This window comes from Oncorhynchus gorbuscha, linkage group LG21 (genome assembly GCF_021184085.1).
Source record: "Oncorhynchus gorbuscha isolate QuinsamMale2020 ecotype Even-year linkage group LG21, OgorEven_v1.0, whole genome shotgun sequence".
Classification (NCBI taxonomy): Eukaryota; Metazoa; Chordata; class Actinopteri; order Salmoniformes; family Salmonidae; genus Oncorhynchus; species Oncorhynchus gorbuscha.
Genome location: NC_060193.1, coordinates 42377646 through 42521824, shown reverse-complemented (window position 1 = coordinate 42521824; position 144179 = coordinate 42377646). Strand labels below are relative to the sequence as shown.

Below are 144179 nucleotides of genomic sequence, written 5' to 3'. Positions count from 1 at the left end.
AGCGAATTGTGAGCGTATTCTGCCCAGGGGAGCTGTTCTGCCCAAGACGCAGGGTTTCTGAAAGAAAGGCTGCGTAGTATGCGACCAATTGTCTGATTGGCCCTCTCTGCTTGACCGTTAGACTGGGGATGAAACCCGGAAGAGAGACTGACGGACGCACCAATCAAACGACAGAACTCCCTCCAAAACTGTGACGTGAATTGCGGACCTCTGTCTGAAACGGCGTCTAACGGGAGGCCATGAATTCTGAATACATTCTCGATAATGATTTGTGCCGTCTCCTTAGCGGAAGGAAGTTTAGCGAGGGGAATGAAATGTGCCGCCTTAGAGAACCTATCGACAACCGTAAGAATCACAGTCTTCCCCGCAGACAAAGGCAGACCGGTAATGAAGTCTAGGGCGATGTGAGACCATGGTCGAGAAGGAATGGGGAGCGGTCTGAGACGACCGGCAGGAGGAGAGTTACCCGACTTAGTCTGCGCGCAGTCCGAACAAGCAGCCACGAAACGGCGCGTGTCACGCTCCTGAGTCGGCCACCAAAAGCGCTGGCGAATAGACGCAAGAGTGCCTCGAACACCAGGATGACCAGCTAACTTGGCAGAGTGAGCCCACTGAAGAACAGCCAGACGAGTGGAAACAGGAACGAAAAGGAGGTTACTAGGACAAGCGTGCGGCGACGCAGTGTGCGTGAGTGCTTGCTTAACCTGTCTTTCAATTCCCCAGACTGTTAACCCGACAACACGCCCATAAGGAAGAATCCCCTCGGGATCAGTAGAAGCCACAGAAGAACTAAACAGACGGGATAAGGCATCAGGCTTGGTGTTCTTGCTACCCGGACGGTAAGAAATCACAAACTCGAAACGAGCGAAAAACAAAGCCCAACGAGCTTGACGGGCATTAAGTCGTTTGGCAGAACGGATGTACTCAAGGTTCTTATGGTCTGTCCAAACGACAAAAGGAACGTCGCCCCCTCCAACCACTGTCGCCATTCGCCTAGGGCTAAGCGGATGGCGAGCAGTTCACGGTTACCCACATCATAGTTGCGCTCAGATGGCGACAGGCGATGAGAAAAATAAGCGCAAGGATGAACCTTATCGTCAGACTGGAAGCGCTGGGATAGAATGGCTCCCACGCCTACCTCTGAAGCGTCAACCTCGACAATGAATTGTCTAGTGACGTCAGGAGTAACGAGGATAGGAGCGGACGTAAAACGTTCTTTTAGAAGATCAAAAGCTCCCTGGGCGGAACCGGACCACTTAAAACACGTCTTGACAGAAGTAAGAGCTGTGAGAGGGGCAGCAACTTGACCGAAATTACGAATGAAACGCCGATAGAAATTAGCGAAACCTAAAAGCGCTGCAACTCGACACGTGACCTTGGAACGGGCCAATCACTGACAGCTTGGACCTTAGCGGAATCCATCTGAATGCCTTCAGCGGAAATAACGGAACCGAGAAAAGTAACGGAGGAGACATGAAAAGAGCACTTCTCAGACTTTACGTAGAGACAATTCTCTAAAAGGCGCTGTAGAACACGTCGAACGTGCTGAACATGAATCTCGAGTGACGGAGAAAAAATCAGGATATCGTCAAGATAGACAAAAACAAAGATGTTCAGCATGTCTCTCAGAACATCATTAACTAATGCCTGAAAAACAGCTGGCGCATTGGCGAGACCAAACGGCAGAACCCGGTACTCAAAATGCCCTAACGGAGTGTTAAACGCCGTTTTCCACTCGTCCCCCTCTCTGATGCGCACGAGATGGTAAGCGTTACGAAGGTCCAACTTAGTAAAGCACCTGGCTCCCTGCAGAATCTCGAAGGCTGATGACATAAGGGGAAGCGGATAACGATTCTTAACCGTTATGTCATTCAGCCCTCGATAATCCACGCAGGGGCGCAGAGTACCGTCCTTCTTCTTAACAAAAAGAACCCCGCCCCGGCCGGAGAGGAAGAAGGCACTATGGTACCGGCGTCAAGAGACACAGACAAATAATCCTCGAGAGCCTTACGTTCGGGAGCCGACAGAGAGTATAGTCTACCCCGAGGAGGAGTGGTCCCCGGAAGGAGATCAATACTACAATCATACGACCGGTGAGGAGGAAGGGAGTTGGCTCGGGACCGACTGAAGACCGTGCGCAGATCATGATATTCCTCCGGCACTCCTGTCAAATCGCCAGGTTCCTCCTGAGAAGTAGGGACAGAAGAAACGGGAGGGATGGCAGACATTAAACACTTCACATGACAAGAAACGTTCCAGGATAGGATAGAATTACTAGACCAATTAATAGAAGGATTATGACATACTAGCCAGGGATGACCCAAAACAACAGGTGTAAACGGAGAACGAAAAATCAAAAAAGAAATAGTCTCACTGTGGTTACCAGATACTGTGAGGGTTAAAGGTAGTGTCTCAAATCTGATACTGGGAAGATGACTACCATCTAAGGCGAACATGGGCGTAGGCTTCTCTAACTCTCTGAAAGGAATGTCATGTTTCCGAACCCATGCTTCGTCCATGAAACAACCCTCAGCCCCAGAGTCTATCAAGGCACTACATGTAGCACCCGAACCGGTCCAGCGTAGATGGACCGACAAAGTAGTACAGGATTTTGATGGAGAGACTTGAGTAGTTGCGCTCACCTGTAGCCCTCCGCTTACAGATGAGCTCTGGCTTTTACTGGACATGAATTAACAAAATGTCCAGCAACTCCGCAATAGAGGCACAGGCGGTTGGTGATCCTCCGTTCCCTCTCCTTAGTCGAGATGCGAATCCCTCCCAGCTGCATGGGCTCAGACTCTGAGCCAGAGGAGGGAGATGGTTGCGATGCGGAGCAGGGAAACACCGTTGATGCGAGCTCTCTTCCACGAGCCCGGTGACGAAGATCTACCCGTCGTTCTATGCGGATGGCGAGAGCAATCAAAGAGTCCACATCTGAAGGAACCTCCCGGGAGAGAATCTCATCCTTAACCACTGCGTGGAGTCCCTCCAGAAAACGAGCGAGCAGCGCCGGCTCGTTCCACTCACTAGAGGCAGCAAGAGTGCGAAACTCAATAGAATAATCCGTTATGGACCGTTCACCTTGGCATAAGGAAGCCAGGGCCCTAGAAGCCTCCCTACCAAAAACTGAACGGTCAAAAACCCGAATCATCTCCTCTTTAAAGTTCTGGAACTTGTTAGAGCAATCAGCCCTTGCCTCCCAGATAGCTGTGCCCCATTCTCGAGCCCGGCCAGTAAGGAGTGAAATGACGTAAGCAACCCGAGCTCTCTCTCTAGAGTATGTGTTGGGTTGGAGAGAGAACACAATCTCACACTGCGTGAGAAAGGAGCGGCACTCAGTGGGCTGCCCGGAGTAGCAAGGTGGGTTATTAACCCTAGGTTCTGGAGGCTCGGCAGGCCAGGAAGTAACAGGTGGCACGAGACGTAGACTCTGGAACTGTCCAGAGAGGTCGGAAACCTGAGCGGCCAGGTTCTCCACGGCATGGCGAGCAGCAGACAATTCCTGCTCGTGTCTGCCGAGCATGGCTCCTTGGATCTCGACGGCAGTGTAACGAGCGTCTGAAGTCGCTGGGTCCATTCCTTGGTCGGTTCCTTCTGTCATGCAGGTGAAAGAGGACCCAAAAGCGACTTGGCGAAAACAGAGTCTTTAATCCAGTAAAGTAATTACAAACAAAAAAACACAACTTTCACTCGAAATGACGAGGACAAACTGGAGACTCGATCTTGAACAGCAGGTGAACAGCAGGTTGCCTCGGGAAGGCACTTGAACCAGACAGACTCAGACACCTGCTCACCACGCAGCATCTGAGGAAAACACGACACGACAGGGCGATACACAAACACAGCACGGTGAATTCTAGACAAGGAACCGACAGGACAGGAACGGAACACAAAGGAAGAAATAGGGACTCTAATCAGGGGACAGGATCGGGAACAGGTGTGGGAAGACTAAATGATTGATTAGGGGAATAGGAACAGCTGGGAGCAGGAACGGAACGATAGAGAGAAGAGAGAGCGAGAGAGTGAGAGAGGGAGGGGGAGAGAGAGGGATAGAAAGAGGGAAAGAACCTAATAAGACCAGCAGAGGGAAACGAATAGAATGGGAAGCACAGGGACAAGACAAGATAATAAATGACAAAACATGACAGCAGGGTTCACAAACCATTACAGACTACAAAGGGAAGCACAGCCGGGAGCTACCCAGTAACACAAGCCTACCAGACGAGCTAAACTACTTTTATGCTCGCTTTGAAGCAAATAACACTGAAACATACATGAGAGCATCAGCTGTTCTGGAAGACTGTGTGCTCACGCTCTCCGCAGCCGATGTGAGTAAGACCTCTAAACAGGTCAACATTCACAGGGTCGCATGACCAGACGAATTACCAGGACATGTACTGCAAGCATGCTCTGACCAACTGGAAAGTGTCTTCACTGACATTTTCAACCTCTCCCTGTCTGAGTTTATAATACCAATATGTTTTAACCAGACCACCATAGTGCCTGTGCCAAAGAACACTAAGGTAACCTGCCTAAATGACTACCGACACGTAGCACTCACGTCTGTAGCCATGAAGTGCTTTGAAAGGCTGGTCATGGCTGGTCATGGCTTCACATGAATGTAACAGTATAATTTTAAACCATCCCCTCGCCCATACCCGGGCGCGAACCAGGGACCCTCTGCACACATCGACAACAGTCACCCTCGAAGCATCGTTACCCATCGCTCCACAAAAGCCGCGGCCTTTGCAGAGCAAGGGGAACTACTACTTCAAGGTCTCAGAGCAAGTGACGTAACCGATTGAAACGCTATTTAGCGCGCACCGCTAACTAAGCTAGCCATTTCACATCCGTTACATGAACACACCATACCAGAAACCCTAGACCCACTCCAATTTGCATACTGCCCAATAGATCCACAGATGATGCAATCTGTATTGCATGCCACAATGCCCTTTCGCACCTGCACAAAAGGAGCACCTATATGAGAATGCTATTTATTGACTACAGCTCAGCATTCAACACCATAGTGCCCTCAAAGCGCATAAGGACCCTGGGACTAAACATCTCCCTCTGCAACTGGATCCTGGACTTCCTGACAGGCCGCCCCCAGGTGGTAAGGGTAGGTAGCAACACATCGCCACGCTGATCCTCAAAACAGGGTCCCCTAAGGGGTGCGTGCTCAGTCCCCTCTGTTCACTCATGACTGCACGGCCAGGCACTATTCCAACACTATCATTAAATTTGCCACAACAGTGGAAGGCCTGATCACCGACAACGATGAGACAGCCTATAGGGAAGAGGTCAGAGACCTGTCCGTGTGGTGCCAGGACAACAACCTCTCCCTCAACGTGATCAAGACAAAGGAGAGGATTGTGGAATACAGGAAAAAGAGGGCGAGTACGGCCCCATTCTCATCGATGGGGCTGCAGTGGAGCAGGTTGAGAGCTTCAAGTTCCTTTGTGTCCACATCACCAACAAACTAACATGGTCCAAGCACAACAAGTCAGTTGTGAAGAGGGCACGACAAAACCTATTCCCCCTCAGGAGACTGAAAAGATTTGGAATGGGTCCTCAGATCCTCAAAAGGTTCTACAGCTGCACCATAGAGAGCATCCTGACTGGTTGGATCACTGCCTGGTATGGCAAATGCTTGGCCTCCGACTGCAAGGCACAACAGAGGGTAGTGTGAATGGCCCAGTACATCACTGGGGACAAGCGTTCTGCCATCCAGGATCTCTATACCTGGTAGTGTCAGAGGAAGGCCCTAAAAATTGTCAAACACTCCCAGCACGCTAGTCATAAACTGTTCTCTCTGCTACCACACGGCAAGCAGTACCGGAGCACCAAGTCTAGGTCCAAGAGGTTTCTAAACAGCTTCTACCCCCAAGCAATAATATTCCTGAACATCTAGTCAAATGGGTACCCAGACTATTTGCTTTGTATTCGGCGCATGTGACTAATAAAATTTGAATTGTTCTGACTACTCCCTTCACAGAACCGCACAGACTGTCTCTAACCAGAATAGATAGAGGAGTGGGAGGCCCCGGTGCACAACTGAGCAAGAGGACAAGTACATTAGAGTATCTAGTTTTAGAAACAGGCGCCTCACAAGTCCTCAACTGGCAGCTTCATTAAATAATACCTGCAAAACACCAGTCTCAACGTCAAAAGTGAAGAGGCGACTCCGGGATGCTGGCCTTCCAAGCAGAGTTCCTCTGTCCAGTGTCTGTGTTCTTTTGCCCATCTTAATCTTTTATTTTTATTGGTCAATCTGAGAAATGGCTTTTTCTTCGCAACTCTGCCTTGAAGGCCAGCATCTCAGAGTTGCCTCTTCATTTTTGACATTGAGACTGGTGTTTTGCGGGTACTATTTAATGAAGCTGCCAGTTATTTGTTTCTGGCCATTTTGAGCCTGTCATCGAACCTACAAATGCTGATGCTCCAGATACTCAACTCGTCTAAAGAAGGCCAGTTGTAGTGCTTCTTTAATCAGAACAACAGTTTTCAGCTGTGCTAACATAATTGGAAAATGTGTTTTCTAATGATCAATTAGCCTTTTAAAATGATACATTTGGATTAGCTAACACAACGTGCCATTGGAACACAGGAGTGATGGCTGCTGATAATGGACCTCTGTACTCCTATGTAGATAATCCATAAAAAATCTGCCATTTCCAGCTACAATAGTCATTTACAACATTAACAATGTCTACACTGTATTTCTGATCAATTTGATGTTATTATTTTAATGGACAAAAAAAGGTGCTTTACTTTCAAAAACAGGGACATTTTTAAGTGACCCCAAACTTTTGAACAGTAGTGCATGTGTGTGTGCACGTCTGTGTACGTATACAAAACGTGTACTGTATTTCTGTGTTTGCAGTCATACACGAGTGTGTATTGGGGAGATGGGAGGAAGGCAGATTATAGGGAACCTATCCCTGAGCCCCGTTTTGAGATGGGAACTAAAGAGTGTTCTTCCATGGAGTAGCAAAAATTGTGCAATTGCTCATCGTTTATGAATCCTAATATACCAATATTGTTCATGTCTAATAGAGTGTGACCGTAAATCCTGATTGGCGTATAGGAAACAGCATCACACCAGCATAACAATGCATTCCTTATCATTTAAATGAGGATGAACCATCAACCTGAATAAATAAAGCAGATTTCTATCTTGCGGCACCAATGTGATAAACGCTCCCATCGGGTTTGAGTGAAGGGAGCCGTCAGCACTTCTGTTTTGGTTTTCCTTTGCTACACAGAGAAATAGAATCCTGTTTTTCTTTATCTTCCTGATTCACTGCCCCAAGGGAGTTCTGTGTGTGTGTGTGAGTTGGTGCGAGTGTTTGTACGTGTGTGTGTGTGTGTGTGTGTGTGTGTGTGTGTGTGTGTGTGTGTGTGTGTGTGTGTGTGTGTGTGTGTGTGTGTGTGTGTGTGTGTGTGTGTGTGTGTGTGTGGTGAGTGTTTGTGTGTGTGTGTGTGTGTGTGTGTGTGTGTGTGTGTGTGTGTGTGTGTGTGTGTGTGTGTGTGTGTGTGTGTGTGTGTGTGTGTGTGTGTGTGTGTGTGACGTGTGTGTGTGTGTGTGTGTGTGTGTGTGTGTGTGTGTGTGTGTGTGTGTGTGTGTGTGTGTGTGTGTGTGTGTGTGTGTGTGTGTGTGTGTGTGTGTGTGTGTGTGTGTGTGTGTGTGTCCAGTCCCACGTTAGAGAAGTCAACTTTTAGCGAAATGCCCATTCTTGTGTTTCTGGTATATCTTTCACCAGTTGATAAATCTACGGCCTTGCTGAAGGACCCAAGTATGAAAACAGGATTTTCCTTGGTTACACCATCTAAAACAATCTGTTCCTCATAACAACCACAACTTCCATCTGTCAATCAATCAATACAGTGTATAATGAAATCCTTTTTACAGCAGCAGTTGTCACAAATTGCTTTACAGTATCCCGACCTGGACCCAAAGAGAGCGCCCTGGCTCTATGTGTTTTACTGGTTTGTGACCAGGTCAAATCAAATTTTATTTGTCACATACACATGGTTAGCAGATGTTAAATGCGAGTGTAGCGAAATGCTTGTGCTTCTAGTTCCGACAATGCAGTGATAACCAACAAGTAATCTAACTAACAATTCGAAAACTACTGTCTTATACACAGTGTAAGGGGATAAGGAATATGTACATAAGGATATATGAATGAGTGATGGTACAGAGCAGCATACAGTAGATGGTATCGAGTACAGTATATACATATGAGATGAGTGTGTAGACAAAGTAAACAAAGTGGCATAGTTAAAGTGGCTAGTGATACATGTATTACATAAGGATGCAGTCGATGATGTAGAGTACAGTATATACATATGCATATGAGATTAATAATGTAGGGTAAGTAACATTATATAAGGTAGCATTGTTTAAAGTGGCTAGTGATATATTTACATCATTTCCCATCAATTCCCATTATTAAAATGGCTGGAGTTGGGTCAGTGTCAATGACAGTGTGTTGGCAGCAGCCACTCAATGTTAGTGGTGGCTGTTTAACAGTCTGATGGCCTTGAGATAGAAGCTGTTTTTCAGTCTCTCGGTCCCAGCTTTGATGCACCTGTACTGACCTCGCCTTCTGGATGATAGCGGGGTGAACAGGCAGTGGTTCGGGTGGTTGATGTCCTTGATGATCTTTATGGCCTTCCTGTAACAACGGGTGGTGTAGGTGTCCTGGAGGGCCGGTAGTTTGCCCCCGGTGATGCGTTGTGCAGTCCTCACTACCCTCTGGAGAGCCTTACGGTTGAGGGCGGAGCAGTTGCCGTACCAGGCGGTGATACAGCCCGCCAGGATGCTCTCGATTGTGCATCTGTAGAAGTTTGTGAGTGCTTTTGGTGACAAGCCGAATTTCTTCAGCCTCCTGAGGTTGAATAGGCGCTGCTGCGCCTTCTTCACGACGCTGTCAGTGTGAGTGGACCAATTCAGTTTGTCTGTGATGTCTCTGCTGTTTCCTGAAGTCCACAATCATCTCCTTAGTTTTGTTGACGTTGAGTGTGAGGTTATTTTCCTGACACCACACTCCGAGGGCCCTCACCTCCTCCCTGTAGGCCGTCTCGTCGTTGTTGGTAATCAAGCCTACCACTGTTGTGTCGTCCGCAAACTTGATGATTGAGTTGGAGGCGTGCGTGGCCACGCAGTCGTGGGTGAACAGGGAGTACAGGAGAGGGCTCAGAACGCACCCTTGTGGGGCCCCCGTGTTGAGGATCAGCGGGGAGGAGATGTTGTTGCCTACCCTCACCACCTGTGGCGGCCCGTCAGGAAGTCCAGTACCCAATTGCACAAGGCGGGGTCGAGGCCCAGGGTCTCGAGCTTGATGACGAGCTTGGAGGGTACTATGGTGTTGAATGCCGAGCTGTAGTCGATGAACACCATTCTCACATAGGTATTCCTCTTGGTATTCCTCTTGTCACCATGAGAGGGGAATCAAGTAGCCCAAGAGTTAACACACACAGGAACTTTATTTAAACACACTGAGGAAGATGAACATGGGGATTGTTCTGCAAATGTACAGAGACAGAGATGATGAATATAATACACAGGATGTAAATACACTGCATCGATATGTGCAGAGTGCAATAGAGTGGGATAAGTTATGCGTGAAGGAATAGAGTGGGATAAGTTATGCGTGAAGCAATAGAGTGGGATAAGTTATGCGTGAAGGAATAGAGTGGGATAAGTTATGCGTGAAGGAATAGAGTGGGATAAGTTATGCGCGAAGGAATAGAGTGGGATAAGTTATGCGTGAAGGAATAGAGTGGGATAAGTTATGCGCGAAGGAATAGAGTGGGATAAGTTAATGCGGGATAAGTTATGCGGAAGGAATAGAGTGGGATAAGTTATGCGTGAAGAAATAGAGTGGGATAAGTTATGCGTGAAGGAATAGAGTGGGATAAGTTATGCGTGAAGGAATAGAGTGGGATAAGTTATGCGTGAAGGAATAGAGTGGGATAAGTTATGCGTGAAGGAATAGAGTGGGATAAGTTATGCGTGAAGGAATAGAGTGGGATAAGTTATGCGTGAAGGAATAGAGTGGGATAAGTTATGCGTGAAGGAATAGAGTGGGATAAGTTATGCGTGAAGGAATAGAGTGGGATAAGTTATGCGTGAAGGAATAGAGTGGGATAAGTTATGCGTGAAGGAATAGAGTGGGATAAGTTATGCGCGAAGGAATGACAATGAATAGAACAACTTGAGCAAAGGACTGTATCTAATAACCATGTATTGCATAGTAACAAAATTCACAAACGTCACTCATGCTAACAATACACAGGTTACCTAATGACATTCAATGGAGACAGTGAAGCTACACCCAAATAGGCAACATCAACGGGCAAAAAGAGCTCATTTCGAATTACAGAACCTTCAGAAAGTATTCATGTACACCTTCAATTGACTCAAATTTTGTCAATTAGCTTCTAAAGCCATGACGTCATTTTCTGGACTTTTCCAAGCTGTATAAAAGCACAGTCAACTTAGTGTATGTCAAATCTGACCCACTGGAATTGTGATAAAGTGAATTATTAGTGAAATTATCTGCCTGTAAAAAATTGTTGGAAAAATAGATGTCCTAACCAACTTGCCAAACTATAGTTTGCGAACAAGAAATTTGTGGTGGTTGAAAAATGAGTTTTAATGACTCCAACCTAAGTGTATGTAAACTTCCGTCTTCAACTGTATATACATTACAGTAATACTCTATTGAATTATTTTTTTTTCAACTTTATTGTTATTTGTCACGTTGAGTAAGTATGTTGGCAGCAGCCACTCAATGTTGGTGTTGGCTGTTTAACAGTCTGATGGCATTGAGATAGAAGCTGTCTTTCAGTCTCTCGGTCCCAGCTTTGATGCACCTGTACTGACTTCGCCTACTGGATGATAGCGGGATGGCAGTGGCTCGGGTGGTTGTTGTCCTTGATGATCTTTATGGCCTTCCTGCGGCATCGGGTGGTGTAGGTGTCCTGGAGGGCAGGTAGTTTTTTAATTTTTTTATTTTACCTTTATTTAACCAGGCAAGTCAGTTAAGAACACATTCTTATTTTCAATGACGGCCTGGGAACAGTGGGTTAACTGCCTGTTCAGGGGCAGAATGACAGATTTGTACCTTGTCAGCTCGGGGGTTTGAACTCGCGGTTACTAGTCCAAAGCTCTAACCACTAGGCTACGCTGCCGCCCCAGTTTGCCCCCGGGTGTGAAGACCTCACTACCCTCTGGAGAGCCTTACGGTTGTGGGCGGAGCAGTTGCCGTACCAGGCGGTGATACAGCCCGACAGGATGCTTTCGAGTGTGCATCTGTAAAGGTTTGCGAGTGCTTTTGGTGACAAGCCGAATTTCTTCAGCCTCCTGAGGTTGAAGAGGCGCTGCTGTGCCTTCTTCACAACACTGTCTGTGTGGGTGGACCAAATCAGTTTGTTCATGATGTGTACGCCGAGGAACTTACTACCCTCTGCACTACTATCCCGTCGATGTGATAGGGGGGAGCTCCCTCTGCTGTTTGCTGAAGTCCACAATCATTTCCTTTGTTTTGTTGACGTTGAGTGTGAGGTTATTTTCCTGACACCACACTCCGAGGGCCATCTCCTCCTCCCTGTAGGCCGTTTCTGTAGGCCGTCTCGTCGTTGTTGGTAATCAAGCCTACCACTGTTGTGTCGTCCGCAAACTTGATGATTGAGTTGGAGGCGTGCATGGCCACGCATTCGTGGGTGAACAGGGAGTACAGGAGAGGGCTCAGAACGCACCCTTGTGGGGCCCCAGTGTTGAGGATCAGCGGGGTGGAGATGTTTTTACCTCCCTCACCACCTGGGATGATTGTGGACTTCAGGCAGCAGAGGGAACACCCCCTATCCACATCGATGGAACAGGTGGAAGTCCAGTACCCAGTTGCACAGGGGTCGGGGTCAAGACCCATGATGAGTTTGGAGGGTACTATGGTGTTAAATGCTGAGCTGTTGTCGACACCTGAACAGCATTCTCACATCAGGTATTCCTCTTGTCCAGATGGGTTAGGGCAGTGTGCAGTGTGGGTGCGACTTTAAACAATGCGTAATGTTACATCTGTGGACCTATTGGGCCACTTTGTTTACTTTGGTAAGCAAATTGTAGTGGGTCTAGTGTGTCAGGTAGGGTTTTGGAATTGGTGGAGAAGTGATATGGTCCTTGACTAATCTCTCAAAGCACTTCAGGATGACGGAAGTGAGTGCTATGGGGCGGCAGTCGTTTAGCTCAGTTACCTTAGCTTTCTTGGGAACAGGAACAACGGTGGCCCTCTTGAAGCATGTGGGAACAGCAGACTGGGATAAGGATTGATTGAATAAGTTCTCATTTGCAACTACGACCTGGCCAAGATAAAGCAAAGCAGTTCGACACATACTGCAACACAGATTTACACATGGAATAAACAAACATACAATCAATAATACAGTAGAAAAATATATATACAGCATGTGCAAATGAGTGTTCCTGAGTGGCCAAGTTACAGTTTGAACTCAAATGTGCTTGAAAATCTAAGCCCTGAAAATGGTTGTCTAACAATGATCAACAACCTATTTGACAGAGCTTGAATCATTTTTGAAAAATGAATGGGCAAATGTTGCACAATCCAGGTGTGGAAAGCTCTTTGAGACTTTCTCAGAAAGGTGCTTCTCCAAATGATTGACTCAGGGGTGTAAATGAGATATTTTTGTATTTTATTTTCAATAAATGTGCAAACATTCATCAGTGAGTAGATGGATAAGATTTAAAAAATATATATAATATATTTTCAATTCAGGCTGTAACACAACAAAATGTGGAATATGTCAAGGGATATGAATACTTTCTGGAGGCACTGTATGTCGTAAACACACCAGTAACACGTCCAACAGGCATAACAATAGTGATACAAATGTACATGTTCTCAAGCATCCCATGCATACAAGTCCACCGATACTCACAGAATGGAAAAAGACCGTTCGGTATGGGGAATATTTACTCCCTTGGAGAGAATGCGTTAGGCTACTAACCAATCAAGGCCTAGATAGACTGCATGGCTAGAGAGTGCACAGGAGTGAGACACATGGCTATTGTCCGATTGACTGGAGACATGAGCTGGAGGACATGTCAATCTCTCAGGTGAGGGGGAGAAACGGCGAGGATGAGTGAGAGCCAGACAGCGCTGCTCCATAGAGAAAATAAACAAATGGGCACACAACACAGTGATATACCGTCCTGTAGCACCCTCGGTAGGGGGATTGCTCTAATTCAAATTAAATCATCTGTTTTCACTCCAACAGTCTACATTGAGTTGCACCCCCCCCCCCCCCCCCTGGCCTATGTAAACAATGCTTTTGTCAAGTTGGCTGGATGTCCTTTGGGTGGTGGACCATTCTTAATACACACAAGACACTGTTGAGTGTGACAAACCCAGCTGCTTTGCTGTTCTTGACACAAACCGGTGCGCCTGGCACCTAATACCATACCCTGTTTGACAGCTCTTACAATTTTTTTGTCTTGCCCATTCACCCTCTGGGGTGAAGGGCACACATACACAATCCATGCCTCAATTGTTTCAATTGTCCTCCCCTTCATCTACACTGGTTGAAGTGGATTTAACAAATGACATCAATAATGGATCATAGCTTTCACCTGTACTCACCTGGTCAGTCTATGTCATGGAAAGGGCAGGTGTTCTTCATGTTTTGTACACTTAGTGTTTCATCTACACAATTGATTACCTGTCAAGTGTGTTTCTCTGTTTTACGTGAGTGAGTAAGGTCAACTATATTTAAATTAGTATTTCTGTTGTATTTGAGTGGTTATCAGTCTTTTCTTCCAGTTCCAGGTGTAGCCTAGAAGAAACGTATCCCTCCCATACAGTGAAGGCAGATTTACCTCGACTGTTCCCTCACAGCTCAAGACCTGTGTGGGATGATAGTGCAGTGAAATATGTAGAGAAGAGCAATATTGCCCCCTGCAGGTCAAGCACTATGTGTTCAAAACAAAATTCATACCGTGAGTGCATCCCCATATGGCTTCCTCTCCTCCACTGCTTTCCTTCATCTGCAGCAATGGGAAAGAAATTGGACAGGTTACAGCACTTTCCAAGTAGGGATCCTCCATATTGCTTTCACCTGTCCTGTTTTTTTATTATTTATTATTAGGGGCACAATCCTAACTTTTAGTTGAATTTTCACTTAGTCATGCATTGATGTCAATGGGAGATTAAGTGAAAATGTTACCAAAGTGGAAGATAGGATTCTCCCCTTAGTAAAGATGAAGAACAGAATCCGATATCATATGTCTCTTCAAGGTGATAGAATCGATATATATACTATAGATGGCCAGGCGAAGGGGGGGGGGACACGAAGATTCATTGCATTGTAGAATACCCAAAGATGTGTCATTCAACCAGTTTTCCTGCGTTCTCTGCTCTTGCATTTTGATCACCTCTTTTAGTTTGAAATGGTTTCATTTGAATGTGTATTTTAGTTAATAAAATTATGTTTGCTTTGTTAAGTTAGACAAAAACAGCAATCATGAGGTGAAATATCTATACATGGGAATGGGAAATATTCTTATGCACAGTTCAGATGCCAAATTTATGGCTTGTGGAACTGAACAGAAATAAAGAGCGGGTTAGCACGGTTAAGAGCTTTGCGTGACATAGCCTACTGATTGATTTCATATGACTGCTTTCAATCAACACTGCAGTGGACTTCTTGGTTGGTTTTGGGTCGAATTCAGGCATAACAAATGTTAATGGCGCCGGAGAGGATGGCTGACGTTTTACGTGCTCCTAACCAACTGTGACATTTTTATATATTATTTTACGTTGGTTGTAACTTTTCTTTTTAACGTATTTTGTATATAATGTTGCTGCTACCATCTCTTATGACCAAAAAAAAAACTTCTAGACATCAGAATAGCGATTACTCACCTCGAACTGGAAGAAGCTTTTTCCTTTAACGAGTCTGACGAGTCCGACGCGAAGGATATACTGCTTTCTTGGGAACAGGCCCAAATCCCCATCATTTGCGTGAAGAAAAGATGGAGAAAAGGGGGGTGGAGGTCGGGATGCCTTCTGAGAATTTGTGAGTGAGTGAGTAAACCCCCACTGCCATCCGTTCTATTGGCCATCATTTGAAAATAAAATGGATGACCTACGATCAAGATTATCCTACCAACGGGACATTAAAACCTGTAATGTCTTATGTTTCCCAGAGTCATGGCTGAACGACACCATGAATAACATACAGCTGGTGGGTTTTACGCTTTTTCGTCAGGATAGAACAGCAGCATCTGGTAAGACAAAGGATGGCGGTCAAGGTTTTTCTTGCCTGAGGTAGAGTATGTCATGATAAGCTGTAGACCATACTATTTACCAAGAGAGTTTTTAACTATATTCTTCGTAGTTGTCTATTTACCACCACAAACCAATGCTGGTACTAAGACCACACTCAATGAGCGGTATATGGCTTTAAGCAAACAGGAAAAACACTCATCCAGAGGTGGCGCTCCTAGTGGTCGGGGACTTTAATGCATGAAAACTTAAATCCGTTTTACCTCATTTCTATCAGCATCTTAAATGTACAACTAGAGGGAAAAAAACTCGACACCACCTTTACTCCACACACAGAGACGCACACAAAGCTCTCCTTCACGCTCCATTTGGCAAATCTGACCATAATTCTATCCTCCTGATTCCAGCTTACAATTTTAAAAAAATAAAGCAGGAATAACCAGTGACTCGGTCAATAAGAAAGTGATCAGATGAAGCAGATGCTAAGCTACATGACTGTTTTGCTGTCACAGACTGTAATATGTTCCGGGATTCCTCCGATGGCATTGAGGAGTACACCACATCAGTCACTGGCTTCCTCAAGTGCATCGATGATGTCATCCCTACAGTGAAAGTACATACATACCCCAACCAGAAGCCATGTATTACAGGAAATATCCACACTGAGCTAAAGGGTAGAGCTGACACTTTCAAGGAGCTGGACTCTAACACGGAAGCTTATAAGAAATTCTTCAATGCCCTCCGATGAACCATCAAGCACTTAATGATGAAGTCGGTGACTGATGCGATATACTCCTCAATGCCATCGGATGAGTCCCGGAACATATTCCAGTCTGTGCTAGCAAAACAGGCCAGTAGCTTAGCGTCTGCGTCACCTGACCGCTTCCTGCTTTAGTTTTTGCTTGTAAGCAGGATTCAGGAGAATAGAATTATGGTCTAGCTACAAAAAATATAGATGAAAATGATTTTCGTAAATAATGTAGCCTACATCTGGTTTTGAGATATTCTACCTCAGGTGAGCAAAACCTTAAGACTTGCTTTATATTTGATTTCACACACCAGTTGTTATTGACAAATAGACACAGACTGCCACCCCTTGTCTTACCTGAGGCAGCTGTTCTGTCTTGCTGATGCATGGAAAAACCAGCCAACTGTATGTTATCCATGTTGTCGTTCAGCCACGACTCGATGAAACATAAGATATTACAGTTTTTAATGTCCCTTTGGTAGGACAGTCTTAAATTGATCCAGTTTATTCTCCACTGATTGCAAGTTGGCCAATAGGACGGATGGTAGAGGCGTGTTACCCACTCGCCAACAAATTCTCACTCGGCACCCGGACCTGCGTCTCCTGTATCAGCGTCTTTTCTTCGTGTGAATGACAGGCATTTGGGCCTGGTCCGGTATCTGGAGTAAATCTTTCGCATCCAACTTGTTAAAGAAAAGATCTTAGTCCAGTTCGAGGTGGATATTCGCTGTCTTGTTATCCAGAAGCTCTTTTCGGTCATAAGAGACGGTGGCAGAAGCATTACGTACAAAATAAGTTACGAAGTGAAAAAACACATAAAATAGCACAATTGGTTCAAATGGCAGTCATCTCCGGTGCCATTTTTATTATATATTATTAACATTTTCGTTCTTGCAGTAATTTTGTTCTTGGACTAGAAGACTGTAAAAATCATCAGGAAATTAGCTCAAATAGATTTTAATTTAGGAAATATGTTCCCAACACAGGAGGTTGGTGGCACCTTAATTTGGGAGGACGGGCTCGTGGAATAGGCTGGAGCACAGTAAGTCGAATGGTAGCAAAAACATCAAACACCTGGTTTCCATGGGTTAGATGCCATTCCACTCGCCCCGTTCCGGCCATTATTATGAGCCGTCCTCCCCTCAGCAGCCTCCTGTGATTCCCAAGTAATCCCACGCATAAATAGAGAGGCAGTCCATTTGCACTGTACAATTTGAACTCTGTTCAAGCCCCCTGAACCATACCCTCAAGGAAAAATCGTCACAAGTCTGAATGTAATTGGGGACACCTGAACGAGTGCTTGCAATATGATACAAGAAGTACCAGAATTGCCCACTAGATGGGGAACAGTCAACATGGAAGTGTTCACTGAAACTTTCTGCAGCTTTGTATCATTTTGCAAACATCTTTCAATAGTAGAATTAAACTATTGTGTGTATCTGAAACAGTATATTTAAATAGACTCTAATTACAAAATTAAACAGCAACATTTGACTATTGGATACAATTCAATATTTGATCCCACAACACTTAACTTGAAGAACACTAGGTGGATAAGCCTAATTTCAGTGGTGATAGGTCTACATATCACCAGTAACACATTGTCATTAATGTACCAGGTACCACAGGCTAAAATGGTAACTTTGCATGTAGATTTTATGATGCTCCTATAGCATTAATACTGTAGTCTATCTTGTTTCTTATTGTTTTTGTTTGTCGGAAGGTCATCTCATTTTATTTTCTGCTCACCCCCCCTCTGATTACCTCTCACTGTCTATCAAAAATCTCCCCTCCTATTGTCTTTTTAAAATCAACAGAAACATTGGCACCATATAAGTTCAATGTGTGTGTGTGTGTGTGTGTGTGTGTGTGTGTGTGTGTGTGTGTGTGTGTGTGTGTGTGTGTGTGTGTGTGTGTGTGTGTGTGTGTGTGTGTGTGTGTGTGTGTGTGTGTGTGTGTGTGTGTGTGTGTGTGTGTGTGTGTGTGTGTGACTGACAGGTCTGGCAGGGCTTGTGGGAGGTGTGTGGGCGGTTTCGCTCCTGGCTCCTCTCTCCCACTGACCTGCCACCCACCACCCCATCCTCACTGGTGTTGTGCCTGGCCAGAGAGAGAGAGATGGAAAACACGACAACAATAACAACATCAACATATAGTATCTGTTCTATTTTTCACATCATTTGATTAAATGTATATGCAGTGCCTTCAGAAAGTATTCATACCCCTTGACTAATTCCACAATTTGTTGTGTTACAGTCTGAATTCAATATATATATATATATATATATATATATATATATATATATATATATATATATATATATATATATATACCTATATATATTTTAATTTTTAATGTATTTTTTATTATTATAATAATTTTTTATATATATATTTTTTTTTTAATCATCTACACACAATTCCCCATAATGACAAAATTAAAGTATATTTTTAATATTTGCATATTATTATTTTAGATCTTCAAACTCTGGTTGTTGATCATTGCTAGACAGCCAATTTCAAGTCTTACCATATATTATTGAGGCGATTTACGTCAAAACTGTAACTAGGCCTCACCAGGAACTTTCAATGACGTCTTGGTAAGCTACTCCAGTGTATTTTTTTGGCCTTGTGTATTAGATTATTGTCCTGCTGAAAGGTGAATTCATCTCCCAGTGTCTGTTGGAAAGCAGACTGAAACAGGTTTTCCTGTAGGATTTTGCCTGTGCTTGGCTCTGTTCCATTTTTTTTAAATCCTAAAAATATCCCTACTCCTTTCCAATGACAAGCATAACCATAACATGATGCAGCAACCACCACACTTGGAAATATGAAGACTGGTTCTCATTGATGTGTTGTGATTGATTTGCACCAAACATAACGCTTTGTATTCAGGACATAAAGTCAATTTCTTTGCCACATTTTTTCCTGTTTTACTTTAGTGCCTTATTGCAAACAGGATGCATGTTTTGTCGACATTTCATCTTTAAATGTTGAATGAATTTGTAAACATATCAAAAAATATATAATTCCACTTTGACATTATGTGGCAAGTGTAGGCCAGTCACACAAAATCTGAATTTAATCGACACAACAAAATGTGGAAAAAGTCAAGGGGTGTGAATACTTTCTGGAGGTTCTGTATGCATCATTAGCTACTGCAAACACTTGCTACTATATACATTACATACATACTGTATCCGTTAGCTTCTGTATACTGTGTCCATATTATGTCTATTGAAAAACTAGAGAATTATGTGGCCGCAAGGGTGTACATTTATCTTTAAATCAAATATAGCCATTTTATTGGTCCACATCACCTGTTACATATTACCATATTACCATAGTAACAGTACAGTAGTTGCTGGACTTTAATGATGTCTTGATGGATGACTAGTACACACTAATGACTGAAAATGTCCGTATTTTTCCATTCACTGACCTTTTAAATGCGCAGCGACATCGATGCAGTTATGTGAGAGAACATACATTATTTTCATTTCATTCATGTTTATTGTATTCACTGAGCAATGAAATGCACAGCTCCATCAATCATTACAGTAATGTGAATAGAGAGCTAGATTGTGAGAACATATTTTATTTTCATACTTAAAGCCACAATTTTTTTTTGTGTTGGTTCTATTCACTGAGCTATTCTCTTACATTAGAGATCGATAGGACTTTTTCTTCTATTCTTAAAGGGATGAAGGTCACTCTACTGTAATATTTCATGTCACTAGTCTATTTCTTGCACATCGTCCATCCCACATAGTCTTTGGTGCTGCCTCTCTCATTCCCTTAGTCATAGTAACTGTCCATGTAACGTATCGCAGCAGCTTTGCAGCCGCAGCGCCATTAATATTTCAAACTGATGGAGCGCCTTGAGACAGGTACAGTTGAAGTCGGACGTTTACACACACCTTAGCCAAATACATTTCAACTCCGTTTTCACAATTCGTGAAATTTAATCCTAGTAAAAAGTCCCTGTCTTAGGTCAGTTAGGATCACCACTTTATTTTAAGAATGTGAAATGCCAGAATAATAGGAGAGAGAATGATTTATTTCAGCTTTTTATTTCTTTCATCATATTCCCAGTGGGTCAGAAGTTGACATACACTCAATTAGTATATGGTAGTATTGCCTTTAAATTGTTTAACTTGGGTCAAACGTTTTGTGTATCCTTCGACAAGCTTCCTACAAAAAGTTGGGTGCATTTTGTCCCATTCCTCCTGACATAGCTGGTGTAACTGAGTCAAATCTGTAGGCCTCCTTACTCGCACACACTTTTTCAGTTCTGCCCACACATTTTCTATAGGATTGAGGTCAGGGCTTTGCGATGGCCACTCCAATACTTTGACATTGTTGTCCTGAAGCCATTTTGCCACAACTTTGGAAGTATGCTTGGGGTCAATGTCCATTTGAAAGACCCATTTGCGACCAAGCTCTAACTTACTGACTGATGTCTTGAGATGTTGCTTCAATATATCCACATCATTTTCCTTCCCCTGATGCCATCTATTTTATGAAGCGCACCAGTCCCTCCTGCAGCAAAGCACCCCCACAACATGATGCTGCCACCCCTGTGCACGGTTGGGATGGTGTTCTTCGGATTGCAAGCATTCCCCTTTTTCCTCCAAACATAACGATGGTCATTTTGGCCAAGAAGCTCTATTTTTGTTTCATCAGACCAGAGGACATTTCTCCAAAAAGTACAATCTTTGTCTCCATGTGCAGTTGTAAACCGTAGTCTGGCTTTTTTATGGCGGTTTTGGAGCAGTGGCTTCCTCCTTGCTGAGTGGCCTTTCAGGTTATGTCGATATAGGACTCGTTTTACTGTAGATATAGATACGTTTGTACCTGTTTCCTCCAGCATCTTCACAAGGTCCTTTGCTACTGTTCTGGGATTGATTTGCACTTTTCGCACCAAAGTACGTTAATCTCTAGGAGACAGAAGACGTCTCCTTCCTGAGCGGTATGATGGCTGCGTGGTCCCATGGTGTTTATACTTGCATACTATTGTTTGTACAGATAAACGTGGTACCTTCAGGCATTTGGAAATTGCTCCCAAGGATGAACCAGACTTGTGGATGTTTACAATTATTTTTCTGAGGTCTTGGCTGATTTCCTTTGATTTCCCCATGATGTCAAGCAAGGTTGAAGGTAGGCCTTGAAATACATCCACAGGTACACCAACAATTGACTCAAGTTTAGTCAATTAGCCCATCAGTAGCTTCTGACGCCACAACTTCATTTTCTGGAATTTTCCAAGCTGTTTAAAGGCACAGTCAACTTAGTGTATGTAAACGTCTGACCCACTGGAATTGTGATACAGTGAATTATTAGTGAAATAATCTGTCTGTAAACAATGGTCGGAGAAATTACTTGGGTCTTGCACAAATGAGATATCCTAACCGACTTGCCAAAACTATAGTTTGTTAACAAGAAGTTTGTGGAGTGGTTGAAAAATTAGTTTTAACGACTCCAACCTAAGTGTATGTTAACATCTGACTTCAACTGTATATTGTTGTCTCTCAGACTGTGCATGACATGTAAGTAGTCATCTACTCAAGCACAAACACACACACACACACGTACACACACGTGCACTCAAACACACACACACACACACACACACACACACACACACACACACACACACACACACACACACACACACACACACACACACACACACACACACACACACACACACACACACACACACACACACACACACACACACACACACACACACACACACACACACACAATCATTATGCATAACCTCAGCCATTCATTTTTCATTCACAAAAACCCATGTCGCCAGTCAGCATTTGCTGTCTAACTGTACTACTTCATAGTGTGTTGTTTGGCTGAGCAGAGTGAGCGTGACGTCGACAGATTGTAATTAGCCCAAATCTCTTACTTCCAGGCTCTCAAAGATCAATGCAACCTTGATATGTTCATAATATAAAGAGGTTTACTGTAAAGTGTGGATGGAACCTCTTTGGGAAAGAGAGGGGAACTCAACAACGGCCATAGTTTCTTTGTGTCTTGTACAGCTTACTATTGAGTTCTATCAGAAGTGGGCACTGATAATGGTACACATATTGCCTGTTTCTTGGATTTAAAAGTAGTTTTTTCTGAGCTCAAAGTGCTTACCCAATCAAATGAATTTACGGTAATATACCGTAGGCCCTGATTCTGAGCTGTGTGTTGTGACATTTCTTGGTGGTCATGCAGCATTAGGGGTGCCATACTGAGACCAGACATTTCGCTCCACTAACGACCCTGCGACAAAAACAATACAGACTTCCCTTTATTGACATTAGCATGCGTCATTTTTCACTAACATTTTGGGGGAGAGAGAGTGTCTTCCTCCAATTACACCCGTCTAATTGCCCAGCTAGCATCTTGTAAATGTCAGTACTCATTACACACGCACACAGGCACGAATGCATACACACACACACACACACACACACACACACACACACACACACACACACACACACACACACACACACACACACACACACACACACACACACACACACACACACACACACACACACACACACACACACACACACACACACACACACACACACACACACACACACACACACACACACACAAAAGTATGAAGAACAGCCTGGAAGAAGGCAGCCATACTTGAAACTCGTCTGCTGTGACACTATGTTCTTGAATTCATTCACCAGGGTCATGTCAGCACGCAGTAGATGGAAGAGAATGTGTTGAAGCAGGGAAGGACAACCTAGAAATGTCTAATAAGAAATGCTCATTTTCTTTCTCCCTTTAATATATATATTTTTTTTTTGAACCTATGGGCCGTTGTCAAAAGTAGTGCAATATATAGAGAATAGGGTGCCATTTGACAAGAATTCAACACTCAGCACATCAGCTATCGTTCGAGTATGGGGAAATCGCCAATCCATCATTACTTAGACATTGTGATTAGGGGAATGTACATGAATAGCAAAACTAGGATGTGGAATACCCAGGTGAGCTAGGCTCAATCAATCAAAGTGACTGACAGAGGATAGATGCCCACAACACACACACACACACACACTCAAACGCATATACGCATGCACACAAACGCATGCACACAAAAACAAATGCAAACAAGCATGCATGCACAGAAAAATGCACATAACACATGCAAACACACTCACACACAATCACCTCTCACTTCTGCCCTGTATGACCCCCTTAAACTCTTTCCGGTAAATATTGCTTCGGTAATATTTTCACAAGTTTGTGTTCAAATTTTACAACTCTTATTACAAAACTCGGGTCATCAAAAACGTTCAACTTTCAAAACTTTAAGCACATTTTCAATTGACTAAGTACAACACACAAAATCACACATTAACCGTTTCACCAAACCTAATCAAATCAAATAGTATTTGTCATATAGTGACAGGATATAGTGACAGTGACAATGCTTACTTACAATCCCTTAACCAACAATGCTGTTTCAAGAAAAACAAATGTTAAGTAAATAATTGAAATACCAAATAATTAAAGAGCAGCAGTAAAACAACAGTAGCGAGGCTATATACAGGGTGTACCGTTACAGAGACAATGTGTAATAAACACTTGTTTTCGTTTTCCAATGAATTACCACCCTATACAAGAGACCCAATCTACGTTATGCCCACTGTTTAATAATGGGGATAGAGTGCAGTTCTAGATCCTGCTCAACACCTCCTCAAATGACCTCAATAACCCTTCCTTGATAGCAGGCATCATATATGTAAAGCACAATGCATACTGTATTGAGTTGCCTGCCATAAGAGATCTGTAGCTTGTTGTTTTGTTTGCAGCTTCCTCAGCCTGGCATCTTCTTCTTTTTATGGTTCTAGAGATTGGATTATGGTTCTAGAGATTGGATTATGGTTCAGGAGATTGGATTATGGTTCTAGAGCTTGAGAATAGAATGCTGTATCCTCCTGTCTGATGTTAGGCCCTGTTTGAATAGTTCAGAAATACAACCTTCCTTCCTACCCACTGGGCTCGCACTGGTTGACTCAGCGTTGTTGCCACGCCATTGCTTACCTCACGGAAACAAGGACGTTATCGATTAGGGCCTACAATTTACACAGGAAGCATTCTGTTGAGGGGCAGAAGAATGGCGATGTAGGTGGGTCTGAGTTAACTGATCAAGGTGGCTCCAAATCAAATCAAATTGTATTTGTCACATGCGCCGAATACAAAAAGTGTAGACCTTACAGTGAAATACTTACAAGCCCTTAACCAACAATGCAGTTTTAAGAAAAATATATAAAAATAAGAAATAAAAGTAACAAATAATTCAAGAGCAGCAGTAAAATAAGAATATCGAGGCTATATACAGGTGGTACCGGAACAGAGTAAATGTGCAGGAGCACCGGTTAGTTGAGGTAATTAAGGTAATATGTACATGTAGGTAGAGGTAAAGTGACTATGCTTGGATAATAAACAGAGATTACCAACAGCGTAAAAATTGGGGTGGGGGGGAACAAAGCAAATAGTCTGGGTAGCCATTTGACTAGCTGTTCAGGAGTCTTATGGCTTGGGGTTAGAAGCTGTTAAGAAGCCTTTTGGAGCTAGACACCGCCTGGTATAGAGGTCCTGGATGCCAGGAAGCTTGGCCCCAGTGATGTACTGGGCCGGATGCAGTACCCTCTGTAGTCCCTTGCGGTCGGAGAAGGAGCAGTTGCCATATGAGGCAGTGATGCAACCCGTCAGGAAGCTCTCGATGGTGCAGCTGTGGAACCGTTTGAGGATCTGAGGACCCATGCCTCAGATATTTTCAGTCTCCTGAGGGGGAATAGGTTTTGTCATGCCCTCTGCACGACTGTCATGGTGTGCTTGGAACATGTTAGTTTGTTGGTGATGTGGACACCAAGGAACTTGAAGCTCTCAACCTTCTCCACTACAGCATTGTCGATGAGAATGGGGGCGTGCCTCCTTTTCCTGTAGACCACAATCATCTCCTTTGTCTTGATCACGTTGGGGGAGAGGTTGTTGTCCTGGCACCACACGGCCAGATCTCTGACCTCCTCTCTATAGGCTGTCTCGTCGTTGTCGGTGATCAGACCTACCACTGTTGTGTCATCGGCAAACTTGATTATGGTGTTGGAGTCGTGCCTGGCCGTACAGTCATGAGTGAACAAGGAGTACAGGAGGGGACTGAGCACACACCCCTGAGGGGCCCCGTATTGAGGATCAGCGTGGCGGATGTGTTGTTACCTACTCTTACCACCTGGGGGCCACCTGGGGGCGGCCCGTCAGGAAGTCCAGGATCCAGTTGCAGAGGGCGGTGTTGAGTCCCAGGGTCCTTAGTTTAGTGATGAGCTTTGAGGGCACTGTGGTGTTGAATGCTGAGCTGTAGTCAATGAATAGCATTCTTATATAGGTGTTATTTTTGTTCAGGTGTGAAAGAGCAGTGTTGAGTGCAATAGAGATGGCATCATTTGTGGATCTGTTGGGGCGGTATGCAAATTGGAGTGGGTCTGTAACAGTTTGCAAGCCGTGCCACATCCGACAAGCGTCGGAGCCGGTGTAGTCCAGGCTTGTATGTCAGGATGTCATATGGGAGCGGTGATACCCATCATTCACGGGTGCTGTATTTCAGTTATGGAGAACCATACAATGTTCATTTTGATATTTAGATACTGTACATTATGTTCAAATCAAATCAAATCAAATTGTATTTGTCACATACACATGGTTAGCAGATGTTAATGCGAGAGTAGCGAAATGCTTGTGCTTCTAGTTCCGACAATGCAGTGATAACCAACAAGTAATCTAACTAACAATTCCAAAACTACTGTCTTATACACAGTGTAAGGGGATAAAGAATATGTACATAAGGATATATGAATGAGTGATGGTACAGGGCAGCATACAGTAGATGGTATCGAGTACAGTATATACATATGAGATGAGTATGTAGACCAGTATGTAGACCATTATTATATGGTCTATGTTCCTGTTCTGGGTTCTTTTTAATGATATGGTCTATGTTCCTCTTCTGTGTTCTTTTTAATGATATGGTCTATGTTCCTCTTCTGTGTTCTTTTTAATGATATGGTCTATGTTCCTCTTCTGTGTTCTTTTTAATGATATGGTCTATGTTCCTCTTCTGTGTTCTTTTTAATTATATGGTCTATGTTCCTCTTCTGTGTTCTTTTTAATATATGTTCTATCCATACCCATACAATTACAATTCATCACCTGAAAACATATAGCTGTGCAGAGGGGTTTATGCAAAACTAGGGTAAAGTCTCCTCTGCAGTGAAATCGATCGGGAGACCCTTAGGGATGAGCGTGACTCAGGCATAGGCAGTTTTTCGTCATCATTATTACAGTCTTGCCACTGTCAGTATAAAACTACTCCTGAGGTTTTTGTCTCTCATCGATGTGTTTTGAGTCTTTTTTACATTCTCATATGCTGTGCAGTACACTCTTAGAAAGAAAGGTGCTATCTAGAACCTAAAAGGGTTATTTGGCTGTCCCCCTTTGAAAAGCCCATTTTGATTCCAGGTAGAACCTATTTGGTTTACACATACAGTGGGGCAAAAAAGTATTTAGTCAGCCACCAATTGTGCAAGTCCCCCCACTTAAAAAGATGAGAGAGACCTGTAATTTTCATCATTGGTACACTTCAAATATGACAGACAAAATGAAAAAAAAAATCCAGAAAATCACATTGTAGGATTTTTAATTAGTTTATTTGCAAATTATGGTGGAAGATAAGTATTTGGTCAATAACAAACGTTTATCTCAATACTTTGTTATATACCCTTTGTTGGTAAAGACAGAGGTCAAACGTTTTCTGTAAGTCTTCACAAGGTTTTCACACACTGTTGCTGGTATTTTGGCCCATTTCTACATGCAGATCTCCTCTAGAGCAGTGATGTTTTGGGGCTGTTGCTGGGCAACACGGACTTTCAACTCCCTCCAAAGATTTTCTATGGGGTTGAGATCTGGAGACTGGCAAGGCAACTCCAGGACCTTGAAATGCTTCTTACGAAGCCACTCCTTCGTTGCCCGGGCGGTGTGTTTGGGATCATTGTCATGCTGAAAGACCCAGCCACGTTTCATCTTCAATACCCTTGCTGATGGAAGGAGGTTTTCACTCAAAATCTCACGATACATGGCCCCATTCATTCTTTCCTTTACACGGATCAGTCATCCTGGTCCCTTTGCAGAAAAACAGCCCCAAAGCATGATGTTTCCACCCCCATGCTTCACAGAAGGTATGGTGTTCTTTGGATGCAACTCAGCATTCTTTGTCCTCCAAACTCGATGAGTTGAGTTTTTACCAAAAAGTTATATTTTGGTTTCATCTGACCATATGACATTCTCCCAATCTTCTTCTGGATCATCCAAATGCTCTCTAGCAAACTTCAGACGGGCCTGGACATGTACTGGCTTAAGCAGGGGGACACGTCTGGCACTGCAGGATTTGAGTCCCTGGTGGCGTAGTGTGTTACTGATGGTAGGCTTTGTTACTTTGGTCCCAGCTCTCTGCAGGTCATTCACTTGGTCCCCCGTGTGGTTCTGGGATTTTTGCTTTTGCTCACCATTCTTGTGATAATTTTGACCCCACGGGGTGAGATCTTGCGTGGAGCCCCAGATCGAGGGAGATTATCAGTGGTCTTGTATGTCTTCCATTTCCTAATCATTGCTCCCACAGTTGATTTCTTCAAACCAAGCTGCTTACCTATTGCAGATTCAGTCTTCCCAGCCTGGTGCAGGTCTACAATTTTGTTTCTGGTGTCCTTTGACAGCTCTTTGGTCTTGGCCATAGTGGAGTTTGGAGTGTGACTGTTTGAGGTTGTGGACAGGTGTCTTTTATACTGATAACAAGTTCAAACAGGTGCCATTAATACAGGTAATGAGTGGAGGACAGAGGAACCTCTTAAGAAAAAGTTACAGGTCTATGAGAGCCAGAAATCTTGCTTGTTTGTAGGTGACCAAATACGTATGTTTCACCATAATTTGCAAATAAATTAATTTAAAAAATCCTACAATGTGATTTTCTGGATTTTTATTCTCATTTTGTCTGTCATAGTTGAAGTGTACCTATGATGAAAATTACAGGCCTCTCTCATCTTTTTAAGTGGGAGAACTTGCACAATTTGTGGCAGACTAAATCATTTTTTGCCCCATTGTAGAAGCCTTTCAACAGAAGGTTCAACCTGGAACCAAAAATGGTTCTACCTGGAACCAAAAATGGTTCTCATATGGGGACAATCAAATAACATTTTTGGAGTGTACTGTCGTAGAATATATACGGAACAAAAAATATTAGCGCAACATGCTACAATTTCAATGAGTTTACTGGGTTAAAGTTCATAATATAAGGAAATCATTCAATTTAAATAAATAAATAATGCCCTAATCTATGGATTTCACATGACTGGACAGTGGCACAGCCATGGGTGGGTCTGGGAGGGCTTTGGCCCACCCAATGGGGGTGCCAGGCCCAGACAATCAGAATTAGTCCCCCCCCCCAAAAGGCTTTATTACAGATATAAATACTCCTCAGTTTCATCAGCTGTCTTGATGGCTGGTCTCAGACAATCCCGCAGGTGAAGAAGTCGGATGTGGAGGTCCTGGGTTGGCGTGGTTACACATGGTCTGTGGTTGTGAGGCCTTTTGGACGTACTGCCAAATTCTGTCATGTTTTGTCATTTATTATCTTGTCTTGTCCCTGTGCTTCCCATTCTATTCGTTTCCCTCTGCTGGTCTTATTAGGTTCTTTCCCTCTTTCTATCCCTCTCTCTCCCCCTCCCTCTCTCACTCTCTCGCTCTCTCTTCTCTCTATCGTTCCGTTCCTGCTCCCAGCTGTTCCTATTTCCCTAATCAATCATTTAGTCTTCCCACACCTGTTCCCGATCCTTTCCCCTGATTAGAGTCCCTATTTCTTCCTTTGTGTTCCGTTCCTGTCCTGTCGGTTCCTTGTCTAGAATTCACCGTGCTGTGTTTGTGTATCGCCCTGTCGTGTCGTGTTTTCCTCAGATGCTGCGTGGTGAGCAGGTGTCTGAGTCTGTCTGGTTCAAGTGCCTTCCCGAGGCAACCTGCTGTTCACCTGCTGTTCAAGATCGAGTCTCCAGTTTGTCCTCGTCATTTCGAGTGAAGGTTGTGTTTTTTGTTTGTATTTACTTTACTGGATTAAAGACTCTGTTTTCGCCAAGTCGCTTTTGGGTCCTCTTTCACCTGCATGACAGAAGGAACCGACCAAGGAATGGACCCAGCGACTTCAGACGCTCGTTACACTGCCGTCGAGATCCAAGGAGCCATGCTCGGCAGACACGAGCAGGAATTGTCTGCTGCTCGCCATGCCGTGGAGAACCTGGCCGCTCAGGTTTCCGACCTCTCTGGACAGTTCCAGAGTCTACGTCTCGTGCCACCTGTTACTTCCTGGCCTGCCGAGCCTCCAGAACCTAGGGTTAATAACCCACCTTGCTACTCCGGGCAGCCCACTGAGTGCCGCTCCTTTCTCACGCAGTGTGAGATTGTGTTCTCTCTCCAACCCAACACATACTCTAGAGAGAGAGCTCGGGTTGCTTACGTCATTTCACTCCTTACTGGCCGGGCTCGAGAATGGGGCACAGCTATCTGGGAGGCAAGGGCTGATTGCTCTAACAAGTTCCAGAACTTTAAAGGAGATGATTCGGGTTTTTGACCGTTCAGTTTTTGGTAGGGAGGCTTCTAGGGCCCTGGCTTCCTTATGCCAAGGTGAACGGTCCATAACGGATTATTCTATTGAGTTTCGCACTCTTGCTGCCTCTAGTGAGTGGAACGAGCCGGCGCTGCTCGCTCGTTTTCTGGAGGGACTCCACGCAGTGGTTAAGGATGAGATTCTCTCCCGGGAGGTTCCTTCAGATGTGGACTCTTTGATTGCTCTCGCCATCCGCATAGAACGACGGGTAGATCTTCGTCACCGGGCTCGTGGAAGAGAGCTCGCATCAACGGTGTTTCCCTGCTCCGCATCGCAACCATCTCCCTCCTCTGGCTCAGAGTCTGAGCCCATGCAGCTGGGAGGGATTCGCATCTCGACTAAGGAGAGGGAACGGAGGATCACCAACCGCCTGTGCCTCTATTGCGGAGTTGCTGGACATTTTGTTAATTCATGTCCAGTAAAAGCCAGAGCTCATCTGTAAGCGGAGGGCTACAGGTGAGCGCAACTACTCAAGTCTCTCCATCAAAATCATGTACTACTTTGTCGGTCCATCTACGCTGGACCGGTTCGGGTGCTACATGTAGTGCCTTGATAGACTCTGGGGCTGAGGGTTGTTTCATGGACGAAGCATGGGTTCGGAAACATGACATTCCTTTCAGAGAGTTAGAGAAGCCTACGCCCATGTTCGCCTTAGATGGTAGTCATCTTCCCAGTATCAGATTTGAGACACTACCTTTAACCCTCACAGTATCTGGTAACCACAGTGAGACTATTTCTTTTTGATTTTTCGTTCACCGTTTACACCTGTTGTTTTGGGTCATCCCTGGCTAGTATGTCATAATCCTTCTATTAATTGGTCTAGTAATTCTATCCTATCCTGGAACGTTTCTTGTCATGTGAAGTGTTTAATGTCTGCCATCCCTCCCGTTTCTTCTGTCCCTACTTCTCAGGAGGAACCTGGCGATTTGACAGGAGTGCCGGAGGAATATCATGATCTGCGCACGGTCTTCAGTCGGTCCCGAGCCAACTCCCTTCCTCCTCACCGGTCGTATGATTGTAGTATTGATCTCCTTCCGGGGACCACTCCTCCTCGGGGTAGACTATACTCTCTGTCGGCTCCCGAACGTAAGGCTCTCGAGGATTATTTGTCTGTGTCTCTTGACGCCGGTACCATAGTGCCTTCTTCCTCTCCGGCCGGGGCGGGGTTCTTTTTTGTTAAGAAGAAGGACGGTACTCTGCGCCCCTGCGTGGATTATCGAGGGCTGAATGACATAACGGTTAAGAATCGTTATCCGCTTCCCCTTATGTCATCAGCCTTCGAGATTCTGCAGGGAGCCAGGTGCTTTACTAAGTTGGACCTTCGTAACGCTTACCATCTCGTGCGCATCAGAGAGGGGGACGAGTGGAAAACGGCGTTTAACACTCCGTTAGGGCATTTTGAGTACCGGGTTCTGCCGTTTGGTCTCGCCAATGCGCCAGCTGTTTTTCAGGCATTAGTTAATGATGTTCTGAGAGACATGCTGAACATCTTTGTTTTTGTCTATCTTGACGATATCCTGATTTTTTCTCCGTCACTCGAGATTCATGTTCAGCACGTTCGACGTGTTCTACAGCGCCTTTTAGAGAATTGTCTCTACGTAAAGTCTGAGAAGTGCTCTTTTCATGTCTCCTCCGTTACTTTTCTCGGTTCCGTTATTTCCGCTGAAGGCATTCAGATGGATTCCGCTAAGGTCCAAGCTGTCAGTGATTGGCCCGTTCCAAGGTCACGTGTCGAGTTGCAGCGCTTTTTAGGTTTCGCTAATTTCTATCGGCGTTTCATTCGTAATTTCGGTCAAGTTGCTGCCCCTCTCACAGCTCTTACTTCTGTCAAGACGTGTTTTAAGTGGTCCGGTTCCGCCCAGGGAGCTTTTGATCTTCTAAAAGAACGTTTTACGTCCGCTCCTATCCTCGTTACTCCTGACGTCACTAGACAATTCATTGTCGAGGTTGACGCTTCAGAGGTAGGCGTGGGAGCCATTCTATCCCAGCGCTTCCAGTCTGACGATAAGGTTCATCCTTGCGCTTATTTTTCTCATCGCCTGTCGCCATCTGAGCGCAACTATGATGTGGGTAACCGTGAACTGCTCGCCATCCGCTTAGCCCTAGGCGAATGGCGACAGTGGTTGGAGGGGGCGACCGTTCCTTTTGTCGTTTGGACAGACCATAAGAACCTTGAGTACATCCGTTCTGCCAAACGACTTAATGCCCGTCAAGCTCGTTGGGCGTTGTTTTTCGCTCGTTTCGAGTTTGTGATTTCTTACCGTCCGGGTAGCAAGAACACCAAGCCTGATGCCTTATCCCGTCTGTTTAGTTCTTCTGTGGCTTCTACTGATCCCGAGGGGATTCTTCCTTATGGGCGTGTTGTCGGGTTAACAGTCTGGGGAATTGAAAGACAGGTTAAGCAAGCACTCACGCACACTGCGTCGCCGCGCTTGTCCTAGTAACCTCCTTTTCGTTCCTGTTTCCACTCGTCTGGCTGTTCTTCAGTGGGCTCACTCTGCCAAGTTAGCTGGTCATCCCGGTGTTCGAGGCACTCTTGCGTCTATTCGCCAGCGCTTTTGGTGGCCGACTCAGGAGCGTGACACGCGCCGTTTCGTGGCTGCTTGTTCGGACTGCGCGCAGACTAAGTCGGGTAACTCTCCTCCTGCCGGTCGTCTCAGACCGCTCCCATTCCTTCTCGACCATGGTCTCACATCGCCCTAGACTTCATTACCGGTCTGCCTTTGTCTGCGGGGAAGACTGTGATTCTTACGGTTGTCGATAGGTTCTCTAAGGCGGCACATTTCATTCCCCTCGCTAAACTTCCTTCCGCTAAGGAGACGGCACAAATCATTATCGAGAATGTATTCAGAATTCATGGCCTCCCGTTAGACGCCGTTTCAGACAGAGGCCCGCAATTCACGTCACAGTTTTGGAGGGAGTTCTGTCGTTTGATTGGTGCGTCCGTCAGTCTCTCTTCCGGGTTTCATCCCCAGTCTAACGGTCAAGCAGAGAGGGCCAATCAGACGATTGGTCGCATACTACGCAGCCTTTCTTTCAGAAACCCTGCGTCTTGGGCAGAACAGCTCCCCTGGGCAGAATACGCTCACAATTCGCTTCCTTCGTCTGCTACCGGGTTATCTCCGTTTCAGAGTAGTCTGGGTTACCAGCCTCCTCTGTTCTCATCCCAGCTTGCCGAGTCCAGCGTTCCCTCCGCTAAAGCGTTTGTCCAACGTTGTGAGCGCACCTGGAGGAGGGTGAGGTCTGCACTTTGCCGTTACAGGGCACAGACTGTGAGAGCCGCCAATAAACGCAGGATTAAGAGTCCAAGGTATTGTTGCGGCCAGAGAGTGTGGCTTTCCACTCGCAACCTTCCTCTTACGACAGCTTCTCGTAAGTTGACTCCGCGGTTCATTGGTCCGTTCCGTGTCTCCCAGGTCGTCAATCCTGTCGCTGTGCGACTGCTTCTTCCGCGACATCTTCGTCGCGTCCATCCTGTCTTCCATGTCTCCTGTGTCAAGCCCTTTCTTCGCACCCCGTTCGTCTTCCCTCCCCCTCCCGTCCTTGTCGAGAGCGCACCTATTTACAAGGTACATAAGATCATGGACATGCGTTCTCGGGGACGGGGTCACCAATACTTAGTGGATTGGGAGGGTTACGGTCCTGAGGAGAGGAGTTGGGTTCCGTCTCGGGACGTGCTGGACCGTTCACTCATTGATGATGTCCTCCGTTGCCGCCAGGATTCCTCCTCGAGTGCGCCAGGAGGCGCTCGGTGAGTGGGGGGGTACTGTCATGTTTTGTCATTTATTATCTTGTCTTGTCCCTGTGCTTCCCATTCTATTCGTTTCCCTCTGCTGGTCTTATTAGGTTCTTTCCCTCTTTCTATCCCTCTCTCTCCCCCTCCCTCTCTCACTCTCTCGCTCTCTCTTCTCTCTATCGTTCCGTTCCTGCTCCCAGCTGTTCCTATTTCCCTAATCAATCATTTAGTCTTCCCACACCTGTTCCCGATCCTTTCCCCTGATTAGAGTCCCTATTTCTTCCTTTGTGTTCCGTTCCTGTCCTGTCGGTTCCTTGTCTAGAATTCACCGTGCTGTGTTTGTGTATCGCCCTGTCGTGTCGTGTTTTCCTCAGATGCTGCGTGGTGAGCAGGTGTCTGAGTCTGTCTGGTTCAAGTGCCTTCCCGAGGCAACCTGCTGTTCACCTGCTGTTCAAGATCGAGTCTCCAGTTTGTCCTCGTCATTTCGAGTGAAGGTTGTGTTTTTTGTTTGTATTTACTTTACTGGATTAAAGACTCTGTTTTCGCCAAGTCGCTTTTGGGTCCTCTTTCACCTGCATGACAAATTCTCTAAAACGACGTTGGTAGAGAAATGAACATTCAATTTTCTTGCAACAGCTCTGGTGGACATTCCTACAGTCAGCATGCTAATTGCACACTCCCTCAAAATTTGAGACATCTGTGGCATTGTGTTGCGTGACAAAACTGCACGTTTTAGAGTGTCCCCAGCACAAAGTGCACCAGTGTCATGATCATGCTGTTTAATCAGCTTCTTGATATGCCACACCTGTCAGGTGGATGGATTATCTTGGCAAAGGAGAAATGCTCACTAACATTTTAAAGAAAAAAGCTTTTTGTGCATATGGAACATTTCTGGGATCTTTTATTTCAGCTCATGAAACACAACTCTTTACATGTTGTGTTTATATTCATTATAATATTTGAAGATCAAAATTTCAATGTCATTTCAATGTCAAACATATGGATATTGAAGGTGTTGTGATGAATCTACTGTATATCTTCCAGTATAAAGGATTCCTCTCACTAGCTGGTAGCCTAGTAGGTGGTCTAGTTGTCACTAGGGGGCTTTCTGAGATGAAGAGGATACCCTTAAACCTACCTTCAAATTAATTTAACAAAGTATTTACAATAACTCCCTGCTATAATACCATGATGCCATTCATATACTTATTTCTTGTAACACACAATAGAAAAGTACAGTATAGACGGGATTCATGAACACAAACATATGATTTTTGTAATGATCTTTGTCTGTTGTTTGTAGAAAGTCAGACCGAAATGCAGCGTGTAGGTTACTCATGACTTTTAATGAAGCTAATACGGTACATGAAATAACGAAGAAGAAAACAACAAACGAATGAAACTAATACAGCCTATCTGGTGACTAACACTAAGACAGGTACAATCACCCACGAAATACAACGCGCACTCAGGCTACCTAAATACGGTTCCCAATCCGAGACAACTAGAATCAGCTGACTCCAATTAGGAATCGCCTCAGGCAGCCAAGCCTAACTAGACACACCCCTAATAATACACACTCCCAATTAATACAAACCCTAATACGAAATACAACATATAAACCCATGTCACACCCTGGCCTACCCAAACATATAACAAAAACACAAGATACAATGACCAAGGCGTGACAGAACCCCCCCCTAAGGTGCGGACTCCGGGACGCACCTCAAGAGCATAGGGAGGGTCCGGGTGGGCGTCTGTCCATGGTGGCGGTTCTGGCTCGGGACGTGGACCCCACTCCATAAATGTCCTAGTTCCTCCCCTTCGCGTCCTAGGATAATCCACCTTCTCCGCCGACCATGGCCTAATAGTCCTCACCCTGATCCCCACATAACTGAGGGGCAGCTCGGGACAGAGGGGCAGCTCGGGACAGAGGGGCAGCCCGGGACAGAGGGGCAGCCCGGGACAGAGGAGCAGCCCGGTACTGAGGGGAAGCCCGGTACTGAGGGGAAGCCCGGTACTGAGGGGAAGCCCGGTACTGAGAGGAAGCCCGGTACTGAGAGGAAGCCCGGTACTGAGAGGAAGCTCGGTACTGAGAGGAAGCCCGGTACTGAGAGGAAGCCCAGTACAGAGAGGGAGCCCAGTACAGAGAGGGAGCCCAGTACTGAGAGGAAGCTCAGTACTGAGAGGAAGCTCAGTACTGAGAGGAAGCTCAGTACTGAGAGGAAGCTCAGGCAGGTAGTAGGCTCCGGTAAATCCAGGCTGGCTGGTGGACCTGGATGATTCAGGTTGTCTGGCCGATCTAGAAGATCCTGGCAGACTGGCACTTCTGGCGGATCCTGACAGACTGGTGACGCTGGGCCGACTGGCGGCGCTGGGCAGACAGGAGACTCCGGCAGCGCAGGAGAGGAGAAAGGCTCTGGCTGAGCTGAACAGGCGGGAGACTCCAACATCACAGGAGGGGAGAAAAGCACTGGCTGTGCTGAACAGGCGATGCGCACTGGACGCGCTGGGCCGACTGGGAGCACTGGTGGCGCTGGACAGACAGGAGACTCCGGCAGCGCAGGAGGGGAGAAAAGCACTGGCTGCGCTGAACAGGCGAGGCGCACTGGAGGCCTGGTGCGTGGTGCTGGAACTGGTGGTACTGGCGCGAGAACACGCACAGGAAGCCTGGTGCGGGGAGCTGCTACCGGAGGACTGGTGTGTAGAGGTGGCTCTGGATAGACCGGACCGTGCAGGCGCACTGGAGCTCTAGAGCACCGACCCTGCCCAAGCTTACCTGGCTCGATGCCCACTCTAGCCCGGCCAATAGGAAGGGCTGGTATGTGTCGCAGCTGGCTCTGCACCCGCACTGGAAACACGGTCTCTCTAGCCCAACGGTGAGCACAGGGAGTATGCGCAGGTTTCCTACCTGGCATAACTATTCTCCCTTTTAGCCCCCCCCAATATTTTTTTGGGGGGTGACTTTCCGGTTTCCAACCACGTCGCAGTGCTGCCTCCTCATACTCACGCCTCTCCGCTTTAGCTACTTCTATTTCCTCCTTGGGACGGCGATATTCTCCCGGCTGCACCCAGGGTCCTTTTCCGTCTAATATCATCTCCCAAGACCAAAAGTCCTCATATTGCTGCTCCTCACAATTAACAGGGAGAGTAGGCTCAGGTCTGACTCCTGATTCTGCCACTCTCTCTCTGCGCTTTCCCCCGTTACCTACGGTTTTCTAGCCGTGCTCTCCTTTTCGATTCCATCCGTGTATAGCCCTCTTCGCATTGCTGTAGGGAATCCCAGGCGGGCTCCTGCACTCGCACTGGTTCGGACGCCCATGTGTATAATCCCTGCTTCTGCCGTCCATATCGTCCTCCTTTAGCTCCTGCCAGTTCACACGCTGCTCGGTCTGTGAATCGTGGTGGGTGATTCTGTAATGATCTTTGTCTGTTGTTTGTAGAAAGTCAGACCGAAATGCAGGGTGTAGGTTACTCATGACTTTTAATGAAGCTAATACGGTACATGAAATAACAAAGAAGAAAACAACAAACGAATGACACTAATACAGCCTATCTGGTGACTAACACTAAGACAGGTACAATCACCCACGAAATACAACGCGAACTCAGGCTACCTAAATATGGTTCCCAATCCGAGACAACTAGAATCAGCTGACTCCAATTAGGAATCGCCTCAGGCAGCCAAGCCTAACTAGACACACCCCTAATAATACACACTCCCAATTAATACAAACCCTAATACGAAATACAACATATAAACCCTGGCCTACCCAAACATATAACAAAAACACAAGATACAATGACCAAGGCGTGACAATTTTGTTGTGTTGTTATCCATGCTGATAGGCTGATACTTTGCAGTTGCATACCTGACATGCAATATTCAAATATAATATTCAAGTATTCAACCATTTAAGTGCTAACATAAATCTCTGGGGTTAAAGGTCAAGGGTGTATTTGTTAGTTTCCATTGTCGGACATTCTTCACTTTCCACTTAAGTAAAAGCACGAGCCCCATTTTGAGTTTTTTAGAGGCGAATTCAGCACATTGTGTCAAAGTAATTTTTCCACTGCCATGAAATCCTTAACTGACAAGGTTTCTATGCACATTATTTGTGAAACCTTTTAACTTGTGACACACAGGTACGCACACATGCACGCACACACGTACACACATGGGTATGCACACACGTACGCACACACGTACACACACAGGTATGCACACACGTACGCACACACGTACGCACACACACTGAATACACGCACACTCTTAGAAAGAAAGGTGTTATCTAGAACCTAAAAGGGTTATTTGGTTGTCCCCATAGGAGAACCCTTTGAATAACCCTTTTTGTTTCCAGGTAGATGAACCCTTTTGGTTAAAGGTAGAACCCTTTCCATACTGGGCTCTACAAAGAACCCAAAAGGGTTCCAACTGGAACGAAAAAGGGTTATCCTATGGGGACAGCTGAAGAACCTTTTTGGAACCCTTTTTCCTAAGAGTGCACACTTAGAAGTAACATGCTGTGTATGTACGGGTATGTAAGGGAGAGGTCACAGTCAGCAGAATCAAACTACATCTTACTCCAGTACCCTCCAACACTAGCACTACTGTAAAAGACTTTGTGTACTGTGTACGTCCCAAATGGCACCCTTTTCCCTTTGTAGTGCACTACGTTTGACCAGGGCCCATGGGTGCCATGCAAAAGTATTTCACTATAAAGGCAATATGGTGCCATTTTTGACACAACTGCTGACTTGCTCTGTTTGCTAAGGAAATTCCAATGAGAAGCTGATAAATAACAAGGTCCCATTTGTGAATTAGGCTTACTTAAATGGCAGAGACGGTCACTTGCTGTGGTGCCAAATTATCTAAGATATGCTTGATAATCGAATAGCAATGTATCGCGAATGAATCCAAACTGACAACAACATAATAAAGATAACTTTGACAAGATGCTCAGGACAATACAAGATGTCTGCCAGCAATAGCGCAGGCCTGATAAGCAGCTTATGACTCTTTCTCAAAAGGATTTTTCTAATTTTGTTTACACAAAAAATTAAGAGCAGACATTGTGTAAGATTTAAAATATTGTCATGGGACCCTCACATAGTTTCAATGGCATTACACTGGCACCATGTGCTACGTTGGTGTCAGAAGTGGGATTTGGTGGCCGTGTGGCCATCAGAGGGGCTTGTATATGGAGGACATGCTATAGGGAAATGTAGGGACATGCTCTCCTGAATGGAGGGGATAATGTAGCTATCCTTATCTAGGTTAGATAGTTGTGATCTCCCTCAAGTGGGTTAACCCTATTGGAACAGTTGGTAAGTTTTCTATCAGACTTGGGTTCGAGACCCTCATGGGACATTATACTGTCGCCGTCGGCTACAATTCCATAACCTACTTAAATTGACAAATATTCAGTGTTTTGCACATATAATTCAATATATTTACTTAACCATAAAAAGCATGCCTTTACTATACAATTGTACAGAATGACCTTGACAATCCCTAAAGATGAGTCAATCTACCCCCTTCATCTGTGCTAGGCTAGCATTCACACACATTTCACTATGCTGGCCCTTTGGCCTTGAGCACAGTGCATGCTAGCGCTAGCTGGCTCATTGTTCATTCACTCAATAGGCTAGGCATGGCGTGGGCATGACTCAGAGGAGCCAAATCCATGCCCTGCTCATTCCATGAATATTTTTGACATGGTCCTCCCTGACTTGTGCTACTTGCTGAGGGCAGAAGTGTTTGTGTAGCAGATGGATGCTAAATCCAGCTTTGGCAATATTACAAAATATCATAACAAGTGGGTGCTTCTGCAAAGCATTTGAGCATGAGGAATACGCTGACTTAAGGGAAGATGAGCTACTCTATGAAGGTGACAGAGGTGACAGTCCATTTTTAGTGAGGCCTTACAGGTCAAAACCTTAATGTGACTACATAGGTGTGTGTGTGTGTGTGTGAGTGAGTGAGTGAGTGAGTGAGTGTGTGTGTGTGTGTGTGTGTGTGTGTGTGTGTGTGTGTGTGTGTGTGTGTGTGTGTGTGTGTGTGTGTGTGTGTGTGTGTGTGTGTGTGTGTGTGTGTGTGTGTGTGTGTGTGTGTGTGTGTGTGTGTGTGTTAAACCCATAGAGAGCTTAGGGGCTATGTCATAAACCCCAGAACGCAGTATCAGAATGCAGTTAAAATGGCAGCAATATTGGTCAGAGAGAAATCCAAACCAGTCTGAATGAATGACAGTATAGGCATAATCCTGATTTTACTTAGCAGGAAAATGAAAGTAAGGTATGTGATAGATCAGAAATTGTGTAATAGAATATTTATCAACCTAAAATATTGCAATATAATTATAAATACAGTTTATACGTGTTTAATACAGATTTTCTGTATAAATAGCCTCTAAAATATATGTAAACAGACCATAAATGTCTACATTATTGTTTTCTTGTTGCATTTACAACTTGTTTAAATCCTATCATCAACTGAGTTCAGCCAGTGTTTGGCTGTGGATTGACTTCATTGTTTGTATGGAATGTTGGCATATTGGAAGTTAATTTGAAACATTTATGAAATAATTCCTCTTAAACTGGCTGGCTAGCTAGCTAACAACCATACAATGCAGATAAATCCTTAAAATTAACTATTTTATTCAATATCTTATCACAGCATTGGCAAACCATGGTTGACCAACCCCCTGACAAAATGGCTGACTTTTATTACCATCATAACAAGGTTCTTCCCCATTCTAGTATTCTAATTCCTAATTATGTGGTTAAACTAAACAACCTGAGCTGTTTTCATCCTATTTGTAGAACTTTAGCACATGACCGGACAGTTTTTAATGATCTTACCACTTCACACTTTTTAAATTGATGTTCTTTTTATGATATTTTTACTGAATTAGTATGTACTGTCCTATATGTGAGAGAGCTAAAAAAAAAATCCAATGTATGTATTACTTAATAGCTGTGTGTGTGTGTTTGTGTGTGTGTGATTGTGTGTGATTGTGTTTGTGTGTAGGCTGTGTGTGTAAAATAAACATACTCAAAGCAGAGAAATAGAATCTCAGTGAATAAACTGTACAGAAACTAAAACAATTATGAAAAAATAAAATTGCTCTGATAACTAATATATTTTTAATAACTAATCAACACCTATAGTTTTGCAGAGAAGATGGGCAGTGATGTTCATTTTTTGATTTATCAATGTTGAGCTCAGTGTCGATTAACCACACTACATTACGAAATTATAAATATTAAATGACTTGCAAAAATCCTGAATAATCAATCCCAGTGGCACTGGAAGAGCTTCCTGTTTATTAAAATCTGTAGCCACAGTAGCTACCTTAATATTTTGTCCCGGGAGATTCACAGTTGTTTCCTAGGCAACAAGCGGACCCCTTGCCCTTCCCTGTGCTGCTGACGTTCATTTTGGACCATACCAAGTACAGCTATTGGTAGGATGATGGTGATATTTATCTAAACATAATCTATTTCAATTTGTTGGACAACAAATTCAATTGACATGAATAACTGTGAAAATGAGAATTACTGCAAAATTGAGTGCTAATACATGCAATACATAATAATACCACTACCCCGCTGTAGTCAAGTGCATCCTTCTTTACCATTCTTTGGCCATCCCTGAACCAAAGATATTTATAAATAACCTAAGATAGTTCATCTGTGTCGTTTACGGCGGGATAAAATGAAGCATAGGGGGCAGAACAAGCAAGGAGGTGGGAAAATCCAAGCACGAGCTGGCGTTGTAGCATGTATTTGCATATTTCCGTTAGGGAACGCCTCCTCTGTAAAGTGCGCGTGTGCAGAAACTCGATTCGACCTTGCACTCCTAAACAACGCAATTTAAAACGTTGGAAAAGCGTCAAGTCTATAAAACTTAGTGCACAGTGTTCGTAACAGAATATAGTTTTGGGAACAGAAAAATACATTGAGATCAGATATTTAATCGATGAGAAAATTAGAAGAACGTCAGACCAATTTCAGCTAGTTCCATCCGCTCCTACTGCCACAGGACTTCCTCTCACTACCATATTTGGTGGAGAGAAAACGTTCTAAATGGATGCTTCAGCTTTATAGCCCCTGTGACGAGTCTGGGTTACCCCTTCTTGTCTGTGACTGAACTGCAAAAGAGCTTGTTGCTTGTGCAACAACGATAGCCTTACTGTAAAGTAGTTAGTGGTGAGAAAAAAATAATTTCTGCCTTTACCGAGTTTCTATTTTTATTTTCCGACTGGAATGTTTGCAACTTGATATTCAATATTATTTTACCTTTCATGGGAGTTGTTCCGCGTGGGCCGATGAACGTCTCTTGACTGCGCGCGGTGACCAGTACAGCTGGATGCGACAGGTGAGCAGGTAGCCAGCTAGCATAGAATAGCTAAATTCTCGCTAAATTCTTACTTGGGTCGTTACGATTTTGTTTAGTTACCTGTTAACTAGCCAGTTTGTTTACCTCGTCACCTTGTGCTTGGCTTTGTGACCGTGGTTGCCAACATAGATAGATTGCTAGCTATGTTATTACCGGCGCGAGCGAACGTTAGTTCGTTTTTCCGCAGCTACACCAACAAGAATGTTAGCTAACATTAGCTTACTAGCATCTCGTAGGCTTTCAAAGTGAGTTGACAGATTGAAAAAATATATATATATTACTTCAGTTAGCCAATGTTGTCAGCTAGCACTAAATTGCCCCTACGAGGTAGCTTCCAACTATTGGCTTGAACGGTTTCCTAAGTTCACGGCACTCAACATGTTATTGAGGTGTCAAAGCTTCAGGTGGCTGTCCGTGTCACTATTGTTATTTATGTTGTTGTTGACTAGATAGTTGGCTTTGGCAAGCCAATGTTGCCATACCAAAGCCGATGCAAACTAGCTAGTTACCTAAATTAAATTCCATGGCCACATCTTGGTCCAATTTAAAGAGAAAAATGATCTATTCATTACTAGGATAGGTTGAGCATCTCCTAGATGGCTCTTTCAGGTGCAAAATTGACAGTGCTTTGCAGACATAATCAGCCTCAGTAACAGTACATACATAATTTTGTATGTCAAGTAAACATAATGTAGGTTATATAACTTTGACATATAACATATATGTTATGACTTAGACATACAAAATTTCACTCACTCACCCAGTTTTCTTGTACAGTGTGAGTGAAGGTCAATAGGCTATGCTTGTGTGTTAATGTGCCAAAGATGATTTGATGCTGATCGAGGATGATTTATTTAGTAAGGCTCAATAAACAGTTAGGCTATGCATGTGTGACTCATAATTGTTTTATTGTTCTGATGTTCATGTTTGCAGGGCAGAATACAGATTTCAGATGTCAAACTAATGCAATAGCCGAGGCCCGATATTACAAAAACATTTTATTTATTTTTTAATTGGGTTAACAAATGTTATTTTGCTCAGTGTCCTGGAGAATTGCTAGGCAATGGACTTTAGACATCTGTAATTAATGGTATAGCCTAGCCTTCAAATAACAGGTTCTTGTGTGTCTTCCAAAAAGAGAGATCCTGAAATGAATATGAATTGCAAAGAACTGTTGATGAGATTCACAGAGGATTATATAGGTCTATCCGTGGATCTGTTTTGTCCATCTTAGGTATCCATGGAAACCCACTGCTGATTGAGACTTGAAGCTCTGCAACATAGCAGGGGCAAATGAACAATTCAACAAGATGGAGCCTCTTTGTATTGTCAGTCATCTGAACGATGTTACATAGCTGTATTCGGATGTAGTGTAAACCTATCTCATTTCACTCTATTCTATAGTGTTCTGTACATTTTATTCAGTCATGTATTCATTGGTCTTCAGAAAGTCCTTCATCCAGGAGGTTCAAAGTGAAACACAACTCTGCCTCTTGCTATTTAATTACAGCCAACAACAGGAAGGCAGCATGTCATCGTTGAGCTTTCACTGGTTTCCATTATTTTCTTTATTCAAATCTTGGAAATAGAGAGATGCCACACCCTTTATTTTATGTGAACGATTGGTCTGCTTGCCTCTTTTAGCCATAGGCTATAAAAATCCAATTCAAATCAATGTTTGTCATATGCACAGGATGCAGTGTAAATGGTGCAATTAAATGCTTGCAAGCTTCCTCAACAGTGCAATTAAAAAATATATACTATTACTATATGAAAACAGGGTAAGAATTTAGCCTAACAATGTTTCCTTGCCAAAATTCACTATAAAGTTCATGAAATTCTCTTGGAAATTGCTTTAAAACAAGGGCAAAAAATGTTCCCTCAAATTCTAAACCTTCCTCCATTTAAAAAAAAAAACGTGGCGTTAATAGCCTGTTATTTAATATCACAGTTGGGCACAAGGGTGAACCAGGACAGAGGTTAGGGAGGGGCTACCGTGGTGGGAAGGAAGTAGCCTGACTTGTTTGTCCGCAAGGCCTTTGTCTTACTGTTGGAAATGTATTTCTGCAACATTACCTTCTTTAAGGCTAGTATCCCATTGTTACAAAGTGATTTGGATTAGGTAGAATATTGGACTTCGTTTAGGACCACTTGCTCCCCAGTAGGGTCCTAGGCTATGTTTTCCTGCAGTCATCTCCTCTCCACCTCCGTCTGAAGCACATTCTAGTGTTGTCAAGCATAGCTGTATCGTGACAGTTTGCAAACTGTCACTTCCAGCCCCCCCTTCTCTCAGCATAGGGATGAGAGTAGAGATTCTATATCACTATTCGCTCAAACCAAACGGAAACAAACAGGCTGAAACTGGAGGGACCTACCTGAATATGTCCAATAAGAAACGCTTGTTTACATTTGTGTTTGCAAAACCTTTTGCTACACGAATGAATATGACCCTGTAAGTTGGGTCCCCTATTACGGTCTATGGGTGGGTCGCATGCAACGATGATGTTGGTGGATGGCGCTACTATAATTGTTTTTAGTCTGTCAACTGCTGAGGTAGGATACACAATTCACTTTGTTTAGGAGGATAGATTAACACCACACCACCGATTTGGGTGGTGGGAAAAAAACAGAAAAAAAACATCTGTTCCTCTTTTTTTAGAGCACTAGGTGTTATTGTCCGAGCTAGCCTTGAGGGTTATCAGGTTTATTTGGCGGTGGACTGGAAAGAGCATGTCTAGCCTCATCGATGTTGTTGATAAAGCACTCAGGCTACCACATAATCTTCACTCCATGTATGGGAGTGGGAGCTCAACGCAGAGAGGGTGAGTGAGATAAAAAGAGTGAGAGTTGGATAGAGAAAGGGAGAGAATACAGCTCTTGTGTTGTATTGGAATCGAAAAATCATGAAGCCGGCCGGGGCTCTGACTCATCAGTTCTGTGCTGCTGCCGCTCCATCCACCAGGTCTCACGTGATACTAAATAGGCTGCTGTGTGTGTCGTCACCAGGGTGGGGTGGGGAGAAGAGGAGAGACAATGTTCTCTTTCCTGAGGGGATGCTGCAAAGCTTATGTCATGTTACAGTGCAGGTGGGGAGAGCTTATGCTCTACATCAGATCCTTTCACATCAGACGGGTGTAAAACAAAAAACAATACGCCCCGTCTCTCTTTTTAAAATAGACAACTACTTTATAAATAGGTTACATACAGGTATTTAGCTTTATTATATCAACTTTGTGTTTTTGTTTTGCTTATAGTGATACAGAGGAGGATTTGCTCTTTTCATGTCGGTTGCCTTGTAGCCAGATGTGTCCTTCGTGGAATGCCCAAAAGGGGGATGGATGGCTTGCAACAATTGAGCTGGCCATGAAATTGGGGAAATACCTTTAAGATCCAGCAGTGTCTGTGTCATTGGGTTGTTCTGAGTTCTGCCTGCCAGTCAGTACCCTACGAGCCAACCAGAAAAGCGCTATGCCCTGATATCCCTTTTCCTATTGGGCTGAGCCCTGAGTGGGCGGACCTGGCTGGAGGCGGTTGGGCAGGCAGGCAGGAAGGGGCTGGCTGTGGGGGATGGCTGGAAGTGTTTCAGCCAGATAGTTGAGCAGACACTGCTCTGCTTCCTGTCTGCCTGCTCCGCTCCCCTCCGTGGCTGAGAGAGAAAGAGAAAAAAAAAATCCCTGTCTAGGCATGGGACTCTGGCTGCTGCAGCACTCGGCAGCTCCTCGCAGGGAATGACAACAGTTCACGTGGTCATTAGCTCCAGACGCTGAAGCAGGGGAACTACTCCGAGGCATAGCAGCTGCACCTGGTGTGTCTATCTATGCTGTGTCTTAAAGAGAGAGGCACGACAGAGCTATTCGGGACTCAGCAAAAAACAAGGTGGGAAGAACGTCTCTCTGATCATTTAAAAAAAAGTAGTTTGCTGCAGTATCGTGCATACCATTCTGGGTGGGTAGGAAGGAAAGAAAGAGAGTGTGTCTGTGTGGGAGAGGGAGCTACAGAGAGGGAAAGAGGGGGAGCACAAATGCGTGAGAGAGAGGGGAACTCAATGATATGGTCTAACAAGCACTTTGCGGGTTACTGCCGCTTGAGTTTCTCATGCTTGTATTGGGACTTGTTGATGACGAGGGGAACTACCACAGACAGACAGTGCCTCTCCCTTCCCTTCATGATGCAGACAAATTATGCAGACTTCTCTCTCCATGAAGTTCAGAGCACGTGGACCTCCTAGAGAGAGAAAGAATTGCCCAATTTATTTGTAGTCTGCTTCATAGGCTGTTTCAAACTGTACTTTTATGCCAGGATATTGTTTGCCATATAAAAAGAGTTTCACTTTCAATGCAGTTAGTTCATAGGTGTAGCTAAAATATCTTTCTCTTGCACGGGAGGTGGACCTGAAACAGAGCCGAGGGTTGGCTCCCTAATTTGCCTTGCTTGGGCTTCTTACTATTTTAAGAAGGTCCCACGTATTTTATTATCACATAGGAGGTCCACAGCCACACTCCACAGTAAGCTCTTTATCCACTGCTCTGTAGTGTGCTAGTATGGGAGGGAGCTGTACATGTTGACCGGTGCGGCCTGGAAACAAGCAGGAAAACACTAGAACGGTGTCTGTCTAACAGTTGGCAGTCACAGGGGGGCAGTGGAGGAGGAAGTGGGTGTTTTCTGAAATGGAAGACCGTTCAGCCCTTCCTGTTACAAAAATGAACAACAAAAAACAGTAACGTCACAGACTTGCAATGGCTCTTCATTAGAAGGCCAGAGCTGCAAGCCCAAGCAACTCCCTCCCTAAATTGATTCACACGTGAGTTGTCGCTGCTGACACAGAAAGGTAATTAGCCATGCCATTTTAAAGGTTTGGGAGCTTTCAGCTAAAAATATTCCTCCAGACCTTTTTAAACATCAACAACAATCTACGTTACCTTGAAAATGATCTCTTAATGTCCAAGCACTGGTTTTGTGTGTGTGTGTGTGCTGTGAAAAGAACGCTGCATTATTTGGCCCTCACGTTAGCATGGCTTTTCTGTGAAAGGATACATCTGCTTTAAAATGAACAGGCCACATTGGAAGTAATTTGAGAATTAGCCTGCTAGTTGGTCATGAGTCATAGTTTGACTGTTGAGTTGTTTTCTCTTCCAGAACTACCGAAAAGTCTAAATGCTAGATAAATGCTCAATTTTAAAATACAGACAGGTTATTAGAGGATTATGTGAAGTTGGATGATATAATAGTTTCACAACATTTCTTCCTGAGTAACTTTTGTGTGAATGTACAGTTGTACCTACATCTTTTAGTACTTGAGTCAGGAAAGTTGATGACCGTCACATCAAATAGGTCTCCTGTCTGTTACAGGCTACATACACTTCAAATCCAGCCCTCTCATTGGCTATCCAATCTATACTGAGCTGTAGATGGCCTAATCAGTGCAGGGGATTGGTTAAATATCCTATAGGCCAGTTGCCTGTGTCAGTGGCATGAGATGACCATTGCGGTCACCAAGTTTTAGTTAAGGCAATTAGGATATGAGGTGCACATTTGTGCTGACTTTGTTAAATGTTCTCTGCTTTGCCTCTTCCCAGTTCCCTGCTTAGCTTAGTCCGCTAACCTGTGCTGAGCTAGGTGTCACTCATTTCCCCTTACGCTAATAACATTTGATAATTTGAAGCTCCAAGAGCTGTAGCTAATGCCAATATCAATTTGCAGGATGGCATACTTTAATTTCCACCCATTTTTATCCTAGCCTAATATTTTAATAGCAGGCCTATGAGTTGAGCTTTGAAAATATGCATTGGTAAGACGTTTGTGTAGACTTGCAGGAGATTGTGGTATACAAGTTAAGCTTATTTAAATACGTTCCCTTGTGATGTGAATGCACTTTTAATTTGTGAGTTTAACGAGATATTTTTAAGAGAAATCTGCAGAACAAAAAAAAGAGCCTAGGCTATATTTTTATGTTGGAATTTTCAGCAAATGGATTGCACGATACGGCAGTTGACCATATGGAAATTCAGAACAAAATACTGTCATCATATATGCTCTTTAGAACTATTATTATTAGCATAGTTTTTTAAAACCAGCCTGATCAGAAAAAAACAGCACTATTACTCTTGTTTTTCCACAACCAATCGATGGACATTTTTACTTTCATTCCACTGAAGCACACTCGCACTCTTTGCCGCCGTGGAAAATGTGGCCTACTTGTGTTCCTCTTGGCCATATGCAAATATATGGTGGATTGCCATGTCTGCATTGTAATCAATTCAAAAGAGCAGGTATTCATTTGCTTGGTTGTTATAGACCTGCTGTTTAACACCTAGCTGGTGCTTTAATAAGATCGTCTGTATTCTGGAAAACGATGTAAAGTGTATACTTGGCCTTCCTCTCAGGTTGACAACATCCAGGGGAGACGAACACAGCTGATAGGATACATGGGTGGTATTCAGAGGTCAAGCTAATGACTTTCACTTGAGTGAATCCTGCACTGGCCTGCTCTCATTCAAATTCGGAGATGACCAAGATAATGCTTGGCCAGCTGGCCTTAGTAACTGTAATCCATCAAGGTCTTGTCGTAACATGGAGCATTCCCCAGTCCCCACAAATCTTTGGCCTGCTCTTAGGTCTCCTTTCCTGACTGGTTAGGCTAGCTGCTCTTTGGTAAAACATTGCATTTTTACTGGATGGCATGGCTTTGCCTGCCTCTATTCAGGCAACAGAGTGATTAACTACAGTTTTTAAAGGTTGCCTGTCATTTCAGTGTACCAAGTGGGATATTTTTTTTGTTTTGTTGCATATGTCATTTTTTATTTTGTAGTGGAAAGCCCCAAAAAAAGCTTGACTGTTGAGCACTGCGCACATCAATCTGTCCTGAAAGCACCAAGAGAGAGCTGGGCGGGGGCATACAGGACTAATCTGTGCAGGTCACAACAAGGGTGTCGCATGGCCCTACCTATCTGCACACCATCTGTCCCTCCACTCGTCCTCATCAGCACTCTTTCCTGGAGGTGTGTCTGCTAGGCTAGCCTCAATGTATTCATACCCCTTGAATTATTCCACATTTTGTTGTGTTAGCCGGAATTCAAAATTGATTCAATATTTGTTTTTGTCTTTCACCCCATAATGACAGTAAAAACATGTTTTTAGAAATGTTCGCACATTTATTGAAAATTAAATGCATAAATATCTAATTACAGCATTACTTTAGTGCCTTGTTGCAAACAGGTTGTTATTATTCTGTCCAGGCTTCCTTTTCACCCTGCCATTTAGGTTAGTTTTGTGGGGTAGCTAAAATGTTGTTGCTCCATCCTCATTTTCCTCCTATCACAGCCATTAAACTCTGTTTTAAAGTCACCATTACATTAGCCTCATGATTAAATCCTGAGCGGTTTCCTTCCTCTCTGGCCACTGAGTTAGGAAGGATGCCTCTATCTTTGTAGTGAATGTATTGATACACCATCAAATTATAATTAATAACTTCACCATGCTCAAAAGGGATATTCAATGTCTGCTTTTACATTTTTTTCTTTACACATCTGCCAATGGGTGTTCTTCTTCGCAGGCTTTATCACATCCAGCCGGGATTGGGAGTCCCATAGGACGGCGCACAATTGGCCCAGCGTCGTCATGGTTTGGCCGGGGTAGGCCTTTATTGTAAATAAGAATTTGGTCCTAACTGACTTGCCTAGTTAAATGAAGGTTACATTTGCAAGTCATTCGAAAACCTGGGACTTTGTGGTTGAATCTGTTTGAAATGCACTGCTCAACTGAGTGACCTTACAATTATCTGTATGTGTGGGGTACAGAGATGAGGTATTCATAAAAAAATAATTGTAAACTCTATTATTGCAGACAGTGAGTCCATGCAATGTTAAGCTAATGTTTACTCCTGAACTTATGTAGGCTTTCCATAACATATTGACTCAAGACATTTCAACTTTTCATTTGAATTAATTTGTAAACTTTTTGAAAAAACAAATTCCACTTTGACATTATGGGGTGGGGTGTGTGTGTGTCAAAATGTTCATCTTTTTTAAATTCAGGCTGAAAAAGTCTAGGGCTGTGAATTTTCTGAAAGCACTGAATATGTAGCCTATATACTGTACATGGGCTAGTTTAGGCCAGGCTACAGTACAGACACGGGTTCAGTAATATGCTAGGGCTAAGCTATATCGTATGGCTGTATGAGCTCTCTCGCGCTCAAGTAACCTGATTTTCTTTCAGGCCATTCTTCATGATATGTAGGCTACCAGGTTTCTTATCTGTGTTCTTTTGTATTTTCTGAACCAGGAATGAAGAGTGTTAGAGTAGGCCAATAAGATGTGACACTGGTAATCTGATATTATAAATGCCTTTCTGCTTTTCTTATCTATTTCACCCTGATATGGGGTCATAACACAATTGAAAGAAGAAACTGTGTTGCAATTTTGTTTGAATGTTTTAGCAAAATTCCATGACAATAAAAGCTTGAGAGCATTTTGCAACTTTGGCCCAGCTTATGCTGTAACCCAGACATTTATTCAAATAACACATCGATTTGTGGGGATTGCTGATGCCGGGAAATTGAGGAATACTTGGCTTCTGAATGATGATGATGATTCAGCCTGTCATGATTTAGGAGCAAAATAATTTTTCTGAGCCAATTAAACGTAGAAAAAAATATATAAACAATTGCTGATTAAATGCAGTAATGCATTACACAATCCCAACTTTTTAAGCATTATTCAGGAAAATGCTAAACTGACCCAAGATCAGCATCATGGGGCAAATTCGCCCTGCACCGTATTACATGTGGGTTTCTGCACTTTACTATTTATATTTTGACAACTTTTACTTCACTCCATTCCTAAAGAAAATAATGTACTTTTTACTCCATACATTTTCCCTGACTACCAAAGGTACTCATTACAGTTTGAATGCTCCTTAGCAGGACAGGAAATTGTCAATTTCATCCACTTATCAAGAGAACATCCCTACTGCCTCTGCTGTAGCTGACTCACTAAACACAGATGCTTCGTTTTTGTAAATGGTATCTGAGTGTGCCCATGGCTATGCGTGAATTAAAAACACAAGAAAATGTCTCTACATCCAGTAGGAAGGAATTTAAAGGTAATTTCATGGGCCAATGCTAACTAGTGTTAGCATAATGTATGGTACTTTATCTACTAGCATTCTAGCAGATACCATAGACTAGTTAGCAACTTCCTTCAAACTGCAGAGACATACAAATGGTATCCGCAAGTACATCTTACTCTTGGGAAGTAGATAAAGGGCTCCATTGCCAAAATCCTGAATTTCCCTTTTAGGCCTATTTAATTTTGAATTATACGGTGGCCTAGTATAGTATATTACAATGTAACACATCCATTTGGCTCTGTACCAACCAGTAAAACAAACCCAAGTGAGGCGAAGTCATTTTGCTGCCAGGAACCGTATCCTTTAACTGTCTTGCACCCCTAATAAAATGAGACCATCTTTTTTTTGGGGGGGGGTGGTTCGGCCGATGATTCTAAAAATAAAAAGGTATTAATAGTGAAAGGTCACATCTGACATGGCTCTTACCTGGTTCTTTCATAGCGACTCACTTGTCCCTGGGGAGATGCTGTGGAATTAAATCCTGCCTTTGAGACTGCAGGCTTGGTGTCAGAGAGAGAATGCATCTCATTTCATATTTGCAGTGTGGTTCTAAAGTGGGCCAATTTCCAAGATAACAGGATGGTGTTTTACCACACACACTAGGGTTGGGCCGATATGTAACCCGATTCAGGAAACTAGGCATATGTCTCAAGACACGACTTCACAGGAGAGCCATTTGAACATAATTTATTTGTATTTTTATTGAAATGTGTTTTTTGGCCATATATGCCTTCCCCGAACATGTGAACTTCCATGCGCCTTTAATAACAAACTTTTATGCCATCTGTAAATACGAATAAAGTTTTTAAATTAAGAGCCTGATTGGTTTGGCCAAAGAAAGTCAGGAACCTTCCCGCTAGCCATGATTGACTGAGATGAGTGGGCGGAGAGATGAGTTTCAGATTGTTCTGCGGTGTAGCATCTTGCCTATAAAATTAGTTTTTTTCTAAAGATATAACTTTAGCGATATAGAACTGCAAATATGTTGCTACTGCTCTCTGTAATACTGCTGTCCTGAATTTATCAGGTTGAAATATCAAAACAAACTCTGAACCAATTATATAATTTGGAAATTCATAAATGAACATTTATGGAAATTTAGCTAGCTAGCTTGCAGTTTCTAACTAATTTGTCCTATTTATCTAGCTTGTTGTTGCTAGCTAATTTGTCCTGGGATATAATCAACCAATCAAATGTATTTATAAAGCCCTTCTTACATCAGCTGATGTCACAAAGTGCGGTATAGAAATCCAGCCTAAAACCCCAAACAGCAAGCAATTGCAGGTATAGAAGCACGGTGGCTAGGAAAAACTCCCTGGAAAGGCTAAAACCTAGGAAGAAACCTAGAGAGGAACCAGGCTATGAGGGTTGGCCAGTCCTCATCTGGCTGTGCCGGGTGGAGATTATAACAGAACGTGGCCAAGATGTTCATAGATGACCAGCAGGGTCAAATAATAATCACAGTGGTTGTCGAGGGTGCAACAGGTCAGCACCTCAGGTGTCAGTTGGCTTTTCATAGCCGATCATTCAGAGTATCTCTACCGCTCCTGCTGTCTCTAGAGACTTGAAAACAGCAGGTCTGGGACAGGTAGCACGTCCAGTGAACAGGTCAGGGTTCCATAGCTGCAGGCAGAACAGTTGAAACTGGAGCAGCAGCACGGCCAGGTGGACTGGGGACAGCAAGAAGTCATCAGGCCAGATGATCCTAGGGCTCAGGTCTTCCGAAAGAGAGAGAATTAGAGAGTACATACTTAAATTCACACAGGACACCGGATAAGACAGGAGAAATACTCCAAATATAACAAACTGACCCTAGCCCCCCCCCCCCCCGACACAAACTGCTGCAGAATAAATACTGGAGGATGAGACTGGAGGGGTCAAGAGACACTGTGGCCCCATCCGCTGTTACCCCCGGACAGGGCCAAGTAGGCAGGATATAACCCCACCCACTTTGCCAAAGCACAGCCCCCACACCACGAGAGGGATATCTTCAACCACCAACTTACCATCCTGAGACAAGGCCGCGTATAGCCCACAAAGATATCTGCCACGGCAGAACCCAGGGGGGGGCGCCAACCCGGACAGGAAGATCACGTCAGTGACTTAATCCACTCAAGTGACGCACCCCTTCTAGGGACGGCATGGAAGAGCACCAGTAAGCCAGTGACTCAGCCCCTGTAATGGGGTTAGAGGCAGAGCATCCCAGTGGAGAAATGGGAACCGGCCAGGCAGAGACAGCAAAGGTGGTTCGTTGCTCCAGTGCCTTTCCGTTCACCTTCACACTCCTGAGTCAGACTACACTCAATCATAGGACCTACTGAAGAGATGAGTCTTCAATAAAGACTTAAAGGTTGAGACTGAGTCTGTCTCTCTCACATGGGTAGGCAGACCATTCCATTAAAATGGAGCTCTAAACATTGAGTTGTTATTTTATTTAAATGCACAAGGTCCTCAACTCCGACAATTAATCCACACACAACAAAATAGTTTCTAGTCATCTCTCCTCCGTCCAGGATTTTTATTCTTTATATAGCGATTGGCAACTAACTTTCAAAATAAGGTGATTTACCACTACCGACCTTAGTTCATCTTTCAATCACCCATGTGGGTATCTGCTTCTATAAACCAATGAGGAGATGGGAGAGGCAGGACTTGGACCCATTCAGTGTCACAAATAGAACTGACTTCTATTTTATCGATTGGAAGCGTTGGCGCTCGTTGACGTTGGTTGGCGGGTGCAATGATTGAATAACATGTATGTGTCAATTAGTTTTGCAATGCTTGTGTGGTCAGCATGTAATTTTCATCCATATCGAGTGAAAAGTTGAGTAATTACAGCACTTTTTGTACATTATCTCCCCATTTTTAAGGTGATTTAAAAGTATTGGGATAAATTCATCTGTGTGTATTAAAGTAGTAAAAGTGTAGTATTTGGCCCCATGTTCCTAGCACGCAATGACTACATCACGTTTGTGACTCTACCAATTGGTTGGATGCGTTTGCTGTTTGTTTAGGTTGTTATATAGATTTAGTTTCTGTCTAATATAAATTAATGGTAAATATTGGAGTCATCTTTAGTGTAAGTAAGAATAGAATATGTTTCTAAACTAGATGAGAAAGTAACAGATGCACAAATATCATACCCCATGCGTTTTTTGTGGGGGTGCGATTATTTGTCTGACTTAATTCTGACTGAATCGTGAATAATGATTCTGTAATCATGGTAGCATCCACATTAATGTAGAAGTGTTTAGAAACATTCTATTTTTGTTTCAATAAAAGTGTCTCCAAAATGACACACGACATCATTTGCCATTCATTTGTAAATATTATTTAATGAGAAACATGACTATAATATTGTAAATTAGCCTGTAAAATATGCCTATATTTTGGTTTTCATGTCCAGAAATGGAGCATCATGGCTGATGATGGGTTAGGCCTACTTTAACTTGGCACCAGCAGCCTTGTTGCATGGTTATAGTTATAGATATGGAAATGTGATGTTTTTTCTTAATTGTTTTTATTCTAACTTTATATTGAAGCAGACCTGAATGTGACAACTGCCCATGATATCGGACCAAGCGATCAAAGATAGAGCGCCTATCTTACGGTAGGCTGCTGCCATGGCTTTTACTGTCTGGACCTGCTTTCTTTCATGACCACTAAAGCTACTTCCCCAAAGTTTTGACTATGATTTGCACATAGGTTTATTTGTTTGTATGGAGTCTGACCAATGTCTCTTGTTCATTGTGGAGTGCAGTGTGCTCACTATGCTAGTGTTGTTGTACTTATTTTTCCCTATGCCTTTTGAATGGAGGGATCTGTGGTATATGAAACAGCAGCTGCAGGTTTTTACAACCCTCGTTCGCCTGCCCCACCCCCACCCCCCTCTCCTAGTTATCACCAGAAAATATTTCCAGATGGGGGTAACAGGCTCCCTGCGCAGTAGTCGGTTTGTAATGGGTTCAAAAAGCAAGCTAAAGGATAGACTATGTCCATTTATTTTTCCGATCTAGCGAGTCACCCCCCACAACCCCAGTAGACGGAGGACAGTGCCTGAAAACAGATGCAGAGCGAGAGCCGCGAGACCTATATTCTCTCTCTATGAATTGAAAATCCACTGGTCACATCAATGATCCGCAGTCTAATTTGACTGGTCCTGTCTGGTGGGTGTTGAGGCGTTCTAGGTACCCGAGCAGTGGCGTAATCGTGTCTGGCACATGCATCTGTCTTGGTCTCTCTCGCTCTGCCTGTTGGATGGCTTCCCGGAATAATGCTGCGCTGCATGTTTTCTATTAGCTGGCGGCTCTCGTCACGGCATTACTCGACAGGGTGGATGGACCCCGGGGGCTTTAACCCTCCTGTCCCGCACTGGCTTAGTTTACTGCACTCTTGCTGTCTCATTGCACAGGGGTCGTTGCCATTCTCTGCTCTGCTTTGTATTCAACACGCTTGGGGGCTGCGCCGGGCGAGTTGGCACACAATGACGTAAAGTAATGATTGGGAACTCAGACCAAGTGGCAGCTGAATAACCTCGCAACCGCCCTCTGTTGGCTTACGCGACACTTCAAGCCAGCCTCCTCTTACCTAGCTCCACACACACACACACACACACACACACACACACACACACACACACACACACACACACACACATGCCACTAAAAACAGGGCGCCAGACGTCTCTATATCGATGCGTTTTTGACAGTCATATTATTCTCCTGGTTATTATGTGGCTAAACACTGCTATCCCATTTCTCAATGTTTGGCTTAGGCCCTACATTTCTAGGGCACAAACTTCAGTTTTCGGGGTAAAGTCCAGTGGTGTAAAGTACTAAAGTATACATTTTTTTAGGTCTCTGCTTTACTTTACTATTTATATTTTTTACTACTTTTTCTTTATCTTCACTACATTTCAAAAGAAAACAACATTTTCCCTGACACCCAAAAGTACTCATGCTTCGCAGGACAGGAAAGGGTTCCAATTCACTCACTAAATCTGTGTGTTTTAACTTTTGATACTTAGCGATATTTTTGCAATTAGCTTTACTTTTGATACTTAAAGTATTTGGTTTTAAATATACTTAAGACTTTTACTCAAGCAGTATTTTTCTGGGTGACTTTTACTTGAGTCATTTTCTACAAGGTAACTTTTACTCCAGTATCACAATTGGGTACTTTTTCCACCGCTGGTAAAGTCTGCTAGAGCACTAAGAACTGGGGTTAAAGTTAGAACAGGACAGAATAGGCCATGACATTGAGATAAGAACATTTTTCTTCTAGCTTAAGCTGGTTTTGATTTGGAGGGCTTGACGCAATTCCTGATAATGGATTAGAATGATATTTTTTCCACCGAAACAAACGTGATTATAATCTTGTTATTGCATCGATACCAGGGTTTTTTATAGCTCAAAAAGGGGCTTAGGTGGTGGGCATGTCAGGGGGCGTGGGAATGAGCGTGATCGGCCTGTTTGCCAAGAAGTTCCTCATCTTGGCGTGTATAGTAAAGTTGGCTTTTTTAAGCAAATTTTCTGCAGTTCTACAAATTTCTCCAAATTTGTCTGATTTTTAAAGCTAGTTTCCTGCAATTTTATGCATTTTACCATGGCTAATGCTGTGTTATTTTGCTTGTGTCTAATAACAAAATGTATAATATTGCTAAATTTATTGAATTTTTTTCAAATTTCTACATAGCCTACTTTGTATGGTTTAGTCATTCAAGTTTACACTGACACAGTGTTTTTCCATCCCAAAAATGTCATGAAATAAAACATTGTTTAGCGGCCCACCCAAGTATCACAATGGTTTTGGGGAAATAATGCTGTCCCCAGCAAAACGTTTCCAGTTTATTTTATGAAGCGTTTTAGCTTTAAATAAAAAAAGACTGTTGCATTAATGCTTCAGGCAGTTGTGTAGCTACTCCCTCCAAAAAATAACCTCTCTCTCTCTCTCTCTCTCTCTCTCTCACAAACAGATCGTCGACAGAAAGTGCCTTCGACATTCTTACTTGAGCTGCCTGCCTACACGTCTCCTCCACCGAGCCTGCAACATTCCCTCCCTTCGCTGTGACAGAAGATAGCTCAACCTCAGCCCCTGCCCTACCAACTCATCTTTTTCAGGCTCCGTCGCTGCACTAGAGAAACCCAAGCAGACCGATTTTTAACTGCAGAGGTTGGGGGAACTGTCTGGCCACTCTGCCAAAACACAGAGTGCTGACTGACTCAATCGGGCAAGTTTAGTCAATAACCAACCCAACGTCTACACCCACTTAATATTCTCGCCCAAGCAGTGCCATCACCCTCGAAATAGCACCAGTTTCAATTCTCTTCCCCCCCGCTACCCCTTCCTTCCCACTACCACCACATTCAGACGGTCCATCAGTCCAGCCTGCCTCTGAGCATGCCCCCCGTTGCCCTGTCATTGGCCTGCACCTGGGACTAACTGATTGACGAGCGACGTCTCTTGATTGGCAGCTTCTCTGATAGCCGCCATCTCCCAAGCAGGGACAACATCTGGGTTGCAAATCCACCAGCTCTGCTGCTCTGAAGTCTGCAAGGGCAAACGACTTTCATTGATCCACACCTTTTATTTTTTGCTACACTTTTAGTTGTTTTCTTGCACACTGAAGAGCCATTAGAGTATAGCCTCTCCTTAAACAAGTGGCTAGCTTTACCCCACCCGGCATTGCTATGGCTTTAAATATTGCTTCGATGCGAGACACAAAATGGCTGACGCTGGAGGTGTGCCGGCAGTTCCAGAGGGGGACATGTTCGCGGAGTGACGAGGAATGCAAATTTGCGCACCCACCCAAAAGCTGCCAGGTGGAGAACGGAAGGGTGATTGCCTGCTTTGACTCACTAAAGGTAAGGAATGCAGAGCAGAGATAAAGGCGAAGTATTTATTCTAAGGCACATGTGTCAAACAAGGCCCGCGGGCAGGATCTGGCCCGTGACACATTTCTATCCGGCCTATTCTGTTCACCGAAGGCAGTACATTGCCACACACACCTCCTCCCAGACACACACACACACACACACACACACACACACACACACACACACACACACACACACACACACACACACACACACACACACACACACACACACACACACACACACACACACACACACACACACACACACACACACACACACAACCATGAGCCCGCCAGTGTGCTGTATCATATCATCACTAAACATTTGCAGCATCCCCAACTGTTCTCCTTAAGGGCACTGACTGATTTTAAGCACGTTGTAGGAACCAGGTCATTGCACCACAGACAATGTCATATTGGTTGTCAAAAGGTTATTAGATAAAGGATTCACGTGAGTATAAATTACGACACACGGTGAGTATGATGAGTCAACAGTTTGATACGCTCCCAAAGTGCATGGACACATGCCAAAGTCCTAGGCTACTAAAATGTTGCAGTCTGGCTTCAGTTTTTAAAGCTTGACAATGAATAAACAAAAAAAACTAAACCTGCAACAAAACACCATGCAAAGGATAAACATGTCGGCCTATTTCAGCAACATACAGCTGCTTTCAACTTCCTGTGATCCATGCAGCGCGAAAAATGTACAACCTAGGTACGTTTTTGTTATTTGCCATTTTGAAATAATTTTAGGGTTGTAGCATATTATGCACCTCTGCAAGCATAGCAGCAAAGGCTGGACAAATATGATTTATCCTTTGTTTAATGTTGAAACGCTCAATACAGCATCCTATGTACGTTTTTAATGGACATTATATAAAGGGGCATACTTCTTCAAGTAAAACAATGGCTAAAAAAATCTAAATACAAACGGGCTATGTCTGGCCTACGAATTTGTTGTTTTTTCAATATGGCCCTTACGGTGATTGAGTTTGACCCTACTATTCTAAGGGCTTCTGTGATCTCGCTCTCCAAATCCTTTGCTCATTAAATTGGAACAGATTTACTGAATATTTAAATTGGGCACTACAGAGTGAAGACTCTTTAAGTTTGCTATACAACCAGGTTTTGTTTCATAATGGCTTCACTTTTGCCCTGGTTTGAATAGATATGTCTTGCTGTAGGCCTAATCATTGTTAAATAACTCCCTAGTTATAATACGTTTAAAAGAGCCTGTTGAAGAAGGCTCAGAGCCAGGTAAGGTAGCATATCGAAGAAAATGAGCTTGGTCTATTACATAACAATTTTGTAATATGAGGGGACTCAATCTGGAGCAGGTTATGTGTAAACTGCATTGCGCCGTAGATCATTCATACCACAGTATCATGTAAGTACACATGAATTTTTAACATTTTGCCGTTCCGATGGTAGGAGGCACACGAATTAGTGTGTGTCCGTTCTCCACGCAATGCGAGAGTCAAGACGAGCTTGACCTATTGAGCGAAAGGTCTTCTGTCGTGATCTCTGCTGCCAGTTGTGGGGTGGGTTTTTAATACGTTTAGCTCTGTTACCATTCCACGTCCATCCTTTTATACTAGTGACCTAACGTCTGACCGGTATAGAGGTGTCCGATGGTTCTATTTCTAGACTGTGTCAGCTGTGACACATAAAACGACATGTTGAATAAGGTGAATGTTTTTTCTTTATTTGGCTTATGCAAGCAGTTGTTGCAATAGCATAAAACCTACAATAGTATGGTGCATGGTCACACTTTTATTTGGATAGTCCCATATAGATGTACAGATAGTCATATGATAAACACACTATCTGTAGATAAGCAAATGCTTGCAACGGTTACGGAAGGGTTAGGTTTAGGATAAGGGTTAGGGTTGGTGGATAGTTAGTTGAAATGTTGTTGCTACTCATTGAACATCTACTTGGGACTATCCAGATAGTGTTACCTGGCACATTCAAGGATTTATCCTTTATATTTATTTATCCAGGTTTTTCTTCTGCACTGTGTAAACATTTTGTTTCAGTCATTGAAAAGACCTAGGCCGATACTGGAATCATGCTGCCTCGTAAACCAATAATTCAACAGTGAATCAATACAAAATCAAATGCAGATAAAACCCTGAACTTTCAAGATGAAAGAACCGGACAAAAAAACCTGCTAAGACCCTCGTATTAAAAGCAGGTCCCCTTACATAACATTACACAGCGAACTACTGCAGTGGGGAGGGGGGAGTGCAGGCTCCCTTATATTTAAGACAGTGGTAGCAGTAGCTGCGATTAAACCTTGGAAACCTACCCAGTGACAATGATGAATGACCAGAGAAACTGGAGCAGGTATCTTGCTGAACAATAGTCATACGTCACAATGCCTTAGCTTTTTAGATGAAAGTGTGAGCTATTGCAGCAATTTTAAAGGGACACCAACCAGAAGGTTATGCAGTGTTTATAAAATGGTCTTCAAGGTCATGCTTTGGGTCAAAGGCAAAGGTTTGAGTTTCACACAAGAGTGAGATGCGCTTTTTACATGATACCAATACTGAGAACTGCTATTTTTCTGGTGTTGTTCCCACTGTCGCTGACCCTATTAAAGTGTGAGTTACGATCAATGTGCATTCTACATGATACAACATCTCTGTCCAGCCAGATTTAGGGCCAAAATACTATGTTTATTTTGCAAATTGTGAATGTCATCATCTGTAATGATCATCACCTCCTTGGCATGTGTGGAATTCTGCCTGCTTCAGTTCAGAACCAAACCCAGTAACCACTCTATAACTACATGTGTCTTGGCAGCTCTACATCATTTGAGGCAACTCGCTGTTGAAAATGGCGTTGCATTTATGGGGCCATCAGCTGTTTTCTTGGCAACCCCCTTGGTATTTATAAAGCCCCTTTGAGTTATTGCAGAGCAATCGGCCAATTGACTGGCGGTCTATTACAGCTGCCCGGCTCCGTCAAACCCTGCAACAGCTTAATGGGTGTACAGCTGACTTCAATTGGGATCGATTTGTAATCGTGCCGCGTAAGGACCTGACGTCCGTTCTCCGGGTGTTCGCCTACGTTCTGTCGAGATGCAAGCTATATTGAAACGTTTGATTTGTCACTGACATTTTTAAATGTGGTGTTATTGTTCATATGAAGTGTAAAACAGATACTGAGATGCCACAGAGTCAGATATGAAGACACAAACTGCAAGGCTACGCTCTGTTGAAACGGTGTGTCCTCCTAACCCTCGTAAGCTCAGTGTTATACTGGTGGTTATCTGGGGAACCCTGTTCTGTTGAACTGTCCCTCCGAGGCATATCCTCACGTGCCTCGGGAGCCAGTTGAGACATCACCGCCAGGCCAATGTCAAGAGTCCGAGCTCTCTCCTATTATATCTGGAATATATGCTTGCCTGGATCCTCCTCAGCAACCCCATCTGTGACTAGGTTATCGAGCCTGTCTGTAGTGCGAGGCGTGACACGGAGAGATCTGAAGGGATCCATTCAAAGGCGCAGCCTCAGAGAGAGGTGAGGTGGAGGCACTCTGCTGCATAACAGAACAGTCAGGCCTCATCGCAGAGCCCCTGGAGGTACAGCAGTCACCCGACCCAAGAGGGTCCATGGTGCGGGGACAGAGCAGTGAGACAGAGGCCAGTCAGGCCACTGGCAGCAGAGCCCAGATAAACACTGGCAGGTTTGACCTACAGAGGCAGGTTGAACAGCAGGCTTTGCATTCACCCTCTGTGTGCTTTGCATTAACAAGAAGTGCAAGATAAATTAATTCTGTCATAGGCATCGTTTGTTACATTCACCGTTCCGCTGTGACTTTGTCTTAATGTTTCAGCATTTCATACTGTTTTGTGGATTGCGTGTGTCCTTTCAGGTGCTTTTCTCTCCCGATGGACAGAAGTTCTGTGTTGCATGGATACTATGACACTGTGGGTTTTAAAACTAGGTTTGGTTTGAGCTAACAGACACATTGAGGATAAATTGGAGTGAACCTGCCCCAGAGAAGGTTAGAGCTGAAGGATGTGTTGCCATAGCAATTTACCTGGCTAAAAGGTGAGCCACCTTCATGACAACGGTTATCTGGTTTTGATTACAGAATTGGCCTAAGCTGGCTGACTTACTCTTTTATCACGCTTTGTCACAGGCTACTGGTTTGCTTTGAACTAACCTGACAACAGTTAGACTACGGTCTAAGATGCTAACCAAGGGAACCATGACCGTGAAGGAGGAGGAGGGGTTGGGTGACCGCAACAAAGGACTAGAAGTCGACTGATTTATTAATTTTCAAAGTCTATACCGATTTATTGGGGGACAATAAGAAGCCGATACCAATTAATCGGCCAATTTAAAAAATAATAATAATAATTTTTTTAAAATTATTATTATTATTTTTAAATTAAATGTTATTTTAATTTTATAATTTTTAAAAATGTATTTTTATTTATTTGTAATAATGACAATTACAACGATACTGAATGAACACTTATTTTAACTTAATATAATACATCAAAATCAATTTAGCGTCAAATAAATATGAATATGAAATATGTTTGGTTTAAATAATGCAAAAACAAAGTGTTGGAGAAGAAAGTAAAAGTGCAATATGTGCCATGTAAGAAAGCTAACGTTTAAGTTCCTTGCTCAGAACATGAGAACACATGAAAGTTGGTGGTTCCTTTGAACATAAGCCTTCAATATTCCCAGGTAAGATGTTTTTGGTTGTAGTTAGTTTTTATAGGGATTATAGGACTATTTCTCTCTATACCAATTGTATTTCATATACCTTTGACTATTGGATGTTCTTATAGGCACTTTAGTATTGCTAGTGTAACAGTATAGCTTCCGTCCCTCTCCTCGCCCCTACCTGGGCTTGAACCAGGAACACATCGACAAAAGCCACCCTCGAAGCAACGTTACCCATGCAGAGCAACTACTCTAAGTCTGAGCGAGTGATGTTTGAAGCGCTATTAGCGCATATCCCGCTAACTAGCTAGCCATTTCATATCGGTTACACCAGCCTAATCTCGGGAATTGATGGACTTGAAGTCATAAACAGCTGAATCCTTGAAGCACAGCAAAGAGCTGCTGGCAAAACGCATGAAAGTGCTGTTTGAATGAATGCCTGCTGGTGCCTACCATCGCTCAGACTGCTCTATCAAATCATAGACTTAATTATAACATAATAACACACTCAAATACGAGCCTTAGGTCATTAATATGGTTGAATCCGGAAACTATCATCTCGAAAAGAAGACGTTTATTCTTTCAGTGAAATACGGAACCTTTCCGTATTTTATCTAATGGGTGGCATCCATAAGTCTAAATATTCCTGTTAGTGGGGCAAAAAAGTATTTAGTCAGCCACCAATTGTGCAAGTTCTCCCACTTAAAAAGATGAGAGGCCTGTAATTTTCATCATAGGTACACTTCAACTATGACGACAAAATGAGAGAAAAAATCCAGAAAATCACATTGTAGGAATTTTTTTAATGAATTTATTTGCAAATTATGGTGGAAAATAAGTATTTGGTCACCTACAAACAAGCAAGATTTCTGGCTCTCACAGACCTGTAACAACTTCTTTAAGAGGTTCCTCTGTCCTCCACTCGTTACCTGTATTAATGGCACCTGTTTGAACTTGTTATCAGTATAAAACGCACCTGTCCACAACCTCAAACATTCACACTCCAAACTCCACTATGGCCAAGACCAAAGAGCTGTCAAAGGACACCAGAAACAAAATTGTAGACCTGCACCAGGCTGGGAAGACTGAATCTGCAATAGGTAAGCAGCTTGGTTTGAAGAAATCAACTGTGTGAGCAATTATTAGGAAATGGAAGACATACAAGACCACTGATAATCTCCCTCGATCTGGGGCTCCACGCAAGATCTCACCCCGTGGGGTCAAAATGATCACAAGAACGGTGAGCAAAAATCCCAGAACCACACGGGGGGACCAAGTGAATGACCTGCAGAGAGCTGGGACCAAAGTAACAAAGCCTACCATCAGTAACACACTACGCCGCCAGGGACTCAAATCCTGCAGTGCCAGATGTGTCCCCCTGCTTAAGCCAGTACATGTCCAGGCCAGTCTGAAGTTTGCTAGAGAGCATTTGGATGATCCAGAAGAAGATTGGGAGAATGTCATATGGTCAGATGAAACCAAAATATAACTTTTTGGTAAAAACTCAACTCGTCGTGTTTGAAGGACAAAGAATGCTGAGTTTCATTCAAAGAACACCATACCTACTGTGAAGCATGAGAGTGGAAACATCATGCTTTGGGGCTGTTTTTCTGCAAAGGGACCAGGACGACTGATCTGTGTAAAGGAAAGAATGAATGGGGCCATGTATCGTGAGATTTTGAGTGAAACCCTCCTTCCATCAGCAAGGGCATTGAAGATGAAACGTGGCTGGGTCTTTCAGCATGACAATGATCCCAAACACACCGCCCGGGCAACAAAGGAGTGGCTTCATAAGAAGCATTTCAAGGTCCTGGAGTGGCCTAGCCAGTCTCCAGATCTCAACCCCGTAGAAAATCTTTGGAGGGAATTGAAAGTCAGTGTTGCCCAGCAACAGCCCCAAAACATCACTGCTCTAGAGGAGATCTGCATGGAGGAATGTGTGTGTGAAAACCTTGTGAAGACTTACAGAAAACGTTTGACCTCTGTCATTGCCAACAAAGGGTATATAACAAAGTATTGAGAAACTTTTGTTATTGACCAAATACTTATTTTCCACCATCATTTGCAAATAAATTCATTAAAAAAATTCCTACAATGTGATTTTTCTGGATTTTTTAATTCTCATTTTGTCTGTCATAGTTGAAGTGTACCTATGATGAACATTACAGGCCTCTCATCTTTTTAAGTGGGAGAACTTGCACAAATGGTGGCTGACTAAATACTTTTTTGCCTCACTGTACATTAAAGGTTGTGCAATGTTATGTCATAATTACGTAAAATTTTGGCAAATTAGGTGGCCCAAACTATTGCATATACCCTGACTCTGCATGCAATGAACGCAAGAGAAGTGACACAATTTCACCTGGTTAATATTGCCTGCTAACCTGGATTTCTTTTAGCTAAATATGCAGGTTTAAAAATATATACTTCTGTGTATTGATTTTTAGAAAGGCAATGATGGTTAGGTACACATTGGAGCAAGGACAGTCCTTTTTCGCGAATACGCTCCGCATCGATTTATATGCAATGCAGGACACACTAGATAAACTAGTAATATCATCAACCATGTGTAGATAACTGGTGATTATGATTGATTGATTGATTTTTGTAAGATAAGTTTAATGCTAGTTAGCAACTTACCTTGGCTTACTGCATTTGCATTTGCATAACAGGCAGGCTTCTCGTGGAGTGCAATGAGAGGCAGGTGGTTAGAGCGTTGGACTAGTTTACTGTAAGGTTGCAAGATTGAATCTCCGAGCTGACAAGGTACAAATCTGTCGTTCTGCCCCTGAACAAGGCAGTTAACCCACCGTTCCTAGGCCATCATGAAAAATAAGAATGTGTTCTTAACTGACTTGCCCAGTTAAATAAAGATGACATTTAAAAAATAAAAAAAATTCCGGGCAAATTGGTGTCTAAAAATACCAATTTCCGATTATGAAAACTTCAAATCGGCCTTAACTAATCGGCCATTCCGAATTAATCGGTCGACCTCTACAAAGGACAGACTGTATCTATGAAAACAACATAAATACCAGAGTCATGTGATGTGTGTCGTAATGGCTGTGAGTGAATAGCCTGTTGTTGAGTGCCACCTGTTACTGACATGTCTAGGGGTCTTACAGTTTACCAAACCCACCTTTTCGGTAAATATTGCAGTTTTGGTTTTGGGGTCATGTTTCGGTACAGCGGGAAAATGAAATGCCAACCATTACTGTGGTTAATTTGAGTTTATTTAAGAAAATACAAAGTGTTGCTATTCCTGATTCCATATATGATCATGAGTCATATAATGCCTGATGGGAGCACCGTCAGGAATACCAACACTGGATATTTTTAAATGAGAACGCACGATTACTCAACAACACGAATATAAAGTGCAATATGTGTGTGAAATCAATATGTCAACATGGCTCAGACATTGTATAGGCCTATGCTATAATATGCGCTTTTGTGACTCATAAAGGGGGCATGTCTGTAGCGCAGTAATTTACATTTCCCACTCTGGGGTAATGTGATGGACTTTCACTGTTAAGACCTCGAGGTCCATCCATCTGTAGTAAGTTAAATACAGGGTGCATTGGCCAATTCATTTACAACTTTGGCTTTAGCTTCCTTAATAGTGGTGGGTTGGTTACTACCTTTTTACTGAAATGGATGCGAGAGAGTGAAGTTCGTAAGGTGGCTTGAGCACGTTCACGAGGTGCTGAAATTCCCTCAACCACCGAGAATGGGTGCTTATCCGTGGCTATAAACATACCTAACACTCATAACTTCTTTGTCCCGGTCAGAATCCACTGCTTGAATGCAGTGTGGAGACGAAGTTGTGGTGTTTTTGTGAGAGTTTCCGTCTTGCTCCGGTGGTAGGAATACTGGGGTGATTTCAGTGTAAATGTGTCAACCTGTTTGAGGTTTTGGCAGCTGTGTAGGCCATTCTCGTTGAGCAGTGGCAATATACTATTTTTATCCATCACCGTTGTAATCTACTGGAGAGCCAAAATGTTCCCAAACTGGAGATTCAAACATTAATGGAATCCTGCTTTATCGACCCCACCACTCTCCATCATACAGAACTAGTTCCCAGCTGCGCAAAATAAAAGGACAGTTTGAAATGCGCCAATTAAGATTAGAATTTTGATTACAACGGCTCTAGTTGTTGTAATAGAATAGGCAGAATTTTTTTTTTTTCAGCTCAGATTTACTCAAGGCACACAACACAACGTAGGCATAGCAATGTTGTACAATCCAGCTCTTTAAGACTTACCCAGAAAGACTCCGTTGAAATCGCTGCCAAAGATGTTTCTACAAAGTATTGACTCAGTGGTGTGAATTTATGTAAATTAGATGTCTGTATGTCATTTTCAATACATTTGCTAACATTTCTAAAAACCATGTTTTCACTTTGTCATTATGGGATATTGTATATAGATGGGTGAGAATTTTGGGGTTTAATCCAATTTGAATTCAGGCTGTAACACAACAAAATTTGGAATAAGTCAAGGGGTATGAATCCCAAGAAGGGATTCCTCAGAATGAAAACGAGGGGACAAATTGAATAAGTGTCTCACAGTAGCGGTGCTGATTTAGGTTCAGGTCCCCCCCTATCCATATAATCTTATTCATTGGGATTTAACGGTCAAAACTGCGCTTGATTCTTACAGCGCCAGCAGAATGCTGTTGTGAGGTGTTGGATTATTCCTCCCTCGCCTCCATGCCTGTTATCTTCACCATCAGCGCTACTTCTCGGTGACCACCACCACGCCTGATTTGAGTGTTTACAACCAACCTGTTTTCCAACGCTGCCTCAGCCTATCAGATTTCAGAGTTTTAAAACAGAAACGGTTAGCTACACTAGTAGTAATTGTTGTTTTGTGTTTTCCTCTTGTCAAATAAACATTGGTTGAGTCTCAAATGGCACCCTATTGACTACATATTGCACTATATAGGGTGCCATTTGGGACACTGACATAGTCCCTCGGTGTGAACATCCCCTTGTTTTCTCTCCTCTGTAAGGACATTATGAAATGTGAAAATGGTAGTGTTTGTAAACAAGCGGATTTGCGGGGAGGAGGAGGTATGAGAATGCACTGGCTTGAAGGTCTACGGTGCACACAGCATGTATAGTCAGGCAGGAAGCCTGGTGCTGGATTTAAACCAATTGTCAAAGATTTTGACTAAACTTCTACCAAAAACTTCCCTGGACATCTTTGAGCTCTGTGCAGCAGCGGCTCCCTCATGCTTCAGTACATGATCTGGGCAGAGGAAACATGGATATAGCTTAACACACTTTTTGAATCTCGTTTTTGAATTTAGATCGTAGATCTTGAATTTAGATCAAAATCCCACCTCGCCTATTTGCTACGTTTGTGTCCGAGGAAGGAATGCTTCACCTAGTCTTCACCTTGACTTCTCAGGTGGATATAAGCTTGCAAACATTTTAGGGAGTGGGGGGTTAGGGGGACTTGCATTCCTCGGGGTACTTCCCTAAACTGGGCCACACCCTCGCCAGAGCAAACACTCATGGACCGGGGAATGTGTGCCGCGCAGCAGGCAGAAAAGCATAGTAAAGCGAGTGATCCCCCGGGGTCATTCACAGCAACAAAGAAGCGCTGGCTGCTGACCTGAGCTTTAACGGTAGGGCTAGTGATACCGGTGGGGACGAGGCCAGGCTTTGATGATCCCAGCAGGCAGCAGCCCCCTCTTAAAAGTGCCCTCTCGGCTCCCCCTCCACACCGTAAACACTCCAGACTTAATTTGGTCCCTGTGACGTCACTCTTTCCTGCTACCATCTTGTGATCCAGACCGACAGTCAGACAGTTGATAGGACGAGGCGAAGGTCTAGCTGTCGCAGATGGTTGCTGCAGCGGATATGAGGCCAGTGTTTCCCTCTTAAATGGGCCACTGCTCTGACCCACGTGTGTGTGCCCGCGCCTGCCTGCTATGGCCTGCTCGTCTCCACAGTGCAGTATAGCGCAGTGCGGGACCAGTGACAGTCTCTGTGGGCTGGAAACCACAGTCCTAAACATAAATTACGCTGTGAGAATAGGTCAGACCACTGGCATAGCACAGCCCCAGCTCTGACCTCTGCAGAACTGGTCTAGGCCGTTGAAGCATTGGCTGCTTTACTCTGTTATTGGGAACTGAAGCGTAGCCATTTTGTATTGATTTCTTCCCCCACATGATCTCATCCAAAGATTCAGCACAGGGTGTTAGTGACCCAGTATTACAAGCAAGCCAATAATGGGAGACTGAGAGCATAAAAAATATGTCTGTAGGACAGAGGCTTCACCAAGTCCTCCCTCACTGGCTCTAAATCATTCTCTCTCTCGCTCTCTCAATAAAACAAGATCCTCTCTGAGAAATGCTTTCTCCTTGAATAATTTCTTCTGCAGAATGTATCCCTCTACAGTATCTCTCACACGTGTTAATTGCACCATCCATCCACTGTGGTAAGCAGGCACTGCAGCAGACCAAGGGGAGATTCAGTGAGTGCAAGGCAGGCAGGCCGGAAGCTAGCTACACGCTTGGCCTTTGTGCTATTGTCCGCTTCCTACGTGGCACCCTATTCCCTATGGAGTAAACTACATTTGACCAGGGCTCATTGTATTCTGGTCTGAAGTAAAGCACTATGTTGGTAACAGGGTGCCATTTGGGATGTAGCCATTGTCATTTCCCCCTTTTTTAAAACGGGATTTTGAAACAATACACGAAGCGTATTTAACTTATTTTGGAAAATAGCCCTAATGTTGTAATCTATGTTGTCATCCAGAGTCACATTTATTTGTTTTCCAAGCTATATGTAACGGAGAGACAGAATCGAGAAGCAGGTGCGATGTTTAATAAAACAACAAACATGAAACAAGACATAATAGTGGTGTCTACGCAAAAACACAGGAACAATACTGACTGAGGAAAGAACCAAAGGGAGTCAATCAGGAAGCTAATGGAGTCCAGGTGACTCATAATGATGTGCACGTAATGATTGATGTCATGTGTGCGTAATGATGGCTCCCAGGACCGGTCCTGGGAATCCACCTGTGGTAAATTCAATTGATTGGATATGATTTGGAAAAGCACACACCTGTCTATGTAAGGTCCCACAGTTAACAGTGGATGTCAGAGTAAAAAAAAGCCATGAGGTCGACGCAATTGTCCGTAGAGCTCTGAGACAATTGTGTCGGCACAGATCTGGGGACGGGTACCAAAGAATTTCTGCAGCATTGAAGGTCCCCAAGAACACAGTGGACTCCATCATTCTTAAATGGAAGAAGTTTGGAACCTACTAGAGCTGGCGAGAAGGGTTTTGGTCAGGGAGGTGACCAAGAACCCGATAGTCGCTCTTACAGAGTTCCTCTGTGGAGATGGTTGTCCTTCTGGAAGATTCGCCCAACTCTGCAGCACTCCACCAATCAGGCCTTTAATGGTAGAGTGGCCAGATGGAAGCCACTCCTCAGTAAAGGGCACATGACAGCCTGCTTGGAAGATTCTCTGGTCTGATGAAATCAAGATTGAACTCTTTGGCCTGAACGTCAAGTGTCACGTCTGGAGGAACGTCAAGTGTCATGTCTGGAAGAAACTTAGCACCATGCCTACGGTGAAGGTGATGGTGGCAGCATCATGCTGTGGAATGTTTTTATTTTTTAGAGGCAGGGACTGGGAGACTAGCCAGGATCGTGGGAAAGATGAACGGAGCAAAGTACAGAGAGATCCTTGATGAAAAGGAAGGTTCACCTTCCAACAGGACAACAACCCTTAGCACACAGCCAAGACAACACAGGGAGTGGCTTCGGGACAGAAACAAGCTTTTTGCTGCACCTGTGAGATCATCTGCAAATCTTTGTACGTGACCAAGGAATTTTTTATTTTTTTTGTACACAAAAAGACGTGGACCACTTGGCTCGTAAGCACCACTTTCAAAACTACTGGCTGAAATTATGCAAACGTTTGAGAGTGCATCTTTAAGCTTGCATTCAATAATTTAGCACTATGGATTTTATGTTTGAGCAAAATAACAGCATTATCCATGGCAAAATTGCATGAATTTCTTTAAAACAGCAACATGTTCTTTCATGTGTAGGACAACAACCCTTAGCACACAGCCAAGACAACACAGGGAGTGGCTTCGGGACAGAAACAAGCTTTTTGCTGCACCTGTGAGATCATCTGCAAATCTTTGTACGTGACCAAGGAACTTTTTTTTTTTTTTTTGTACACAAAAAAACGTGGACCACTTGGCTCGTAAGCACCACTTTCAAAACTACTGGCTGAAATTATGCAAACGTTTGAGAGTGTATCTTTAAGCTTGCATTCAATTTCCCCTTGATGTTGCACAAAACAAGCTTCCATCCCCCCTGTCACATGGGGAGTAATGGCTGATTTTAAGATAATCGTCAACCCAGTTAGTCAACCCTGTCCCTTTTTATAGTCACTTTTATAGTAGTAGTATTTTTTTTTCATTTAACCTCGTGATGTGAACATATTAGTTATGAAGTTGAATATGTGCTCTTTATTACACAACTTTAAAATTAGACAAAATAAATAGTATTTTATTTGTACAAGGACCTACACTCCACCTAGGTACTTTGTTTTCCTCGTTGTGTTTTGTGAGCCTTGGGATCTGGTGATACAGAATGTAACCACTCTGGGAGCAGCTAGGAGACAGGTAGCCACAGCTGTCTTCAGAGGGGACAGAGTCCCTTTAATGAGCCACAGGCCTCCTTTTAATTGGCCTTAAATAATGTAATGTGAGGCACAACCACCACCAACTAATTTGACTAGTAAGCTTTTAGGGCAATGCAGAATGGGTGCCAATTGGGATGGAACTAGCCTTGGCAGCCAATAGTGGCCGCTAGATCTGCACTATTGTCTCGGATTGATGTAAAACACTTGTGTGTCCTGTAGCCCGGCTCATACGTAGAGTAACCTCCGTTCAGGCTGCAAAAGTATAATTTTCCTGCTTAACTAATGGTCACCCACCAAAAATTGAAAATATGTGTACTGTCCGAATAGAACATAATTTTCCATCACCTTGTTCGGTTTAAAAAATACACCTTTCCCGGAGGGAGAAATGCTTTTAGTGTAAACTAAAAACACAAAGTATGTAGAAAAGGATATATATATATATATATATTCAGTCAAAAACAAATAATTTAGCACTATGGATTTTATGTTTGAGCAAAATAACAGCATTATCCATGGCAAAATTGCATGAATTTCTTTTAAACAGCAACATGTTCTTTCATGTGTAGAATTTTCTTGACAATTCAGCCACGCTGACAAGTTGACCTCGCCCATTGCCTCACCCCCTGCCACGCCCACCACCTAAGCCTCTTTTTGATCCAAACAAAACACTATGTTTGCTGAAATGCATACTTTAAATAACTTTCGTCAAATACAACCACTGACTGTTTCCTCGTATGGACTGACAGGAACTTGATGTAGTCGGAGGTACATTCCGCCCAGTCGTCGCAACCCAACTCCACTGAGATGTACAGTGTTTGCAGAAAGTATTCACAACCCTTGACTTTTTTTTCAAATGTTTTACAACCGGAATTTAAAATGGATTACATTTAGATTTTTGTGTCACTGGCCTACACACACTACCCCATAATGTCAGTGGAATTATTACATTTACATTTTACATTTAAGTCATTTAGCAGACGCTCTTATCCAGAGCGACTTACAAATTGGTGCATTCACCTTATGACATCCAGTGGGACAGTCACTTAATAATAGTGCATCTAAAACTTAGGGGGGGTGGGGTGAGAGGGATTACTTAACCTATCCTAGGTATTCCTTAAAGAGGTGGGGTTTCAGGTGTCTCCGGAAGGTGGTGATTGACTCCGCTGTCCTGGCGTCGTGAGGGAGTTTGTTCCACCATTGGGGGGGCCAGGGCAGCGAACAGTTTTGACTGGGCTGAGCGGGAGCTGTACTTCCTCAGTGGTAGGGAGGCGAGCAGGCCAGAGGTGGATGAACGCAGTGCCCTTGTTTGGGTGTAGGGCCTGATCAGAGCCTGGAGGTACTGAGGTGCCGTTCCCCTCACAGCTCCGTAGGCAAGCACCATGGTCTTGTAGCGGATGCGAGCTTCAACTGGAAGCCAGTGGAGAGAACGGAGGAGCGGGGTGACGTGAGAGAACTTGGGAAGGTTGAACACAAGACGGGCTGCGGCGTTCTGGATGAGTTGAAGGGGTTTAATGGCACAGGCAGGGAGCCCAGCCAACAGCGAGTTGCAGTAATCCAGACGGGAGATGACAAGTGCCTGGATTAGGACCTGCGCCGCTTCCTGTGTGAGGCAGGGTCGTACTCTGCGGATGTTGTAGAGCATGAACCTACAGGAACGGGCCACCGCCTTGATGTTAGTTGAGAACGACAGGGTGTTGTCCAGGATCACGCCAAGGTTCTTGGCGCTCTGGGAGGAGGACACAATGGAGTTGTCAACCGTGATGGCGAGATCATGGAACGGGCAGTCCTTCCCCGGGAGGAAGAGCAGCTCCGTCTTGCCGAGGTTCAGCTTGAGGTGGTGATCCGTCATCCACACTGATATGTCTGCCAGACATGCAGAGATGCGATTCGCCACCTGGTCATCAGAAGGGGGAAAGGAGAAGATTAATTGTGTGTCGTCTGCATAGCAATGATAAGAGAGACCATGTGAGGTTATGACAGAGCCAAGTGACTTGGTGTATAGCGAGAATAGGAGAGGGCCAAGAACAGAGCCCTGGGGGACACCAGTGGTGAGAGCGCGTGGTGAGGAGACAGATTCTCGCCACGCCACCTGGTAGGAGCGACCTGTCAGGTAGGACGCAATCCAAGCGTGGGCCGCGCCGGAGATGCCCAACTCGGAGAGGGTGGAGAGGAGGATCTGATGGTTCACAGTATCGAAGGCAGCCGATAGATCTAGAAGGATGAGAGCAGAGGAGAGAGAGTTAGCTTTAGCAGTGCGGAGCGCCTCCGTGATACAGAGGAGAGCAGTCTCAGTTGAATGACTAGTCTTGAAACCTGACTGATTTGGATCAAGAAGGTCATTCAGAGAGAGATAGCGGGAGAGCTGGCCAAGGACGGCACGTTCAAGAGTTTTGGAGAGAAAAGAAAGAAGGGATACTGGTCTGTAATTGTTGACATCGGAGGGATCGAGTGTAGGTTTTTTCAGAAGGGGTGCAACTCTCGCTCTCTTGAAGACGGAAGGGACGTAGCCAACGGTCAGGGATGAGTTGATGAGCGAGGTGAGGTAAGGGAGAAGGTCTCCGGAAATGGTCTGGAGAAGAGAGGAGGGGATAGGGTCAAGCGGGCAGGTTGTTGGGCGGCCGGCCGTCACAAGACGCGAGATTTCATCTGGAGAGAGAGGGGAGAAAGAGGTCAGAGCACAGGGTAGGGCAGTGTGAGCAGAACCAGCGGTGTCGTTTGACTTAGCAAACGAGGATCGGATGTCGTCGACCTTCTTTTCAAAATGGTTGACGAAGTCATCTGCAGAGAGGGAGGAGGGGGGAGGGGGCGGAGGATTCAGGAGGGAGGAGAAGGTGGCAAAGAGCTTCCTAGGGTTAGAGGCAGAAGCTTGGAATTTAGCGTGGTAGAAAGTGGCTTTAGCAGCAGAGACAGAGGAGGAAAATGTAGAGAGGAGGGAGTGAAAGGATGCCAGGTCCGCAGGGAGGCGAGTTTTCCTCCATTTCCGCTCGGCTGCCCGGAGCCCTGTTCTGTGAGCTCGCAATGAGTCATCGAGCCACGGAGCGGGAGGGGAGGACCGAGCCGGCCTGGAGGATAGGGGACATAGAGAGTCAAGGGATGCAGAGAGGGAGGAGAGGAGGGTTGAGGAGGCAGAATCAGGAGATAGGTGGGAGAAGGTTTGAGCGGAGGGAAGAGATGATAGGATGGAAGAGGAGAGAGTAGCGGGGGAGAGAGAGCGAAGGTTGGGACGGCGCGATACCATCCGAGTAGGGGCAGTGTGGGAGGTGTTGGATGAGAGCGAGAGGGAAAAGGATACAAGGCAGTGGTCGGAGACTTGGAGGGGAGTTGCAATGAGGTTAGTGGAAGAACAGCATCTAGTAAAGATGAGGTCGAGCGTATTGCCTGCCTTGTGAGTAGGGGGGAAGGTGAGAGGGTGAGGTCAAAAGAGGAGAGGAGTGGAAAGAAGGAGGCAGAGAGGAAAGAGTCAAAGGTAGACGTGGGGAGGTTAAAGTCGCCCAGAACTGTGAGAGGTGAGCCGTCCTCAGGAAAGGAGCTTATCAAGGCATCAAGCTCATTGATGAACTCTCCGAGGGAACCTGGAGGGCGATAAATGATAAGGATGTTAAGCTTGAAAGGGCTAGTAACTGTGACAGCATGGAATTCAAAGGAGGCGATAGACAGATGGGTAAGGGGAGAAAGAGAGAATGACCACTTGGGAGAGATGAGGATCCCGGTGCCACCACCCCGCTGACCAGACGCTCTCGGGGTGTGCGAGAACACGTGGGCGGACGAAGAGAGAGCAGTAGGAGTAGCAGTGTTGTCTGTGGTGATCCATGTTTCCGTCAGGGCCAAGAAGTCGAGGGACTGGAGGGAGGCATGGGCTGAGATGAACTCTGCCTTGTTGACCGCAGATTGGCAGTTCCAGAGGCTACCGGAGACCTGGAACTCCACGTGGGTCGTGCGCGCTGGGACCACCAGAGTAGGGTGGCCGCGGCCACGCGGTGAGGAGCGTTTGTATGGTCTGTGCAGAGAGGAGAGAACAGGGATAAACCGACACATAGTTGACAGGCTACAGAAGAGGCTACGCTAATGCAAAGGAGATTGGAATGACAAGTGGACTACACGTCTCGAATGTTCAGAAAGTTAAGCTACGTAGCAAGAATCTTATTGACTAAAATGATTAAAATGATACAGTACTGCTGAAGTAGGCCAGCTGGCAGTGGGTGCGTTGTTGACACTACACTAATCAAGTCGTTCCGTTGAGTGTAATAGTTTCTGCAGTGTTGCTATTCGGGGCTAGCAGGCTAGCTAGCAGTGTTGTTTACGTTACGTTGCGTTAAAAGAACGACAATAGATGGCTAGCGAACCTAGAAAATCGCTCTAGACTACACAATTATCTTTGATACAAAGACGGCTATGTAGCTAGCTAAGTAGCTAGCTACGATCAAACAAATCAAACCGTTGTACTGTAATGAAAATGAAGTGAAAATGTGATACAACCTGTGAATGCGACCGGGTAGTTGAGTTCTATACAGAAGACGTTGGCTAGCGTTGGCTAGCTGTTGGCTAGCTAGCAGAGTCACCTACGTTAAGGACGACAAATAGCTGGCTAGCTAACCTCGGTAAATTAAGATAATCACTCTAAGACTACACACTCTAAACCTAAACAACACAATTATCTTGGATACGATGATACGATGATACGAAGACAGCAAAGACAGCTATGTAGCTAGCTAATCAAGTCGTTCAGTTGAGTGTAACAGTTTCTCCAGTGCAGCTAATCAGTGGACGTTAGCTAGCTGGCTAGTGAAGACTACGTTAGGACGGCGAAATACGATAATTACGCAATTATCTTTGATACAAAGACGGCTATGTAGCTAGCTGAGAAGAAATTGCTAAGATAAGACAAATCAAACCGTTGTGATATAATGAAATATAATGAAAAAGTTATACTACCCGTTGGAGCGACGTGCAGATGCGACCACTCGCTCCAACCGGAACCGGTTTTTAGAGTGTTTTACAAATGAATAAAAAATGTTTGCTTAACAAGTCACATAAGTTGCATGGATTCTCTGTGCAATACTAGTGTTTCAAGTTATTTTTTAATTACTCTCGTCTCCGTACCCCACACATACAATTATCTGTAAGGTCCCTCAGTCGAGCAGGGAATTTCAAACACCGATCCAACCGCAGAGACCAGGGAGGTTTTCCAATGCCTTATAAACAAGGGCACCTATTGCTAAATGAGTAAAAAAAATGTAAAAGCAGTCATTGAATATCCCTTTGGGAATGGTGACGTAACCTAACCTAAATGAGAGTGAAAAGAATGACTCCTGTATAGAATATAAATATTCCAAAACTTGCATCCTGTTTGCAATAAGGCGCTAAAGTAAAACAACAAAATATTTGGCAAAGAATTTCACTTTGTCCTGAATACAATGCATTATGTTTGAGGCAAACACATCACTGAGTACCACTCTCCATATTATCAAGCATAGTGGTGGCTATATCATGTTATGGGTATGCTTGTCATCAACAAGGACTAGGATGTTTAGGATAAAAATAAACCAAATAGAGCTAAGCACAGGGAAAATGTCAATTTTTCTTCCACTTTAACATTATAGTATTTTGTGTAATTCGTTGACAAAAAAAATACAATTAATTCCATTTTAATCCCACCTTGTAACACAATGTATAAAAAAATGTATAAAAAGTCAAGGGGTGTGAATACTTTCTGAAGGAACTGTGCATATAGTGGAGTTGAAAAACCCAGCTATTTGGAATGCAGACTAAAGCTGTGCTGACAGACAGCCTAATATGATACAGATGGGGAAGAGACCTAAGTAGATTACTTATCACTAGCCCGGTGAATGACTTGTCTGTATGGATAAGAGACTGAATGATTTCTTGTTTCACTTTCTGGGAATGTCGGGGGGAAGTGAGGCGGTCATCTTGGAGTGATTTAAGCCTTGAAGTGAAGCACTCTATTGTTTTAGTGAGGTAGCCTCAAAGTCCCAGTGCAGTCAATAAATGGATTTCCCTGGGTTTTATATACTGTATTTCCACACTATGAGTTTGGAATAATACTGTGCAAATTATGATAATACCCTTTTTAAAAGACCACCTGAAATTTCAGCCTGTTTTGGTGGGATGCAGTTTTTGACTGACCAGTTTGGAACGCCTTTTGGGTCTTCTCAAAAACTATACACGTCAAATAACACTATTTGTCGTGTCAAATAAGCTTGTTGACCAGTCGGGACCTGAATATGACTGCACGTCACATTATAAGGTTACCTGTTCCATTTGTTTTACGTAGTTATTACACTTGTATTTCATATGTCACAACGATTCATCGATACGTATGCTATGATGCTGGTAAACTTGTCTCGCCCACCTACTGTGCTGGTCATAAAAAAAAGCTAGCTACCTCATGGATGCCGACAATGTTCTTCCCCAAAAACATAGCAAAACTACATCTGTTTCAGTAGCTAGCTAGGTGTCATCTAAAATAACCCTAATATATAAAATATAAAACAGTTCTGATTTGATTAATGGTCAGACCCATCTATGTGAAGTTAGCCACAATAAGGATTACCCACAGTAGTGGACTTTGCAGTTAGCCTTCAAAATAGAGGTCTGTCATTGACAGTGATGCAAATGAATACAAATAGTAGAATTATGCCATAATTGAATAGATTGTGCTAAACGAGGTTGGCTTGTTTTTATAAAATCAACAAAATGCAATCATTTGTTAAGTTGATAAAAATCTGTTGAAATCACACTTGATGTATTAGACTTTAGAATTGCATTGGGGGCTTATTTCACTGTTCCGCCTTACCTGTGGATTGTGGATCAATGACATGGGGTATCAGTCTACTCAGTGACACCCAGAGAACATTAGGGTCGTAGCTCTTGTTGTGGGACTCTGAAACAACTTAATTGAGCCACATTTGTTGTCAACCCATGTGTATTGAACACTATTCCAGAGGAAAAAAATACTGTGTGTATGTTTTGGAGTCTGATAACTCTGAGGAGGACATTGGGGTGAAAAAATATATTCGGTATTGAGTAGACTGATACCCCATTTCATTGATCCCCAATCCTTAGGTAAAGTTGTACAGTGCAATATGAATGTCAATACACACAAATGGCTGACTGGGGAGGCGATTTCACAGTCCCGCGATAAGAGCTACAATGCTAATATTTGCGTAAAATATCTTTGGTATTGAGTAGACGGATACCCCATTTCATTGCTTCACATTCCAACCTTGTTTATTAACATTATCTAGTCTAAATATGGCCTGCATCATTTTCAACGTGGTACATTTATTTTGAAGGCAAACCGCTAGTTCTAAAAAAGATTGTGCTTAATCCTTATTGTGGCTAGCTTCACAACACAACCCGGTCCGGTCAAGCCTCATGAAGCTAGCTGGCTGCTTATAACGTTAGCTTTGTGCAATAGGGTTTAGTAGCTGGCTAGCTATTTATTTCCATGAACTGAAGTTCAATTTCAATAGGTGAACAACAAGTGGCTACCTAGCTAATACTTACTCACAAGGAATCCTAAATCATTGCTAAGAATAATGAAAATGACTGCAGTTTCTTCTGGTCATTGTTTTCATGTTGGTTGTATTGGTGCTAGCTAGGTACTAAGCTAAAGCTAGCTAGCTACCCCATGTTGCGGTCAAACACAACATTCTACAATTAAACAGTGTTATTTGACGTGTATATTTTTTGACACGCAAAGACCCAAACAGCTTTCCATAACCCAGTGACATTACCAAGCGGTAAATTAGTCAATAGACCAATAAGAAAGAGTTCCAAACCTCTGCTAATATTGGCTAGTTTTCAGATTTCCTCTCCGACAGTCCTAGCAAATGTATTTCTTGAGAAATTGCTCTTTGCTAAGATGCTACAGCGTTTCTTTTTGACCATTTTAATTGAAAACAATCATCGTGAGATACTTAATTGTTACCCTGAACGGATTTTGAGATTGAAAGGTCCAACAGAGCAATTTCCAAGGTCCATACAGCCTGTAGGCTTAACTTGACTATACTTTTAAATTCATTGGAATGCAATTCAGAGCCTATATCCTATCGAATGCATAGATATGAATTTCCCCTTAAGGTGACTGACCAGGGGTGTATTCACTTGGAATCAAACGGAAGCAACTGGGGTGGGACCTACCCAAATTTGTCCAATAAGAAGCATGTTTTACGTTGCAGAGCATTACCTTTGACCAGGACCCATAGGAAGTAGTGCACAATATTTAGGGAATAGGGTGCCATTTGGGGGACACATGTATCCGTCCGGGAATGCTTTACAATGGTTCCAATCGCTGAACATGTAAACCGTTATGTCACATTTCCTAATAATCCCCCACGATGAAATCGGGGAGAGGATCTGTCTTCATCCGTACGTTCGTCACACGCGATATCTCAAAAGGCACTGGCCCAATTTTGACGAAACTTGGGTGAATGATGCGTCTTGCAAATTACACTGACTGGACCAAGGCGGGAGCTATAGTAATTAACTGAAATGTGTTGGTCACAGGTGATATCTCAATTGGCCCAAAGGGGGGTGGTGCTGCATCATTCGTGGGGAACGACATGTTTACTGTTGCCTTGCTATCCTGTCACATAAAGTTCATCTGTCAAAGTCTACACTGTGCACACGTGTTTCAATTGTGGAAAATGATCCAATGATTACAGAGGCCAGATTGATTACCATTCCAACTGCACAAAGGGTGCCTAATGATTTGACATGAACAAAGTACCTCGTAATTACATAACTGCCAAGTAGAAATACTAGATTAGACCAGTCGTTATTATAGTGATTTGGTTCAATATGCGAGGTTGAGAAGTCTTTCAGTCAACGTCAGTGTTTTCCATGTTCTCCAGTGCTCTACACACTCCAGGGTTGTATTTACTAGAAAACCAAACAGACTCAAATGGGGAGGGACTACCTGAACATGTCCAATAAGAAACACTTGTTTTCATTGCAAAATGTTGCACTGGTTTGTACTAATGATACGACCCAGTGCACCATATACTCTCGCAGAATGCCCCCCTCCCCCCTCCAGTGTATGGTCATGTGGTAAAGGTCTAGAGATCCTGCTGGTGGTAGGCACATGGGTGGGGGTGGGGGGGGGGCATGCAGAGTTCAGGGATGAAATGGAGATGGGCAATTTCACACCCAGCAGATGCCTGCGCCACTGACCCGTGGCGACAGGTGGGGGACACTAATTGGCAGCGCACACAGGGCCAGGGCCTACAAACTGACTGTATCCCAAAGGCATCCTATTCATTTTATAGTGCACTACTTTTGACCAGAGCACCATGGATCCTAGTCAAAAGTAGTGCTTATATAGGGAATAGGTTACCATTTGGGACGCCTACACACTTCCCCAGACTCAGATGACCCCATGGAGGGAGAGAGGGGTGTACAGAGGGAGGGAAAGATAGATGGGAGTACTGGTGGTTGTGGGGGGGACACAAATTGGCAGCGCATATATTGTTGCAGTCCATTATAACTATCTTAGGAGGGAGGGAGAGGTAGACATAAGGAGTGAGGGAGGAAGTCAGGGAGAGGTATGTGGGATCAAGGGCGGGAGGAAAAAAGTAGGTGAGAGCGAGGGAGGTGTAGGAGTGAGAGGGTGGAGGGATGGAGTGTTCTTCCGGTGACGCAGGGATTCTAAAGTACTTCCATTTGTCATCGTTTAATGAAGACCAATGCAATTCAACGTTTACATTCATTAACAAATGATGAGATGAGACATATGTATTGTCTCTGTTGTTTGACAGGCTTTATGAATACTCATAGAAACACAAACTCTCTCTGTCTACCCCATACTCCCTCTATTCACCCCTATGTTATTCTACAGAGGGTGTGGTGCTCTCTCTCTCTCTCTTGCTCTGCCCTACTCTCCCTCTATTCCCGATACAGGGGTGTTTTGCTTGGTGATTCTGGCGTGTATGTACGCTTAAGGTAGCTAGCTCCACTTAAGCGGCTTGTGTGATTCATCACTCTTGGGCTCTAATTCACTTCCTGTAGCGCGAGGCAACCTTGGGCTTATATTTAGAGCCAGAAGGCCCATATCACCAGAGAGCCTACATAGAGTACCTACCTAGCAAGCTACCTACCCCTGGGTCATGTTCATTAGGGCATGCATCATTTTAAAATGCTTTGCAAAGGAAAACAAAAATGAGCAAGTCTCATTGTACAAGTCCAGGTAGTCCCTCCCTGTTTCAGACTGTCATGTTTTTTGCTGCCTTATGAACACGGCCCTGGCGAGGAGCTACCACTGCGTCTCTAAGCCCTCAGAGGCTTTTGAGTTCAGCCGTACAGGGGGAAATCTGTCACCAGGGGAAACGCTATCCCAACCAGAAAACATTTTGTATGCATTCTGTCCTCACTTGGTTGTCATGCTCGCACAAGGTGTCTCCCTAATCGCTCTCTTACTCCTGTGTGGCTCTGTTGGTAAAAGTGTGATGCTAGCAATGCCAAGGTTATGTGTTCAGTTTCCGTAGGGACCACATAAACGTAATAAAGATGCACTCACTGTAATGCAAGTCACTTTGGCTAAAAAGTGGCATATTATAGAAAGATGACGGAAATGCACAGGGTAGAGGAAAATGTGCCTAACCAACGTGCGAGAATATACTAAGCCACTCTTGAAGGGCAGTTGACATTGATGGGGGAAAAATGCTTCTTTCTCTACGCTACCGGATGACGTCTTTCATCAGGGTGTCTGTGTCCAAATGGCACCCTATTCCCTACCTGCACTACTTTTGACCTGAGGCTGGAATATGGTGCCATTTCAACGCATACGGATGACTGATGTCTTGTTTATAAGCGCCACTTCGTAGTCTGAGTGTGATTCACTAATACAGCATTCTCCTTCAATGAATTGTGAATGAATAGAAAAGGCCCATAACACAACCCAACACTGTAACCTTGGACACACTGGCCTGTGTCAGGCATGTCTCCCATATTACAGATTTCCTGGTCTGTGTCCCAAATGGCACCCTATGGCACTACTATTGACAGGAGCCCTATGGGCAAGTAGTACACTAACTAGGGAATGATATGCCATTTGGGATACATCTATGCTCATCCATTTGCTGAGTGTGTTGGAAAGGGGCTTTGATGACTAGATCTGCTCCTGCTCTCCCTCCACCTCATCCCTCCCTCTACCCCCTCCATCTCATTATCCCCCTTGGTCTGGGCTATGGATTTACTTCACTGTGAAACACTCGACACCCGACAAACTATCAATAGCCTCAGAGGATTGGAGAAAAGAAGATGTAGCGTTTTATGTATGAATCTTGAAAAGGAGTGCGAGGGCTCGGGTAAATGGTGGCCGGTGCGTAAGATGAAAAACAATAACCTGGCTATGGAGTTAAGAATGTACTCAAAACATAAAAAGGTCAAACAAAGGCAGAGTAAAAAAAATATATACTTAAAAAAATATATATATTCATATTCGAAAGAATGGAAAAAAAAGTGTCAGTGTAAAGTTAGTGGTTTTTATGGTTTGAGTGTGAGGAGCGCCTGCTGAGGCTCCCTTGTGTGACTAGTGTTTTCTAGAATATCAATTGAAATTCTAGAGTCTTGATTAAAGGCATCTAACGGGATCGTTGCAGTGCCTTCAGAAAGTATTCATACCACTTGACTTTTTCCACATTTTGTGTTGAAGCCTGAATTGATTAAATTGAGATTTTGTGTCACTGGCCTACACACAATTCCCCATAATGTCAAAGTGGAATTAGGTTAAAACATTTTTTATTTTACAAATTAATTAAAAGCTAAAATCTCTTGATTTAAGTATTCAACCCCTTTGTTATGGCAAGCTTAAATAAGTTCAGGAGAGAATTTGCTTAACAAGTCACAAATTCCATGGACTATAATAATAGTTTTTAACACACACACACAATTATCTGCCAGGTCCCTCGGTTGAGCAGTGAATTTCAAACACATATCAACCACAAATACCAATGCCTCGCAAAGAAGGGCACCCATTGGTAGATTGGTTAAGCTTTTTTAAATCAGACATTGAATATATCTTTGAGCATGGTGAAGTTATTAATTACACTTTGGATGGTGTATCAATACACCCAGTCACTAGAAAGATACAGGAGTCCTTCCTGGAGAGGAAGGAAACCGCTCAGGGATTTCACCATGAGGCCAATGGTGACTTTAAAACAGTTACAGAGTTTAATGGCTGTGATAGGAGGAAACTTAGGATGTATCAACAACATTGTATTTACTCAACAATACTAACCTAAATGAGTGAATAGAAGGTAGCCTGTACAGAATACAAATATTCCAAAACATGCACCCTGTTTGTAATAAAGTAAAATGACAAAAAATGTAGCAAAGAAATGTACTTTATGTCCTGAATACAACGCTTTATGTTTGGGGAAAATCCAAGACAACACATCACTGAGTACCACTATTAATCTTTTCAAGAATGGTGGTTGCTGCATTCTGTTAAGGGTATGCTTGTCATCGGCAAGAACTCTCGAGTTTTTGGGGATAATAAGAAACAGAATAGAGCTAAGCACCAGCAAAATCCTAGACTAAATTCTGGTTCAGTCTTCTTTTCAACAAACACTGGGAGATAAATTCACCTTTCAGAAGGACAATAACCAAGACCAAGACGACATTGAATGTTCCTAAGTGGCCTAGTTAAAATTTTGACTTAAATATGCCTAAAAATCTATGAGAAGACTTGAAAATGGCTGTCTAGCAATGATCAACAATCAACTTGACAGAGTTTGAATTTAAAAAATAATAATGTGCAAATATTGTACAATCCAGGTTGGAGACTAAGGCATACAGGAGGTCGTGTGCAGCCCTCCTTGGCCAGGTCCTTCAGAATGCCTTTAAAGAGGACGTCTCTGTGGAGCTGCTCAGTCCCAGAGGTGCTAGGTATATGCCAGGAAACACTCATACCCATGTTTTCCATACCATTTTCAGTCAAATTTTTAAAAACATAAAGAAATAACTAGCATCTAGCTAACAGATCGGAACTGAATCCCATGGGGAGTGGGGTGTTTGTGTTTCATTCAGAAATTATTCAGATCCCTTGACTTTTCCTACATGTATGTTACAGACTTATTCTAAAATTGATGAGCAAAACATTTATTTAATCTACACAATACCCCATAATAACAGGTTTTTAGAAATGTTTATTTATTAAACATAAACAGTAATACCTTATTTATATATGTATTCAAACCCTTTGCTATGAGACTTGAAATTGAGCTCAGGTGCATCCTGTTTCCATTGATCATCCTTGAGATGTTTCTACAACTTGATTGGAGTTCACCTGTGGTAAATTCAATTGATTGGACATGATTTGGAAAGGCACACACCTGTCTATATAAGGTCCCACAGTTGACAGACAGTGCATGTCAGAGTAAAAACCAAGCCATGAGGTCGAAGCAATTGTCCGTAGAGCTCCGAGACAGGATTGTGTCGAGGCACAGTTCTGGGGAAGGGTACCAAAAAATGTCTGCAGCATTGAAGGTCCCCAAGAACACAGTGGCCTCTGTTTTTAAATGAAAGAAGTTTGGAACCACCAACACTCTTCTTAGAGCTGGCCAGCTGTCCAACCTGAGCAATCGGGGAAGAAGGGCCTTGGTCAGGGAGGTGACCAAGAACCTGATGGTCACTCTGACAGAGCTCCAGAGTTCCTTTGTGGGGGCACTGGGGGACTAGTCAGGATCGAGAGAAAGATGAACAGAGCAAAGTACAGAGATCCTTGATAACCTGCTCCAGGGTGCTCAGGACCTCAAACTGTGGTGCAGGTTTGTTCACCTTCCAACAGGACAATGACCCTAAGCACACAGCCAAGACCACGAAGGAGTGGCTTCGGGACAAGTCTCTCTAAATGTCCTTTAGTGGCCCAGCAAGAGCCCGGACTTGAACCCGATCGAACATCTCTGTGGAGACCTGAAGATAGCTATGCAGCGACGTCTCCCCATCCAACCTAGCAGAACTTGAGAGGAACTGCAGAGAAGAATGGGAGAAACTCTCCAAATACAGGTGTGCCAAGCTTGTAGCGTCATACCCAAGAAGACTCGAGGCTTGTAATCGCTGCTAAAGGTGCTTCAATAAAGTACTGAGTAAAGGGTCTGAATACTTATGTAAATGTAGGTTTTCATTTATTTTATTTTTTTTGTCTAAAAACGTGTTTTTGCTTTGACATTATGGGTGGTTGTGTGTAGATTTATTTTAGAATAAGGCTGTAATGTAAGAAAATGTGGAATAAATCAAGTGGTCTAAATGCTTTCCGGCTGCACTATAGATTCATTTTAGATTGGCTAGCAATTGTTGTTTATTTTCTCTCTTGAAATGGCAATTTTTTTTCTCTAATTGCAGTTTGACGTTGGCCAGTACTTATTCTACAATCCTTTTCCTCCTAGAAGGTTTCAGTGACGAATAGGCCAATCTTACAACTGGTATGCGAGTGTCTGAAATGGACTGAGTGCTCATGACAGTTAGGCTTCGTTGTAAGGAATATTGCCTCGGTCCTGAACCTCGGCCTGTCAACACAGAGGTTGGGATGCACGCCTGTGTGTATGTGTGTCGTCGGATTAGTGCAGTTCAACAGGGTGGGTTTCATGTCTCAGCAGGTCACAGATGATCAGATTAACTGGAGCAGGCACGGCTCACTGGATTACCAGCCCAGCCTACTGGGCTACAGCATAGACCTGGGAGGCACCTGCAGTAAGAGCAGTGAAGACACACACACACACACACACACACACACACATCCTAACTCTCTCTATGTTGACTGGCAAGCAGAACACACACACAATTCTGTAACATACATGCACACAAAAAACTTGCCCTCGCTCTTAGGTCAGGACGCTCCCTCACAACTGGTCCACAACAATATGTCAGACAGTCCTCTGTCAACAAGCGCAGAAGTTCGTCTTTCGGACAAAAAGCAAGTCTAAGTGTGTATATTTCTGCTGTATCTCAAGGATCATCATTGTATTAAGAGCCACCCTGCTATTTTCAAGCTGTTTTCTTTCCACGTCTTTCACAGAAACCGTGTACGTGCTCAATGTTCCAGGCAGCACCTCACTCTGAATACACTCTCATTGATGTTACAGTCAAAGAATTAGAATGAGTTTGTGTTCTATTTCTGATGCACACACAGTACTGCCTGCCACATTTGTCTACAACGCCCTCTCCCCAGATGGAGATGTGTTTTTGGGAGTGTGTGTGTGTGTGTTGTGTGTGGGCCTGTGGTAGAGGGACCCCTGCTGAGGAGCGTCCCTACACAGATGACAGTGTGTGTGTCCTGCGTCTGAGAAAACAGGAGGGAGGAATTATCACCACCTATCTTTCTCACTCACTCTCCCTCCTTCTTTCTCGCTCTTCTCTCCTCTGCAGTGGAAAGCCAGGAGGCTTAGGAGGCTCTTTGCCACACTCCTGTGGTAATCTCAGGCGTGTCAGCGGTAGCACCGCTTACCCATCTCTAGGATTACGGGTGTTGAAACAAAGGCATATGTAATTACCGTCGAGCCAACACTGGAATCTAGTAGGCAGCGGCTAAATGCATCGGGAGACGTGTGTGTGTGTGTGTGTGTGTGTGTGTGTGTGTGTGTGTGTGTGTGTGTGTGTGTGTGTGTGTGTGTGTGTGTGTGTGTGTGTGTGTGTGTGTGTGTGTGTGTGTGTGTGTGTGTGTGTGTGTGTGTGTGTGTGTGTGTGTGTGTGAGAGACAAAAAGCAAGAACAGTCCTCTGTTCCCTAATTTATTTTTCTTAATGGTGACTCTCATTTGTGTTGACGCATAACAGCCTTATGATGAGACTCTCCAGACATGTAGGCCGACACAAAATGGGAAAGGTTTGCTACAGATATATCTACCGTTCTTTCTTCTATTGTACTTTTCACTATTTCTATGGTGTAAGAAACTCTGAAGTTAAAGGAAACGCTAATGGGTATAGTTCATCTTCTCAAATGCCAAGATTAAAAGCCATAGGATATGATTTCAGTATGGAAGTACAGCATTTCAATTAGTGCCAATTTTCTTTTAGAAGACCTGTGTGCATGGAGTTGAATGCCTCAACTTGAGCTAGGGTGGCCAGCACTGCTTACGGATGTCATGGCACCTCGAGGAGTATTCATGGTTGAGGGGAACCTGTTACAGTGGGCCTAAGTGGAATAGGGCACCGGAAAGGGATACTACTACCCCTGAGGAGGATGAAGGGACCTCCTGTCTGTGTGCATCCAGCAACGAGAACCATTCCGCCTTCTTCCAGAGCGGTGTCGGGACCTGCTTTTTCTGGGCCTTAACGTGTTCTGTAAGTGCCCATCCTGTTGGGTTCTCTCTCATTGCAGGTTTCGCTAAAATGTCACACTTGACTGGGAATAAGGTTGACATGCCAGCAGCCATTAATGCCCAGAGAGGGAACGCGAGATGGAGAGCGAGACCTAGGGAGAGGAAGACGGACAGAGGGAGAAACAGGAAGGGAAGAGGCCACCCGGTCAGGGCAGTGGAGACATGAGCCCCTCTGATATGGTGTAAGGGGATTACAGATATTCCTGGCTTCTTGTCATAGAAATTAGTGTCAGTTCTCACAGCGATCAAAGCCCCCCCCTCATCGCCGGGGAGAAGAACTAAAGGATAAAGGGCAAGGACTTTGTGTTGTCAGAGCTTCTCCGGAGGTGCAGTCATCTCAGGTGTTGTGGTGGATGTCTCTGGAAACGCAAAGGCATGAATAAATAATGTTTAGCACAATAACTAACGTACGGAGAGGTTCCTAGCCCGTGGCGTTCCACTATGTCTCACCAGTGCCTCATTATTATTTTTTTCTCTGTCACTCTTCTTCCTTGATTGAAATGGCATTCGGTCTTAAAGGCCTTCTCGTCTGTCACTCTTCTCCCAATGGCCATCGATCCTGGCTGTCAGGATGGTGATAATGTCATGATGTGGGTTTCAGCTATGCGAACCCTGTGCAGCACCTTTCTCCTGAGGGTGAATGAGTAGCTTGTGTCTGACCCTAGTCACACAGAGAGAGCGACAGAACCCCACCACTTCACTCCATAACTAAAGCCCCCTCTCATTCACCAACATCGTCTCTCTCCCCCGAAGCCATATAGATGCAATGTCATTTAATTTAATTTGTCACATGCTTCTAAGACAACAAGTGTAGACTAAAAGTGAAATGCTTACTTATAGGTCATTTTCCAACAATGTAGAGTTGAATACAATATACAAAATGTAATAAAACATATAGTGACACAAGGAAGGCCACCCAGCCTTCCCTGAATTAGGGTTTGGCTTTACATTATTTATATTTTTTGCACCTCTGTCGGCTGGAGAGACGGTGAACCTCTGTCTCGGTCGAGGCAGAATAGAGCCCCATTGAAAGGAAAATGCAAATGGCCAGTCGTTAGCGGAGGCCTCAACTGAAGCGCCATTCTGCTGCCCCTGGTAAAGTGGCCCTCTGTGCTGTGCCACCCACAGACACGCAGTCATCTCTGTCTCGATTCAGGGCACAGCTGATTGAGAAGGTGGGAGGGTCTGAGTTTTTTTTCTTTCTAGGCAGTGATGGGGGCTGGGGGGGGGCATGCCAATACAGCAGCAGGCAGCCACAGTGTTACCTTAAAGGTACGTGTTTTTCCTTCCTCACGAAGGCCTCGTCAAGGACAGCAGTGTCATTCTGTTTCTGGTAATGTAGCACAATGCTTAAGCAACAGCAGTATAGTAGTAGTCTTGCTTGCCCCAAACTCACAGCAGCTGTGGGAAGAGACTAACTAGGCTAGCTTATTATTGAGATTCTTGAGGGAAACAACTTTGGCTCCATTTGACTACCCCGATATGACGACAAGGGAAAAGTGCCATGATTCGATCACAACATGCAAAAACCCAATTTCTCAGTGTTAAAGACTTTGGATTCCATTTATTTTAACCAGGTAAGTTGACTGGGAAACATTTTCATTTACAGCAATGACCTGGGGAATAGTTGCAGGGGAGAGGAGGGGGACGAATGAGCCAATTGTAAGCTGGTGATGATTAGGTGACCCTGATGGTATGAGGGACAGCATGGGAATTTAGACAGGACACCGGGGTTAACACCCCTACTCTTACGATAAGTGCCATGGGATCTTTAGTGACCACAGAGAGTCAGGACACCCGTTTAATGTCCCATCCAAAAGACAGCAACCTACACAGGGCAGCGTCCCCAATCACTGCCCTGTGGCATTGGGATATTTATTTTGACCTGAGGAAAGAGTGCCTCCTTACTGGCACTCAAACACCACTTCCAGCAGCATCTCGTCTCCCATCTAGGGACCGACCAGGACCAACCCTGCTTAGCTTCAGAGGCAAGCCAGCAGTGGGATGCAAGGTGGTATGCATGGGCAATTATTAGGTGTAATTAGTTAGCCTCCAAGGGGACACGCCTAAATGGATTAAGTGAGCATAATCCTAATCTGTTCATGAAATAACAGGCGTTCATCTCTGTCCCCCTGGGATTATTCTGGCAATCATTTGGGTGAGGTTTTTTTCTCGCCTGAGAAGCCTCACTGCCAAAAATAAAATTAAACCATGTAGTGTTCAGCAAAATAATAACACAATGTCAAATACAGGTAGCCTAGTCCAATCACGTTAACCGTTACACTCTCGCGGGAATTCCTTCTGCTAGCATCAGTAATTCTACATTTGTTGTTAGCCCAGCTAGCATGGACACTGACAGTTGTGAATCTGATGCAACCGAAGAGCTACTGCCCCCATACCCAGGAAAGCACCGAACAACAGACAGGGACGTTGGACCATCGAAGAGGCGCAAATAGGATGATTTGTGGTTCACTTATATTGGGAGTAGTCTCCTCAGCCACATTGTGTTATAGACATTGCGTTATATGTGCAAAAGTACTATCTCACAACTCGATGAAATGTTCACTCTTGCGCAGACATTTAGAAACAGAACATGCCAATTTGAAAAATAAGCCACGGGAGTTTTTTGAGCGAGAATTAAGACGACTTTCGAGTAGTAATACATGTATAAAAGCAACGGATACCATTAATAAGAAGGGGCTAGAAGTGCCTTATATGGTGAGCTACCGAGTGGCTCGGTCAGGTAAGCCCCATACTATTGTGGAGGACTTCATTCTTCCTGTTGCCGTGGATATGGCTGGGACAATGCTGGGGGAAAAGGCCAAAAAAACTATACAGACAATGTCTTCATAAAACACTTTCACGACGCATCAGTGACATGGTAGGAGATGTTTTGAAACCATTACTGCTTCGCATACAAGCCAGGGAATTCTATGCGTTACAGCTGGACGAGTCAACAGACATGGTGGGCCTGGCACAGCTCCTGGGATATGTCCGTTACGTTTATGGGAGGTCAATTAAGGAAGACATCCTCTTCTGGAAACCAGGACAACAGGAGAGGTTATTTTTAAAGTACTGGACAGCTTTGTGACATCAAATGGACTTCGGTGGTTAAGATGTGCTGGTACCTGTACTGATGGTGCAAAAGCCATGACATGGAGACACAGTGGAGTGGTAATGAGCATGCAAGCAGTTGCTCCCGACGCCACTTGGGTACACTGCAGCATCCACCGAGAGGCTCTTGCTGCCAAGGGAATGCCTGACAGCTTAATAGATGTTTTGGACACTACAGTGAAAATGGTTAACTTTGTTAATGCAAGGCCCCTGAACTCTCGTGTATTTTCTGTACTATGCAATGATATGGGCCGCGACCATGTAACGCTTTTACAACATACATGAGTGCGCTGGTTATCAAGGGGCTAAAGTATTGACGTGTTTTTTTGAATTGAGAGACTAGCTGAAAGTTTTCTTTACTGACCATTTTCACTTGTCTGACTGCTTGCATGAGTTTCTCACACAACTGGCCTATCTGGGTGATGTTTTTTCTCACCTGAATGATCTGCATCTAGGATTACAGGGACTCTCCTCAACTATATTCAATGTGCAGGACAAAATTGAGGCTATGATTAAGAAGTTGGAGCTCTTCTCTGTCTGCACTAAAAAGGACAACACACAGGTCTTTCCGTCATTGTATGATTTTTTTTTTTGTGTGCAAATTCATTTAAGCTTACGGACAATGTCAAATGTCATAGCGAAGTTCCTGAGTGAGTTGGGTGGGCAATTACGCAGGTACTTTCCTGAAACGTTTGACACAAACAACTAGATTCGTTATCCCTTTCAAGCCCTGCCTCCAGTCCACTTACCGATATCTGAACAAGAGATCCTCATCGAAATTGCAACAAGCGGTTCTGTGAAAATGTTATTTAATCAGAAGCCACTGCCAGATTTCTAGATTAGGCTGCGCTCAGAGTATCCTAAACATGTTCAATTTGGTTTAAATAATGCAAAAACAAAGTGTTGGCGAAGAAATTAAAAGTACAATATGTGCCATGTAAGAAAGCTAACGTTTAAGTTCCTTGCTCAGAACATGAGATAATATGAAAGCTGGTGGTTCCTTTTAACATGAGTCTTCAATATTCCAAGGTAAGAAGTTTTAGGTTGTAGTTATTATCGGACTATTTCTCTCTCTATACGATTTGTATTTCATATACCTTTGACTATTGGATGTTCTTATAGGCACTTTAGTATTGCCTGTGTAACAGTATAGCTTCTGTCCCTCTCCTCGCTCCTACCTGGGCTCGAACCAGGAACACATCGACAACAGCCACCCTCAAAGCATCGTTACCCATCACTCCACAAAAGCCTGCAAGGGGAACAACTACTCCAAGTCTCAGAGCGAGTCAAGTTTGAAACGCTATTAGTGCGCACCCCGCTAACTAGCTAGCCATTTCACATCGGTTACACCAGCCTAATCTCGAGAGTTGATAGGCTTGAAGTCATAAACAGCGCAATGCTTGAAGCATTGCGAAGAGCTGCTGGCAAAATGCACGAAAGTGCTGTTTGAATGAATGCTTAAAAGCCTGCTGGTGCCTACCATCGCTCAGTCAGACTGCTCTATCAAATCATAGACTTAATTATAACATAATAACACACACAAATACGAGCCTTAGGTCATTAATATGGTCGAATCCGGAAACTATCGTCTCAAAAGAAGACGTTTATTCTTTCAGTGAAATACGGAACCGTTCCGTATTTTATCTAATGGGTGGCATCCATAAGTCTAAATATTCCTGTTACATTGCACAACCTTCAATGTTATGTCATAATTACGTAAAATTCTGGCAAATTAGTTCGCAACGAGCATATACCCTGACTCTGCATGCAATGAGCGTGAGAGAAGTGACACAATTTCACCTGGTTAATAATTGCCTGCTAACCTGGATTTCTTTTAGCTAAATGTGCAGGTTTAAAAATATATACTTCTGTGTACTGATTTTAAGAAAGGCATTGATGTTTATGTTTAGGTACAGTCGTGCAACGATTGTTAAATCATCCCCCATTTGGCTAAGTTGGCTGTCTTTGTTAGGAAGAAATAGTCTCCACACAGTTCGCAACGAGCCAGGCGGCCCAAACTGCTGCATATACCCTAACTCTGTTGCAAGAGAAGTGACACAATTTCCTAAGGTAAAATAAATGTATGTTAGCAGGCAATATTAAATATGCAGGTTTAAAAATATATACTAGTGTATTGATTTTAAGAAAGGTATTGATGTTTATGGTTAGGTGCTTTCCCGGGTAAGGGGGCAGTAGCTCTTCAGCTGCATCAGATTTACAACTGTCAGTGTTCATGCTAGCTGGGCTAACAACAAATGTAGAATTACTGATGCTAGTATTGGATGTGCTCGTGGAAGCAGAACAGCTTGTGTCGTGGACAGGTGCAGGTGTAGTACTGCTGGTATGTGTATCTATGGATGCAGGCCTTACTTCTTTTAAGCATTTATCCATTTTCGAGCAAACGGAATGAGCTGCAGTTACGTTTGGCTACATACAGACCGTTAGTGGAATTCCCGTGAGAGAGTAACTGTTAATGTGATTGGATGTTAATTATTTGACTAGGCTACTTGTATTTGACATTGTGTTGTTATTTCACTGAACTCTACATGGTTTAATTTTATTTTTGGCCTCACCCAAATAAAGAATTTTACAGTATTATACTGCCTGCCTCATTGTCATCGCTTTTCAAACCCCTAAGAGACAATTATCTTCTTAACCCTCTTATTATTAGGCGTGGTATCACAAATTAGCTAGATGCATAGATCCTTGACTTTGTGCTGACATTTTGAAACAGACCCAGCTAGCAGAAGGGATCCACTGTGTCATTACATCCGAACGATGTAGCGTCTGAAACGGGCTTATTTAACAGGGTAATCATGTGCCTCGGGTTTGAAAAGCCCCTTTTCATAAATGCGTGCTCTGAGGCGATGGTGAGGATGAATAGATTCTTGCTCCGTGTGTGGGTGGTTAAGACAACTGGGCCTCTCTTAACCCCCCCCCCGGCAAGATAACATCTGACTCGAGCTCTAATGACGGTCTCTCGCTCAGTGTTTCATCATCTGAGACAGGCAGCTTTTTAGCACCGTCATTGTTACATGAGGAATGCTCCGGAGCACTCTCCGGCAGCTCTGCTCGGGGAGCCAGCCAGAAACGCTCCTCTATCTGCAGAGTCAGTGGCGCGACTCCCTCTGAACAGACCGACCCTGCTTGCGTCATCTCACGTGTACCTACTGCATAAGTGTTCTAGCCAGCATCGCTGTGACTTCGAGAGCCGGTGGGCTCGAACTTAATTACATACGTGACTGAAAAGGACACTGATTATCATGTAATAAGCGTTATTAAAATTTACACCGCTCCTTCAATGCTAATAAGCAGAAGTAAAGTGGTTTAGGAGGAGAGCATATGGACCGCTGTGCCCCCTACATTTGATACGTTCCTAATGTGTCAAATGAAACGCTCTACCAAAGTGTGTTTTATAGCTGCTTTACTCCTCCCTCAAATGGCGAGTAACGATGCTCAAAACTGGCACCAAATGCATTGAATCAATCATGACACTGGCAGCAAAATGTCACGAAGAAAGCATTGTTGTAATGTGGCTTGTTTCTAACCATGATTTTCAGAGTTTTTCCTGACCACAGAAAATAGGCTATAACTAGGTTCTGGGGTTTGGCCCAGGTGGTCACGGCCCTACTCATGCGATAGTGCTTTGACCCCTGACAATCTAATGCCCTTCAGGCCATCCTCACAGTAACAGGGAAGGCATCCAAAGCTCAGTCTCAGCAGCACCGCATCCCCAATCACTCTTCCCCTCCCAGCAGTCACCATGGAGTCGGTCTGCCCAGAGCGGCGTCAGTGAGAGAGGCTTTGATTGGTTTTCACACCTCTCAGGCTCTTAGCTACGATGCACAGCGATAACATTACTCTTTTGGCTGTGGATGGAGTAAAGCGGGGGAGGGATATCGATAGCACTATTATGAGCCAGTGGAGAAACTGAGCGGGAGTACAGTACAGCACTGGCACAAACTAGCTGTAGAAACTGAAGGGGGTGTAGAGTGCAGCCCTGTGGCACCCCATCTGACTGGCGACTTGACTTTCTCCACACTAAACCAAGACCTCTGTGCCCCTCCACTAGGGAAAATGGTGATCATATCCTGAAATTATAAGAGTTCTTTGAAGGATGGTGCATAATTTCATTCCTTTTATATCAGGCCTATAAACTCTGTATTAGTCTCATGATGATAGATAACTAACAGTGTTTGTTGTTAACAGTGTCGCCTACTTTGCCCCAGACTTGTCTTAGAGGTGATTGTATGATGGGTTTAGTACTTAATCATATTATATCTAGCTACAGCTAGTTTCTTACATAAATAAGGCATACCTTCACACATATAGCTTTGTTGGGCTCAGCTCAACTTCATATCCCAAATCACATCCGTGTGAATGCCAGCTCTCAGTTTGATACTCCCACTGGTGATTTTTTTTATCACAGTGGGGTAAAAAAACAGGCACTTTCCATCAGGTTTCTAATTTTGTATCGGGCTGACAACACCCGGCTGACCAGCGTGATTACACGTTATTTCCCCTTGCGAACTCCCCGGTGTCTGATAACCCCTCCTTGATTAAAGGTCTGCTCACGTTTGTGACCAGAACAATAAGCCAGATTTTGAAACGGGGGAACCGTAAAGCGTGGTTCAGATTTACAACCACCCTTCTAGAATTGATGTTGACATGTGATGTGAAGAAAAATATTTGGTCATCAAAAATACGGTCCACTTCATCTTCTCTGACATTTTGCCTTGGCTAAAAGCAGAAGCATCATGTTCCCATTATTTTAGAAGGGGCACGAAAGTATGCGAGGATGGAGGGGGGTGGTACTCTTTTCGGGAGGTAGGAGAATTTAGAATTTTTCAAACATCTGAAACAGCTTTTTGGCGCATTCTAGAGCCATAATCATTATGCCTAATTCTATGTGGGAAAAAAAAGATGTATATTCTTCTGTATAGGTTATGTAAGCATACCTGTTGGGCTGTCTGTATCCTCGTGACTGGTGGTTATTTAAAAACTACAATTTGGGTAAAAGATTAAAAGGAATGTTAGTCTTATTCTGTACATTTAGTAGCTGCTTGTATTTCTAAGGTCTAGCAACCTTTCCAGCAGACATGCCAGCTAAGATTGAGTAGCTTTTCTAACTTGATTGATAGCCTGAAATGACTTGATAGCTAGTTATGAAGTTGGGAGATTGGGGAACATATCTAGCTAGCTAAAGCCAACTTCAGAAAATTGCTTGGTGGCTAGTATTACAACAGAACATTTTGTGTTTTATTTACAAAGGAATGAATGGACAAACGCTGTGTGTCACTCTACACCCTACACCCTTTCTCTTTCTCCATTGAGTGTCTAGCGTCCTGCCAAGGCATCCTTTTACTCATGCACCTTGGAAGTAACCACTTACAGTACTAGGGAAAATGGGGTGTGGGGGGGGTGCTCTTTGCCTTGTCCAGTCAGTGGGCACCTTCCTCATAATACCGCTGATAGATGTTTCATTATTTTTTATACAAATAATGTGTGCTTAAATTAAGTTTAGCAATTAAAACAGGACAAATCTGAGGGAGCACGTGCCAATCTGCAGTAGTAAACGCAGCTCTAGGTCAGAGCTAGCTAGGCAGTGTGTGCATGGAGAGTGGCTGGCTGTATGCTGGTTTGTCAGTGGACTGGTAGGGAGGTTGTCCTATTTCAGCATGAACCCATGACTGGGGAGCTGGTGCTCAGCTAATTAGGTCACTGCTCTCCCCTTACTGCCTGGTGGTGTGGAGGTGAGGCATTTCAACAGCAGAAGATGGATACCGGATACTTCAGATTTATACATCCAGTGAAATATCTGGTGCCTTGTTCTATCTTTGGCGTCATTACCTTGCTAACACACATTGAAGCCAAAGCTACACATTGTAAGGTTTTAAAGATCCTTTATTGAAGCAGCTAACTAGCTAGCTAACGAAACCTCTGAGCTAGCTACGCGCAGCCCCGTCGTGTTGCTGAGGCCAATACACACAACTCCCACAATGTTTGATATTAGGATCCCCATTAGCCGCTGCAAAAGCATCAGCTGTGAATATCAATGTTGCCCCTCAGTATTCAATGTATTTAAGTCTGTCTGCATATGCCTAACCTCTGACCTGTCTTTAGGGTTTATTCATAATCTCGGCCTTTAACAAGGTCTTTCTTTAACTTGTGTTAATTAATTTTTTATTGTATTTTTTTTTTTCTTCAGGGCCGATGCACGCGAGAGAACTGCAAATACCTCCACCCCCCGGCCCACCTCAAGACTCAGCTTGAGATCAACGGCCGCAACAACCTCATACAACAGAAGACGGCGGCAGCCATGTTGGCTCAACAGATGCCTTTCATGTTCCCTGGCACGACCATGCAGCCTACCATGGTGAGTAATGGACTACTTGTTTATGTCTCTACCTCTATCACCTCTTTAACATTTCTGTCCCTCTCTGTCTCCCCTCTTCCCCCCCCACCTCACCCCCTATTCCTCGGTAGCAGTCGTTTCCTATTAACCAGGGCCTGGGCTCCAGCCCGGGTCTGAGCTATGCTCCCTACCTGACCCACATGACCCACAGCATGGGCATGATGCCCACCGAGATGCTCCAGCCCAGCACCCAGAGTATCATCGTTCCCGGCAGCCCTCCCTGCTCCATGCAGAGCTCCTCCTCCAACCAGAAGCTGCTACGCACGGACAAGCTGGAGGTACACCACCACTAACCAATAACAATACTAGATGTCCTAGTATATTAGCAGTTAGGAGACATCACCAACTAACCAATAACAATACCAGGAGTCAGGAGAGCCGGCCTCTGGGCGGTCACGATACAAGGAATCAAGAGAGTTTGCCCTACGAGGTGTTGGGAAAGCCTCTCCATAATTATTATCTCACGACATCATCCTTACCCACCTAGGTTGATGTAGAAGTTACCCCTTTTAACACAGATCTTATTTTTACCTAGTCCTAACCTCACCCATCAGAGAGAACATTTTATATTTTACATACTCCCTTTCCACACACCTTGACGTTGAAAGAATAGAGGACTTTAAGAACTTGAGCGCTGGCCAACAGAATTCTAGACCTCACCATTGTTTAAATCTACTTAAGGTAGATGAGGTTATTTCAATGGGGGTGGTTTTTGTTTATACAACAACTAAGCACCCAGGCCATTGTGTCGTAATGAAAACAAAGAATAGCCTTGGAAGGATGGCAAGCAAAGACAGGCCTCGCAGTGTAGGTGTATTGTAGGTGTATTGTGTGTTTATCTCAAAGTGCCGTCACTTAGCAACAGAGCCATGTGGTTGCTAATGAGAGGCCGTGTTCCACTGAGGAATGGGGACACTCCCCACGCTAAGTGAGACTGTTTACCTCCTTCTGCGCGTGTTTGTAGAGGGGCTGTGTGTGTTCTTTGTGGGTCTTTGCGTGTGTGTGGATTTGAGTGTGTGTTTGCGTGTACATGCGCGTGCGTTTTCTCCCCACACTTAGTGAGTGTGCGGTGTTATTTTACATCCCAAGCTGTGAGTGAAGCCCCCTGTGATTGACTACGCCCAGGCTCTGAATAGATAAACACATCAATCTGTTCATTATTCAGTCTATAGTTATAAACCCAATGATAAGTTGTTGTTATGTTATTGGCATGTGTATTATATTGTATGATATATTAAACCAATATTTGTGTGTGCGTGTGTGCGCGTGTGTGTGTTTGTCCGTGTGCACCCCACCCTCCTTCCCAGGTGTGCCGGGAGTTCCAGCGGGGCAACTGCGCTCGTGGCGAGACGGACTGCCGCTTCGCTCACCCCAGTGACAGCCCTATGATTGACACTAGCGATAACACGGTGACCGTGTGCATGGACTACATCAAGTCACGCTGCTCCCGGGAGAAGTGCAAGTACTTCCACCCGCCGGCCCACCTGCAGGCCAAGATCAAGGCTGCGCAGCACCAGGCCAACCAGACAGCCGTGGCCGCACAAGCCGCCGCCATGGTGAGACCCTCCACCCCCCACCCTCACAGCCTGTAGTGTAGATTAGTGAGCACCTCACAGCACACACACTAGAGTAGGGTGGCAGAAAATCTGCTAACTTCCCTGGTTTGCCGAAATCCTGGTTGAAATATTCCTGAAATATTCCTGAAATCAGGAGGGAATCCTTGAACTGTAATTTCTGGAAAACCTGGGAATTTTGGGAAAATTACAAGACTTTTGTAGCCCCAGCAATGTCAGACGGCACACCTGACAAAGGGCCAGATCAAGAAATATAATTTCTAATGTTTATAATATGTAATCAACTATAGACCATTAGTTTGGTAAAGTACACAAACTGAAATCTTGAAAATTCTACTTTACTCATCTACAAAAGAACACAAGTACATAAAATGTGGAGCACTGCTTTATTTTTCCATACAGTTGATATACCATCTTCCTAGTATGGACACTTTTATACAATTCACGGAAATGTGACCACTCAACCCACACTCAGGTCATTGTATAGGCTCTATAGTTATCAGGATTTAGAGAAGGTAAAGTGAATGTATAACACAACCACAACAGTCTATGCTTGCGTCCCAAATGGTACCCTATTCCCTATGTAGCGCACTAATTTTGACCAGGGCCCATCCCAAATGGATTCTATTCCCTATATAGTACACTAATTTTGACCAGGGCCCATCCCAAATGGTTTCTATTCCCTATATACTGCACTACTTTTGACCAGAGCCCTCTGTTCAAAAGTAATGCACTATAAGGGATTAGAGTGTCATTTGGGACATAGTCTTTCCCATAGTATAGCTTCAGGCTAGGAGCTTTTTTTCCCACCCTTGATCATCCATACAAAGACGATGCCCACCCTTGTCACAATGATAAGTTTAGAGCTCTGCAGATTAGTACAAATTGAATCAAGAGAGATGGATGAGAATGCGAGGCCATTGGTCCACTCCCTCATTATTGGACCCTCCCCCTTCACTAAGGCAGGCAGAGGCAGGCAGGAGCAGGTTTTGGCAATAGTACTTTCACTTGGCTGTGACCCTCCCCTCCCCTCTCACTCTACTTCGTGTCCACATTGGTCCGAGTCAGTGGCTGTTGAAGGGGTGAACTTGGCTCTGTCTTGCTCGCTGTCACTCACACTGTGCTGTCACTGCTCTCGCGCTGCTGTCTGATTCCATGGCATCGCCCAGCATGCTTTTTGTCTCATCAGCTTGCTCGTCCATCGCTGCTTGCTCTAAAAACACAACCACACCTCCACTGATACTGGGTGAAAAGATGACCCGAGCACAGTTATGGTTGAAAAGAAAAAGGACCTAAACAATCGGAAAACACACGTCATCCAGTGCTGAAGCCATGATTATGAGTTTGACAACTCGCGCTCTGTTTCCTTAAGCTGGTGTGACCCGAGACAAAATATTGGGGCGACAGGGCTTATGGTTTACCGGAGGACAGAGAGCTTTTTAGTCAGCTCTATGGGAGCATTTCCCCCACTGCAATTATCTCAATAAATGTATCATGTACTATAAAGCCATTACAATGTATTGACACAAGGTACAGTAAGTTAGATTCTGTTTTAGTTTTTTACAAAGGAGAACTTATGTATATTTATCATTTCTATGACAGGATAGGAGCAAGAGCAAAAAACGGAATCCCTGCCGAAGGGCGAAGCATATGGTTCCAGAAGCGAGAGGATTAGCCTCTCGACCAGACTCTTGTCCTAAGTTAGTTACAGGCACTGAAAAGTTGTACCATAGTACAGTTTGTTGTGACAAACTATCAAAAGAGTCAGAGTGCCATGTTGCTCATGCATTGTGTAATTTTCTAGGGCCCGGAGCTGTACCAACAATGCATGTATCATGAGTGTACATTCCCCAAGGATTTGGTCATCTGGAAATATGCCCCAGACAGAACCAAGTTTATAGTACATAAGATTATAAACAACAGGTTGAGGTGGTTGAGTTTTACGCTATGCAGTTACACTGAGGTGTCATTTGATTTCATTTTGCTCCATTTTGTCTTCATAGCCTGTCGTGTCCCAAGTTGAATGCTGCCATCTTTGCTCTCCCCCCTTAATTAAAACAGAACATTTCTACCCCCTCCTCCGTTTGCTTCCATTAACCATAACATTTCAGTCTGAATCTAACACCGAATCTGAGGTGTATTCATTTGGAATGATGGTAACACTTTATAAAATACCTAATACCTTTTTATAAAAGGTACCGTAATGAAAAGTGTTAACGAAAAATCATAGTTTTATCCTACATGTAAAGGAAAGGCTTGTGCATGGTCTCGTTATCATAAGTGCCTTGGTTGTCCCATCGATGTTTGCTGTTTCCTTTGTTCAATGTCATCGATTTGGTTTCATTCAGAAGGCTTGCAAACAAACGGCATTTTTAAAATCTTCTTTAAATGTTATTGCATTGAGCAAATATCTATTTTTCTTTTACTGTAGAAACCAAGAGGAATGTAGAATAAACAGAGCTCCACATTCTGTGATGACTTTCCTAATAACAGATATTGTTACAATTCACATTTTGACTTTCACCTCTCCAAAGTTGCCCATTAACCACACACTAACAAGTTACACATTTGGGTTCACTCATGTATTAGTGCAGTTATGGAAAGAAAAATAATAGTTTTGCTTTTACCACCTAAATCAGCATTTTTCTATCCTGTGACTGAAATGGATGTGACCGACTAGCTGCCAAAACATCGTCCTTTCTACCATTGTCTGCCATAGGGCATCTTCTATCAAACCATTGGTCATAATGGCCTCCATAAAATGTGCATTGGTTCCAAATTACACTGCTTTTATTGTAAAAGCGAATAATTCCAATCGACAAGACATGTGGTCCTTCATTGTCCAATCAACAATACTTTTGATTCTCCATTGAGCTGAAAACTCTTCACTTGCTGAGAACATCTAGTCCCTAATAGCCCATTCCCGTAGCCCCTTATCTTGTTTTTGTTTTCCCAGATCTAAAAGGACTGGATAGGTTGAAGCGACGGTGATGGTTCCATCCTAGCCCTCTAATATGTTTGCTTTCACCTATCCAGTCCTTTCAGCTCTATGAACACAATTGTAAGGGCTAGAGCAAAGAATTGTGTTTTTCGGTGAAAAATGTATGTTGCGCTCACATCCTATTCTGTCATGGTGGCCAGTCACACCAAAGCACCAAAAACAGAGCCAACAATATTCCATACAGCAGATAGTGTGTTTACAGAAGAGGCTGAATCCTACCTTTTTAGATCTGCGAACATAACTCAAACTTTCACGTAAATCACAATGTCAAAGGGAGGTTTGTGAAAAATATTGACTTATGCGCACAGATCTCAAGTTAGGATTTGGCCCAACTGAATGTCGATTGTGTTTATATCAATAATACCCCCCAAGATATTTTGATACATTGATTGATTAGATAGCTGATTTACTTGTACAGAAGTAGCTAGCTTTACAGATCTAATAACTGCTATCCAAATAATTTGTTTACTTCATAAGTACATTTGTAAATCTTTGTATTTCTTAAACTTTTTAACCAAAGGTATAGTAGATGCTTTTTTTGCTTTCGTACTAATTCAGAAATTTAGCGATACGTTTCTTTAAACAAACAAACAATTTTTTGTTTATGTGCATGCCTATTGTTTTGTACGTGGTATACTGCATTCAGATTATTTTGTTTTTGTTTTTCCTTCTCACCTATCCACAATGCAATGCTGTCCCCCATGACGCACCTCTGCTTGCTGTTACCTGTATGTTAATACGCTTGACTCCCATTGGCCCACTGCCATCATGTGCTCGCTGCCTGCTATTTAAAGACTCAGTCGACTGCCAAAGCAATGAAGCGACCCCTCGAGGCAACTGTAGAACTGGTACTTTGACCTTTCACCTTTTGCTTTGCATGTAGCTTCTTTAATGTACTGTAGCAACTCACAATAATTTTAATTTGGCTTTTTGCTGTTTTAAATGCCCAAGTATTTGTATTATGCAATTAATATCCACCAATATGATTCTTGTAGTTATTATTTTAGTATGCTTTACATTGATTGATCGTATAACAACAATGAGAATGTTAATTCCCAAGTATCAATTTGTTTGTTACTGTACTATAAATCATTGTTTTATAATTGCCTGGCTAGATATTGTGTGTAGTTCCTTCATTGTCCCCATGTGGTTATTTAAACCTAAGTTGCCATTGTGACTTCTCTGTTGTAACTTTGTGCTGTTCTGTAGCTAGTCGCCACAAAAGACCCCGAGCAGCAGGGTGATTTCTCGTGTTATAGTGTAGAGAATAGTCATGTGAATGTAGTCATTTTTGAGGCCTCCGCCTCGTTGTATCTAACGTCTCCTCGTCCCTCCCGTACAGGCGTTCCCCCACGGCTGCCTGCAGCCCCTACCAAAGAGACCAGCGCTTGAGAAGAGCAACGGGGCCAGCTCGCTCTTTCACCCCAGTATGTTGCACTACCAGCAGGCCTTGGCCAACGCACAGCTGCAGCAGCAGACGGCTTTCTGTGGCTTTCCCACAGGTAGGGGGTTCACCCGCCCGCAACACATGTTCATGCACACAGACACACACATTAGTATGTAGGCACACACACCTATACACAATTTATGTACACACACACACACGTTTGTACACACTCTTGTACACAGATACACACCCATGTAGCATGTAGACACACACTGGATAGAGCTTCCCCAACTTTCCTTTTCCCCATAAAAGCATCAAAGGGCAAAATTCAAGTATATAACCCTTGAAAGGTTTCACCAGGTGAGCTTGTGAGGAAATAAGATATTCCCCATATTTTCTCCAAAAGTTTGAGGCCAGTCTCTCTTTAAACCAACAGAGTGATCAAGCGCTTTTCCTCAAGTGGAAATCAAGTTGCTATGGGCCCTGTTTCAAAATAATGCAGTGCACTATATAGGGGATAGGAGGCCATTCGGAATGCAGCCACAGTATGCTCGCGTCTCATATAAATGTGTAATTGCAGCCAGGTGCCAGAACAAGGTAAAGGCATGGATATCCTTTGATCACAGCGGTAACACTCTTTTGTGGCTGATGATGGGATACATTGCTGTATGATTATATTAAGTACACTAGGCATTTTAAGGCCTACTTATAAAACGGCAGACTTCCAGTCTTTGCACTAAGCAACTGCGCTAATGCCAGTTGCAATTGGCTCTCAAAACTACCTCCTATCTTCCTTCATACTGGACGCAGAGTCATACACATGGTATCCACGAGTTCATCTGACTCTGGAGAAGTAGATAAAGGTATTCATTGCCAAAATCCTAAGCCTCTTGTGGATGAGACTACCTTCCCTAACCCTCTATCCCTCCCTAACTGCTCCTTTCTTCCCTCCCTAACTGCTCCTTTCTTCTTTCTTTTGTCCAAATCAAAGTGTATTTGTCACATGTGCCGAATACAACAGGTGTAGACCTTACAGTGAAATTATTACCTACACGTTCTAACCAATAGTGCAAAAAAAGGTATTAGGTGAATAGGTGAGTAAAGAAATATAAACAACAGTAAAAAGACAGTGAATAACAGTAGCAAGGCCATATACAGACACCGGTTAGTCAGGCTGATTGTGGTAACATGTAGATATGGTTAAAGTGTTTTTATCCTCCATGGCTTTTACACCCTTCCTTTCCTAGTGTAGGAAGCTTGTTCAGAATGCTGTGTACACAGCACACATGAGTTCAATTAATATCGGTTTCTCTATGAAAACTCTAGCTGTTCTTTATTGAACCAAAAGTGCAAACCCTGCCCATCTGGCATTCCAGATCCAACGCATAAAGTCATTTGAAAGAAGACTTACTATTTGAACTCAGGTCTGATTCGTTCTCACTGCATGGTCCAAGCATCCAGCCCTTAACCTTCCCTAGCCTGATCCCAGAAATGTGTGTGCTGTCTTGCCAGCTCCTATTGCCATTGTCACGCCATGTGTCTGCTGTGACAGAGACCATAGGAGTTGGCAAGATGGCACACACATCTGCTATCTGAGGCTAATTAACCTCTGACACTGAAAAAGTTTCATTTGTAGTATGTGTGACCTTACCTTCCCACCCCCTCCAGAACATATTTTTTAATTATTTATTTGCAGACCAGACATTATTTTTAATGTAACCTTTATTTAACTAGGCAAGTCATTTAAGAACAAATTCATAATTAAAATGACGGCCAATTGCGCCCAATCACGGCCGGATGTGATACAGCCTGGATGTGTAGCATAAAGTATGGCATAAGACTACAAATGGAGTCAAACTGCACAGTCCAGTTATACCAATTGCAGGCTTGTGAAATTTGTTTAAAGGCATGTTGTTTATATAGCAACTACCAAAATCTCCAGCCTGGTCCCAGATCTATTTGTGCTCCCCTGCCGGCTCCTATGGTCAATGGCATGCCATACGGTACAAACCGATTTGGGACCAGGCTACCACCAAAATCTCTGTCTTTCTTCTCTAACATGTTTTTCTCCTTCCCTTATTAACCCTCTGTTCACTCTTTTCCACTGCATGATCACACAGGGTCAGTCTTGTGCATGACTCCTGCTAGCAGCCTTGGTAGGTTCCTTCCTTTCCCCTTTTCATTCTCTCACATATTCATTTAAAGGTTTAGGGTGAATTTGCCCCTAGACTTTGATCTTGGGTCCCCACTAATGTTTAAGGTTAGGATTGGGGGAGGAGAAGCTGATCCTAGATCTGTACCTAGGGGAAACTTCACCATGGAGCCTCTTTAAATTGGGGGGAGAGCGGGAACAGGGAGATGTAAGCGCTTACGGGTGACACAAAGTTTGTGTATGTTGTGACAGAGTGAGTGGCACGGTTGTAGAACATTGGGCTAGAGTGCATGATTGATTGTTTTTACTGAAAAGCGCCACAAAGTGCTGCAAAGTCCTACATGGCAATTTGAGCTCCCCCGGTAAGAGATGATTGTTACTTAGCTACTTACTGTCTTATACCCTAATTATGAAATGTGAAGTGTTATTCTTATTATTATTAGTATATTTGAAGGAAAAATGCATTCCAAATGAATAGTCTGTTGAAAAGTAGATATTGTATTGTTTACTGTGCTGTGTTGATCCCAGAGAAAAATAGAAAGAGGGTGAACACAATTGGTAGTAAAGCTCTCGATCTTGATGGGGCTCTAATTGTTTTCTAGTTAATCTCAATCTTATAATATCACTCATCATATCTCACTCAGTCCTCTGGGAACAACTAATTGTCGGGACAAATTTCCTTGATTGTAATTCAGGTTTTTCTCTTTTTTTCTCCCATGCTTTCTCTCGCTTTTGCATTGTGATGTGCACGCCTTCCGCTGGGCTAACCTAACGATGGCTCGCCCCTCTCTGTAATATGCGTCATGCCCAAAAACAACAACAACCAAACAATCAACACACGTTGCCATGGTTACCACACTGCCTCCACTGCCAACCTGTTCATTGCTTCCATGGTCCCCCCCTTCCTGAAAAAGTACCCATGATGTACAGTGCTGCGCCTGCTACTATCTCTGCAACAACAACTCCTGCCACAAGTGTCCCCTACGCAGCAGCAGCGCCAGCCAATCAGGTTTGCTAAGTTTAAAGCTTTCTTTCATACAGTCCCAGAGCTCTAAATAAGTGCTTGACGACCGTAGTCCATAGAGCTGATCTACTATCATTTCAATTCAAGTAGTCAATTTCTTATTTTACTTCTATGACTGCAGAAGAGTTGACTACTTGAAAATGGCGAAAGCCCTCAATGGCGCTGCCTATGTTAAAACAGGTTTTGGGCCATGTGTGCCCTCTATCCAACTCTATGGCTGAGCCCAACCTCAACATCCTTCAATTAAATTCAAACTTTATTGTACCAACAGGGAAACTCATTCAGGCTCTAGTCTAGTCTGCTATTGTGGTATATTACAATGTCTGCCACAGGTGTCAGAATGTGTTGGCTTTTATTTCAGAGGACTGCTGTACGTTTTGTACAAGTATATGTTTAATCATTTGTTGGCCGTGTCACACAATGACCCAGTGAAGCACTTATTCAGAGCTCTCACATTTGCAAATAATAGTTGTCTTGTATTGCATTAGATCCTAGTTTTTGTTTTGCATGTATGTTGTTTTTCATCCACTTTGATGTCAAGTTTCCCTCTTCACCTGCGTTAGAAACATCACCTTTATGTTTCGTGGCACACGCACGCATACACTTTTTTTCCACCTAAAAAAAAGCCTAGCCACTCCCTCTCCATCCACCATGTTGGCTCCACCATGTTGACTCCCTCTTCGGCGATGGGTGAGGACGAAAGCCTTGAGGTAACTGTCGATCCAGGGTGGCCATCTCTGCTATATATTAGTGTTGCAGGAGACAGGACGATGTCTCCGGCCTAAAATGGCTCCAGATAAGCACAGTTACTAGCTAGACGCATGGCTCTGTGTCAGCAGGGGCCTGGAAGTTGCAGTTGGGTGCGTAAGTCGGGTGACGCACACACACACAACCCCGTTTAAACCTGACAATTACAGTGCACTGCCAGGTGGAGTGCCCGCAGCAAACAATCTCCCATTAACCCCACTCAGCAAGGCCTTGAGCGGTGGCCACGTTACAGGCTTGATGAGATTTGATTTACATCTCAGTGGTCAGTGAGCTTTCCCAGAAATGTATTGGACGGATGACGTCGATCCATGATCATCAAGACTTCCGGTTGCCGGTGAATCTTCATCATTTCACACTGTTCCCTCAAATTGGTTTATATTGAGAGACTCTCAGTGTAGAAAGTGATGGTTTGTTTTCTGTTGGTTTCACATCATTATACATTCAATCCCAGGCTTTATTTGGTCAAAAGATGAACCAGAAAATGCACTCTTTCACATCATATATTGCCATCAGAAAGTTTATATACCCCTTGACTTATTCCTGAATTCAAAATGGATGAAAATGTTTTATATTAGTTTTTTGCTTTTTGAAAATGTAATACCGATATCTCCTTTACATAAGTATTCACACCCCTGCGTCAGTACTTTGTAGAAGCACCTTTGGCGGCCATTACAGCTTTGAGTCATCTTGGGTATGTACCCATCTTGCACATCTGGATTTGGGGGTTTTCTCCCATTCTTCCGTGCAGATATTTTTTCAAGGTCTCTTAAGTTAGTTGGGGAGTGACTTTGCTGTTCAATCTTCAAGTCAGGGCTTTGGCGGGCCACTCAAGGACTGAAGAAAGTCATTTAAAAAATCATGTTAAACACTTATTGCACACGTTTTTACTCCTGAACTTATTTAGGCATGCCATAACAAAGGGGTTGAATACGTACTGACTCAAGACATTTCAGCACTTCATTTTTTATTTTTAAATATACAGGAAAACACAATTCCACATTGACATTATAGTGTACTGTGTGTAGGCCAGTGACCAAAAATTGCAATTTAATAGATTTTAAATTTAGGTTGTGATCACAAAATGTGGAAAAGGTCCAGGGGTGTAAATACTTTCTGAAGGCACTGAAACTTTAACATGTTAGACGCCTTTAATAAAGACTCTAGAATTTCAATTGATATTCTAAAAAATATTCTCTCTATACTGATTCTCCTCCCAGCATCTAGTCTGTATGACCAACCACGCTAATATTATTACTGGCACATGACTTATTATTGCTGCCTATGATGTTTTATTATTGTAGGTCTACTATTACGGATAGGTCTCTCCACCCTTTTCCTCAAAACTCAATAAGCAGCCTCACTTGCTATTTATCATTCATGACTAGCAATTTCCTTGATATTGTTCTGTTTTTGGACCATGACCAGGGAGAAATATGACTTTGCCCTTAAGGATTTTTAATGATTACCTTAGAAGCACACACCCATCGCCATTTTGTAGCCTCTAGATAGGGCATTCCAAATGGCACCCTATTCCCTACAGTGCACATAAAGCCGTTTGGGCCCTGATCAGTGATGTAGTGCACTATACTGGGAAAAGTGTTCCATATGGGGGACTAACCTGAATCCCAAATCATCCCCTAGCCCCAATGCACCTGTGTAGATCTGAGCGGGGTGCATCTGTCTCTGTCACAGGAGCGGTCCAAACAAAAGACAATAATTCAATTGGAGAAAAAAAAACTGGTAAATGGAATCAAATAAACCAAAACTTGTTTCTTACAAGTGTAACATTGTTTGCAGAGTGCACAACCTATGTGTCCACTCTGACAATGAAAACGGAAAGACTGGAATAATGATATTGAATGCATTAACAGAAATTACCATAACCAAAGTAACAAACTTTGTAGATAAGAAATTATAGGAATTAACGGTAAATGTACTACTGGTGATATACAGTACCAGTCAAAAGTTTGGACATACCTACTCATGCAAGGGCTTTTCTTTATTTGTACTATTTTCTATATTGTCGAATAATAGTGAAGTTATCAATACTATATAAATAACACATATGAAAGTGAAAAAAAGTGTTAAACATATCAAAGCTTTGCACACTCTTGCCATTTTCTCAACCAGCTTCACCTGGAAAGCTTTTCCAACAGCCTTGAAGGAGTTCCCACATATGCTGAGCACTTGTTGACTGCTTTTCCTCCACTCTGCGGGCCAACTCATTTCAAACCAGCTCAATTGGGTTGAGGTCGGGTGATTGTGGAGGCTAGGTCATCTGATGCAGCACTCCATCACACAGCCTGGAGGTGTGTTGGGTCATTGTCCTGTTGAAAAGGAATGATAGTCCTACTAAGTGCAAACCAGATGGGATGGCGTATCGCTGCAGAATGCTGTGGTATCCATGAACTGTGCTTGAATTCAAAGTAAACCACAGACCGTGTCACCAGTAAAGCACCTGCACACCATCACACCTCCTCCTCCGTGCTTCACGGTGGGAACCATACATGCAAAATCATCCATTCACCTACTCAGCGTTTCACAAAACATGGCGGTTGGAACCAAAAATCTCACATTTGGACTCATCAGACCAAAGGACAGATTTCTTGGCCAAAGGAAGTCATTTCTACTTATTGGTGTCCTTTAGTAGTGGTTTCTTTGCAACAATTTCACCATGAAGGCCTGATTCACGGTCTCCTCTGAACAGTTGATGTTGAAATGTGTCTGTTTCTTGAATTCTGTAAAGCATTTATTTGGGCTGCAATTTCTGAGGCTGGTAACTTTTAATGAACTTGTCCTCTGTAGCAGAGGTAACTCTGAGTCTTCCTCTCCTTTGGCAGTCCTCGTGGGAGCCAGTTTCATCATAGCGCTTGAAGAAACTTTCAAAGATCTTGAAATTTTCTGCATTGATTTGAGCTGTTTTTGCCAATGTATGGACTTGGTCTTTTACCAAATAGGGATATCTTCTGTATACCACCCCCTACCTTGTCACAAAACAACTGATTGGCTCAAACGCATTAAGAAGGAAAGACATTCCACAAATGGACTTAACAAGGTACACCTGTTAATTGAAATGCATTACAGGTGACTGACTACCTCATGAACCTGGTTGAGAGAATGCCAAGAGCGTGCAAAGCTGTAATCAAAGCAAAGGGTGGCTACTTTCAAGAATCTCAAATATAAAATATTTTGATTTGTTAAACACTTATTTGGTTACTACATGATGTAGAATTTTCTACAATGTAGAAAATAGTAAAAATAAAGAAAAGCCCTTGAATTAGTAGGTGCGTCCAAACTTTTTGACTGGTACTGTATGTAATGGAGAATTGTTATACACTAATAATCATATGCAAACAATTCACACAATGAAATAATGAATGTGCACAAATTGGCGGGAGAGTGCACATTCTGGAGAGAGAAATGCATTGTGCATCTGGGCGCATGGTCAAACCGACATCTGCATTGGCCCTGGCCATGCAGCATTTAAGTGGATACAGCCTCCGCAGAAGTCAGGGCATTCATACTTCTTGCGCTTCATGGAGCAGTGCAGAGCTGTTGTCAAGGAAGTGAGTTTTGTTTTCTGCAGTATGTACCGCCCTCACCTACCGTCAACCAATCATGTCAATGCGGAGCTATGCAGAGCCCTCCCGCATTGTTACAACATTTGGGAGGCGCATTGCGATCCAGTTTGGCCTCTGGATGCATCTCCGTCACACTCTCCATATGAAGCCTTCGACCACATTTTCGGATCAAGCGTAAATTGTTTTAAAGTCTAGGCCTCCACAATGGAATAGTTCAGAGGGGGCACAAATGTGTGTGTGTACATATATAATTTGTTACTGCTCGACTAAAACAATCTGGGTCGACCAACAGCCTAACTACCAAACAATCGACATTTCGACTAATGTCTGTGTGGCGTCAGCCCCACAGACAGTAGTCTTGATCATAAGTACCTGCAGGTCAAACCTCTCACTGCCCTGTCACGGACATGGGGGCTCCCTCTTCTGGCTGAATTGGGAAATACACCAAGATACAGTTGTTGGTTTTGTCACATTGGTTAGAAAAAGTAATTAGTGTAGACATTGGTTCACATCTTTGCAGGACGATTGTACAATATCCCCTTTGGGGCTGCTGTCTGCAATAAGGAGTTCTGTGCCATCATAGGCACAAAAAAAATCAAGTGTCACACACAACATCATCTGGTGTTTGTTTTTCTTTTATGGTGGGCCAGGCATCCACCCCTGACCTGTCATTTCCTTTTTTCTGTCCATCATGACTAAAAGGGAAACGCCGTTATTTCAATTCCGTAGCTGGTACAGCGCATCATTGTGGTCCTCTATGCATCCGCCAGCTCATCTACTGTCTGTCTGCTTTCTAACTGAGGGCTTTCACAGCCATGATAAGCCAATAATTTGCTCTCTGTGGTCCTGTCCAAAAACGACCCCTAGACCCTACCACCGAAACAGTGGATCTATTTTGTATATTTTTAAGAATTGGATAGGTTGTAGCTCAACCTATCCAAGCACATAGCAATGTAATCTCCATAGACAAACATTGGAATTAGAATGGCCTTACTGAAGAGCTCAGTGACTTTCATAGGATGCCACCTTTCCAACAAGTCAGTGTCACATTTCTGCCCTGCTAGAGTTGCCCCGATCAACTGTAAGTGCTGTTATTGTGAAGTGGAACGTCTTGGAGCAACAACGGCTCAGCCGTGAGGTGGTTGGCTTCACATGCTCACAGAACGGCATTGCCGAGTGCTCAAGCGTGTAGCTTGTAAAAATCGTCTCTCCTCAGTTGCAACTGTCACTACCAAGTTCCAAACTTCCTCTGGAAGCAATGTCAGCACAAGAACTGTTAGTCTGGAGCTTCATGAAATGGGTTTCCATGGCCGAGCAGCCGCGCACATGCCTAAGATCACCATGCACAATGCGAAGTGTCAGCTGGAGTGGTGTAACGCTCGCCGCCATTGGACTGTGGAGAAGAGGAAACGCGTTCTCTGGAGTAATGAATCACGCTTCACCATCTGGCAGTCTGACAGAGGAATCTGGGTTTGGTGGATGCCTGGAGAATGCTACCTTCCGAATGCATAGTGCCAACTGTAAAGTTTGGTGGAGGAGGAATAATGGTCTGCGTCTGTTTTTCATGGTTCAGGCTAGGCCCCTTGAAGGGAGATCTAAACGCTACAACATACAATGACATTCTAGACGATTCTGTGCTTCCAACTTTGTGGTGACAGTTTGGGGAAGGCTCTGTCCTGTTTCAGCATGACAATGCCCCCGTGCACAAAGTGAGGTCCATACAGAAATGGTTTGTTGATCGGTGTGGAAGAACTTGACTGGCCTGCACGCAGACCTGACGTCAAAGGGAGGGACCAACTCCATATTAATGCCCATGTTTTTGGAATGAAATGTTCGACTAGCAGGTGTCCACATACTTTGATCTACTGTATGTTAGGGATTAGCTTTTTAGCCACCCTACAATGACAATCTGGCTCTTGTGCAATCTTTTCATCCTCTTCTCACCTCCTTCTCAAAAGGCATTGGAGAAGGTCAGAGGGAACTTGGATCTTCTCCTCCAATATGGTTGAGAAGAAGGCGAGGGGATCAGATGTGAGGGATCACGGAAAGATTAAACGAGATGGAGCCAATCATTTGAAAAGGTATAGACAATGAACTGACATTTTTGTTTTCCAATTTTCTTTTTCTTCACCTCTCCCACAGATTATCCTGAAGTAACTGTCAGGAAAGAAATGGAGTGTCAAGAAGCTGCACTACAAAGCCCAAAACAGCCCTTCTGTACATACTACCTTCCCCTCCCAGTACAGCAACCTGCATGCTAAGAGTGTAATACTACCAATTAACCATAAGACTTGAGTGCTGGTGTAAGAACACACAACAAAAAGATGTATATGTATTGCTAGGAAACTATTGCCATGAAAATTATGACAAAAAAATGATATGTACTGAACTACAAACACTTAGTGGAGAGATGGTGATGAGTTCATTTTAACTATTGTTTTCTCTGTTAAAAGTAATATGGGTCCTTTATATTTTGTTTTCAAAACGGAACCTCGATCTGCACAAATGTTCACCCTTTGAAAACACCTTATTTGCACTATAAGAGAACTAGTGCTTATTGTCAAAAGTGCTTCATTGTTTTAAACAGGAGAGTCACAGAGAAGCCCTTGGTTGCAACTGGCGCTCCAGACCAAGCTAGAAGGGATTGTTTAACTTTTTGTTTGTTTTAATAATTTTTTTAAAGACAAATGTTAGGGCAGACTTATGTTTACTCAATGACTGTCCTCTTAACGATGATTTGAACGTGCTCCCCCACCCCCCATCACCCCTTTAAAACGGTGTGGTATGCTCTCCATATGAACCACTTGCCAACATTTATTCTCTGGAAAACCAACGGCTTGCCAAACGAAAGTCATCGCGACTGACCGATTTGACGGACAGAAGCGATCGGAGTCGATCTGCAAGGGAACAGACGTGGAACATCTTTGTGGCCAAAACGTGCAGTCGGGCCTCGTTTTTGTGCACATCCTGGGGGGGGGGAAATAACCTAGAATTTCAATTTCTTCTCATTTAGTTAAATTTTCAGTTTTAAAGTTTGGATGGGTGCTGACATTGGCTTGTGGGTGTATGTGGTTGGTTGGGTGGGAGCCTCCGAGGGGTCCGTGTTGGGGAGAGTTATACTGGCATCAGGGAGTGCTACTAGCCTATATGGCTCCGGTTTGTGTGCCAAGGGCTTAACGAAAGCTTGCGGGTGGCTGAGAGCATGTGGCGGGAGGGAGCCTCAGCCTGATGGGCCAAGCCATAGACATCTGCCAGCAGACTGGAACAGGCAGAGTAAGTCCACCAGCGGCCCCAAAGTCAAGACCACAAGGACAAGGCCTTTGGGGGAGTTAGGGGTGGGGCTAGAAGGAGGGATAAGGGTGAGATCGGCTAGGGGTGAAACAAGTGCTACGACTCCAAAAAAAAAAAGAGAAAAAAAAGGTGCGTTCGAAGATGCTAGTCATCGTCGTGAGATGACTTGAAGTTTTTGACTGGAGGGCTATCTGTGACTGTCAGTCGTCACCCTGCTATCGCCGAGAATCCTGTTTCTATTTGAGAAAAACTGTAGAAGTGCCTAAAAATCCTTTAACTTTAAAACAACAAGCATCTGGAGAAACATACTTTGTCAAAGAAAAAATAGGAATACACAAAAGGATGGTTCAAGCAAAGTTCCCAAAAGTATGTTGACCTATTTAGAGAAAAGACTTCACTTTTCATGCAGATGCCATGGTTAAAGCAGTACCCTAGTGTTATTGTAAACATATATTTAACACGACAAAAAGTAACTTTCTGAAAAGAAAGTATATAAACTAACCAAGATAGCTTGGTAGAATGTTTGATAAATATTTCATGATGTAATGTTTTGTTCTAACCATAGGTTTTGAGTAGTTTACATTGGAAAAAGTGATTGAGAATACAGGACATTGATGTGTGTGTGTGTGTGTAATGTATGTAACGTGTCTCATACTTTGAGAGTTTATATTCATGGTTGTAGCAGCAATGTATTCACGTTTATGTTTTATGATGTTAAGCATCAAGGTATGTGTGTCACCAGAACAATCCGTTATTTTATGCCATGATATAGTTAGTGTACTAGCATTGTTTTAAACCAACCTCCACGTTATTACCTAATATGTTTTACGAGATGTATGTATTTAGACTCTAAATCACATTTCTTGATCCTACACAACCAATTATTTACCTTTGTATGTGTGTTCAACAAAAAAAGATCAGAATCATGACATATTTTCATGGCGCTTGATCAACACAGACAATCCACAACGAGACACCTTTGGTTAAAAAAGTAATATGGCACTGGTCTTAAAATGATTTTTTTTATTTTTGTTCACTGAGATTTTCTTCGAAAAAGTTACAGTTTTAATGTAATTTTTGGTGTGGAAGGTGATCGAAGATTTTTTGGTAATTTATCGTATTTTATTGTTTTGTCAAATGAGTCAGAATGATGTAACCTATTCTATTTTGAAATGAATGTAATTTATTGAGCTGTGCGTCCCAACAGGGTCTGGTCTCTTTAGTCAGCCAATGAGATGCAGATCAGGAGCAAGGGGGTGGAGTCTTAAAAAGCCACCAATAGAATGCTACTGGATCTCCCTTGCCTTGTCATCAACACAGTTCATCTCATTACAGTAATGAGCAAAGCTTTAGAATTGCTTATATTGTTCAACAAAAAAAAATAGAAAAGAAAAAAAGAATGTTAATTGTATAGGTGACATTTTACCCAAAAAATAATTTTCAAAATATGTACTTTTCACTCTAGTATTTCATAACAATATTAAGTTGTTGCTGTGGCAACATAAAGTTGCAATTACTAAAGTTCTGTATTTTTGTAAATTATCTAATCATTAAGTTTACTTTTTTTCTAGAACACTGCACACATCACTAGATTGTAAAGCAGATTTCAACATTTCTTATTTGTCGTGATTATGACAATTTTCCTTAGCAGCCTCTATAAAGGTGTAACTTTAACACTTAAGATGTAATAGACAAAGTTACCAATGATATTTAGGATGAAATTATAACAAATGATCTATTAATTGAATAGTTAAGATGTACAACTTTTCCCCTGAGAAAGGACCACTGGTTTCATGCACACCAATGGGAAAATATTTATGAATGTAGTTTAAATTGTTTATCATCAGTTAAGGATTGCACTTCTTCTGGTAAAATAAAACATTTCATTATTACAGATGGAAAATTTCATTAGGTATGGCAAAGTTACTATAGTTACAGTAATTCTGTATAATAGTCACTACCAGTTCGTATCACAGAAATAACCTTTGAACATCTTGCATGAAAAAAAAATAAAGAAGTTTTTATTAATAAACGATAACGTACTGAATGTTTCTAGTTATACCGAAAAACAAAAAAATAGTCTGCACATGAGACGAAAATTCAAGTTGTCCTCAAATGGGGTCATGGTTGTGCCCAAGAGAATGGAATTGTGCTGAGAAATGTAATTTATTTAAATGAAATGTGTTGACATTGACTTACTGATGATAAGAGTTAAATATATAAGCACTTGGGTCAGCTGAGCAGACACAGCTTATCCAAACACTTTGCCTTGTCGTTAGTCCATCGTGCTTAAGGTTTTATGTTCCAGCGCTGTTAAAAATAAACTTTTAAAGGCTGTAAACTGGTCTCTGCTGAACAGACTTTTTTGTTTATATATATAATGCTAAAATGTAAACTTAACTTTTTATTTATATACATAAATTAAATTGTTTGAAGTTTTTACTTTTTTGCATTTTTTAAAGGTGAGGCCAAAAGGATTGACTGCTGTACAGAAAGCTGTCTTGTGTTCTAAGCCCCGTTCGAATACTTTAACACACCCTTCCTTACTTACTTTCGGATGTAACATTATTTGGTAGGTGTAAGCAACAGTTCTATCACATAGCTTTCCCCAATCCGGCCATGTCAGATTAGGTATTTCTTGAAGGAAGGAGGAAGGAACGATGCATTTGTTAAAGTATTGGAACAGGGCCCTATTATGTCCTTTTAGAGAGCTTGATGATGAGGGCTGTGGCCAACATGAGATGCTGAATGGTCCCTAAAAGGACTGCCGCCAGGGTCGTATTCACTAGGAAGCAAACGTGCCGAAACAGAAGGGACTAACTGAACTTGTCCAATAAGAAACGCTTGTTTTTAACATTGCAAAACGTTTCGCTACAGTGTGCACTATTGAATATTACCCAGGTAATGAATTGACTGCTTTGCCATCAGAAATGCAGTATCCCATCTATTTTGCAAAAATATATATATATAGAGAGTAAAAGACCCTCATTGGATTTTTTGTTTTGATGTAACCATTTTTCAGTTTTCTTTGTGCGTATAGTTTGTGCTATTTTATGTTACTATAGTCAAATGTTTTGGTTCCAGCAAGATAGTGTAAAATCTATTGAAATAAAGAAAAAATGGAAAGGATGTTTGTAGAAATGACCTTATTTATGTGAATAATGACTGTGATATGCGCTTGTCTTACTTACCTTAGTTGAATGCCCAGACTGTATGTCGCTCTGGAAATGTGTATGCTAATGGCCAAAATGTAAAAATTAATAATGCTCTTATGGATTTGGTGAATGACAGACATGCTACAACAGGGTTCCGCAACTGGCGGTCCATGGGCCGAATTTGGCCCGCAGCTGATATGTGGCCCAATGTTTTCTAAGTAAAACATTTTATTTTTTATGTTTTATTGTTGGACATACGACTATAAAAATGACACAAATCAGCTCCAAGTGATTTACAATTTGGAAATCTGTTCCAAAGCATCCCCACACATAAGGTTTGAAATTACTGTTTTCGTCATATTATATCTGTTTGGGTTTCTTGCGGTCAATTTGCAGTCTACAAATGATTTGTAATTATGTTCCAGCCCCCTGACCATTCGCTCAGGAAAAAATAGTCCCGCAGCTGAATGTAGTTGATGATCCCTGTGCCACAACATGCATGTTGCAGATCAATAGATACGAGGAACAGAAAAAAAATACATTTCAGAATGCACAACAAGATACAATAACTTTTTGTCCCTTCACTAAAGCACAAGTAAATAAATGCATTTCATGAAGCCCTTTTTACATCAGCAATTTGCTTCAAGTGCTTTACAGTTACAAGGTCTAGACCCCAAAGAGAAACCAATGCAGCAGAAGCGAAAAGGCACAGTGGCCAGCAAAAACTCCCAAATATCGAGGAACCTAGGGTGATTTTTATTTTATTGTATTTATCATTTATAGTTTACTTAAAGTTCTAAAGTTTGTCCTGTTGCTTAATTGACCAAGGAGCAGGACCATTTGAAATAACCTTGTGGTTGAAATCCATGTTCATTTATTTAAAAATAGGTATTATTCAAAAAAGTATAAATATGATACAAAATCGGAATGTAAACCATCTAAGTTGGGTCAGTCTGAACGTCTCAACGTTGGTTTGGTGTTGATAGCTTAAATGGTGAAAGAGGAGATGGGTTTAGAATTATTATTTTACCATTTAATGTACTGGGAGCTCATTTAATATTGTTGTAGTACAAAAAGTACACATGCTTTCAAAAACATTTTCTCAGGCCACTGGGTCAGTCTGTACATTTGGAAGTTGGTTTTGTGTTAATAGCTTTAGTTTGAACATTCTGACAGTTCTGTGGCAGTTCTTCCGCCATTGAAATGAATGGCTGTCCGTCTGCATGTCAACGTTGATTTGGGGTTTGTAGCATAAATGGTTCAGGAACAGTGGAGGATCCAACATGGAGGTGTGTATGGGCATTGGTAGTTTGGGTCTGTTGGTGGGAATACAACGCTTTGCTAGTGTGTTTTGAAGCTTTTGGAGGTAGAAAAATAACTCATGCTATGACGCTTAGGTGGATACTCTGGATACAGAATTGTTTGAGCAGCTGAGGTAGATTGTATGGACAAAAACAAATGTTGCTTTTTCCATTTTGCAGTGCCTTCTCACTACATGATAGGTATAGTTCTGACATGAGAATGTCACCTTACCTGCTCCAAGTAAGAACACCATCTAGAAAAAATGTAAGGAGAGCCGCACACCCTAAGGAGCTCAGATGCAATAATTGAATAACCTAATATCCAACGTTTCGACAGACAAGTGGTCTTCATCAGGGTATAATGACAAACACTTCAGGGTGACTAGTTTATATAGTGTCAAAGGACACACGGGTGTCTGTAATCATGGCCGGGTGTGGCCTGATCATTGGTTAATTCTCAGATGTAAAAAATAACATACCAAAAACATGAATGGATAGCATACGATCATAGATACAATTTGGCTACAAAGGCCTACAAACATTTACAATAGCAAAATCACAATAATGGCTTCAGATCAAAATCTACATTGAGACCGAAGGGTGCAAGGGTCTTTTAAATTAAAGATCCAGGCAGCCTCTCGTTTTAACAATAAATTGTTGAGGTCACCTGTTCTCCTTGGGAGGGTGACATGTTCAAAGCCGACGTAATGTAGGGACGAAATCGAGTTGTTTGCGTCCAAAAAGTGTGGGCCGCAACCGGATAAGTCGAGTTTTTGTACCTAATGGTGCTACGATGCTCCGAGATTTGTACTTTTAATTCGTGCTTTGTTTGACCCACACAATTTTTATATCTAAGAATTAACCAATGATATCAGGCCACACCCGGCCATGATTACCAGTGATGCCAATTTAGCAATTCTGTTGCTAGATTTAGCCACTTTTCAGACTACCCTGGCAACTTTTTTTTCAAACAGCACCTAGCAACAAATTTAGCTACAAAAATGATTTGGAACTTTTAGCAACTTTTGCAAAGTGACCCAAATGCTAAAATGTATGCATTTTCCCTCTAAAAGACACATGGTTTTCTCTGTCACACACTCAGTCACAACACACGTGCCTGGCTGCAAAAGTGCATTGTGAGTGACGTCAGCAGCAATATCAGCAAATTGCAAATCATTGTTGGCTCACGCAATGACATGACAACGTCATTTAGCAACTTTTAGCAACAAATCAACCTGCCTCTTAACCTGAAATTTAGTTGGCAACACTGATGATTACAGACACCTGTGTGTCCTTTGACACGATATAAACCAGTCACGTTGCAGTGTTTGTCATTATACCCTGATGAAGACCGCTTGTCTGTCGGAAAGTTGGATATTAGGTTATTCAATTATTGCATCTGAGCTCCTAGAGTGTGCGGCTCTATTTACAATTTTTCAAGCTTAAATAGGTGTGTTTCTTTCACCTCGAAAACTATCTAGAACAATTATGGAGATTGCATATGTCTAGTCTCACAGTTCCAGGCAAGAGAACATTCTAGACCATGTAAAAGGTCACATCACCAGTTTCACAGCTCCAGGCAAGGGAACATTCTAGTCTAGGTATAGAGGTCACATAACCACTTTCACAATTTTGACAATAGATCCATTATACTGGTGTAAAACATTGTGCTAATCAAGTAAGAGCAGTACTGTAATCTGACACATTTGTTTGTATTACTGTGCAGCTTGTAGTAGGAACCAATATCATTTGATGAGGAAGGTATATCGCAATATCTTTATCTTTTGTCTTTGCAAACAGTCTATAACAACCGTCCTGAGCACACTGTTTTTTCTTTGATTAAAAAACTCGGTATCTGTTACAATATAACACACTGCTCAAAAAAATAAAGGGAACACTAAAATAACACCCTAGATCTGAATGAATTAAATATTCTTATTAAATACTTTTTTCTTTACATAGTTGAATGTGCTGACAAAATCACACACAAATTATCAATGGAAATGAAATGTATCAAACCATGGAGGTCTGGATTTGGAGTCACACTCAAAATTAAAGTGGAAAACCACACTACAGGCTGATCCAACTTTGATGTAATGTCCTTAAAACAAGTCAAAATGAGGCTCAGTAGTGTGTGTGGCCTCCACGTGCCTGTATGACCTCCCTACAACGCCTGGGCATGCTCCTGATGAGGTGGCGGATGGTCTCCTGAGGGATCTCCTCCCAGACCTGGACTAAAGCATCCGCCAACTCCTGGACAGTCTGTGGTGCAACGTGACGTTGGTGGATGGAGCGAGACATGATGTCCCAGATGTGCTCAATTGGATTCAGGTCTGGGGAACGGGCGGGCCAGTCCATAGCATCAATGCCTTCCTCTTGCAGAAGCTGCTGACACACTCCAGCCACATGAGGTCTAGCATTGTCTTGCATTAGGAGGAACCCAGGGCCAACCCCACCAGCCTATGGTCTCACAAGGGGTCTGAGGATCTCATCTTGGTACCTAATGGCAGTCAGGCTACATCTGGCGAGCACATGGAGGGCTGTGCGGCCCGCCAGAGAAATGCCACCCCACACCATGACTGACCCACCGCCAAACCGGTCATGCTGGTGGATATTGCAGGCAGCAGAACGTTCTCCACGTCTGTCACATGTGCTCAGTTTGAACCTGCTTTCATCTGTGAAGAGCACAGGGCACCAGTGGCAAATTTGCCAATCTTGGTGTTCTCTGGCAAATGCCAAACGTCCTGCACGGTGTTGGGCTGTAAGCACAACCCCCACCTGTGGACGTTGGGCCCTCATACCACCCTCATGGAGTCTGTTTCTGATCGTTTGAGTAGACACATGCACATTTGTGGCCTGCTGGAGGTCATTTTGCAGGGCTCTGGCAGTGCTCCTCCTTGCACAAAGGCGGAGGTAACGGTCCTGCTGCTGGGTTGTTGCCCTCCTACGGCTCTTCCTCCTCTTTCCACCTGTTGTCTATTCCATTTGCACAACAGCATGTGAAATGTATTGTCAATCAGTGTTGCTTCCTATGTGGACCGTTTGATTTCACAGAAGTGTGATTGACTTGGAGTTACATTGTGATGTTTAAGTGTTCCCTTTATTTTTTTTGAGCAGTGTATATTGTTACTATGAAAACTCATGTATACAGAAATATATTTTGTGTAAGCAGACTTATATTTAACCGGGCAGAAAGTTTTTTTTAAATTATTTTATTAATTACTCAGATCGCTAGAGACACCATATGTTATGGCAAACAACTTGCATATGTCTTCTACCATTTAACAACTGTAATTTCATTTCTATTAAATATACCGAGAACAGAACTACCACAACGTTACTTTTGTACCTGCCAGCGGGATGGGAATAACACAGCCTTGGGATTGAAGTAACAGCTGGTGAGAAGTGCACAATATCTGTCTTATCTTCATGTTTCTGGTTTGTAATGCTTGTTACTTTAAACAAATGTACTATTAGACATAGTTTCATGTTTGTGTCAATTTGAATAATTATTGCTATAGGTTCGTAATTTCTGAAAATGAACCATGGGTCAACATTGCAATGTTGCGCAGCCACAATATTTTGACATAACGAAATTGACCACCAGAATCATAAAGATGTAATATTTTAAACCACTAATCTGTTGATAAAAGCTTATGTGAGAAGATGATCCTACAAGTCAATTGATTAATGCATTTTTCTAATGTCATATATAATTTTCAAACATTCAGTCACTTGTTGATATTTTGCTAACATTATAAAAGCCATATGAACTAGAGGAGACAATGGCCTGTTCTTAAACATTTTATTTTATTCAAGGTCATCAGTTTACTTTCGGCACAGATTTCTACAGGAGAATTCCAGGCCATCCGTCTACTTTCGGCACAGATTTCTACAGGAGAATTCCAGGCCATCCGTCTACTTTCGGCACAGATTTCTACAGGAGAATTCCAGGCCATCCGTCTACTTTCGGCACAGATTTCTACAGAAGAATTCCAGGCCATCCGTCTACCTTCGGCACAGATTTCTACAGGAGAATTCCAGGCCATCCGTCTGTGAGCTGAAGCATAGCTGGTTTATGCAGCAAGACAATGACCCAAAACACACAAGCAAGTCTACATCAGAATGGCTGAAAAGCAACAAATGTAAAGTTGTGGAATGGCCAAGTCAAAGTCCAGACCTGAACCCAATTTGAGATGTTATGGGAATATCTAAAGAAAGCAATTCATGCTCAAAAACCCACAAATGTTGCTGAGTTACAGCAGTTCAGTGTTGAAGAGTGTGCCAAAAATCCCTCACGGCGATGTTACTGATCAACAACTACAGGAAGTGTTTGGTTGGAGTCATTGCAGCTAAAGTTTGCAGAACCAGTTATTGAGTGAATGGAGGCAAATACTTTTTCACACAGAGGCTAGTCCTCTTCTGGCTGTGCTAGTTGGAGATTGTAACAGAACATGGCCAAGATGTTCAGACTCGAGTCGCAGGTATGATGACTTGCAACTCGACTTTGACTTTAACACCAATGACTCGTGACTTAACTTGGACTTGAGCCTTATGACTCGACCTGACTTGATACCCTCCCCAAACCCAAATATTAAAAATGATGCTATTTAAAAAAGTGTGCAGCGCATCAACTCTTCATTTAACGGATTACAGTTTGAATTGGAAACGCATCAGTCTATTCTTGTTCTGAGAAATGAAGGCTATTCCAAGTGAGAAATTGTCAAGAAACTGAAGATCTCATACAACACTGTGTACTACTCCCTTCACAGAACAGCGCAAACTAGCTCCAACCAGAATAGAGTGAGCAAGAGGACAAGGTTATTAGACGCCTCACAAGTCCTCAAACTGGCAGCTTCATTAAATAGTACCCGCAAAACACCAATCTCAACGTCAACAGTGAAGAGGCGACTCCAGGATGCTGGCCTTCTAGGCAGACTTCCTTTGTCCAATGTCTGTGTTCTTTTGCCCATCTTAAAACTTTTGTTTTTATTAGCCAGTCTGAGATATGGCTTTTTCTTTGCAACTCTGCCTAGAAGGCCAGCATCCCAGAGTCGCCTCTAGTCTTCAGCAAGCACACTAAAAAGATTATGTAAGGGTGCTAGAGTGGCCATGCGTTCAGAAAGCACATTAATGATTGCACAGCAAGCATATTAATGCCAAAGCAGAAAGGCACGCCCTTCTGGTCTGCTAAAGGTGACTATAAAGGCACCTTCCCTTCCGGGCAACTGGAACTTGGTAACCATTGAATATAGTATAGTGAAGCCAATTCCAAACGTTTCACTAGAGGAATAGTATAACTTCTTAAAAACCCGGGTATAGTTCCGGACTAGCATACATAACGGTATCAAGCAAATGAGCGTTTTAGCGACAGATGTACAAACATTGCTTGCGCATCCTCTTGGGCTGTGCTGTGGATGTTTGACACACACTTCAATTCGCACAAACGTTTTGATTGTCCAACTGCGTCTTTTTTTAATAACAAGTAAGTGAATAACCATGTTGTTTTGATTATATATTTTTTTAAATGGAAATGGTTAAGAATACTTTTTGTTGTTGTTGTCCAGTTAGAAGATAATGGACCCTAATAGATATTTATGTAGTTGGTGCTGTATATTTAAGCAATAAGGCACGAGGTGGTGTGGCATATAGTCATTGTACAGTATATTGGTCAAGGACCGTTCTTATGCACGATGCTGTGATGAACACGATGGAAGACTGGAGAGCTGGTTTCAAGCGCAGGGCGCAGCAGGTGTTTATTGGAAAGGACCACAAGAGGAGGTCGGTAGATGGGTCCAGGGGCAGGCATAAGGTGGTCCAAAAAGGCAACCGTACAGGTAGGAAAAAGGCTAGAGGCGGGCAAAAACTATCATACACGGGAGGAGTAAATTACGGGAAAACCCCAAATAGAAGTGCCACAAAACAAACATAAAATACCTCACAATGATGGGGTGCAAAGAGGTGAACTAAATAGTGTGTGATAATGACATACGGGTTTGTGAACAGGTGATTGGGGTCTGGAGAGTGAGCTGCATTCAGGGGATCTACGTGTTTGGGAGTAAGTTGGAAGCAGACGTTGCTGATGCAACGCGGAGTGCCTGAATACAACCCTTAACCATGGTAGATATTGGACATGTACCACAAACTCCAGAGGTGCCTTATTGCTATCATAAACTGGTTACTAACGTAATTAGAACAGTAAGAATACGTTTTGTGATACCTGTGGTGTAATGTCTGATAGAGCCTACCACAGCCTTTTTTATTTCCTTATTACTCATGGTATATTTGCATGGTATAGTTCAATGCCTATAGTTAATTTTACAGGTTTTATTTGAGCTGCTTTTGAAACCAAAAGTCGAAATTAAAACACTATTAATATTGTTGAAACTCGATTTTCAGAATAGCAAACTGAAGCTAGGACTGATGGTCTGGTTAGCAAATAGCAAGTCTGTTTACTTGGTTACCACTACTGTAGCTATCAAACTTGCTAGTTACTTCAGTGGATGTTTAACACAGAAATCATCACGCTATTCATGTTGAATAAATTAGTCTATCAATTTGAACTAAGAAAGCTGCTAAATCGTTCAGTTTACATCTAGCCTACATCTTGTCTAGGCTACTGTAATCTGAAATGAGGTGTAAACCTATCAGGGGCTATAGGCTAACTGCCTTTATCTAAGCAAACCATGGCAAAATTCAATTACAATCATAAACTCAGAAACTATGCCTATTGAAATGACAAGTCGATCTCCCCAATGGGCCATTTATAACAAATTGTAGTCTTAACATCTGGCACATAATAACAGCACAATTGCCAGAAAATAGGCTAATACCCTGACTACACCGCTGGCATCGCATGCGCGAGCGTTGCAAAATACATTTAGAAATCTAAGTTATTCAATTATTGCATCCACACTGCTCGTGTGCACCAACAAGCGTCTGCGCTTCCAATCTCTAAAATAGAAGTCAGTTCTATTTGTGATGCAGATCGCGCTGCAAGTCCTGCCTCTCCCATCTCCTCATTGGTTTATAGAAGCAGGTACCCAAGTGCCATCTCCTCATTGGTTATACCCACGTGGGTGACTGAAAGACGAACCAGGTTGGTGGCGGTAATGCACCTAATTTATGAAAGTTGTGCATTTCAGGTAAAATAACAACTTAATGTTTATATCCCAGGACAAATTAGCTAGCGATCCTAAGCATTTTTTGTTGTTGTAACTTTACCATTGAGAAAAATCCACAATTCACCCATCCAAAGAATGCATGGATCTGGGGCTTCTCTGAAATGCCACCAGATCCTTGATCGCGCCCGCACTCAGCATACTGTATAGAAAATTCCACCAGAGCCGTAGAATGGCCGAATTACCTCAACGCCCAGCCTCCACAAACACCTTGAAAACTTGCTCTATACAGTAACATTTTTGTTCTGGAGGTTGTGGGAATGTTCCCTGATCATTGCACCAATCTTTCCTGAAGGTTCAAATGGATGGTTTTCTTAACGTTCTTTGAACGTTCTCCTTTGGCTGTATTGAAGGTAGTGGGGCGGCAGCGTAGCCTAGTGGTTAGAGTGTTGGACTAGTAACCGGAAGGTTGCGAGTTCAAACCCCCGAGCTGACAAGGTACAAATCTGTCGTTCTGCCCCAGAACAGGCAGTTAACCCACTGTTCCTAGGCCGTCATTGAAAATAAGAATATGTTCTTAACTGACTTGCCTGGTTAAAAATAAAGGTAGTGGGGAACGTTCATGGAATGTTACAAAGTTAGGAACGCTCTCTGAAGGTTACAGAGTTTGTAACATTCTGGGAATGTTCTCTGAAGATTACAAAGTAAGGAACTTGATAAATGTTCCAATAGATGGTTTTCTTAACTTTCTCATAAGGATGCATGAATAAAACAAAATATATTTAACATTTTATTTAGAAGATGTACACACACACCACACAGGATTACACAATTAAATATAAACAATTAACACATTTTTATAATTTCAACAATTCTTTATTAAAACAGGTTTGGCGAAATCTGTAACCTTATTGGCACACACATATCATGAACACACAACCCACACACAGGCTTAGACCAACTAAATATGAATAATTAACACATTTATAATTTCAACAATTCATTTTTTCAAACAGGTTCAGAGAAATCTGCAATCTGATTGGCACACACACACACACCAGATTACCCAACTGTCTGGACACCATCTATGGAACAGAGGAGTCGAGGGCTCACTACTCTACAACCTCCACTGCAACCCTCTCCACAACCTGTAAAACAAACAAAGAGTTCCTAATTAGATAAGTACTATTATCAGGGTTCTTACAGGCATTGTATCTTTCCCAAAAATGTAGCATTGTGCATTGATATTCAACTTATGTTATTATGAAAAAATGTTTAACCGATAAAATGTGTTCAGTGCTCTTTGACCAGAAAGTCTGAAATCATATGCTATTGCTGGGTTTTAAATTACAAACCAGATTGAAAAATATATATAACTCAATCCAATGCTTTAAAGTCAATGATGAGGTGTGCCATTAGTGCACACTTAGGGAGGTAAAGCAGAGTTTCTTAAACTGTGGGTCGGGACCCAAAGTGGGCCCTGGGCATGTGAGAGGTAGGTCACGAGTTAATACATTTATAATCACATACAGTCGGAAGTTTACATACACTTAGGTTGGAGTCATTAAAACTAGTTTTTTCAACAAACTATAGTTTTGGCAAGTCGGTTAGGACATCTACATTTAACATCTAGTTTGTGCATGACACATGTCTTTTTTCCAAATATTGTTTACAGACAGATTATTTCACTTATAATTCACTGTATCACATTTCTAGTGGGTCAGAAATGTACATACACTAAGTTGACTGTGTTTTTAAACAGCTTGGAAAATTCTAGAAAATGATGTCATGGCTTTAGAACATTCTGATAGGCTAATTGACATCATTTGAGTCAATTGGAGGTGTAACAATGGATGTATTTCAAGGCCTACCTTCAAACTCATGTCCTCTTTTGCTTGACATCATGGGGAAATCAAAAGAAATCAGCCAAGACCTCAGAAAATAAATTGTAGACCTCCAATAGTCTGGTTCATCCTTGGGAGCAATTTCCAAACACCTGAAGGTACTACGTTCATCTGTACAAACAATAGTATGCAAGTATAAACACCATGGGACCACACAGCCATCACACCGCTCAGGAAGGAGACTCGTTCTATCCCCTAGAGATGAACGTACTTTGGTGCGAAAAGTGCAAATCGATCCCTGAACAACAGCAAAGGGCCTTGGGAAGATGTTGGAGGAAACAGGTCCAAAAGTATCTATATCCACAGTAAAACCAGTCCTATATCAACATAACCTTAAAGGCCACTCAGCAAGGAAGAAACCACTGCTCTAAAACCGCCATAAGAAAGCCAGACTACGGTTTGCAACTGCACATGGAGACAAAGATCGTACTTTTTGGAGAAATGTCCTCTGGTCATTTCAACTGTTTGGCCTTAATGACTATTGTTATGTTTGGAGGAAAAATGGGAAGGCTTGCAAGCCGAAGACACCATCCCAACCGGGAAGCACGGGGGTGGCAGCATCATTTTGCGGGGGTGCTTTGCTGCAGGAGGGACTGGTGCACTTCACAAAGTAGATGGCATCATGAGGTAGGAAAATGATGTGGATATATTGAAGCAAAATCTCAAGACATCTGTCAGGAAGTTAAAGCTTGGTCGCAAATGGGTCTTCCAAATGGACAATGACCCTAAGCATACTTCCAAAGTTGTGGCAAAATGGCTTAAGGACAACAAAGTCAAGGTATTGGAGTGGCCATCACAAAGCCCTGACCTCAAACCTATAGAACATTTGTGGGCAGAACTGAAAAAGTGTGTGCGTGCAAGGAGGTCTACAAACCTGACTCAGTTAAACCAGCTCTGTCAGGAGGAATGGGCCAAAATTCATCCAACTTATTGTGGGACGCTTGTGGAAGGCTACCCAAAAACGTTTGACCCAAGTTAAACAATTTAAAGGCAATGCTACCAAATACTAATTGAATGTATGTAAACTTCTGACCCACTGAGAATGTGATGAAAGAAATCAAAGCTGAACTAATTCATTCTCTCTTCTATTATTCTGACATTTCACATTCTTAAAATAAAGTGGTGATCCTAAATGACCTAAAATATGGAATTTTTACTTGGATTAAAATGTCAAGAATTGTGAAAGATTTGAGTTTAAATGTATTTGGCTAAGTTGTACGTCAACCTCCAACTTCAACTGTAGGTGTATTATTCTGTGCTTGAGAAAGCCTCTGAGGTAGGTGCCACTTGTCCTAGGCACAACAATGTGTGACATACATACTTTTGGTATGAGACTAAATAAACTGTGCCACTTGTAGCCTATTTTAGGCCTACTTCATATACAGTGGGGAGAACAAGTATTTGATACACTGACGATTTTGCAGGTTTTCCTACTTACAAAGCATGTAGCGGTCTGTAATATGTATCATAGGTACACTTCAACGGTGCGAGATGGAATCTAAAACAAAAATCCAGAAAATCACATTGTGATTTTTAAGTAATTCATTTGCATTTTATTGCATGACATAAGTATTTGATCACCTACCAACCAGTAAGAATTCCGGCTCTCACAAACGTATTAGTTTTTCTTTAAGAAGCCCTCCTGTTCTTCACTCATTACCTGTATTAACTGCACCTGTTTGAACTTGTTACCTGTATAAAAGACACCTAATCATACACTCAATCAAACAGACTCCAACCTCTCCACAATGGCCAAGAGCAGACATCTGTGTAAGGACATCAGGGATACAATTGTAGACCTGCACAAGGCTGGGATGGGCTACAGGACAATAGGCAAGCAGCTTGGTGAGAAGGCAACTGTTGGTGCAATTATTAGAAAATGGAAGAAGTTCAAGATGACGGTCAATCATCCTCGGTCTGGGGCTCCATGCAAGATCTCACCTCGTGGGGCATCAATTATCATGAGGAAAGTGAGGGATCAGCCCAGAACTACACGTCAGGACCTGGTCAATGACCTGAAGAGAGCTGGGACCACAGTCTCAAAGAAAACCATTAGTAACACACTACGCCGTCATGGATTAAAATCCTGCAGCGCACGCAAGGTTCCCCTGCTCAAGCCAGCACATGTCCAGGCCCGTCTGAAGTTTGCCAATGACCATCTGGATGATCCAGAGGAGGAATGGGAGAAGGTCATGTGGTCTGATGAGACAAAAATTGAGCTTTTTGGTCTAAACCCCACTCGCCGTGTTTGGCGGAAGAAGGATGAGTACAACCCCAAGAACACCATCCCAACCGTGAAGCATGGAGGTGGAAACATCATTCTTTGGGATGCTTTTCTGCAAAGGGGACAGGACGACTGCACCATATTGAGGGGAGGATGGATGGGGCCATGTTTCGCGAGATCTTGGCCAACAACCTCCTTCCCTCAGTAAGAGCATTGAAGATGGTCTTCCAGCATGACAACGACCCGAAACACACAGCCAGGGCAACTAAGGAGTGGCTCCGCAAGAAGCATCTCAAGGTCCTGAAGTGGCCTAGCCAGTGTCCAGACCTGAACCCAATAGAAAATCTTTGGAGGGGGCTGAAAGTCGGTATTGCCCAGCGACAGCCGCGAAACCTGAAGGATCTGGAGAAGGTCTGTATGGAGGAGTGGGCCAAAATCCCCGCTGCAGTGTGTGCAAACCTGGTCAAGAACTACAGGAAACATATGATCTCTGTAATTGCAAACAAAGGTTTCTGTACCAAATATTGAGTTCTGCTTTTCTGATGTATCAAATACTTATGTCATGCAATAAAATGCAAATGAATTACTTAAAAATCATACAATGTGATTTTCTGGAATTTTGTTTTAGATTCCGTCTCTCACAGTTGATGTGTACCTATGATAAAAATGACAGACCTCTACATGCTTTGTAAGTAGGAAAACCTGCAAAATCGTCAGTGTATCAAATACTTGTTCTCCCCACTGTACCAGTTCCAATTCTGTCTCCTCGTGGATAAAAAGTGGTGTGCTTGCAATTCATTTTCAGAACCATGAGGATCCTCTTCAGAGTCCAGAGCCGCAGTAGATGGTCCCTTGTCATTGGCACTGTGTTGTTGATTGGCGTCCTCAGACTATTGCACGTGAACCACACAGATGGGCGCCGGAACACTTCTCCCTCTGCCATACCACCACAGTCACAGTCCGCTGTGGATGTCTTCAAGTGCTCCCGGAATGACACCATGAACATTTCATCCTCTATTCCACCTACCCACCGCAACTTCCTCATGTACAAACACTGCAGGACATTCTCCCGCCTGCTGTCTCCGACACCCTGTCAGAATGACCTCTTTCTCCTGCTGGCCGTTAAGTCCACAGCCATCCAGGTTGATCGCAGGTCTGCACTTCGGAACACATGGGGGAAGAAGGGATATGTTCAGGGTAAGAAGGTGAAACTATTGTTCCTAGTAGGTAAGTCTTCAGACACAATACAGGGTTACCCGCTGCAGCAGGTACTGGAGTGGGAGAGCAGACAGTTTGGGGACATCCTGCAGTGGGATTTTGACGACAGTTTTTTCAACCTGACCCTAAAGGAGATCCACTTCCTCAAATGGTTCCGCCTGGAGTGCCGCTGGGCACACTATGTGTTCAAAGGGGACGATGATGTTTTTGTTCACACCAGCAATCTGGTGGAATATGTTAAGGACAACAAGCCCTCCGAGCAACTGTATGCTGGGAACATCATGTCTGGCTATCCAGTCCGGGACAAACAAAGTAAATATTTCATACCAGTGGAGATGTACCCCAACAAGCCATATCCTCTATACGCTGGGGGTGGGGGCTACCTGATGTCAAATCAGACTGTGCTGAGTCTGGAAGTTGCAGCGTCCAGCATTGACCTGTTCCCCATTGATGATGTCTTTGTGGGCTTGTGCCTGCAGATGATGAACATCACGCTGACGCACCACTCTGGCTTCAAGACCTTTGGGCTCAAACAGGGGGTGACACACTTCAACCCCTGCATTTACAGGGAGCTCATGGTTGTGCACAAACTGAATCCCACAGAGATGTGGACAATGTGGTCTCTACAGCAGGACCCAAAGCTGCAATGCTTTAGATCAAGGACGTGAGACATCTGGCATTGTGTGTATATCATGCTGTGCTTATCTGTCTCGCTACCTTAAATTGAGAATTCCTTTCATAGATAAATTATCCTTATGAATGGTCAAAAATGGCATACTTTCCTTTACCCAAACTAATATTTGAATGCATTCTGACATTTGGCTTCCCTTATCCTCTATGTTCAGATCAGCACAGACAGTGTAAGATCCATTTAAGAATACTGAGATGCATCTAGTGCCATTTGACACTTCCGATGAGGACGTTTGTAGAATGTTTCTAGGATTCTATAAGGTTGGAAAAGAGATATTGATGGGAAACATTAAAAACAGGTAGAGTGGGTTACAGAGGTATTGTTGGGAAACATTAAAAACAGGTAGAGTGGGTTACAGAGGTATTGTTGGGAAACATTAAAAACAGGTAGAGTGGGTTACAGAGGTATTGTTGGGAAACATTAAAAACAGGTAGAGTGGGTTACAGAGGTATTGTTGGGAAACATTAAAAACAGGTAGAGTGGGTTACAGAGGTATTGTTGGGAAACATTAAAAACAGGTAGAGTGGGTTACAGAGGTATTGTTGGGAAACATTAAAAACAGGTAGAGTGGGTTACAGAGGTATTGTTGGGAAACATTAAAAACAGGTAGAGTGGGTTACAGAGGTATTGTTGGGAAACATTAAAAACAGGTAGAGTGGGTTACAGAGGTATTGTTGGGAAACATTAAAGCAGGACTGAACTCGGGAACTGACTTCTCTCGGCGTATGTGACATCGATATTAATCAGAAACCTTTTTTCCAGTACCAAAATTGACTAAAAAATGCAAGTAGATTAATTTTGACCGTAAAGTCAGTATCTTCCTAAATAGAGGCATAAGGCTATGTAATAGAATAAGTGGTATATTAATACGTCTTTTGATAGCTTCCAAAATATTTTTAGAATGGTGGAGGAGTGCCAAGATCAGAGTATATGAGCGAGTTGAGTGGAAGGAACAAGTGGAAGGAACAAAAATGAATAATTTAGGCTATTTTATTAGCCTTTTATTTCAAGGCTATATAGTCTACAAATAAATAAATGATGAAGTATTTGCAAGTCCAACACTCTAGACTGGCAGGAACATTAAGCGCCCAGCATTTAAACAACATTTTGTTGTATTAAATCATTTGAGTCTATAAATTGCGCATATAGGCTGTGATTTACTTATAATTAAATACAAATTAAATGAAAAATTCCTTATTCCTGAAATGCCTTTGAATTCACTTTAGAAAACACAAGTTTGGCCAGAGTCCGTGGCTTCAGCCTCATGAGATGGTACCTAGAGAGCAGGCCAGCAGTGGAGTATACCCTCTTATCTATGCACTTGTAGAGCCACTGGGGATGCTGAACACACTTTGGGCATAGCCACGGGACATAGGGGCGCTGAGGGCACTGCAGCGCCCTCTGAAAAAACAAATACAGGAGTGGTAAAGGCACAGTGCACTACTTTGTGGAAGAAAAAAACAATACAAACAATAATAATACAAATACATTTTTATATTGTGATTTATTTCACAAAAGTAGTGCACTGGCCCTTTACTACTCCTATATTAGGACTGCAGCGCAGGGATACTTTTTTTTCTCTCAAAGCAGCACCCCCAAACATCTTCCTGCAGCTATGCCTTCAGGACAGTGGCCAGGCTGGGCAGGAGTGCAACGCTGTTTTTTTCTATTGGCAGGCCTAAAGGTTTTTAGGCAAAATAACCACATCAAAACGGAAGACTCCGTGAAAGATGTAATATGCCAAGATCAATGATTGCCTCTTGTATAGATAAAAGAACAAAACATTTAAGAGTTCTGATTCGTTGCTTATAATTACTTTGCTCCAATGACACACTTACCTAGCTACCCACCTCATTTCTTTCTGATAGCATACATACACGCTGTAATTTGAAATGTCTCTGAAAGGTTCATTTCACACGCCACGACGATGAAGGGAAAATTGATGCAAGAAAGCATCAATGTTTAAATGTAGAACTGTTTCCATTGCCGCCTGACAAGAAAAGCCAAACAAGATAGTTTCTTGACACTTGGGGCTCTATTCAATCCGTGTTCAATGTTACAGCGTGATTGAAAGTTAAAGGCAATGTTTCCACATTAGCAGAGACTACGTTCCCGATAAACGCTGCATAACCGGCCCAATCGTAAATGACCTTTTACCTTTCTGTGGCACAATCTGTAACGCTTCAGCGACTAGATTTGGATTGAAATTAACCACCACACCTCTGCTTAATTTCTTGCAATGGTTAACTGAGCTTGAACTGCTGGGCTTCTAGTAAAAAATAATAATAATAATAAACAATTTGGGATTAAATTGCTTGGATGGACAGATTCAATGTAACTGTTAGATTCTTAAAATGATATGGGGGCATTTCGAGGTAGGAGGGAACAACAGCAGCACTGGTTGTCCCTTCTGCTGGCCACTGACCTCCTTCTTGCTGCGGTTCTCTTCCTGTAAACCCACCAGGGACTTCACAGAAGCATATTGCTTCAGCTCCTCAATAACCCTTTACACTCGTGGGTATTGGTCTATATCGATAGGGATACATTGAAATGTTTCTTACGGAGGAAATATGAAAATGATATGCATAACCATGGTAGCAATTGGGATGGGAACAGTTTTGAGATAATGGGAAAATGATTAGACCAAAGGTGAGTACACAACACTTCAATTCAAATCTATAAATAAATAAATAAATATATATATATAACAAATAATTAAGGAGCAAAATAAAATAACAATAGCGAGGCGATATACAGGGGTTACCGGTACAGAGTCAATGTGGAGGCTATATACAGGGGTTACCGGTACAGAGTCAATGTGGAGACTATATACAGGGGTTACCGGTACAGAGTCAATGTGGAGGCTATATACAGTGGTTACCGGTACAGAGTCAATGTGGAGGCTATATACAGGGGTTACCGGTACAGAGTCAATGTGGAGGCTATATACAGGGGTTACCGGTACAGAGTCAATGTGGAGGCTATATACAGGGGTTACCGGTACAGAGTCAATGTGGAGGCTATATACAGGGGTTACCGGTACAGAGTCAATGTGGAGGCTATATACAGGGGTTACCGGTACAGAGTCAATGTGGAGGCTATATACAGTGGGTACCGGTACAGAGTCAATGTGGAGGGTATAGACAGGGGTTACCGGTACAGAGTCAATGTGGAGGCTATAGACAGGGGTTACCGGTACAGAGTCAATGTGGAGGCTATATACAGGGGTTACCGGTACAGAGTCAATGTGGAGGCTATATACAGGGGGTACCGGTACAGAGTCAATGGGAGGCTATATACAGGGGTTACCGGTACAGAGTCAACGTGGAGGCTATATACAGGGGTTACCGGTACAGAGTCAGAGGGGTTACACAGAGTCAATGTGGAAGCTATATACAGGGGTTACCGGTACAGAGTCAATGTGGAGGCTATATACAGGGGTTACCGGTACAGAGTCCTTCTGTAGCTCAGTTGGTAGAGCATGGCGCTTGTAACGCCAGGGTAGTGGGTTCGATTCCCGGGACCACCCATACGTAGAATGTATGCACACATGACTGTAAGTCGCTTTGGATAAAAGCGTCTGCTAAATGGCATATATTAGAGTCAATGTGGAGGCTATATACAGGGGTTACCGGTACAGAGTCAATGTGGAGGCTATATACAGGGGTTACCGGTACAGAGTCAATGTGGAGGCTATATACAGGGGTTACCGGTACAGAGTCAATGTGCGGGGGCACAGGTTAGTTGAGGTAATTGAGGTAATATGTACATGTAGGCAGAGGTAAAGTGACTATGCATGGATAATAAACAGGGCCTTTAAAAATGGGGGTGGGGTGGGGTGGGGTGGGGACAATCAAATGAGTCACCATTTGATTAGCTGTTCATCTTATGTATAAAGCTGTTATTTTGACTTTCTGTACCGCTTGCTGTGTGGTAAGAACAACTCTATGACTAAACACCTTCCTCTGACACCGCATGTATAAGTTTTGACCAATAACATTGTATTTGATTTGTATTTGATTTGAGGTCCTGGATGGCAGGAAGCTTGGTCCCAGTGATGTACTGGGCCATATTCACTACCCTCTGTAGTGCCTTGCTGTCGGAGGCCAAGCAGTTGTCATACCAGGCGATGATGCAACCAGTCAGGATGCTCTCGATGGTGCAGCTGTATAACTTTTTGAGGATCTGAGCTCCCATACCAAATCTTTTCAGTCTCTTGAGGGGGAATAGGCGATGTCATGCCCTCTTCACGACTATCTTGGTGTGTTTGGACCATGACAGTTTGTTGGTGATGTAGATACCAAGGAACTTGAAGCTCTCAACCTGTTCCACTACAGCCCCGTCGATGAGAATGGGGGTGGGCTCAGTCCTCCTTTTCCTGTAGTCCACAATCATCTCCTTTGTGTTGATCACATTGAGGGAAAGGTTGTTATCCTGGCACCACACGGCCAGTCTCTGACCTCCTCCCTATAGGCTGTCTCATTGTTGTCGGTGATCAGGCTTACCACTGTTGTGTCATCAGCATATTTAATGATGGTGTTGGAGTCGTGCTTTGCCATGCAGTCATGAGTGAACAGGGACTAAGCATGCACCCTGAGGGGCCCCTGTTTTGAGGATCAGCGTGGCAGATGTGTTGTTATCTACCCTTACCACCTGGGGTGGCGGCCCCTCAGGAAGTCCAGGATCCAGTTGCAGAGGGAGGTGTTTAGTCCCAGGGTCCTTAGCTTAGTGATGAGCTTTGAGGGCAACTGACACAAGACCAAATCCAAAATTACACTGTTGATTGTATGTGCATTTTACATTTACTATACTGTTCAGTTGCATTTGTTGATAACGAAATCTGAAAATATTCTGGCTACATTCAGTAGCATGATAAGACTATTCCTGGAAAATGTGGGGTAGGTGCAACATAAGACAAAACAATTACAAGGGTTTGAGTGAGAGGACTAACTGGTGTTTCCAAGTGACGTCTTTCAAAAGACATAGAGTCATCTTAATTTACAGCATTTCCCTCACTCAGACAACAACAAAAAATACTAAAGTTGTCCAATACCAGGAGGGATGGGGGCAATTTCTTGTTGTGTGGTGCTGAAGTTCAGAACAACTGTCAATCAAAAGCCATACAGCGCTGTGATGCGCAGAGCCAGAGCACTAATATCATGTATTAGTGCCCAAATTTGTCATTTTCAACCCGTATATGGGTACGAGTGTAAAGGGCTACATACAAACAAATGACTATGAACACATAGCTAAATGATTACAAGAATACAAAGACCAATGGGAAAGGGAAATAGGTAGCCTCCACTCTGCTAGCTGCTAGGATTTGCATGTCAATTAACAGATATAATTAATCTCGTTGTCTAGCTAGCAACTGGCAGTACACCAGCACTTTTGTTTGCTCACAAATAAAACAGCAGAAAATGTACTTTCGTTTTGCATCATTATTCATGGCCAAATGTTTAAATTGAGAAATAAATTCAAGGAATGAAAGTTGACACATAAAATGTTTGATGGAGACATGTTGGCTGGGTGGGTTTGGGAGAATTGGAATGCGAAGTTGGGGGGGGCACTTATTTTTGTGTTTTCTTTTCCTGTACATACTGACTTGTATTATTACTTCATCTGTAATAGGATAAAAATGATCAATTGTAGTTATGTACCTTTTTTGAAATGTTTTGTAGCACAGGTACAACAAGAATATACTGTACATGTGTGAAATAATGAATGTGAAATATGATCTAAACGGAATATAACATTTTGATATTGTACCCGTAGCTCTTCAATGAACAAAAAAAACTAAATAAAGTCACAAAAAGAATGTCTGCCACTTAAATGTCTGAATATTGAATGTCTGAATAATTTTGAGAGCAATGAGCTATAACTGGGTCGCTACATGAAGAGTGCCTTTTCTGTACCGTTTTGGTATTTTAAGTAGAAATTGTGTACCAATATTTAAAATTTAAAAGCCTGTTATATTAAATAAGTGTCGTTTAATGTAGACCACGTGGAAGATTCAATACAGTGCATTCAGAAAGTATTCCGACCCCTTCCCTTTCTTCACATTTTGTTATGTTATTCTAAAATGTATTCATTCGTTTTTTTCCCCCTCATCAATATACACACAATACCCAATAATGACAAAACAAAAATGTTTTATTTTTTTATTTAGCAAATGTATTCAAAATAAAAAACAGAAACACAAAATAAAAAACAGAAACAAGTATGTTTGGGCAAATCCAACACATCACTGAGTACCACTCTTCACATTTTCAAGCATGGTGGTGGCTGAACCATGTTATGGGTATGCTTGTCATCGGCAAGGACTAGGGAGTTTTGTAGGATGAAAATAAACATAATAAAGCTAAGCACAGGCAAAATAACTATGCACAAAGCCAAGCGTCAGCTGGAGTGGTGTAAAGCTCACCGCCATTGGACTCTGGAAACGCCTTCTCTGGAGTGATGAATCACGCATCACCATCTGGCAGTCTGTACAAATCTGGGTTTGTAGGATGCCAGGAAAACACTACCTGCCCCAATGTATAGTGTCAACTGTAAAGTTTGATGGAGGAGAAATAATGGTCTGGGACTACTTTTCATGGTTTGGGTTGGGCCCCTTAGTTCCAATGATGGGAAATATTAACGCTACAGCATATAATAACATTTTAGACGATTCTGTGCTTGGGGAAGGCCCTTCCCTGTTTCATCATGACAATGCCCCTGTGCACAAAGCGAGATCCATACAGAAATGGTTTGTCGAGATCGGTGTGGAAGAACTTGACTGGCCTCCACAGATCTCTGACTTCAACCCCATCGAACACCTTTGGGATGAATTGGAATGTTGACTGCGAGCCAGGCCTAATCGCCCCACATCAGTGCCCGACCTCATTAATGCTCGTGGCTTGCAGTCGATGTAGCAATGTTAAAATATCTAGTGGAAAGCCTTCCCAGAAAAGTGGATGTTGTTATTTCAGCAAAGGAGGGTACCAACTCCATATTAATGCTCATGATTTTGGAATGAGATGTTCGATGCCATCTTGTGTATCTGTTGGCGCCATACCCTATTGAGGAGAAGTGAGTATACCATTTGTGTGTGCATGAGAAGTGAAGCCCATCAGAAAAGCCCAGATTCTTCTCTTCCCAGCCACACCGTCCACTCGTCATCAGTGGAATCTCCCTGTTTTGCATTTTCCCAATGTGGTCAATAAGATGGCTTTGATAGTCAGCTGTGTATGTACAGTATGTATCCATTAATTTTTCTTGATAGAAGGAATGCAAACTTGCTTTCTTTGCGCCATGCTTGTGTAACGGGGTGAGTGACTGGTAGCCGGGAAGTCAGGCGCAGGAGAGCAGAGATGGGTGATAACAGGAGAACTTTAATATACACCCTGGCCCAAAGGCACAGGCGAGGCAGCACAAAGCACAACCACAGTAACATGAACCGGATTAAACAAAATAAACAAACCTAGATTTGAAATAAACCTAGCGCAAGCCAGCCTGTAGCGTAACACCCTACACAAAGAACAATTCCACACACAGACATGGGGGAAACAGAGGCTAATATACATTTAGTCTGATGAGGGAATGTGAACCAGGTGTGCGGGAAAAACAAGACAAAACAAATGGAAAATGAAAGGTGGAGCGGCGATGGCTAGAAGACCGGTGACGTCGACCGCCGAACGTCGCCCGAACAAGGAGAGGGACCGACTTCAGCGGAAGTCATGACAGCTTGTAATCCTTCTCGCTCTGACATTTATATTCTGAGTGTAAATACATTACACATGCGCACTGGGTATTAGTTGGGTCGTTCCACCAATTATATAGCCTACCTTTTGTGTAGTGCAACTTTGTAAAAAATAATATGGTGAAAACTCGGGAGAAATGTTGATTCCAAGAACACAGGATGAGATGTTACTATCCTTTGTGCAAGCACTTCCAAGAGTTCATAATCAGTGTGCCTGGTGAAATTTGGGGAGCGCATCGTCAGTAGTGTACCTTTGGTTCCTAGGGTGTTTCGGCCTTTCACACTATACACACTCCCTAAAGGCGGCCAGCGACAGAGTGATCAATCCTAGGCTTGCGTCCCATTCCCAATTAGTCATAGGAGTTGCCTTGTTGTTGATAGCCAACATCCCATGGGACTATGCATGGCAGGGGCGTCCTCCTCCCTGAGTCAAGCATTGTTGACCGCATACCTCCTGGCCCTCTCACTTCGGGGCCCAGCTAGGGTCTTTCCTCTTCATCCAGAGCCACTGACTGCTGCCTTCTGCCACCTCCGATACAGCTTTGATTGCCGAACGCTGGCTCTGGACCTTAATTCCCAGGTCTCTAAGCAGTCTGGTTGTAGATGTTGCCACAAAACCTCTGCAGCCCACCTCCACTGGTCGGACTTCTGTGTTCCAGCCATGATGGAGATAAGTGGGTTAAAATCTTCCTAGGAGTCACAGCAGTAAAACATTTTTGTGAAAATTGCACTTTAGCAAGTCTATAAAAATCGGATTTACAGTGCATTCGTAAAATATTCAGATCCCTTGACTTTTTCCACATTTTGTTACATTAGACTTCTTCTAAAATTGATTAAATTATTTTTCCCCCTCCATTTACACAATACCCCACAATGACTTCTTTTCATTTAAGAATGATGGCCACTGTGTTCTTAGGGACCTTCAATGCTGCAGACATCTTTTGGTACCCTTCCCCAGATCTGTGCCTCGACACAATCCTGTCTTGGAGCTCTACAGACAATTCCTTCAACCTTATAGCTTGGTTTTTGCTCTGGCATGCACTGTCAACTGTGGGACCTTATACAGACAGGTGTTTTCCTTTCCTAATCATGCTCAATCAATTGAGTTTACCACAGGTGGACTCCAATCAAGTTGTAGAAACATCTCAAGGATGATCAATGGAAAAACTGATCATTGCATGCCGCCACTTTCAATGTCCAGGAAACCATGGTGGAGAGAAGGTGGCATTTACCCTCGATGGCTACCAGAACTGGAAGAAGGCGACAAGTTCATTCAATACACAACTCTAATGTGGAGCATAAATATGCAATGACAGCGTGGAATGAGTGGACAATTCAGAAAGAGTGGCTCAACAATATGCAATGCTCTAAGTGATGGACATTCGAAACTAGTTCGAGAGAACAGAGAGTGTATGAGAGCAGGTGTGGAGTCAGTGCGTTGCACTGCATACCAGGTACTTTCACAGAGAGGAGACATAGAAAACGACATGGCTGTCACACTTGGTTAGTAACCCGAAAGGCCTTTTATTTATTGACAGAGTGCGCCTGTCCGGTGGTGGGAACATGATTCAATCGCGCTGATCTGGATGGAACAAGAAGACGCAGCATATTGTCGGATTTTTGCAATAGAAATATAATCACTAAGATTGTGATGATAGCCAGTTTGTTTTACAAGTGTGTGCACAGTTAACAGGCGTGGGTTAAATGCATTGCACTTCTCGTTGTGGCTGCACTTTGGATATTATTCATTTCTGACGTTTTTATCATTGCCTTGTGGTCAACCGGAATTAGGCTTATAGCTATTTTGTTTAATATTCTTTGGTCAAATTAAATTAAAAACCACATCTGCTTTTATTGAAAAAGCGAGAACTTCCTTATAACTCTGAAGTCATGAAAATCGACTGAAAATCATGAAAATCTTCTTAGCACCCGCACGTATTGGTCAAGCCCTCCCTTAGCCCCGGGAGAGAGAGAATCCTTGCGCCGTGCCTGGACATCTACCAATCCATGTTCACAAACATTCTCCCAGCCGGGGGAAAAAAACGGAACTTTCCCAGACTGCCCTGTCATGGGATCCCAAATGGCTCTCTGTCCTCCCAGAAACAACGGAAAAGTCCAGCCTCCCAGAAACTATAGACTTGCTGCTAACATCCCGCTCTCAATACCCCCCCGAGATATTCTATGATGCCCAGTGATGGACGGAACCCCACGATAACATTATATCAATACTTATTATGCAAATGTCAATCATCTTATTATGCAAATGTATATATATTATTTCACTTCATCAATTTTTATCACCTACAGGAATATTTTCTTACTTCTATGGGTGGATTAGGTTTATAGCTTTCACATATGTGCATAACTATTTGAAACCATTGCATATCATTAACTTATCTACTAATTATTATTTCTCTCAGGCTCGCACAGAACCTTAATGATCATCCGCACAGGATTGATCAAATGCTCACACAAAACATGACTAAATAACCATCCACACAGGAATGGTCAGACCACTCACACAGTCCTGGTCAGATGTCCACACAGAACATCATTGAAAGATCACCCTCACAGAGTCAACCTACCACGCCCACACAGAATGCTTTTACAAAGATTACCCACACAGGATTTCAAACCCTGTCTATATGAACAGAGAAACCCATAACATTATCAAAATATTACCCAAATATAAACATTTCATTATAATTATAGTTATTTTAACTTCACCAAGCCAGATGCCCTCGCAAGGCGTTTCCTTCACTCTAGTTCCTCGTTCAATAAGTTACCTCACCAGTCCAACTGTGATCAAACCCAGAACCACGGATCTGGACTTTTGGTTGCCTGCAACTGGCTGATTAACAATCATGTCCAAGGATACCTCACTTAAGAACAATCTTATCAACTCAACTCAGTTGCCCCAGCTGTGGCCCTCTTAAGGAAGACCTTGCTCTGAGCATACCCTCACAACGGGAGCTTTTATCTTTTTCTTATCTTTATTTTTTAAAATCTTATCATCACTTATTGACAGATTGTCCACTCCGACATCAATGTTCAATTAATGTCAAATTAGTACTATCAATTCTGTGCACTTTCAAGTTCAAACATTGTGAGAAACCAGTCTCACCCTTAATCCAATTCTGTTTTAAATGATGTATCCATTCAGCTGACGCTCCCAGGCAGGTGGGGATCCGATCTGCTCCGAATAGTGGAGTATGGCTTTCCCCAGCTGCATCTAATGCAACTCCCCGTGCACGGTTAACCTGAATGTCACTGGGAACAATCAGATAAATGAAGTTCATTCATCGTCATGAAATTATTTGAATCAAAATTGAATTACATTTCTTAAAAACAAGTTAACGTTATTATGTAATTACGGAAATAATGGAGTTTGTCAACCACCACCAGCAGGATTAAAAGCCACCACATTTTATAGCACAGTCCATCCTCCTGGATGTTCATGACAAATCACAGATGAGAGAATTTATACAAAAGGTACATTTTGCTCTCATGCAACAGACATCAAGATTTACATGGTGCCAAATATCTGTCTCGAGTTCATTTACTGCTTGCTTGTACAAAAATACTAATGCATCCAAGAATACTAAATCCTTTATTTCAAGAAACTGGAGATTGGTTCTCCCTGTTACCAACAGACAGACATTAATCATGGAATGGAATGCTGTTTTATCACCAATCCATCGTAAATCTACTGTCAGTGTTAAATCTCCCAGGCACACTTTCATTCCACACTCAGATGAGTGTTCTAAAAACCCCCTATTTCGATGCAATCACAGTATTATAACATAATCTTGTAATTTCCGTTCTCACAAGTGACACCACTAGCACTGAGATGCAGTGCCTTAGACCACTGCGTCATTCGGGAGCCACTTTTCACTCTGTCAATTAGGTTAGTATGGTGAAATCCCTTAGTGGTTTCCTTCCTCTCCGGCAACTGAGTTAGGAAGGACGCCTGTATCTTTGTCGTGACTGGGTGTATTGATACACCATCCAAAGTGTAATATTAATGACTTCACCATGCTTAAATATATTCAATGTTTTTTTTACCCATCTACCAATAGGTGTCCTTTGTGAAGCATTGGAAAACTTCCCTGGTCTTTGTGCTTGAATCTGTTTTGGAAATTCACTGCTCGACTGAGACCTTACAGATTGAACAGTACAGTTGAAATCAGAAGTTTTACATACACCTTGGCCAAATACATTTAAACGGAGTCTTTCATTAATTCCTGACATTTAATCCAAGTAAAAATTCCTTGTTTAAGGTCAGTTAGGATCACCACTTTATTTTAAGAATATGAATTGTCAGAATAATAGTAGAGAATGATTTATTTCAGCTTTGATTTCTTTCATCACATTCCCAGTGGGTCAGAAGTTTACATACACTCAATTAGTATTTGGTAGCATTGCCTTTGAATTGTTTAACTTGTGTCAATGTTTTGGGTTGCCTTCCACAAGCTTCCCACAATAAGTTAGGTGAATTTTGTCCCATTCCTCCTGACAGAGCTGTCGTAACCGAGTCAGGTTTGTAGGCCTCCTTGCGCGCACACGCTTTTTCAGTTCTGCCCACAAACTTTCTTTGGGATTGAGGTCAGGGCTTTGTGATGGCCACTCCAATGCCTTGAATTTGTTGTCCTTAAGCCATTTTGCCACAACTTTGGAAGTATGCTTGGAGTCATTGCCCATTTGCAACCAAGCTTAAACTTCCTGACTGATGTCTTGAGATCAGAAATAATCTGTGTGTAAACAATTGTTGGAAAAATTACTTGTGTCATGAGCAAAGTAAATGTCCTAACCGACTTGCCAAAAAATATAGTTTGTTTGTTAACAATACATTTGTGGAGTGGTTGA

The 144179-nt window shown here is 43.1% G+C and overlaps 2 protein-coding genes across 14 annotated transcripts; both read left to right on the top strand.

The window, feature by feature from the left end:
• The first annotated feature begins 41593 nt into the window (after window positions 1-41593).
• On the top strand, window positions 41594-116303 carry LOC124008875 (muscleblind-like protein 2a). 11 transcript variants are annotated; one of them, XM_046320463.1, is made up of 11 exons: window positions 45498-45813; window positions 49490-49568; window positions 57038-57926; window positions 96974-97141; window positions 97252-97458; window positions 98488-98736; window positions 102550-102603; window positions 103098-103257; window positions 105263-105298; window positions 106209-106303; window positions 112810-116303. In XM_046320463.1, the coding sequence occupies exons 3-11, from the start codon at window positions 57753-57755 to the stop codon at window positions 112822-112824; spliced, it is 1158 nt and encodes a 385-aa protein (XP_046176419.1). In that variant the 5' UTR covers window positions 45498-45813; window positions 49490-49568; window positions 57038-57752; the 3' UTR covers window positions 112825-116303. The 11 variants fall into 11 exon arrangements, with proteins under 11 accessions (XP_046176417.1, XP_046176418.1, XP_046176419.1 ...); XM_046320461.1 differs by lacking the exons at window positions 45498-45813; window positions 49490-49568 and adding an exon at window positions 41594-41916; XM_046320462.1 differs by lacking the exons at window positions 45498-45813; window positions 49490-49568 and adding an exon at window positions 41594-41924.
• Window positions 116304-123664: 7361 nt separating this feature from the next.
• Window positions 123665-134365, top strand: LOC124008510 (N-acetyllactosaminide beta-1,3-N-acetylglucosaminyltransferase 4-like). Of its 3 annotated transcripts, none has more exons than XR_006834109.1 (3): window positions 123665-123899; window positions 130469-131870; window positions 131915-134365. XR_006834109.1 is itself a non-coding variant. In XM_046319835.1 (2 exons), exons 1-2 carry the CDS (start codon window positions 123832-123834, stop codon window positions 131547-131549), a joined length of 1149 nt encoding a protein of 382 aa, XP_046175791.1. In that variant the 5' UTR covers window positions 123665-123831; the 3' UTR covers window positions 131550-134365. The 3 variants fall into 3 exon arrangements, 1 of the variants encoding a protein (XP_046175791.1); XR_006834110.1 differs by having other exon boundaries at window positions 130469-132196; window positions 132241-134365; XM_046319835.1 differs by having other exon boundaries at window positions 130469-134365.
• Window positions 134366-144179: the final 9814 nt, after the last annotated feature.

Coding starts and splice junctions, on each gene's coding strand:
- LOC124008875 (XM_046320461.1), top strand. CDS start 57,753: ATGGCTTTAAATATTGCTTCGATGCGAGACACAAAATGGCTGACGCTG. Junction 57,927..96,973: donor CCTGCTTTGACTCACTAAAG/GTAAGGAATGCA, acceptor TTTTTTCTTCAG/GGCCGATGCACGCGAGAGAA. Junction 97,142..97,251: donor CGACCATGCAGCCTACCATG/GTGAGTAATGGA, acceptor ATTCCTCGGTAG/CAGTCGTTTCCTATTAACCA.
- LOC124008510 (XM_046319835.1), top strand. CDS start 123,832: ATGTTTGACACACACTTCAATTCGCACAAACGTTTTGATTGTCCAACT. Junction 123,900..130,468: donor GCGTCTTTTTTTAATAACAA/GTAAGTGAATAA, acceptor ATTCATTTTCAG/AACCATGAGGATCCTCTTCA.